Here is a 116,312-nt window from a genome sequence, read left to right on the forward strand (position 1 = left end):
AATTCTACAGGTGAGAAGGATATTGACAGCAGTTTGGAGGAGATACCAGTTACGCTTGAGGCGGCGGAGGAACCGAAGACGAGCACCGCCGCAACTGCTACGCGATCATTAAGGTCGAGGGATACTTTGAAGCCGCCAAACAAATACAAGAACTGAGGATGCAAGAGCTGCTCTTTTAGTTTTTTCCTTTTTTTGTTTTATTATTTGGAATATTATGTTTTGAGACTTTATTTTAATATTGTTGTGTCTGGCCAAACTATAAGCCCCATTCGGGTTTTCTTTGTGGTTCTTTCCCGAATGTCTAGGTTAGGTCGAACCGCCCTAGGGTCCTTAGTCATATAAATAGGGGATTTCATTGACCACAATTAATTAATGAAATATTTACCCTAATCTTGACTTGTGCAACAAGCATCTTTTCGTTCTTCATTGCTGCCTTCGGATAACGTCCGAGGAACAGCAATTTCGTGAACTCTCCCTTCAAATACGTCGAGGGTTAGTTGGCAATCATTCTCGAAAGTTAGTTAATCGGACACGTTGCGGAGAACGTCTGTAACATCTGGTGCTTTCATCTCGTACTCATGGCAACGAACACAAGCAACAATGCCGAACCTTCATCGTGGGGTCCGACTGGTACTAATACTATACCGCTGGGTCCGTTAGGGACGTCACGCAACACCGGTAAGGCGAACGCAGACCCATTCGCCCAGGGTTTCGCGAAGATTATGGAGCGTTTCGATCAGTTGGATTCAACTGAAAAGTAGGACTCCAACCAGGAGCAAAATGCAACACCAATGAATTTTGGGATAGATCTAATATCTCTAACTTGTCAAACTTGATGAGGTGGGATTCCGAGACTACACCTTGAAAACTATTTCTAGAAAAATCTAGAACACGAAGCTCAGAGAGCTGGCCAATATATAGAGGAATGGATCCTGTGAAGTTGTTTCCCCAAGGGATACTTCAGTTAATGCGGAAAATGCTCTCAGGTCTAGCATCGATACATCGAAAATATTATAAGCTAAGTCCAGAATTTGGAGTGATTCAAATATTCCTTTCCCAGATTTATTTCCAAATAAATCATCAAGGTGTCTCTTAAAGCCATTACCATAAAGAAGTAAGGCGTGCAGATGACCAGATCGGAAAGATAAAGATCTTCAACAAGAACTAATCCCTCTATGAAAGAATAAGAAATTGGGGCATCTAAAGCGTTGCCTGAAATGTCCATATGCACTAGATTTGTGCTTATGTTAGATAACCAACGGAAAGAGGAAGAAGTGAGATGATTACTATACACACTAATATAGAAGAAGAACTAACAGAAGGTTCAGCATCCTTCATGTTACAAGAGTTCAAGTACAATTTGTCAAGGGAACGAAGACTTAGGATATGTTGGAGCCAATTTGTATGGCTTAAGTCGATTTGACCCAAACCAAGATAAGATAACAGAGAGAGACTTGAAAGCCAATCGAGATTCTCAATCCGCAGAGAGTTATATGATAGAGAAAGAGATTGCAGATTGGTAAGGTTGCCTATCTGTGGAGGAATAATCCCGGAAAAGTTAGAACGAACCAGATACAAGTGTTGTAACTGTTTCATAGAACCAATGAATTTTGGGATTGGGTTGCCTCCAAAATCATTCGAACCGAGATCAAGATAGTTTAAATGATGCAACTCATGCAAGGAAGAACCAACCTCACCTTGCAATGATTGCAAGGAAGAACTCAAGCAAGGAAGAACCAACTCAAGCAAGGAAAATTATCCGCAGAGATTATCAAATGTCTTGTTCTACTTTCTTCTTCATGTCTTTGCTTGATTGTTTTCACTGCTCTACTGCTTGATTGAGTTGGATCGCAACCAAATTGTTATGCGTAAATTGTGTTTTGCAATTAAATGGTATTTTCACTGCTTTTCGATGTGATTCGTCGTGAACACGAAGATTCTCTCGTTTCCGCAGCACGACCACATCGCCGTCGACGGAAACGCAACTTCATAGCTACTCTCTCCGTTGCTTGTTAATAGAGGCGTTTCTTTTCGGCACGGAGTTTAAGAATAGTGTGTTAAGTGGATGGTGAATAAAGTAAGAGGGAATAAAGTAAGAGAGATGTAGAGAGAATATAGTAAGAGAGAGGGTTACTTTTTACCAAATATAGAAATGACTCAATTAACTTGGAACTTCCAAAAATGGTAAAATGACTCTATTAACATGGAACGGAGGGAGTATTATTCTTCCTGCCGCCGCCCTTGTTCCCAGAGACAGAGACAGCGTTGGCCAAGCCCCCGCAACGGCTTGGCCGGCGCCGGACCCATTTATATTTAAGACTTAATATTTTTGCTTTATTTTGAGATTAGAGAGAGAACAAAACTGCATCGGCGAAGAAGAAAGGGAAAAATTGTAGATGGGAGGAAGAAGTATTATTGATAGAAAATGAAAACACAAACTACATACTGACAGTCTGATTAATTTTTGTAAATGGATCAAGGGAGTACTAATTTTCCATAATTTTACCAATCAATTTTTTTGTTGGACAGATTTTTTTTTTTCAAATACAGAACACATTTTAGCTTAGTACTTTAGAGAATTTATCATAGATACTAAGCAAAACGAGATCACTAGCAATGAAAAAAGTAGAAAGAAATAGAAAACACAACTCAAACACAAGAAGTAGTTCCAAATCAAACACAAGACATCACTCCCTTTGGCTTTGAATCAAATTCCCCTGCGTGTTAGTGCAACTCTTTTGCGTCTCTTCTTTGTCTTATATGTATAACCAATCCCAAAAAAGAATTCCACTAACCATCTTGGCCTTCCACTTCTTATAATCATGTAACCAATTCCAATCCCAACTACGAACCCACTTCCATATCCCATCACAACACATCGCCAACCAAATCCATCGATGAATTCATATTCATCTTCACCCTCTTCTTCTGCAAACTGCATCAATTCCCTATCATCCTCTTTGCATTTTCTCGTCAACGGAAGTCCACACAATCCCAAGTTTCCCATATATGAATCATTCTCAAATGTGGAAAACTGATTGGATCGCGGTATTTGCCCAACAAGATTGTTTATTGAAAGGTTTAATTTCGCAAGAAATGTCAACCTTGCCAGTTCACTCGGAATTTCTCCATCCAGTTTATTTGTTGACAAGTCCAACGATTCGAGTTCACTCAAGTTTCCAAGAGATGAAGGTATATGTCCTGTGAGGCTATTGTGTGACAGGTTCAAGTATTTGAGAACCTTAAGATTTCCTATGGAAGCTGGAATATTTCCAAAGAATCTATTGGAGGACAGATCAATTGTTGTGAAGGTATTCAATAGTCTCTTAATTAACTGATCCCGACCTTTCAAGTTGAGCCTCATCTCCACGTACCTTAGAAACTCATCATAATCAATTTCTACTGGCTCAATCATTGCTATGAAATTGTTGATATATGTTTGAGGTAGAGAGCCTAGAAATTCATTATGGGATACATCAAACACTTGCAACCTTGGAAATGGAAACTTGGTTCGCGAAGGAAGCGACATGTTACCACCAAACTTGTTAGACCTCAACACTAGCACCCGAAGCTTGCGTAGGCGTTCCATCCAAAAGGGAAATTCATCCTGTATTCTATTATTTCCAACGTCGAGGCCTTCTAGACTTCGGCAATTGACTAAGGATTTAGGTAATTGTCCGTGGAATTTGTTATTACCCAAATTGATGGAAATAAGACTACAATTCTTAGAAAAGGTAGATGGAATGAGGCCACTAAGGTGATTCATGTTTAGGTGAAAGATGATCAATGATCTGCTGAAGTTTCCGAAGCATTGTGGCAGTCTTCCTTCCAAGGTATTATTCGAGAGAAGAAGATAAGCAAGGGATGACAAGCTGCAGATGGAGGATGGGAGCTCACCATTTAATTTGTTGGAAGATAGATATAAGAACCCCAGATTTGATAGATTCCCAATGATGGATGGTATTGAACCTTCAAACAATTTATTTTAAAGTTAAATAAGGATATAAATCAAAATTTTTTTCTTTTAAAAATTGTACATGCATATCATGTTGTTAACTAAACTAATACTCCATATTGTAGATAAAAGCACCATTTAATATTCTAGAAATAACATAATATTTTAGATTTATATTGAGATATTTATATAATGTCAGTTGTGGTTGCACTTGAAGGAGACAGACATAGACACAGTTCTAGGAGAGACAGATATGTAAGAAAAAGGAGAGACAGATATGTAAGGAAAAGGTATAAGTTGTTTACACACAAAGAGTCAATTTTGGGATTTGTTCCAATATTACATTTATTTTAAGACCACATAAGGTCTAATATTACAAATACTTTATCAAAATCATTTATACTTTATATTATGACCACATGAGGTATAACGTATTATTCCTATATTACATTTATATTTAGAAGCTCTAATATTAGTCGGTTTTATCTAAACCATTATAGTTCATTTTGAGAAGGCGTTAGGTGATATGCTACATGGAAACATTAACTTTATAATAACAAATATACTAAATTTTAGAATAAAACTTTTTGGTCCTACACATTGTTTGTTAGCTTTTTGGTCCCGAACATTATGTTTTTGTTCATATTTAACGATTCCGTTAAAACTTAACATCAACTCGATTTTGACTTGATTGATAAGTTAAAATATGGAACAAATATATTGTGTAAGATCAAAAGATAACACGTAAAATGTATAGGGTCAAATAGATTTTTTGTGCAAATGTACGAGACCAAAATCGGACTTTAAAATGCTATGTATTATGAGTGTTATAAAAATGGCAACAATATTATTTAATGAATGTCAAGATTATTCTGAGAGCTCACCATTTAATTTGTTGGAAGAGAGATCTAAGGTAGCCAGATTTGAAAGATTTCCGATAGTGGATGGAATTGTACCTGCAAACCATTAATTTGAAATATAAGAAGGATATAAATAAAATTTCTTTACATCTAAAATTGTACCCCACATGCATATCATGTTGTGTACTAAACTAATACTCCATATTGTAGATAAGAGCAACATTTAATTTGTTGGGACACTTTATGATAAAGCATTGTTTTCCATGTTCCCAATCAATCGGTTTATGACTTGAGGTATTTTACCTGAAAAGTTATTGGTTGAAAGGTCCAGCGTCTCCAAATTTTGTATGTTTCCTATCTCTGGTGGGATGCTGCCTGAAAACGAGTTATTAGAGAGATACAGATACTCGAGGTTTGTGAGCAATCCTATTTCTGATGGAATTCTCCCACTAAATTCATTGTCTTCAATTACTAACAAGATTAGTTTTCTCCAACTCGTGATGAAAGAGGGCAATATTTCACCAGTTAGGCTATTCTCAGATAGTACCAAATCAGATAAATTGCCCAGATTTGATAAGGATGGCGGCAATGGCCCCGAGAGTGAATTCTGGGATAAATCTAAGTAGGTCAGCTTGTTACACTGGCCGAGCTCTCGGGGAATGGAGGAATTGAATTTGTTCATTCGAAGCTCTAGACTTTGGAGATTCGTGAGTAGGCCTATAGAAGGAGGGATTTCTCCTATAAATGAATTATTGTACAACTCCAGAATTTGCAGGCCGGGAATAAGGCTTACTGAATCAAGAATGTTGCCAGACAAGAGGTTGTCGGTGAGGCGAAGATCCTTCAACTTGGAGAGGTTAGTGATATTTGGTGACACGGGGCCTCGGAAACCATTGGTCCTGAGGTTGAGATATTCAAGTTTGACCAAATTGGTGAACAATGATTCAGGAATTTGGCCTGTGAAGGTGTTTAGAGACAAATCAAGGAAAGTAAGGTTGAGACATGTGGTTATGAAGTGTGGGAATTCTGAGGTGAGTTCATTGTAATAGAGATTAAGGTGAGTGAGGAAAGGGAAAGTGGGAAATCTAGACCAGTCGGGAGATTCAAAGTAATTATAGCCCAAATCCAAGAAGCGCACTTTCCTCAGATTGCCAATCTGATATGGGATTTCTCCAACCATAAGGTTGTTGTAGAAGCTCAAGTATCGAAGCTCTGTCAAGCGGCCGATCTCTGGTGGAATGGCACCGGAAAACAGATTGTGGGAGAGGTCGAAGAGAGTGAGGCTTGTGAGGTTGCCAAGAGCAGGTGGTATGGAGCCGTTGAGATAATTCCCACTGAGGTTGAAAGTGGTGAGATTCAGCAATGCAGTGAAATGGAACAGGTCCAATGTCCCTACAAGACCTGCACCGGAGAGATCAATCCCAGAGACAGATCCCTCATCGTTGCAGCGAATGCCAATCCATCTGCAGTGGTTGCTGATGTTGTTGACGGACCAAGACTCGAGAGAAGCAGAAGATGATAGGCTGAATTTCCATCTCATCAAACCCTCTGCTTCACTTGTGGCTGCTCTTGAAGGGCACGGACATAGACACAGTGTTAGTAGAGAAAGATATATAGAAAAAAGGTATGCTATTTTCATGGCTGATGTTTTTGTCTATCTACTCTGCTTCATTTGCATATTTATGTGCAAACAAGGAGCCCTTTTACTCATAACTAAAGTAATATATTCCAACAATAAAAAAACAAATTTTATTATTTTACTTTATATTTTCCACTGATGGGAAAACATCTGATTGAATGGGAAACATAATAGTGTACAAGAATTAAATCTGAATCACTATCTTTTCCATGGAATAGTAAACTTTGTTTTCTCTTTTATTATTTTACTTTATATTTTCCACTGAAATTACTAAACTTCATTCTTTTAATATTGTGTCCATTGTCCAAAAGGAGCTCCTCATATGATACATATCTTTTCATATCGCTAGGTAGTTTGATAAACCAAGCTCATTAATTTCAAAGATATTTCATCTATTATTTTGATTGTGGGACATCCATACATTTTAAAATTCCTAAAATTTACTTTATAATTTCTCATGGCCAATTTAAATTACTTTACAAACACAAAGAAAACCTTTACCTCTGATTGTTGAAACAATTCCAGCTGTCTACCAATTCTTCAATTTAATAATAAAATGCAACAGTTGCAGATACTCTCTACTTTATGTTAGATTTGGGAAACAAAAGTCTAAACACAAATTTATATTAAATTAGCACTAAGGTTAATTTGTTGGCCGTGTCAAGAGGACTACCACTTGAAGAAACCACAAAGAATCTTTGATTGTTTGTGGTCTTAAATTAATCATATGGAAATGTGGTGTAATTAACATTCAAAAGCAGGACACTTTCTTTTTTTATAATAAATTTGGGAGACTTTAAATTCGGCTTTTTGAAAACTTGAGTAAGATATACTCCCTCCGTTTCATAGTAATGGAGACGTTTCTTTTTAGCATGAAGATTAAGAAAAATTGTGTTAAGTGAGTTGTAAATGGAGAATAAAGTGGAAATTGAAAAAGGCAGAGAGATGAAGAGAGAAAAAAGTAAGATAATAAAGTAGGTGTGGAAAAATATGTTGAATTTTTACTAAAAAGGGAAATAAAATGTACTAAAATGGCAAAATGGCAAAATGACTCTATTGCTATAGAACGAAGGGAGTACGCCATTTGGGCTGTCAAATACGCCGTTTCTGGTCTTTTTAGTGACAGAACCAGAAATTTAAAATACGTTTTGTTTAACAATTAGTACTAGCTTACATTACTGATTTTTTTAAAGGATAAACAATTATAAATTATTTTAAAGCAGTTTCTACTTAGTCTAAAATGCAACACGAAAAAGTTGAATATGCTTAAACTTAGGTTCTGCCATAGTAAGAAATTTTACTAGTAAAACCGTTGTTATGAAGTCGTAAATTTTTGTTTGCTTTCATGATTGCAGGCAAATGGCCAGTCAACTTGTTATCACTTCTAAATGATGAAGATGACCGATCTCTTGTGGAATAATGTTACGAACGTCCTCCGTAACGTGACCGGAAGGCGATTTTCGCGTGAGTTGTTGTGACCAAACCTTCGACGTGCTCGAAGGAAAGCTCACGATTTGCCGGTTCTCGGACGTTCTCCGATGAGCAGCAATAAGGAACGATAATATGCTCGTTGCACAAGTCAAATTTAGGAAAAATATTTCATTGATTGATTGATTACAATGATATAATCTCTCCTATTTATAATACTAGAATACTACTACCCTAACTTATTGACTAAGAAACAAATATCTAAATATAAATTGGAAAGATATGGTAAATCAAATATGCAACTAAATAATTGGGATATGATCGTATCAAATAACTCCTATAATGGCTTGACAAAACCAATTTTTAAGAAAATATATTTTGGGTCAAACTCGCATGAATTTGTTTTTATGGTCACTTCCAAAAGGCCTCAAACTAATTGAGGTTGGACATAAATTATATGCACTTTCTAACTTCCCTCTGACACCCGAGGTGGCATAGGTTTGTACTCATCACATATTTTGGAAATGAACTAATCACATATATTTTTTTCTATGGAATTAACTATTATCAACCTCTTTTCTTTTTACTCCCTCCATTCCATAATAGGCCATTTGAGTTTGGCACGAGTTTTAATATATTATTGGTAAAGTAAAAGAGAAGGAGAAAAATGTTAGCATAACTGGATATGACTATTTGTATGGGAGGGACGAAAAATGAAATATGACTTATTTTTATAGGACGGATGGAGTATATAATTTGACTATAGGTTGTTTATATATACACATAGTGTCAAGTTTGATATTTATTCGTATATGGTATTTATATTAAAACAACACATACATGCTATGATGAAATGTTACGTGTACTCGTTTTATTTAACTAGTGGCTCGAGGTGTTTGGTTTGAGTCTCATCAATATGTGAATTATATTTTTAATTTATTTGGAAGACCAATATATTATGGAATATTATGTGAAGAATAATACCGTAGATGCTAATAATAGAAATTCATATAGAGAAGTATGATAAATAAGTAAATGGGCTGAGAATTGCATTGGTGAAACCAATCTTGGGTTTGAATATTGGGCTGAGATTACAATGGTGATGCCCATCTTGGGGTCTTAATATTCAGCTTTTACTTTTGGGCCTCTGCCTTATGGAATTATGTTAGTGAAAGTTCTTTAATACTTTGCAAAGTTTAGATATAGTTTAGATTTTATAAATATCATGATCATGATGTAAAATCTAGTGTATAATTTTATCCTACTCCTGCTTGTTTTATAGTTGAATTTTTTGAAAAATAGAACAAACGTAAATTAGAAAAAAATAATTATATGGTGGGTGTATTTTGAAATTTGAAAATGGAATGCTTATAGATTTTAAATTTTCCAAAGTTTTTTACTCATCAATTTTCCTGCACGACAGATTTTATATTTCGAAATAAAAAATTTATAAATATCAAACACAACCACAGAAGTAGCAAATGAAAAGGTATAAAGAAATCGGAAACACATCTCAAACAGAAGAAATAGTTCCAAATCAAACACAAGAAATCACACAATTCTCTTTGTCTTTGAATCAAGTTCCCATGTGTGTTGGTGCAGCTCGGTTGCGTTTCTTCTTCTTCTTATACTTATAACCAACTCCAAAAAAGAATTCCACTACCCATCTTGGCCTTCCACTTTTTATAATCATGTAACCAATTCCAATCCCGACTACAAATCCACTTCCATATCCCATCACAACACATCGCCAACCAAATCCATCTATGAATTCATATTCATCACCTTCTTCTTCTTCTTCAGGCTGCATTGATTTCCCATCATTCTCTTTACATTTTTGTAGAAATCATGGTAATAAATATGCCCGGTCAATGGATTTTGACCTCATAATAAATGTGACGAGACATTTAATTTTGTGAAATTAAATGACATAGCGTCGATCTACATTTTACGTAGATAAATGTAGTATATTCACTTTCTCAAATCCGATTTCCGGTGAGTGAGAAATAGTGGATTAAAGTTGGGCATAATTAGCTTTTAATTAAAGCTTGGAGTTGGAGCTTAGGGAATAATTAACTAGTGTTAATTATCCCACATTGGAGGATTAACACATCTTTTAATGTGTATAAATTAAGTGACTTTATGTTACTTAATAATTATAGTGGACCAAGATGGGTGAAAGAGCCCACACGCGCGCACACGCGCGCGCCGCTGCCCGCCCGAGCCCGTGCTCGTGCTCGTGCTCGCGGGCACTGGCCCGATCCCGATCCCGATCCCGATCTCGATCTTGGACTTGGCAATTGGTCTTTGGGTGGTCTTTGGGCTTGGTGCTTGGCCCAAACTATTCTTTTTAGACCACCGCCGAGAGAGGGAGAGAGCTTATGATGCAGAATGCATGTATGTGTGTCCTAATGCAGTGATATGGCTAGCCTATTTATAGGTCAACCAGCCATTGAAGGCTCATCATGGCAATTCGTAACCGACGTCGGTTACAGGCGTGTGGCTGGAGTGTGCCACCCGTGTGTGGAGCGTGTGGATTTCTCACGTGGCAGCCGTGACTGTGCCTCGCTTGACGACGTGTCAAGCCACTTGGATTGCTGACTCGGCGGTGGTCTAAAAAGAATAGTTTGGGCCAAGCACCAAGCCCAAAGACCAATTGCCAAGATCCAAGTCCAAGTCCAAGTCCAAGTCCAAGATCAAGATCCAGATCGAGATCGGGATCGGGCCCGCAGCCCGCGGCCGCGAGCGCGAGCGCGAGCACGTGCACGTGCACGAGCACGAGCACGTGCACGTGCACGAGCACGAGCACGTGCACGGGCACGGGCTCGGGCTCGGGCTCGGGCGGGCGGCGGCGGCGGCGCGCGCGTGTGCACGCGTGTGGGCTCTTTCACCCATCTTGGTCCACTATAATTATTAAGTAACATAAAGTCACTTAATTTATACACATTAAAAGATGTGTTAATCCTCCAATGTGGGATAATTAACACTAGTTAATTATTCCCTAAGCTCCAACTCCAAGCTTTAATTAAAAGCTAATTATGCCCAACTTTAATCCACTATTTCTCACTCACCGGAAATCGGATTTGAGAAAGTGAATATACTATATTTATCTACGTAAAATGTAGATCGACGCTATGTCATTTAATTTCACAAAATTAAATGTCTCGTCACATTTATTATGTGGTCAAAATCCATTGACCGGGCATATTTATTACCATGATTTCTACAATCCCCCACATGAGTGGAAATAGCCGAATGCATATGCATGCAGACACAAGCTCAACCCTCGAGAGGTATATAAGCATAAGGATAGGTAGTTGTTGGCCTTGAACCTTCCATAGTCGACACCATCGGATACACAGGCGGCTTAGTAGCGCGATGCTTTGAACTAATCCCCCACGGCGTGCACCGAGACAATGGTGTTAACGCTTAAACACCTCAACCTCATCCGTTCTCACGTTTTGTGTCCATTGCGGTCTTGGACACCACTTTGGATTCATAAGTGTGTTTTATGAAGCGACCACACTTCCCACTTACATAGGTGATTCTTAGTCAAGTACCTTGCCATACTTGGTCTCTTTGAGAACTCCATCTCTTTGAGATTCATAAGAACCATTAGAAGTCATAGACTTGGCCTTTACCGCTTGGCAAGTTCTCCAACACTCTATTGCTCTCTAGGGAATCGATATAGTTGAGTGTTTCTCATGAACTCTCATAGCTTAGTTGTCCCTTTGAACCAAGTTCTTGGGATCTCCAGTCATCATGGTTGGGTTACCACTATGATAATTCTTTAGTTTGTGGATTTCAAACTCATTCCCTCTAGCAACTTATTCATTTGATCACGGTTTAACCCTTTGGTTAGCGGATCCGCTAGATTATCTATTGACTTCACATAGTCAATTGTAATCACGCCAGTTGTGATCAAATGTCTCACGGTGTTATGTCGTCGACGTATATGTCGAGACTTACCGTTATAGAAACCATTGTTTGCCCTTCCAATAGCCGCTTGGCTATCGCAGTGGATTAGCACTGGTGGCACTGGCTTAGACCAACATGGAATACCTTCAAGGAAGTTCTTAAGCCACTCGGCTTCCTCACCCACCTTATCTAAGGCAATGAACTCCGATTCCATTGTTGATCGGGCTATACATGTCTGTTTTGTGGATTTCCACGATACAGCACCTCCCCCAATAGTAAAGACGTATCCACTTGTTGAAAGTGAGTCTCTATTATCGGATATCCAATTGGCATCACAGTACCCTTCAAGTACTGGGGGGTATCTCGAGAAGTGTAGCCCAAGATTTTGAGTATGTTTTAAATATCTCAAAACCCTCACAAGAGCTCTCCAATGCTCTTTGCTTGGATTGCTCGTGTAACGACTCAACTTGTTCACGGCACAAGCAATGTCAGGTCGAGTGCAATTAGTCAAGTACATAATGCACCCGATGACCCGTGCATACTCTTCTTGTGCAACAGGCTCACCTTTGTTTTTGCTCAAGTGAACGTCGAGTTCAATTGGAGTCTTAACTGGCGCGCCCTCATAGGCTTTGAATTTATTCAATATCTTCTCAACATAATGTGATTGTGTTAAGATGATTCCATCATTCGTTCTTAGAATCTTCATTCCAAGAATTACATCGGCTAGACCCATGTCTTTCATGTCAAAGTTTCTCTTTAACATGGCCTTTGTATCGTTAATTACTTGAGTGTTACTACCCAAGATTAACATATCATCAACGTATAGACACACTATAACATGGCCGTTATTAGTGCTCTTGATGTAGACACATTTGTCACATTCGTTGATTTTAAACCCATTTGATAACATCACATTATCAAACTTCAAGTGCCACTGCAATGGCGCTTGTTTTAATCCATATAAGGACTTTACGAGCTTGCATACCTTTTTCTCTTGTCCAGGTACTACAAACCCTTCGGGTTGTTCCATATATATTTCATCTTCTAATTCATCATTTAGAAACGCGGTCTTTACATCCATTTGATGAATCTCAAGATTGTGCAATGCAGCAATAGCGAGAAGCACTCGGATCGATGTAATCCTTGTTACAGGTGAATAGGTATCGAAGAAGTCATGTCCTTCCTTTTGTTTAAAACTCTTTACTACTAATCGGGCTTTATACTTATCCACTGTTCCATCGGCCTTAAATTTCCTTTTAAGTACCCATTTGCAACCTAGAGGTTTCGCACCTTCAGGTAGATCTACCAACACCCAAGTGTGGTTTAGCAAAATTGAATCAATTTCGCTTTGAACAGCTTCTCTCCAATGCAGCCCGTCTGGGCCAACAAAGGCTACTTTTATCGATGTTGGTTCTTCATCCAACATGAAAGCAATGTAGTCAGGACCAAAAGTTTTTGGTGTTCTGACTCTATTACCACGTCTTAGTACTGTATCTTTTGGATCGGGCCTTGCACGCTTGCACGATTCAGGTTCCGCATCCACTGATTTAGAACTAGTCGCTTCTTCTTCCACTGGTTTAGAACTAGTGGCTTCTTCAATTATTGTCTCAGAATTGGTTGAGACTTTTTCCTTGTCTTTGCAAGGAAATGTATTTTCGAGAAATACAACATTCCTCGACTCAATTGTTGTTCCTACTGTGATAGTCGATATTTCAGACTTGTGAACAACAAATCGATATGCACTACTGTTAAGTGCATATCCAATGAAGATGCAATCAACCGTCTTAGGTCCGATTGTAAATTCTTTGGGCGGATGAACCATCACCTTTGCCAAACACCCCACACTTTGAGGTATTTGTAGGATGGCTTCCTTCCCTTCCACACAATTCTCTTTCTTGCACTTCTAATGTAAACAATTCAAATCCCAATTGTTAATCTGACTTCCATATCTCATCACAACACATGGCCAACTAAATATCTATCCATGAATCCATTCATTATACCTTCTTCTTTCGATGAATAATCTCGAGGGACAAATTCCACAGTCTACTCAACTTTCCACATTTGGTAACGAATCATATGTGGGAAATGTAGGATTGTGCGGATTTCCATTGACAAAAAAATGTGAGGGGAGTGATGGAAAACCAGTATTTCCTCAAGACGAAGAAGATGGTGATGAGTATGGCTACTTTTGTTCAAAAACTTATTAGTATACATATTGTTTATGTAATGTAATTATAGTGTGTCATTAAGCCCTTGTATGCAATCCCTGTTAGTTTCTGGGATTACAAGAGATAACAGTAGGGCGTAATACAACCCAAAAGAAAGAAAAAAAAAGAAGAAACTGAACTGAATTACAATATAAAATTCGAAACAACTAAACCAGTATGATAGCGAGGGCGTGTGGGCTCTTTCACCCATCTTGATCCACTATAATTATTAAGTAACATAAAGTCACTTAATTTAAACACATTAAAAGATGTATTAATCCTCCAATGTGGGATTATTAACACTAGTTAATTATTCCCTAAGCTCATGCTCCAAGCTTTAATTAAAAGCTAATTATGCCCAACTTTAATCCACTATTTCTTACTCACCGGAAATCGGATTAGAGAAAGTGAATATACTACATTTATCTACGTAAAATGTAGATCGACGCTATGTCATTTAATTTCACAAAATTAAATGTCTCGTCACATTTATTATTTAGTCAAAATCCATTGACTGGGCATATTTAATCCATGATTTTTACAATCCCTGACCTACATGCAGTTCTGGATCGAGCAAAAGTAAAATATTTCAATGTTCAAAATCAAACATTTCATTGTTCAATATCAAATATTTCAATGGTCAAAATCGTAAAATTCCAAACTTATGTCTTAGACTTTGGACCAAGATATATCTCTCTCTTAAACAAAAAAAATTGTTCAGCGCTTGATGATGATTTAAATGAGTTGAGTGTATCTAAAAATACTCGAACTTCTATTGAAATTTAATGTGGACTAATATGATTGATGGTACCATATAAGTGGGAAGACTTTACCGGCTCCTCCATAATCTCATGACAATGATTGTGGCACTCCAATTTTGATTATTATTTCTACTTTTCACTATCATGTTCAAACCTAAACCACATATATATCTGTGGTTGCAATATGGCCAACAACATCCCCATATCTCAATTAAGACTAAATCTCACATCTTTGATGAAAACATGAAGGGTTAGAATTGAAGGAGACAGATTAAGCATATGGATGTTGCGAAATGGTTATTTCATATATTTGATGATGATTTATTCTAAGTATATGTTTTGAAAGCAAATCTAGGCTACCTCCATAGAAAAAAGATAACACAAGATTTCTTCTTGATGTAGAGTTCTTGTTGTAATGACATGTGATTTCCTAACGTAAAGTTAATACGCAAAACTAGAATTAGGCAAAACTTTATGAATTTACGCTAATACCCCAAACATAAATAAATAAAAACCAAGACTTTTCCCCCTAATGGAGAGATCTTCCCAATATATCCTTCTTCCACTCCTCCTCCTCCTACTTCTACAAAACTCTTTACTTTCCATCTCAGCAAATACCAATATCAACACAGATCTTTCTTCTCTTCTTACCTTGAAATCCCACATAACTCCACACCCTCATAACATACTCATAAAAAATTGGACCTCTGAAGCCGGTGTATGTAGTTGGATTGGAGTTACATGTGATTCTCGCTATCACAGGTGACTCAGTTGAATATATCTTCCATGGGTCTCGTAGGAACCATCTCACCTGAAATCGGGAATCTTTCTTTTCTCGTTTCTTTAGATATGAGCGAGAATTCGTTTCATGGTCCAATCCCTCCATCTATTTTCAACATGTCAACTTTGGAAGTTTTGAATTTGAGGAATAATAGTTTGTCTAGTAGTCTACCTCTTGATATGTGCTAACACAATTTGCATAGACTGAAGAGACTTCGTATTTCTTACAACGAGTTGTAGGGGGAAATACCATCGAGTTTGGAGCAGTGTTCGCAGCATGAGCATCTTTCTCTGCAGAGCAACAAATTCAGTGGACATGTACAAATTGGAAACTTGACCTTTCTTCGAATATTATACTTGGGTGCCAACAACTTACGTGGTAAGCTCTTAATTATTTCCCTACCTTCTTTTTTAGGCTTTATTTTCCATGTTTATTAATTCTTCAATTTCTATGGTTTATATCTACAAATATATACTTATTTAAATACTAAATCCTAATTGGAATGTATGTATATCTAAATTTTCATATTACATGTATAAACTCATATAGGTAGATATTAGTTGATAAAATTATACGGGATTAATTTAAAAAAATAATTTAAGCTCTTATTAATTTACTATCTTTGGTAGGATCTTATCTCTCCCACCTTCCCTTAACATGTGTCCCACTTTGACCTGACATAAGTTTTAAGAAATGTAATAGAATGTGAGTTGAAAAAGACAGTGAAATGTGGATCATACTTTTATATATTAGTTTTATAATAAAATGTTACTTAGTGGAATGTGGGTCTACTACCAAGAGTAGTAAAAATGAAGCGGAACAATTAATATGGGATATACCAAAATGGAAAACTAAGACACATAATGAGGGACGAAGGGAGTATTTTTTTTTATTGTTATACATTTATCCATGAAAAATAGTCTCATTTGTGGATTATATAAGTTTTAAATTGATAAAATATGAGAGAAGAAGAGAGAATGTGTAAAATAGGAGAGAAAAAGAAAAAAGTGATTATTTCTAGAAATAAAAATAGAACTAATTCGGTGGAAAGACTAAAGTGAAAAATGTGTACGGGGAGAGAAATAGAAAAAGTGATAAAAAAAGTTTATATAAATAGTAAAATGGAAATAGAACTAATTTTGGTGTACAGACCAAAAAATAATGAAACTATTTTTTGTGTATGAAAACTATTATTTAGACAAAATTATAGATTCACATAGAAATGTAAACGCATACAGAAGTATAAGTTTGTGATAATGCATTGTTTAATGACAAGTATAGATCATTCGTTGTGTTAATGAATTTGAATCTATATGTCGTATAATATAAATTTTCAGGTCCAATTGTCCACCTTAGTGAATCAATCAAGACTAGTTTATTTAGGGCTTGGTCTCAACAGCTTTAGTGGAGAGATTCAACCATCCATTTGCAACATGAGATCCCTCCAAACCCTCTATTTATCATACAATTATTTTGAAGGGCCGATTCCAAAATGTATGGTGAACTTTAGCACATCTCTTTCAATCCTCCATTTGAATGCAAATAAACTTAATGACCTCATCCCGTCAACATTTCCAAAGGGTTGCAGTCTTCAGTCAATCAATATGAATGACAACAAATTGGAAGGAACACTACCCCGAACCCTACTCAACTGCCAGGGTTTGTTGGGCATCGACATTGGCATTCATTTCCCTTTTGGATGGAAACACTCCCTCAACTTCGCATCCTCGTCTTGAGGTCAAATAAATTTAATGGTACGATGTTGGTGGATTCAAACTCAAACACAGAGCTACCATTTCCAAAGTTGCAAGTCTTGGATTTATCACAGAATGAATTTGTTGGCCCTCTCCCTGTTAGATATATCAACAACTTTCGAGGTATGATCGATTGATAGGATAAACCTCCTATCGGGCTGATCGGCGTCCGTAGATCGGCGATCGATAAATGTTTGTCGCGGGCAAGTGCCCGTCGAGCACGATGGTCGATAATATTGATATTCTTGATTGATTTCTCAAATGATTACAATAACTCCTATTTATAATGCTAATAACTAACTTAATGAACAAGAAAGTAAAGATATGGAAAAGATATGCAAATCCTAATTTATCTAACTAATAATGCTCGTATCATCGATGCAAATGAAAACCAGATTGATGATGGTGCAAATTTCTTCCTAAGTTTTATTGAATTGAAAGGATTGGATCAGTTATTGTTGCGATTGTTGGATACATTTACAGCTATTGACTTATCCTCCAACAAATTCTCTGGGAGCATTCCACCTTCTGTAGGGAATCTTAACTCACTTAGATACTTGAATTTGTCTTACAATACCATCGAAGCCATCATCTCTTGGAGGCATGAGTTTGCTTGAGTCGTTGGACTTGTCTTCAAACAAACTGGATGGAGAAATTCCAAGTGGATTGGCGAGGTTAACAATTTTTGCAAAGTTAAACTTTCGATGAATAATCTCGAGGGACAGATACCACAATCTACTCAACTTTCCACATTTGGTAACGAATCATATGTGGGAAATGTAGGATTGTGCGGATTTCCATTGACAAAAAAATGTGAAGGGAGTGATGGAAAACTAGTATTTTGTTACTGACTCAATTCCCACATCTGTTGTGAGAACAACTGATGTGGGGTATATAGACTAAATGGGCTCTCTCTTCTAACAGGCTGGTCTTTTGGGATGGGTTCTCCTGTTTGGTCCGTATCAATTGGTGCTCTCATTGAGAGCCCAAACGGCTCGGAGTGGTGGCCGGGCAGCGAACTCGCCGTGACCAACGAGTACGTTTGGGGCCGCTCGGAGTGGTGACCCACGGAGTGGTGGCCGGGCAAAGAATCCGCCGTGACCAACGTGGCCGTGACCAACGAGAACTCGGAGTGGTGGCCCACGGAGTGGTGGCCTGGCAAAGAACCAGCCGTGACCAACGTGGCCGTGACCAACGAGGACGTTGGCCCTTAAAAGAGGGTCGAATGTTACGGACTCAATTCCCACATCGGTTGTGAGAACAACTGATATGGGGTATATAGACTAAATGGGCTCTCTCTCCTAACAGGCTAGTCTTTTGGGATGAGTTCTCCTGTTTGGTCTGTATTAATTGGTGCTTTCATTGAGAGCCTAAACGGCTCGGAGTGGTGACCGGGAAACGAACTCGCCGTGACCAACGAGTGCGTTTGGGACCGCTCGGAGTGGTGACCCACGGAGTGGTGGCCGGGCAAAGAATCCGCCGTGACCAACGTGGCCGTGACCAACGAGAACTCGGAGTGGTGGCCTGGCAAAGAACCAGCCGTGACCAACGAGGACGTTGGCCCTTAAAGGAGGGTCGAATGTTACGGACTCAATTCCCACATCGGTTGTGAGAACAACTGATATGGGGTATATAGACTAAATGGGCTCTCTCTCCTAACAGGCTAGTCTTTTGGGATGAGTTCTCCTGTTTGGTCTGTATTAATTAACTCAATTCCCACATCGGTTGTGAGAACAACTGATGTGGGGTATATAGACTAAATGGGCTCTCTCTCCTAACAGGCTAGTCTTTTGGGATGAGTTCTCCTGTTTGGTCCGTATCATATTTCCTCAAGACGAAGAAGATGATGATGAGTACGGATTTATAGATGGATTTGGTTGGCGAAGTGTGGTGATGGGGTATGGATGTGGATTTGTAGTTGGAATTGGAATTGGTTACATGATTATAAGAAGTGGAAGGCCAAAATGGTTAACTGAATTCTTTTTTGGGGTTGGATACAATAATAGTAAGACGAAGAGAAGAAATAGAGCAAAAGCAACCACTAGAAGGTAATTCAAGACCAACATTGTGATTTCCTTGTGCTTGATTTGTAACTCTAGCATAGTGGGTGTATATATGATGTTTTGTAATTATGTTTTGTAAAATATGCAATTAATGTTGTATATCTAAGGTTTGCTACTTTTGTTCACAAAAACATATACATATTGAATTATTGATTCTATTGTGTGACTAAGCTCTTTCATGCAATCTTGGAGCCATATTTGTACTTTGGAACGAGCAGAAGTATAATATTTCAATGTTCAAAAAATTAAATATTGAATTGTTCAAAAATATAGATTAATGACCATGGGAAGCATACCAAATGTTGCCGAGTTGCTCTCGAAATTCAACTTCTAATCCTAAAATAAATCCAATCCCTAAAATTCTAACATGACTCAAATTTTGTGGAACCATATTTTTCAGTAAATATAATATCTAACAACATTATTTTTGTGACTCAACTCACTCAACATAAAAATTACAAATAATCATAGATAGAAATTATTCCTTAGCATAGCCCACAGCTTGTGGGTTTGATTTGATCTTATTGGGCCATCCTCACGCATTGTCGGCCCATGTCGAGATCCGTCAGATCACATATGTTAATATTTGGTAAGCAAGACTAGTGGTATCTATCAAATTACAATACAATCTTTGATAAAATCTGATGAGTAAAAGTCAAATACATAATAATTGGTGGATAAATACTTTAAAATTTGAGATCACTTTCATTGACTTAATGAATAATTCTATAAGTGTAATAAATTATGAAGCCGCCGCGGCATCATCAATAATTCATGCCATTGACTTCACCTAATGCTTTCATATTTGTTACAATCTCCTTATAATAAATATCCTACCCACATACATGTATATGCATCGTAGCTCAATCACAAAATACTACAATCGAAATCAAGTTGAAAATGGTAAAATCTTCTCATTTTCTCCTCCTTAATCTACTCTTGTCAGTTCACTATTTGATGTATTACAGTTTAGCTACCGATATCAATACCGATCGTTCTTCACTTCTTGCGTTAAAATCTCAAATAACTTCAGATCCATCAAATATATTGAACAAAAATTGGAGCACTGAAGCCAATGTCTGCAGTTGGATCGGAGTTACTTGTGATTTTCTCCTTAATAGGGTGACTAAGTTGAACATATCGAACATGGGTCTTGTCGGAACCATCCCACCAGAAATCGGAAATCTTTCTTCTCTCGTTTCTTTAGACATGATCGACAACTCTTTTCATGGTCCTATTCCCCCATCTATCTTTAACATGTCAAATTTAGAAGTCTTGAGTTTGAGGAATAATAGTTTGTCTAGTAGTCTACCTCTTGATATGTGCATACACAATCTTGATAAACTCAAGATTCTTCGTATTTCTTACAACGAGATGTACGGGAATATTCCATCGAGTTTGGAGCAGTGTTCGCAGCTCGAGTATCTTTCTTTGTACAGCAACAAATTTGATGGAATCGTGCCGAGGGAACTTGGCAACTTGACCAAGCTTCAAACGTTGTACATTGGTGCAAATAAGTTGACAGGTAATTTGATCTTATCTCCATGGACTATAGTCAAATAATTCTTTTTAATGTCATCTTCTATTATTTTTTTACAGCCATATACGTAGAGGGTCAAATTAATATTAATAATTTTCTTATTATTATGATTATTTATTATCATAGTTATCCTTAATATAATTAGGTATTGTCCATATTGTACAAATTATGTTAGACTTTTTTGAAATTATCATTTAATAATAATAATAATAATTATTATTATTATTATATTAAAGAATACCTAAAAGTTAGGGAATAGGAATTCTTCAAAGTTGTACTCACTACTCCGTACTAGTTTTTCTTGATTTCGGAATTTTAATTACTTTTCTTGTAAGAAAAAAAATCCAACAAATACGTATAAAGTCAAAAGTCATAGTATTATATTTTAGGTCTTAGTCCTACTAAATAAATAGGCCATAGAGACTCGACTCATTGTATTCTCTATAGACATAACTTTCTGTAAATTTTTAAAATAATATAATGCTATATATACTAAGTAATGCACATGAAAATGGATTTGATTTCATGCAGGTGATATTCCACAAGAGATTGGTCGTCTAACTAAGTTACAAGGTTTAAGCATGAGTTCCAACAAATTAAAAGGCCCATTGCCAGAAACTATTTTCAGCATGCCATCTTTGCAATATGCTGAGTTTGACTCCAATGAACTAAGTGGACCATTATCACCACAAATTGGAAACATGACATCCCTTCTCAGCATACGCCTTGATTTCAACCATTTCAGTGGTATGTATCATCTTCATGCCCCTCAAAAAATTTTGAACATTTTTCCTTTTCAGTCACTTAGGTTGTGATTTTAGGTACTATCCCAAAGGAGATTGGTCGTCTCCCAAATTTCGAGAGATTGAGCATGTCTGGTAATGACTTTAGTGGATCGTTGCCAAGTGAAATCGGGAACTTAACAACTATGTATGGATTGTTCATTCACAACAATGAGTTAAGTGGTATGATCTTGCTCTTTTACGTACAAGGGTGCGTTAAAATGCTAACTTTTCTTAAATTGCTAACTTGCGTACAAGGGTGCGTTAAAATGCATTCAACAACTATATTACTGTCAACATAATGTATTAAAATATAAACTTAAGTTTATGTTGATATTTCATTATCGTCGTGTTGACATTTTTAATACATTGCATTGATGAGTTAGCAAATTAGCAACGGATCACACCTCTTTACTTACAATTATTATGTTTTATGATCATATCAACAAATTTTTTTATTAATTTCATAATACAACAATGTTGTCGCGTTGTTATGTGGTATTCAAATTCGATTTTCAAATTTCATATTTGTACAGGTCATATTCCAAAAGAGATTGGTCGTCTTGTTAACCTGGAGGAGTTGCAATTGGAAGTAAACCATTTCGACGGATTATTGCCAAAAGAGATTGGAAACATGACACTCATGAGCTACTTGTGGCTGAACGACAACAATTTTACTGGTACGATTTCATTTCAATTCTATATTATTGAATTACAATGTTACATTAGTTAAAAAGTTACATTAATTAAGCAATTTGATCTTTTTGTTATGTGTTGCCTTTTTTGTAATATTGCTTTATCATCTATTGTAGCATTGTGTGGGGATGATTAACTATTTTGCTTAAAAATAACTAAATATATGTGGGAATGATTTATAATCTCTAGGTGAAATTCCAAAAGAAATATTTCTTCTCAACAATTTATTGCAATTGAACATCGCAAACAACAAACTTCATGGACCATTGCCGAGAGAAATTGCTAACCCAAACATTCAAGAACTGTGGCTTCACTACAATAAATTAAGCGGTATGATTTTCTATCTAATTTTCCACTTTCATAATGCCTAAACAATGTGTAGTTATTAAAGCAAAAAATGGTTACTATTTCAGGTCCGATACCATCCACCATTGTGAATCAATCAGGGCTAATTAATTTAGCACTATATTCCAACAACTTTATAGGAGAGATTCCATCAACCATTTGCAACTTGAGATCCCTCCAAATTCTCTATATATCAGACAATAATTTGGAAGGAACTATTCCAGATTGTATAGGAAATTTGAGTACATCTCTGTCTATCCTCAATTTGAGTGGAAACAAATTCACTGGACTTATCCCTTCAACATTCCCAAAGGGTTGCAGTCTTGAGTCAATCAATCTGAATGGAAACAAACTGGAAGGAACACTACCCCGAACCCTACTCAACTGCCTAGGTTTGCAGGGTATCGACATTGGTAATAATGAAATACGAGATGCGTTTCCGTTTTGGATGGAAACACTCCCTCAACTTCGTATCCTCATATTGAGGTCAAATAAGTTTGATGGTACGATGTTGGTGGATTCAAACACCGAGCAACCGTTTCCAAAGTTGCAGGTATTGGATGTATCACATAATGAATTTGTTGGCATTCTACCTGATACATATTTCAAGAATTTTCGAGGTATGATAGATGCCAAGGAAAACCAGACTGATGATGCTAATTTGTTTCTAAGATTTATAACGTTGAAGCTCACATTGAAAGGATTGGACCAGTTATTATTGCGACTGTTGGATACCTTAACAACTATCGACTTATCCTCCAACAGATTCTCTGGGAGTATTCCACCTTCTCTAGGGAATCTTAACTCTCTTAGATTCTTGAATTTGTCTCACAATACCCTCGGAGGGCATATACCGTCATCTCTTGCAGGTATACGTTTGCTCGAGTCGCTGGACTTGTCTTCAAACAATCTGGATGGAGAAATTCCTAGTGGATTGTCAAACCTGACATTTCTTGCGAAGTTAAACCTTTCAATGAATAATCTTGTGGGAGAAATACCCCAGTCTAATCAACTTTCCACATTTGGGAATGAATCATACGTTGGAAACGCAGGATTGTGTGGATTTCCATTGACGAAGCAGTGTGAAAGAAATGATGCAAAACCAATACTTCCTCATGAAGATGATGGAGATGATGATGAGTCGGGGTTCATAGATGGATTTGGTTGGCGAAGTGTGGTGACGGGATATGGATGTGGATTTTTAGTTGGGATCGGAATTGGTTACATTATTATCAGAAGTGGAAGGCCAAAGTGGTTGGTGGAATTCTTTTTTGGCGTTGGATATAAATATAAGACGAAGAAGAGAAGAAAAAGAGAAACAACACCATCACCATGGAGAAGGTGATTGTAGACAAGTAAACATGCTTGTAATAGTATAAATGTTTTTTGCTTTAATATTCGGTATTTCGCTTAAATTATTGTGTGTTTCTTGAATTTGTGAATAAGAATTTTCTTGAATAATATATATGATAATATGTACACAAGAAGATCAACAACAAAGGCTCACCATCTAATTGATCCCTTAGATGCTTATACCTATTGATAGTCCCTCAATATAATGAAAAAATCGAATTCTAACTTGAATAAAATAACAAACTATGAAACGTGACTTTCAAATAAAAATAAACATAACCAATGCAATAAAAATTCAACTAAGATAAAAATGGAAAAATTACTTGATACTAGCCAAACGAGGCCTGCATTGCATAGCAACATATTTGCCGTCCATTCATGTCGCCGCGTAGCGTAACCAGCTCTTCATTATGCATAAATTTCATCGTGAGATCGGCATAATTTTCGGTAACCTTACCCAAACTCTCTAGCCACTGAATTCCCAAGACCACGTCCAAACTATGAATGCATAGCACAAATAAATCAACCACAACCTCGTGCCCTTGAATCAATAACTTCGCGCGCTCACACTTCTCGTTACAGCTTAACGACGCCCCATTGCTCAAATACACGCGGAAAGGTTTGGTTGGTTTAACCTCCAATCCAAGTTTCTTCACCATATTCGGATGGATAAAATTATGCGTACTTCCGCAACTGATTAGGGTTTCGACACTTAACCCCGAGACCGAACCGGTCACTTTAAAAACCCGAGCCGGTACACTGGGATTTGAGTTATGAGCATGAGTTTCTTTTGCCATGACTGAGTTCAAAGAAGATGGGAGAGCGGCGGAGATGAAGAAGAAGTCAAGAGGAGATTAGGGTTTGGGAAAAGATAATCTTTTATGATTGATGATATGAGTAGCGATGGGATTAAATATATATAGGAGGCAAGATATCATCTTGGAAATAGATTATTTCTCTTTTGTTTAGAGATATCAATGAGATTTGGGATCTTCCTAATTTATAGCGTTTATTAGTAATATCAATGAGATTTGGGATCTTCCTAATTTATAGCGTTTATTAGTAATATCAATGAGATTTGGGATCTTCCAAATATACCTAACAATTAATGTTAATTTTTAAATTAAATTTGACAATAATTAAAACAATAATAATAATCCATAACTTTTTCCAAGACGTGCTTAATAATTTTTAATTGATAATGTGAAAATAAATAATAAAATTATTATTATCATCGTTATTGCTATTGTTATAAAGTAAGATTGATAATTTTAAAAATTAACAAAATTTTCTTAATTCATAGTATTAATATGATACTATATTAGTAGCAAAGTTAATAATAATAATAATAATAATAATAATAATAATAATAATAATAATAATAATAATAATAATAATAATAATAATAATAATAATAATAATAATAATAATAATAATAATAATAATTCTAATATGAGTGTATGCCGGTTTACATTCATGGGCCTCAGCGGGCCGCGAATTTTTACACTGGTCAACAAGAATATTTACAAGGGTATCAAACATATGAGTTTGACCAGAAACAACACATTTTCTGGGTATATAATGGTATCAAATGAAGCTTTAGTATTGACTAATTGTGTAATCTCTTAAGCATTGGCCCATTTGTCTCAATTCCCAGGCCCGGCCCATCCATGTCGATTTATCCTTTTGACTCATTGGCCCATTGGTCTAAATCCCCAGACCCGTATCATGTGCTCGAACTGATTCAGTGAGAGATTCAATATATTAGAAACCCAAATGTAAGCCCACTATAAATTAAAAACATTAGGAAAATTTGAATTTAAGATACTAGAATCGAAATTGAAGATGTAGACGAATCAGGAAGAAATGAAAGGTATAAAGTATTTACTGAAAACAAAAAATATGATGGAGTTATTTTTGTAAACTGGTTTATTTATATACTTTTTAAAATTATGTACACTTTTAAGTATTTTAAAAATTGTTTAAAAATCTCACCTACTAATTTATTTTTATTATTTTTTCCTTAAATTATAAGTCTACTATGTATTTTGGATAGACTTGAGCCCTCTGCCTAACTCAAAATATATTCCACAACTACTATCCGAGAGAAATTAATTAATGCATTTTTTGCCAATAAATTCAATTGACTTGGGTTTTAAGCCTTTGTAATGCATCAGTAAACCAACTGAAAATGAAAGTTAATGGGCCAGCTTGCCATTGACTCGACTTGGAACTCTTCAACAAGAGTCAGTGATGAGTTATGTGTCACAGATATGTGGAGCTATCAATAATTAATATGATGTGAAATACAGTCATTAAATACATGACAGTGGCGTTGAATTGATCTAGAATCTTTTTACAGATTAAATGTGATTAAATTCATCTTGAAAGTATTTTTAAAATTTATAGCTTTTCAATTTGGGTTGTACGTACTATATAATTTAAAAATAACTGATTTTACTTCACTTTAGAAGTTATTTTTCATTGAGTTTTACACATGTGCATTAGGTGAAATTTTATGGGCTGAATTTAAACTCGAAACTTTTGAAATTTGAAAACAATAGTTGAGGTTTACTTACACGTTAGTATATATGTAGTGGTAGCACACTATATCTCCACACACTAATGGATAGATCTTCACAGCTTTATCTCTTTGGAACCTCACTCTTACTTCTTCAATGGCTGATTGATTATAGCTCAGCCAACTCATACATCAACCTTGATCGTTCTTCACTTGTTGCCTTCAAATCTCGAATATCTTTCGATCCCCATAATATATTGACCAAAAATTGGAGTAGTAGGAGAAATGTGTGTAGTTGGATCGGAATTACTTGTGATTCTCGCTATCACAGGGTGACTCGGTTGGATATATCGTCTATGGGTATTGTAGGAACCATTCCATCAGAAATCGGAAATCTTTCTTTTCTAGTTTCTTTAGATTTCAGTGAAAACTCTTTCCATGGTCCTATTCCCCCATCTATTTTCAACATCTCATTTTTAGAAGATTTGAATTTGAGGAATAATAGTTTTTCTAGTAGCCTACCGTTTGATATGTGCAAACACAATCTGCATAGGCTCAAGAGACTTCGTATATCTTTCAACGAGATGTATGGAGAAATACCGTCGAGTTTGGAGCACTGTTCACAGCTTGAGTATGTTTCTTTGCGCAGCAACAACTTTAGTGGACATGTGCCAACACAAATTGGGAAGTTGACAATGCTTCAAGAGTTATACTTAGGTGCCAACTATTTAAGTGGTAACATCTCAACTCCATAATATGTGTGACAATTGCGTTTTTATTTTCGTTTCATGTTACTATTCTTACATGAAATAACTTCAATTATATACCTAACCAATTTTAAATGCGGAATGCAAAACAATAGGTCATTATAAGAAATTCGGATTTTAAAATGGCCTAGGTCATCTGTAGATCGTTTGGTTCATCTTAAAATCTGAATTTCATAGGATTCACTAAAAATGAGGTAAAAATGACCTTAGAGGTTCTCTAATAGTCCTCTTTGTTTTGGTTCTGTGTTTTGCATATAGGGGTATGTTTTGCCTATAATATGGCCCAATGACTTTATATTGCATTTACAAAGGCATTTATAATTGGATGTTGATATGACGTAATTTACTCACAGGTAATATTCCAAAAGAAATTGCAAACTTGACAAACCTTCAATGGTTGGGCCTTCATAACAACAATTTAAGTGGTAAATGTTATTTCATGCTTTTACATTTCCTACATTTGTTAAGTGGTAGGATTTTATCAATTTAAGTGGTATTTGGTGCAATTTATTCATAGGTAATATTCCAAAAGAAATTGGAAACTTGAGAATGCTTCAATGGTTGGATCTTAATACAAACAAGTTAAGTGGTAAGATTTTATATCATGCTCGTTAACTCCCTGCATTTGTTTTGGGTAATTGATTGATTTGATTCAATTCAATGTACTCAGATAATATTCCAAACGAGATATTTGGTCTTACAAATCTACAAACTTTGGACGTAAGTGTCAACAACTTTAGGGGCCACGTTCCTACAGAAATCGGGAACTTGACAATGCTTCGATTGTTAGACCTTAGTACAAACAAATTAAGTGGTAAGATCTTATCTCATGCGCTTACGGTCCCTACGTTTGTTTAGGTTTGATTGATATTTGTTTCAAACTACTTACAGGTAATATTCCATTAGAGATTGGTGCCCTTACTAATTTACGATATTTAGACATGAGTTTCAACGCATTTAGCCAACATGTGCCACGAGAAATTGGGAACTTGAAAGAGCTTCAATCCTTGTACCTTAGTAACAACAAGTTATATGGTAAGATCCTATTTCATGCTCTTACATTCCTTACATTTGTTTTAGGTTGATTGATTTGATGCAATTTACTCACAGGTAACATTCCAAATGCGATCGGTGCTCTTACTAATTTACAAAATTTGGATGTGAGTGTGAACAACTTTAGTGGCCATGTGCCAAAAGAAATTGGAAATTTAAAAATGCTTCAATGGTTGAATGTTCGTACCAACAAGTTAAGTGGTATGAACTTATATTATGCTTTTACATTTTCTCATTTGTTTTGGCTTTATTGATTCGATGCAATTTACTCGTATAGGTAATATTCCAAATGACATTGCTGGTCTTACTAATTTACAAACTTTGAGCATGGATTTCAATAGCTTTAGTGGCCAAGTACCAAGACAAATTTGGAACTTGACAATGCTTCTAACGTTGTATCTTGGTAACAACATGTTAAGTGGTAAGATCTTATGTAATGCTCTTACATTCCTTACATTTGTTTGAGCTTTTATTGATTTGATTCAACTTACTTATAGGTAATATTCAAACTGAGATCGGTGGTGTCGCTACTAATTTACAATATTTGGATATGAGTTTCAACAACTTCAGTGATCATGTGCCACGAGAAATTGGGAACTTGACAAGCCTTCAGACGTTGTACCTTAATAACAACAAATTGAGTGGTAAGATCGTATCTCATGCACTTACATTCCCTACATATGTTTACGCTTGATTGATTTAATGCAATTTTTTTCAGGTAATATTCCGAAAGAGACTGGTGCCCTTACTAATTTACAAACTTTAAGCATGAGTTTCAACAACTTTAATGGCCATCTCCCAAAAGAAATTGGCAATTTGACAATGCTGCAGTGGTTGAACCTTCGTACCAACAAGTTAAGTGGTAAGATATGATGCTCTTACAGTCCCTACATTTCTCTTGGTTTAATTGATAGTATAATGCAATTTACTCACAGGTAATATTCCAAAAGAGATTGGTGCTCTTACTAATTTACAATATTTGGCAATAAATTTCAACAACATTAGTGGCCAAATGCCAAGAGAAATTTTGAACTTTACAATGCTTCAAATGTTGTACCTTGGTAGCAACAATTTAAGTGGTAAGATCTTAGTTCATGCTATTACATTCCATACATCTGTCTTGGTAACAACAATTTAAGATCTTATTTGAGCATGGATTTCAACAGCTTTAGTGGTCACGTGCCAAGAGAAATCCAAAACTTGCCAAAGCTTCAAGAACTGTTCTTGGATGCCAACAATTTAAGTGGTAAGATCTTAACTATTTCCATGCTTCTTGTTTAGGCTTTGATTGGTGTACAACTGATTATTTTAAAGCCATATTCCTTTAAATTTTTTGATTTGTATGCTTTATATCTTGGAATATATACCTTTTTAAACAATAAATCATTATTTGGAATTGATGTATATACAAACTTTCATATTACATGTACAGACCTGAATATAGTTGGAATTGATGCATATCCAAATTTTCATATTAAATGTACAAACTATAGATCATTCGTTGTTTTAATAAATTTGATCCGTATGTCGTATAATATAATCTTTCAGGTCCAATACAATCCACCTTTGTGAATCAATCAGGAATGGTTTTTTTAGGGCTTGGTCTCAACTTCTTCAATGGAGAGATTCCACCATCCATTTGCAACATGACATCCCTCCAAATCCTCTATTTATCGTACAATAATTTGGAAGGACCAATTCCAAAATGTGTGGGAAACTTGAGCACATCTCTTTTATCCTCCATTTGAATGCAAATATACTTAGTGGTATCATTCCGTTAACATTCCAAAAGGGTTGCAATCTTCAGTCAATCAATCTGAATGACAACAAATTGGAAGGAACACTACCCCAAACCCTAGTCAACTGCCAGGGTTTGTTGGGCATTGACATTGGTAATAATGGAATACAAGATGCATTTCCCTTTTGGATGGAAACACTCCCTCAACTTCGCTTGCTTGTCTTGAGGTCAAATAAGTTCAATGGTACGATGTCGGTGGATTCAAACTCAAACACGGAGCAACCATTTCCAAAGTTGCAAGTCTTGGATGTATCGCAGAATGCATTTGTTGGCCCTCTACCTGATAGATATATCAAGAACTTTCGAGGTATGATAGATGCAAAGGAAAACCAGACTGATGATAGAGCAAATTTGTTTCTAAGTTATATAGACTTGAAACTCACATTGAAAGGATTGGATCAGTTATTGCTGCAACTGTTGGATACCTTTACAACTATTGATTTATCATCTAACAGATTCTCTGGTAGCATTCCAACATCGGTAGGGAATCTTAACTCTCTTAGATACTTGAATTTGTCTCACAATACCATTGTAGGACATATACCTTCATCAGTTGCAGGTATGAGTTTACTCGAGTCGTTGGACTTGTCTTCAAACAAACTAGATGGAGAAATTCCAAGTGGATTGGCAAGGTTGACATTTCTTGCAAAGTTAAACCTTTCGATGAATAATCTTGAGGGACAAATACCACAGTCTACTCAACTTTCCACATTTGGTAACGAATCATATGTGGGAAATGTAGGATTGTGCGGATTTCCATTGACCAAAAAATGTGAGGGGAGTGATGGAAAACCAGTATTTCCTCAAGACGAAGAAGATGGTGATGAGTATGGATTTATAGATGGATTTGGTTGGCGAAGTGTGGTGATGGGTTATGGATGTGGATTTGTAGTTGGAATCGGACTTGGTTACATGATTATAAGAAGTGGAAGGCCAAACTGGTTAGTTGAATTCTTTTTTGGGGTTGGATACAATAATAGTAAGACGAAGAGAAGAAATAGAGCAAAAGCAACCACAAGAAGAAGGTAATTCAAGACCAACATTGTGATTTCCTTGTGTTTCATTTGTAACTCTAGCATAGTGGGTGTATATATGATGTTTTGTAATTATGCTTTGTAAAATATGTAATTAATGTTGTATATCTATGGTTTGCTACTTTTGTTCACAAAAACATATACATATTGATTCTATTGTGTGACTAAGCTTTTTCATGCAATCTTGGAGCCATAATTATACTACTTTGGAACGAGCAGAAGTATAATATTTCAATGTTCAAAAAATAAAAAATTTGAATTGTTCAAAAATATAGATTAATGACCATGGGAAGCATACCAAATGAAAAATTATTGATAACATTTTTATTTGAATAGGAAAGAAAATTATATTTTCAAATTAGAAGGTACTCCCTTCTTCGTCCCCATACAATAGTTTTTTTTTCTATTTTAGTCCTTTACGAAATTAGTTTACTTTCGTAAGGGGTGGGCCTCAATTCTCTCATAACAACACTCTAATCCCTTTTTATTTTAATCTCTTTCCTATTGTACTAATTTAGCTTTAAAACTCGTGTTGTTCCCAAACTGGGCTGGGAATTATATTGGTGTAGTCCATGTGGAGGTGTTAATATTGTGCCTTGGAACATTATTGAGTTATCACCTTATTTATCTTTGATATTCCTATATACTATGTTAAGGGTGTTCTCCCCTAACAAGGTTTCGACGTCGAAGAGAGATCGACGACGGAAGGATAAAGGTGGACGTCACGGGCTTTCCCCGAGATCAGCTCCAAAACTAGGGTTTGCAGAAAATTAAAGAAGACGATAAAATTGAGAAAATAAGATAATTTGATATTTCTTGAATGATTGAAATGAATAACAATGTCCCTATTTATAATACTCATACGAATAACTTAACTTGGTGAATAAGATAACAATTATATGGAAAAGATATGATAATATAATAATAAAGATATGGGAGATATTTCCGAAGATATACTCGTATCATACTAGTACTCCCTCGGTCCGCAAATAAGAGTTTCGTTTTTTCATTTTTATGGGACGGAGAGTATATATATATAAGATTATATGTACATGTCGAGTGTTTAGTAAAATATGCATTTAAGGTATCTTGTAACTATCCACAACAAACTCCCTTTTCTATGAACCCAATTTCAACTCAAGAATAGCTTTGTGTCCGTCCACAGTCCACTTGAGTATTAAAAATTAAGGACCATATTAACATACGAATTATGTTAATTCTAATTATTCGTTTAATTAAAAAAGTGGTTAGTTGAAAACTTCAAAACTTGGGATGAATTATAAAAGTGAATTTTCTTCCCATGTTTCCACTTAATTTTATGTGTAAATAATCAACATTAGTAATTATATCAACTGTTGGTCTAAATTTTCAACACTGATTATCGTTGATTTATTCAGCATAGAATGTAGAGGTCCAAATTATTGACTTCTGATGATTTGTATCCCAATGAAAAATTATCACTATTTTGTTTATGATAAAATATTTTTTTTAAAACAATTTTAAATGTTTATTTACGTTTAAAACAAGTGTCACCCCAACCATTTGCCACTGTCTTGACTTACGAAGTCTTCGTCAATAGTCACTAATGAGTCAAGCTTGTAGAAAGGTCGAAGATATGATATGTGTCACCAATTTTCTTTATTATAGGGTGGAATAATCAAAAGGTAAACTAACGTTTTTGTGCCATAATTCACGCAAAATTCAAAATGTTAGAAGAAATCACGGAAGATCACAATAAGAGGATACTGATTTATTCTATACCATACTTAGAAGATATCATATCAATGTAATTATGCTAATTAGGTTTTCCTTATGTGGATACTCCTAAGTCTATATAAACCTGGTATCTATGTAAATCAATAATAAGTGAATAACATAAAACCTTTTTTCCCTATCTCGATCTCTTTTATCATGGCATCTAGAGCAGGTTTCGAATCCGACTAGGGCTCAGCAAAAATTCGTCATCACCCGAATACCAATCACGGCCGAACGGCGTAGATTAAGCCAGAAAACCAAATTCCTATCAAAACCTACCAACAAAAATCGATAGAAATCATGCCAGATACCGAAGACACTAAACACGATCCAGAACAACTAACGAAGTTGAAGAACAGCAAGAATGTCATCGTGGCATTCAAGCTCAATGGAAAAAAAATACCCACTATGGTCAAGACTTATGAAAGTCAAGATCGGAGGCCGAGAGGCCTATTCGCATATCAGAAACGAACCCCCTGCACCGGGGAGCAAAGGATACGACGACTGGGAAGAAGACGATCTGGTGGTGTTTTCCTGGATTGTCGATAACATCGAGAATGAAATTATCGTCGATTTCACCAGACATCAAAAGCACTCTGGGATAGCCTCGCCGTGACGTTCGAAAACTAGGCGGACAAGTACCTGATTTACGACCTGGAAGAAAAGGCAATCGAGTTAAAACAAGGGAATCTGGACTTGGAAACATATTACCGAAGGATCCAAGGGCTGTGGATCAACATCGATCGCTGCCAGAAGCAGCCCATTACGTGTTGCGACAAAGGAGTTAACCAATACAGAACGCATTCAAATGAGAAGAGGCTGATCAAGTTTCAGACCGGACTCAATCGAGAGTATGATTCGATCAAACGGGATATCCTCAAGGAAGATCCCTACCCATTAGTTGAATCGGCCTACGGGCGGGTGAAGACGGAAGCGGCTCGACGTCAAATCATGCCACCGGCATCGCCTCTGCCCACCGTAGATACCACCGGCAATAACACCGGGAACTCATCACTTGGGGAAATCAGACTTGGTCTCGCCGCCCAGAGCAATCATCCGCCGCACTGCCTCAGCGCCCCACCACTACCAACCGACCGGAAAATCGCCCCGACACATCCAAACTGTGGTGTTCCCATTGCGGGAAACAAAAACACACTCGGGAAACATGCTTTCAGAGGATAGGATACCCTGAATGGTGGGAGGAAAGGTAGAAGGCGAGAGAGGCGATGGCAAAGCTCGTCGATGCTGACGGAGCAGGACAGCCACGCCAAATCGCAGCCGTGAACAGAGGGTCAACCGGCGGGGAACGCGATCCCGGTGGGGGCAGCGTGCGGGGTGCCGGAAATTTGGCTGAGAAAACGGAGATGGTGACCGGAGGAGCCGCGACGGAAGAATCCTCTCAAATGGGGATGGGCGGCGGCGGAGGTATAGGGTTTGGTTATAAACCAAACCCTAATTCATTTTTTGCATTTCAGTCCTCCAATATGCTTAAATCCCAAATGTTACCCCATTATATGAATATTCGACCCGCAGACTTCCAGAAATTAGAATTTGAACCCCAGACTCTTGAAAAACTTGAATTGACCCCTAGGCTGAGTATATTTGAGTCCAAAAACCCCTTTGCACCACTAGAACAATTTTCCGCTGCATTTTATGTTCAAAACGGGGCTGAGAGTACTAATAGGGGATGGATTTTTTACTGTGGGGCTACTGATACTATGACTCTGTTTAAAAATGATTTTAACAGCTTGGGTAGAATCACAAGATCATATATTAGAACTGCAAGTGGAGATTTGATTCCAGTGGAGGGGTCGGGCATCGTCGAGATATCCCCCACTCTAAAACTCTCGAATTGCTTATATGTCCCGACCTTGTTACAGAGATTGATGTCTATTAGCCATGTAACGAGGGAGTTAAATTGTGCACTTCTAAAGCAACCTAATTTCTGCATTTTACAGGATATTCGGACGAGGAGGATTATTGGGCGTGGTACTGAGAACCAAGGACTCTACTACATGGACGAGATAGCTCAAACTGGTACTGCAATGATGGCTCAATGATCCACGAGACAAGAGACTTGGCTATGGCACCGAAGACTAGGACACCCCTCTCCTAGTTACTTTAAGCTCCTTTTTTCCAAAACTATCTATTCTTTCTGATTTTTGTTGTGAAACTTGTGTTTTGGCCAAAAGCCACAGACAGTCCTTTAAACTTACAGACACTCGTATGAATTCCATATTTTCTTTAGTGTCTGCTGATGTGTGGGGGCCTGCACCTATTGTTGGGGGGAATGGCTTTCGTTATTTTGTGATTTTTATTGATGATTGCAAAAGAATGACATGGATATATTTTTTAAAACATAAATCTGAAGTAGTTGATAGGTTCATCCTTTTCTTTAAAATGATCCAGACACAATTCCACACCATAATCAAAACACTCAGATCCGATAATGGGAGGTGGTTTGTGAACAGTACTATGACCGATTTCTTTAAGGAAAAAGGCTTACTCCACCAAACCTCTTGTGCCTACACACTCGAATAAAATGGGGTAGCTGAACAAAAAAATAGGACAATTCTAGAAATGACCCGTGCCCTTATGATTGAATCCAATGTACCCAAGCATTTTTGGCCTGAAGCTGTTGTTACCTCTGTCTACCTCATGAATAGATTACCCACGAAAATCCTAAACAAAAAGACCCCCCTCGATACCTTATCCAAAATGGCCAAAATCCCTGACCACCTAAACCTCTCACCCAAAGTCTTTGGATGTACAGTATACGTCCACATTCCGAAACATGAAGGATCCAAACTATCCCCATGTGCAACCAAATGTGTTTTTGTAGGGTATGGGCAAAACCAAAAGGGATACCACTTATGACCACTGTTATGACCCTGTCACTAGAAAAATAATAACCACTATGAACTGCAATTTTTTGGAAACCGAATTCTTTTACCTCACCCACCTTAGTAGTCAGGGGGACAGTGATTCAGGTAGTTCTGCGGACTATCTAAGTTGGGTCGTGCCATTACCAAGTCCCTCTATTGAGGAACCAACCGAGCCAGTGATCGTCACTACCACCGAGCATGTCTCATCTCCACCTGAGTCATCTCATCCATCACCCCTCTGATCCTCCTCAGACGATATCCGAGGTAACTCTAGACTCAAACTCTGGTGAGAATTCAGTTTCCACTAAGCTTGTTGGTATAGAAGAAGACAACTCCATTGATAGTGATACAGGACAGTACAGACTTCCATATAGGAGTACACGGGGAGTGCTACCAAAACGGTACTCACGTGATAAGATTGGAAAGAAAAGCAGATACAGGGTAGCAAACTTTGTGCAAGGAAATCTGACCAAGATAGCCTGAGCCTTTGAGGCGGCACTATATGAAGATGAGGAAATCCCACAGACAACAGAGGAAGCCATGAGGCATAAGCATTGGAGAGAGGCGATGTTTACTGAAATGAAGGCCTTGTTGAAGAATAGTACATGGGCGAAAGGTAAGCTACCAGATGGTGCAAAGACTGTGGGATGTAGATGGGTCTTCACGATCAAACGGAGACCAGATGGCACTATAGATCGCAACAAAGCCAGACTTGTGGCGAAAGGGTACACCAAGACATACGGCGTAGACTATGCCGAAACTTTCTCACCAAAGGCAAAGATAAACACCATGAGAGTCCTGTTCTCCATTGCAGCCAACAAGGAGTGGCCGTTGCATCAGTTCGATGTAACTAATGCCTTCTTACACGGAGAGCTGGCGAAGCCTGTGTATATGGAACCTCCTCCTGGGTTTACGGAAGAGTTTCAGGTTGGGGAAGTTTGTCAGCTAAAAAGAACATTGTATGGGTTGAAACAATCTCCTAGAGCATGGTTTGGGAGATTCATTGAAGTGATGAAAACGTATGAATACAAGCAGAGCAACTCAGATCATACCTTGTTTCTCAAGAAGAAGAATGACAAGATCACTTGTTTGATCATCTATGTAGACGACAAGATTATCACTGGAGATGATGAAGAAGAAATAGCTGAGCTACGAAAGAATCTTTTCAGAGAATTTGAGATGAAGGATCTAGGGCAGCTCAAGTTCTTCTTGGGAATCAAAGTCTTGAGGTCTAAGAAAGGAATCTGTATCAATCGGAAGAAGTATGTACTTGATCTTTTGGCAGAAGTAGGGATGCTGGATTGTAAACCTGCGGCGATGGTACAAAATCATGGACTTCATATCTGCAAAGGAGGAAAGTTGGCGGACAGGGGGAGATATCAGAGGCTGGTAGGTAAATTGATCTATTTATCTCACACGAGACCCGACATTGCTGATAAACTCGTAGTATAGCAAGTATTTTGGATGTTTAACGTGAATACTTCAATGTTTTGTAGCATATTACTCGAGTTTGCATCCATTATCCACTACTTAAGTGTTTTGATGAGTTTGTCTAGTGTTTGGAGCTAAAACAGGTGAAAATGACTTGAAAAAGAGCTTGAAGCGAGATTACATAAAAACGCCCGACCGGGCGTTCATGCATAAGAGAAACGCCCGGCTCGGGCGTTTGTGAGGATGATTCCAGAAAGTTCGCCCGACCGGGCATTCTGCCTAGGAAGAACCGCCCGACCGGGCGATGTGGAAGAATCACGGCATCGAGAAGATCGCCCGACCGGGCGTTTAGGCGACTTAAAATCGCCCGACCGGGCGATTTGTGCGGAACATTGGAAAAGCTTATTTCCGCCCCCGGGTATAAAAGGCACCTAGGTTTTCGAGCTCCAGAGAGGAGAGACGCCCCCAGAAGCAGTTTTTACATCAGAGAGTAGGTTGAAGCGACAAAGAGTCCGATTCATCAACATAGTTGAAGACGAAGACAATTGGCTCATTCAATCCACCGTTGGGAGTATCTTAGTAGTTTTCTTATGTTTAGTACAATTTCTATGGATTTATCTGATGATTTTGCATTGAACATGAATAGCTAAATCTCTTGTAGAGTTTTGGTGATGACTACAATGAACGCTTTTGATTAATTCAAGGATTTTTGATTACCTATGCTCTTGTGATTCCTTTGTTTATTCTTGAGCTTTTTCAATTCAATTGCTTAGCTACCAATTGGGTTTGTTGACCTAGTTTTGAGTAATCGAGAGATACCTAATTAGGATTGATAAAAGAATGAACAACACCTAGATAATTTGCATTCGAGAGAAGGAATTCTAGAGTGAGGGCTTGAGCCTTTTGTTTTCAGGAGTTAATTGTGAAATATTAGAAGGAGACTTCAATATTAATGGTTAATCAACGGGTTGAGTGCACTCGAGAGAGGGCTTAGCCTAGACTAACGGCTTTCCTAGTAATCCTAGAGACTTCAATTGGGTAATCGAAGTTGTTGAATTGTTCACATTGGGTTCGTTGTAGTTGGATAGAAAACTCTACTTCATTCACTTATTTGAACCTATCTTTTGTTACGTACTTTAACTTGTTTATGTTTAATTGTTTTTCCAAGAATCAAACCAAACCTTTGAATTGTCTAGATAGTAGTTAAAATCGATCCGTGGTACTTGAGTTTATACAATTTGTCTCTGTGGGATACGATACTCTTGCTTACTTTGTGCTACACTAGCCCCATACACTTGCAGGGATTTTCTTGTGTTAAAATAAGTTGAGTCAATTGCCTATGTCGTAGGAGTAGTAAGTCAATTTATGCACCTACCCCAAGAGGAACATTGGGAAGCTGTCCTAATGATTGTTCGGTATTTAAAGGGAACGACAGAACATGGGTTACTATTTGAGAAACATGGTCATATGGAGATACATGGTTACACAGATGCTGACTGGGCAGGAAATCCGGTTGATAGGAAATCGACTGCCGGATACTTCACCTTTGTAGGAGGAAACCTTGTTACATGGAGAAGCAAGAAACAGAAAGTGACAGCACTATCTAGTGCAGAGGCTGAATTTCGGGGAATCAGAAGTGGACTGAGAGGGATACTATGGCTAAGAAGACTTATGACAGAACTAGATCTTCGCTCGTCACAATCGTGCCGACTCTTTTGTGATAATAAGGCGGCAATCAGCATCTCAGAGAACTCAGTGCAACATGATCGAACCAAGCATGTAGAGGTGGACAGACACTTCATTAAGGAAAACATTGAAGCAAAAGTGGTGGAAATACCATCTGTGAAATCCGAAGATCAACTGGCCGATATTTTGACGAAGGCTGTAAACTCGAAGTCCTTTCGAGAAGTACTGTGCAAGTTATGTATCGGTAATCCCGTTACTTAACTTGAGGGGGAGTGTTAGAAGAAATCACGGAAGATCACAATCAGAGGATATTGATTTATTCTATACCATACTTAGAAGATATCAAATCAATGTAATTATGCTAATTAGGTTTTCCTTATGTGGATACTCCTAAGTCTATATAAACCTTGTACCTATGTAAATCAATAATCAGTGAATAACATAAAATCTTTTTTCCAGATCTCGATATCTTTTATCACAAAATGTGTGTACCAAATAGCGATAGCATAAATCTTGCTCAAACAATTGTCACTCTCCAATTGCCCAAATTCCCTTCCCCCCCCCCCCCACACACACAGAGTTTGAGGTATATATGTATAGTGTTAGCTTAAATCTTGTTTACCTCCACACATTACTACTTTTAAAATCAAGCCTAATTAATGGATATATCTTCCCATTTCTACCTCCTTATAACATCTTTTTTCCTTCTTCAATGGATGATTTATTCTAGCTCAGCCAACTCAGATATCAACACTGGTCGTTCCTCACTTACTGCCTTCAAATCTCGAATCTCCTTCGATCCCAATGATATATATTGACACAAAATTGGAGCGGTGAGAGCGACGTTTGTAGTTGGATCGGAGTTACCTGTGATTCTCGCTATCTCAGTTGAATGTATCATACATGGGTCTTGTCGGAAGCATTCCACCAGAAATTAGAAATCTTTCTTTTCTCATTTCTTTAGATTTGACCAAGAACACTTTTGGTGGTCCTATTCCCACACCTATTTTCAACTTGTCATTTTTAGAAATTTTGAATTTGGGGGAGAATAATTTGGAACCATTATCACCACAAATGGGAAACATAACTTCCCTTTTCAGACTAAGCCGTGAATTCAACAATTTCAGTGGTATGATTCTTATACTCAAATATTATTATTTACCTATTATTATAGCATGTAAATGGATTTTTTTTTAAAATTTGAGTTGATTATCTATCTCTCTAATTAGGTAATATTCCAAAAGAGATTGGTCCTCTTAGTAATTTCGGGCGACTGAGCATGTCTGGAAATAAGTTCAGTGGGTCATTGCCAAGAGAGATTGGGAACTTAACAACCATGTTTGGATTGTTTCTTCACAGTAATGCTTTAAGTGGTATGAATATCTTTCTACCTTCTTACTTACAAGACATATTTTACTAATTTAATTTGTACCATTCTTTATTAATTGAAAACAAATGATTGGCATAGAATTGTTTCACAATTTTATATTTATATACAGGTAATAGGGTTGTATTATATAGCAAACTAGTTTAAAACACTAAACGCCAAACACATCATTATATAATAACGCGGAGTTCATTACAACTTTATTTGTAGTTCATTATAGGGAATTCTGAGATTTAAAAACAATGACATCATCATGCATAGTTTAGAAATCTGAAGTTCATTATATGTTTGTTATTAGTTCATTATAATGAACTCCATGTTATCATATAATGATGTTGTTCGGCGTTTAAGGTTTAAGAGTGGTTCGGTATTGATCACAGTCCTACAGGTAATATCCCAAAGGAAATTGGTCGTCTTAATATCTTGGTAGAGTTGCAATTGGAAGAAAACAATTTCAATGGATCACTTTCTGAAGAGATTGAAAACATGACACGACTTAGTTACTTGTGGCTCAACAACAATAATTTACATGGTATGATTTCATATCTCTTTCGATATTATTTTTAATTACATTAGTCAAATTAATTTCTGAATTAACTCATTTGGATCTCATGAGTTGCCATTATTTCACAGGCAATATTCCAAAACAAATAGGTCGTCTTAAGATGGAGGTACTCAATATTGCAAGTGGTTCGTTGCCGAGAGAAGTTGGAAACTTATCAGCCATGCGCCAAGCTTGGCTTGACGTCAATAATTTTAATGGTATCATACTCACACTCTATGCCTTTCTCTCCTATATTGAATAACACTATTACACAGATTTTATGTTTAGGTGAGCATGATGAGTACCATTAAAAATCATAGTTATTCCACAATGAAGGTAAATTAACCTTCCAATTAAAATTCATTGTATTAGTAATATTTTTTATTAATAGGAAACAAAATGTTAGGTGATATTATTGGATACAAATTTACATTGGATAATATGAGTTGCTATTTTCGAAATTTGTACGGCCAGGTAATAAATATCACCGACATTTGAATGGTCGGAAATAAATATCTCATATTCCTTATTTGAATGGTCGGAAATAAATCTCTTTTACTTTTACTATTTTTTTAAAATGGACCCCACGTTCTACTAACTCATTTCGTACACATTTTATTATCAAATCAACATATAACAATAGGACGCACACTACATTAACTTTTTCCACCCACTTTCCATAACAAAGTCAAACAAGTACTTTATGTCATTCTTGATCCGTGTTCAAAATCAATTTTTAGGTCCAATACCTTCCGCCATTGGGAATATGTCAGAGCTGACCTATTTAGGACTCCCTCATAACAAACTAATTGGAGAGATTCCATCATCCATTTGCGACTTGAGATTAATGTCACTCCTCCATTTAGCAGACAATCATTTGGAAGGACAGCTTCCAATGTGCTTGGGAAACATCAATAGTTCACTATTGCTTCTTAATTTGGGTCAAAACCAAATCACAGCCCTCCAATCGACATTTGTAAAAGGATGCAGTCTTCAGTACATTAATCTGAAAGACAATAAATTGGAAGGAATACCACACTCCCTAATCAACTGCCAAAGTCCTAACGTCCGAATTTCCCACACACAAGAAACACACGCCGGGGTTGTCGAGCGCCCAAGAGGTTTGGGTCAGCGATTAATTCCGGCAAAGGGGTTGCTGAGCGCGAGAGAGATTCTCGTCGGTAGTGATAAATGGAGTTTCTCGTTGCACAATCAATTGAGCCAAAATAATAATTTCATAGATTCATTACTACGAGAGACTCCACACATATTTATAATATGTGTGGATACAATATGAAAAGATATGCTAAATCTCTATAATATCTAAATAAAATAATATAATAGAAGAGGATCTAAATAAAATAATATAGTAAAAGAGGCTCGTATCAACTCCCCCACGGTTGAAATCCACCTTGTCCTCAAGGTGGAAACCACGAACCAAGGGCGAGAGTTGAAAGCAAAAGCTTTGGCGAGGCTTCTCCTCCTGGATCAAACGCATACCGAACAACTGAATGTCTTCCTTTATCACCTCCAAGAATGCTCAAATATGACGTGTCATAGTGCAGAGGGATCAACCTTGCATCGGTGTCGAGCGATGTTGATCGATGATTCATACTTGGTACATCACCGACACAAGCAATGACGGGCAAACCGGTGTAAGCACCATCTCCTTTCTTGCTCCAACAATTTCCAACAACATTTTTGGATGGCACTTGAACAACATTGAGTGAAGCGAAGACCATCTTCACTTCATTAGTGGAATCGTCCTCCTCTACATTGTTCAACAATGCCTTTTCCTCCTTGTTTGTACTCATATCGGGGTTGCGCGGTGGGCAGATTTCCACAAAAGATGAAACTTGTTGATTTTCGAGTCTGCCATCTCTACCTTCCCTAGATCCCCGATTCTTACTAGGAAAGCCACGATCCATGAGCTTCTCTGCTGCTTTCTCTAATATGGAGTTCTCTGAATCACAAAGCTCCTCCTCGCCCACACCACGATCACAAACGCAATCGAAAACTCTGGCTTCAACACATGAATATGCAATCTGCTCATCTAAAGTTGAGAAATCAGACATTCAATCTCCTTCTTGCTCCCTCATTCCAACACTAACTTTGTAATCTGGTTCACACCGACTCCCAAACAAACGAAGACCAGGAGTAGTTTTCTTTTTCATCACTGGACTTGACATTGAGAACTCAATATACCTATTATGAGAGAGAGACGACCTTCTCCCCGAACATAGATAGTCACTTTCAAATCTCTCAAAAGATATGTCATCTACCGGGTATCTCGGCTGGCTTCGCAATCCCAACGTGTCCCAACAGGTAGGCGAGCTCGGCGGCGGGTACGGGTCTGATTGGTCACATGCGCGGGTTAACCGTACAAGTCCCGCGACGGGAGGATCAAGCGCGGTGGCTGGTCGGCGGTGTGGCGTGGCTGGTGGCAGGCGGACTGGCCTCGTGGCGCTCGCACTTCCTCTTGATGATGAGGTCGGTCCCAGCACATATCCGCGTGTCGGGGCCGGTGATCAAAGGTCGGGTAGCCGCGGTCCTGCTGCTGCGTCGGTGGGTCCCAGCAAGTCGGGTAGTGCGGCTGCGTTGCGCGAATCGTGTGGCGATCGACCCCTAGTTGGATTCGTTGATCTCCGCGATCAAATAGGTGGCTTCTCTCGGCGTAGCTGCTGAGGGGTCGAGCCCGTGCATCATGCGCACGTTCGCGGTACCCGACGAGAGTTGAAAGCAAAAGCTTTGGCGAGGCTTCTCCTCCTGGATCAAACGCATACCGAACAACTGAATGTCTTCCTTTATCACCTCCAAGAATGCTCAAATATGGCGTGTCATAGTGCAGAGGGATCAACCTTGCATTGGTGTCGAGCGATGTTGATCGATGATTCATACTTGGTACATCACCGACACAAGCAATGACGGGCAAACCGGTGTAAGCACCATCTCCTTTCTTGCTCCAACAATTTCCAACAACATTTTTGGATGGCACTTGAACAACATTGAGTGAAGCGAAGACCATCTTCACTTCATTAGTGGAACCGTCCTCCTCTGCATTGTTCAACAATGTTTTTTCCTCATTCTTTGTACTCATATCGGGGTAGCGCGGTGGACAGATTTCCACAAAAGATGAAACTTGTTGGTTTTCGAGTCTGCCATCTCTACCTTCCCTAGATCCCCGATTCTTACTAGGAAAGCCACGATCCATGAGCTTCTCTGCTGCTTTCTCTAATATGGAGTTCTCTGAATCACAAAGCTCCTCCTCGCCCACACCACGATCACAAACGCAATCGAAAACTCTGGCTTCAACACATGAATATGCAATCTGCTCATCTAAAGTTGAGGAATCAGACATTCAATCTCCTTCTTGCTCCCTCATTCCAACACTAACTTTGTAATCTGGTTCACACCCGACTCTCAAACGAACGAAGACCAGGAGTAATTTTCTTCTTCATCACTGGACTTGACATTGAGAACTCAATATACCTATTATGAGAGAGAGACGACCTTCTCCCCGAACATAGATAGTCACTTTCAAATCTCTCAAAAGATATGTCATCTGCCGGGTATCCCAGCTGGCTTCGCAATCCCAACGTGTCCCAACAGGTAGGCAAGCGCGGCGGCGGGTACGGGGTCTGATTGGTCACATGCGCGGGTTAACCGTACAGGTCCTGCGGCGGGAGGATCAAGCGCGGTGGCTGGTCGGCGGTGTGGCGGGGCTGGTGGCAGGCGGACTGGCCTCGTGGCGCTCGCACTTCCTCCTGATGATGAGGTCGGTCCCAACACATATCCGCGTGTCGGGGCCGGTGATCAAAGGTCGGGTAGTCGCGGTCTTGCTGCTGCGTCGGTGGGTCCCAGCAAGTCGGGTGGTGCGGCTGCGTTGCGCGAATCGTGTGGCGATCGACCCCTAGTTGGATTCGTTGATCTTCCCGATCAAATAGGTGGCTTCTCTCGGCGTAGCTGCTGAGGGGTCAAGCCCGTGCATCCTGTGCACGTTCGCGGTACCCGATGGGCGGGTATCCCGTCCGTGGGCGACGATCAGGTGGATCCAATCGGTGTGAGATGTAGGGTGGTTTTGGCTCTGGCTGAGTGGGTGGACGGAGGTTGTCAATGCGCCGATCTATTGTGTCCATACGGAATTTTACCATGTGCAATAGGCGATCAAGTTTTGCAATAATAGGGTTTATCTGGTGAGGGGGCTGATATTGGTGGTGAATACGCATATTGGTGGTGAGGAGGTTGGTATTGGTGGCCAAGTGTGTCTTCTTTGCGAAGAAGGTTCAGTGGTATTTTATTTTTATTTTTTTCTATTGGTGAAGCTCTTTTTTTTGTTTTGATTTGTGAGATTTGGATGGATGAAAGAAGACGGGAGGATGAGCACGGATGAAAGCACCAGTTATTAAGGATAACCTTCCCTAACGTCCGAATTTCCCACAAACTAGAAACACACGCCGGGGTTGTCGAGCGCCCAAAAGGTTTGGGTCGGCGATTACTTCCGGCAAAGGGGCTGCTGAGCGCGAGAGAGATTCTCATCAGCAGTGATAAAGGGAGTTTCTCGTTGCACAATCAATTGAGCCAAAATAATAATTTCATAGATTCATTACTATGAGAGACTCCACCCATATTTATAATATGTGTGGATACAATATAGAAAGATATGCTAAATCCCTATAATATCTAAACAAAATAATATAATAGAAGAGGATCTAAATAAAATAATATAGTAAAAGAGGCTCGTATCAAAAGAGCATTGATGTTGGTGATAATGAACTACGAGGTGCATTTCCCTTCTGGATGGAAAGATTCCCTCAACTTCGTGTCCTCATCTTGAGGTCTAACAAGTTGAATGGTACTATGTTGGTGGATGCAAAGACTGAGCATCCGTTTCCGAAGTTGCAAGTCTTGGATAGCGTTTGTTGGCTCTTTACCTGATAGATATTTCAAGAATTTTGGAGGTATGATAGATGCTAAGGATAATCTAACACGCGTTCAGAAGGATGTGCCCCAAAGATATTTTGACTTAATTGTCACTTTGAAAGGTTTAGATCAGACATTGCTGAGATTGCTGGATACGAATTCTCTGGGAATATTCCGGTTTCCATAGGCAATCTTAATTCTCTGAGATACTTGAATTTGTCCCGCAATACTCTCACGGGAGAGACTCCTGTGTCTCTCGGGAATATAAGTATTCTTGAGTTATTGGATTTGTGTTACGGACGTTCTCCGTAACGGCTCCGAGATCTTCCTTCTCGATGGGTGGCGAGCAATTCCCACGACAACCTCGCGGAATTGCTCGAGAATTTGGCTGGATTTGTGGACGTCTTCCACGCAGCAGCAAAGAGAACGAAATAAATTACTTGCGGCACAAGATTTGTGTAGGGAAAATATTTCATTCATAAATTAATGTGTTGATGAAATACCCTATTTTATACTAGAAACCCTAGGGCGGTTCGACGTAACCTAATTCATCCGGGAAAGAACCGCAAAGAAAACCCGAACTGGGCTTATAAATCAGGCCCGACTCAACAGTAAGTAAATTAAAGTTTCAAAAATATTAAAACATAAAAGGAAGGAAATAATAAAAAAAAAAGAACAAAGTGAATCGGCTAGTTCGTGAACTTGTTCGGCGCCTTGAGCTTGTCTCTCGGCCTCAAGGATCTTTTCGACACAATTAGTTCTTCACTTCGGTTACTCCCGCACTGCGGCGGGCTGCTCGGCTGCGTCGTGCTGCTCGGCTTCGGGAGCGCTGCGTCGTGCTGCTCGGCTGTCGTTGCCTCCAGCTCTGCATGCTCCAGCTCGGCATGCTCCAGCTCGGCATGCTCCAGCTCGGCATGCTCCAGCTCGGCCTGCCGCTCTGCCGTTGGTGGGGGTCCCGTATCAACCCCCCCTCCGTTACGAATCGCCTTGTCCTCAAGGCGAACCTCCGGGAATTGCCTCGCAATCGCCTCGATCGGTTCCCACGTTGGCGTGGATGCATCATCCTCCCACTGTACCAGGCACTGCTTTTCCGGTCGGCCCGCACGCCAACTTACGCGCTCTTCCAACACGGCCACCGGCCGGACCACTGGCCTATCGCCAACAAACTCCGGCGGGAGTTTCACCCCGTCGACATCACCGTCTCCCGCCACAAACTCTCGTAATAAGCTAACGTGAAACACATTGTGGACTCTACTTCCCTCTGGGAGGCGCAATTTGTAGGCCACGGGCCCAATCCGCTCCAACACTTCGAAGGGGCCATAGAACCTCGGGGCCAGCTTAGCCGATAGCGGCTTCGCTATTGAATGCTGCCGATAAGGTTGCAGCTTTAGCCAGACGACATCCCCGACTTCAAACTCGACGTGGCGACGGTGTCGGTTCGCCACATCCGCCATCCGCTGTTGTGCTCGCAAAAGGTTACGCCGAAGGGTTACCAATAATTCCCCTCGCTGCCTGATAATATCTGCCACGTTGGGCGGCGTCTTCGCAGATGGCGGGGCCGCCACAAGTGAAGGAGGCTCTCTCCCGTACAAGGCACGATAAGGTGACGTGCCCAACGCGGAATGGTGAAAACAATTGAGAGCTAGCTCCGCCCACGGGAGAAAATTCGTCCATCTCGAGGGCTTATCCGATGCAAACGCGCGCAAATATTGCTCCAATCCCCGATTACGGACCTCCGTCTGTCCATCCGACTGCGGATGGTAAGCCGTAGAGAAGTGAAGTTTGGTTCCACTCAATCGCATCATTTCCTCCCAGGTTGCGTTTAGGAACACCGAATCTCTATCCGAGACCAATGTCTTAGGAAAACCATGGTGCCGAACCACCGTATTAACAAAAAGCTGCGCCACTCGAAGGGCGTCGAACTTGGTGGGGAGGGGGGCAAAGTGAGCATACTTTGAAAGCCTATCCACCACCACCATGATGACCGTGTAACCGCGTGATTGTGGGAGCCCGGTGATGAAGTCCATCGAGACATCCTCCCACACCTGCCAGGGGACCGGGAGCGGTTGCAATAACCCCGCCGGTTTCCGCGTCGAGTACTTTGTGGACTGACACACCACACATTTATTCACAAATGTCACCACGTCTTTGCGCATGTTTGGCCAATAAAAACCTGCCGCCAAAAGGCGGAACGTACGTTCGTGGCCAGGGTGACCCGCGGACGGCGAACAGTGGTGTTCCTGTAGTAATGCTTTCTTGGTACTGGACTCCGCGCTCACGAGCACCCTGCGATGATAATATATGAGGCCATCTGCCCACGTCAAATGTGCTGGGGCGTCACCAGACTGAATTTTAGACGCTAATTCAATCAAATCCGGTAGTGAAGCGGTCTCCTCCCGTAGCACCCGCATTACCTCCGGCACTGGTCGGTCCACGGATACGAGCAGCTGGTCGTCGGTCCCTGGCATGGGGTCGTCGGTCTGCACCCCTGACGCGTCGTGTTGACGGGATAAGGCGTCTGCTGCCTTATTTGTGATTCCACGTTTATATTCGATCACAAATTTGTATCCCATAAGCTTCCGGACATAAAGCTGTTGGTCCGGAGTCTGGACCACCTGTTGCAACAAGTCCTTTAGGCTCCTCTGATCCGTGCGAATAATGAACTCGCGCCCCAATAAATATTGACGCCACTTTTGCACGGCCTCCACAATAGCGTATAATTCCTTATGATACGTCGATGCTACCCTCCGACGAGGACCCAATTTCTTACTGAAGAACGCAATCGGGTGATTACGCTGCATTAGCACAGCCCCGATTCCCACATCGCAGGCGTCCGTTTCCACACAGAACTGCACGCTAAAATCTGGGAGCTGTAACACCGGGGCCGAAGTCATTGCTGACTTAAGCTCTGTAAAAGCGGCCTCGGCCTCAGTGGACCATACGAATGCCTCCTTTTTTAACAAATCGGTGAGGGGAGCCGCGATCGTGGCATAGTGCTTGACGAACCGACGATAGTAACCTGTCAGCCCCAAGAAACCCCTCAACTGCTTCACTGTATTCGGCCTCGGCCAGGCTGTCATTGCCTCCAATTTCGCGGGGTCCGCTTTGAGCTGGCCCCCGAAAATTATGTGGCCCAAGTATTCGACTGTCATACTGCAAAAGGAACACTTCGAAAGCTTGACAAAGAATCGATTCTCGCTAAGCAGCTTTAGAACCGCTGATAAGTGTTGCCCGTGCGACTCGAGTGTTGGGCTGTAGATTAGAATGTCATCGAAGAAAACGATGACACATTGTCGGAGCAACGGCTGGAAAATAGCATTCATGGCCGCTTGAAAGGTGGAAGGCGCGTTCGTGAGGCCGAATGGCATCACGAGGAACTCAAAGTGGCCATCGTGAGTTCGGAAGGCGGTTTTGAATATGTCGGCCTCACTCATACGGATTTGATGGTATCCTGAACGAAGATCCAGCTTTGTAAAATACTTGGCCTTGCCCAATTCGTCAAATAATTCATCTGCGGTCGGAATTGGAAAGTGATCCGGAACAGTAGCTTTATTGAGGGCCCGGTAATCGATACAGAAACGGAAACTTCCGTCTTTCTTTCGGATGAGAAGCACGGGAGACGAAAAAGGGCTGTGGCTGTGCCGGATGATGCCTTGCTCCATCATATCGCGTACCTGTTTCTCGATTTCTGCCTTTTGAAAATATGGGTACCTATATGGTCTCACATTGACCGGCTTCGTGTTGGGCAGAAGATGAATCCGATGGTCAAAAACGCGCGGCGGGGGCATGCCGTGTGGCTGCTCAAAAACGGAACGGTGCTCATTCAACACCCCCACGATATCCCCTGGGAGGTCCGCGGGGAACTCCTCTTGCGTGCTGGGGTCGGCAGGGCCCACGTCACTGTGGAGAGGTACAATCTCATATAACTCGTGGCCGGCCCCCTGTGCCGTCAACATAGATAAGGAGTGTAAGGAAATCTGCTTAGGACTTGGCACCATGCCACGTAGGAACACCGCCTTTCCTTCTTGGGTAAACTCTAACGTCTTCTTGACAAAATCCGCAGAAACTTTCCCCAATGATTCTAACCACTTCATTCCCAAAATAACGTCCGGCCCATGGTGGGCGAGGATATGAAGATCCACCAAAAATAAGGTACCCTGCAGAGTCAATTTTGTAGAGCGGGAAATGTGGGTACAGAGTAGTGAAGCGCCGTTGCCGACTAGGACCCGGAATGGGCGAATCGGTGTCAACTCCAATTGGAGTCTCTCCGCAATCCGCGGATGGAGGAAATCGAGAGTCGCTCCTGTGTCAATCAAAACTCGTACTGTAGTATCCCCCAACGTCCCCTGGACCATAAACGGTTTGGAGCTGCCCCGGCCATCCAAGGCGTGAAGGTGCGATAGGTCTGCTGTAATTAATTCCTCCCCGGGTACTTGGTCACCCGCATCTGCCTCTTGCGGGTCGTCCCCCTCGTCATCCATATAACAAAGCAACTTGACCTTACAAACGTGGCCTGCAACCCACCTTTCGGGGCAATGATAACAGAGACCTCGGCGTGCGCGCTCCGATTTTTCAGCATTCGACACCCGAACCGGGTATACCCGTGTCTTGTCCCCTTCTCGAACTAGCGAGTCCTGTTGGTGGGACCCGGCTGCTTGGGTCGCAACAGGGGCCGGAGCGGCCCGCTGCTCCTTGCCAGGCCACGGACGGCGCTGGTATGATTGCGGCTGTTGCTGGCGTTCCTCGTGTGTTGCGGCCAAACGCAAGGCTAAAGCCATTGCCTCTGCCAACGACTCCGGGTACTGCAATTCTACTTTTTCTTGCAGAGGTTGTTTTAGTCCTTGAATAAAAATTGGAATCAAGGCTGATTCCGATAAATCAGTAACCCGATTAAGATATCGTTCGAACGTCGCGTGATAGTCAGCAACGGTAGACGTCTGAACTAGCTTCGCGATCAACCCCGTGTAGTTCCTGAAGCTTTGGGGGTCAAATCGATGCCTGACGTCGGCCAAAAATTCTGGCCAAGTAACAACGCCATTCGTCTCCCGGTAATTAAATATCCACTCTGAAGCGGGCGGGTCGAAAAGCATTACTACATAATGCAAGCGCTCCGCCTCCGGAACTCGCTTGTGATCAAAATAGTACTGCACGCGAGAGATCCAATTTGGCGCGTCTGCCCCATTAAAGTGGGGCGCATCCATCTTTATGCCGGAAGAATAATCCGACCCCTGTCGGTTAAAACGTTCTCGACTTTGGGGCGGATCCCAGCAGGTTACCCCGCGCTCCTCGAACGTCTCATCATCCCAATCCTCGTGGCGTTGCGGTAGGTCCCAATTATCCCGACGGCGACCCGTTCTATTCCCCGCGTCGCCACGGTGCTGACCAGGGCGGCTTCCCCGGCCCGGGAGTAAGCCCTCCCCAAAATGATCCCCACGGCCACCCCGATAAGGGCGACCACGGCCCCGACCCAGATGACCGCTCCGACCATTCCCGCGGTACTCCTCCCACGCGTGGTCGGCGTCGTCCCAATCGGCCTCATGGCCCTCTGCCCGCGGCGGCGGTCGTCGCTCCACGCTATCGATCCGGCGATCCATCTTATCAAATCGTGCGTTCAACTGTGCAAACCCTAACGTGACCGGGTCGACGTGCGGTTGTCTCCCGTCGACGTCGCCAGGAATCCTCTGCCGCGCCGGGCCCAATTGCAGCCCCGACGAGGACTCTGCATGCGGAAATTCCGCCGTCATTGATTGCGTAACCAAGTAGATTTTGAGTTTTCGGGATGAAAGCACCAGATGTTACGGACGTTCTCCGTAACGGCTCCGAGATCTTCCTTCTCGATGGGTGGCGAGCAATTCCCACGACAACCTCGCGGAATTGCTCGAGAATTTGGCTGGATTTGTGGACGTCTTCCACGCAGCAGCAAAGAGAACGAAATAAATTACTTGCGGCACAAGATTTGTGTAGGGAAAATATTTCATTCATAAATTAATGTGTTGATGAAATACCCTATTTTATACTAGAAACCCTAGGGCGGTTCGACGTAACCTAATTCATCCGGGAAAGAACCGCAAAGAAAACACGAACTGGGCTTATAAATCAGGCCCGACTCAACAGTAAGTAAATTAAAGTTTCAAAAATATTAAAACATAAAAGGAAGGAAATAATAAAAAAAAAAAGAACAAAGTGAATCGGCTAGTTCGTGAACTTGTTCGGCGCCTTGAGCTTGTCTCTCGGCCTCAAGGATCTTTTCGACACAATTAGTTCTTCACTTCGGTTACTCCCGCACTGCGGCGGGCTGCTCGGCTGCGTCGTGCTGCTCGGCTTCGGGAGCGCTGCGTCGTGCTGCTCGGCTGTCGTTGCCTCCAGCTCTGCATGCTCCAGCTCGGCATGCTCCAGCTCGGCATGCTCCAGCTCGGCATGCTCCAGCTCGGCCTGCCGCTCTGCCGTTGGTGGGGGTCCCGTATCAATTTGTCATGGAACATATAAACAGGTTGACGTTTCTTTCGAAATTAAACCTATCAATGAATAATCTTGTGGGGCAGATACCACAATCTAAGTAGTTTTCTACGTTTCAGAATGATTCCTACATAGGAAACTCGGGATTGTGTGGAGTTCCGTTGGCAAAGCAGTGTGAAACAACTGATGGAAAACCAGTGTTTCCTCCAGAAGATGATGATGATGAGGAGTCAGGATTTATAGATGGATTTGGTTGGCGAAGTGTGGTTATGGGATATGCATAAGCCACAAAACTACATATCAGCTGCCATTTTCTCAATCCACTAAACACGATCTGCATAAGCCACAAAACTACAAACCCACTAACTATTCCACTAATAAACATTCCTTAAAAATAGCAACTAACTTGACTGTAGAAAGATACCGGAGAATCTATTTTTTTTTGCCAAGATTCGCTTCGATGATTTGAATCTGGCTTCAAGAAAATGGTGTTTCTCGGATAATTCTTATTCTTGACATACAACTTTCCGGTCGTGACATCATGTGGCATTTCATCAAACACTAAGAGCTCTTCTCACCACACCAGATTCTCTTGGGCAATTCAGCAAACAGTTGGAGCGCAATAGTCAAGACATATGGATATTGTCATGATACAAACTGTTATTCAAGTAATGGAAATTAACAAAAATGTAAATAAAATATAAAGACTTGAAAGCACAAATGCAACTAATAAAATGGAAAAAAAAAGATTACATCGCTTTTGCGTTTTTAAATGTTTTGTCAAATTGTGAAATGTCACTTCAGTTATCATAAAAATATTAAAGATGTCAACATTCATATTTTAGAGAAGATGATAACCAAGACTAGTGGTATCTATTTAATTCAATCTCTTACAATTCAATCTTTGACAAAATCTGATAAGATCGTTCATGAAAAAGTCAAAAACATAATAATTGGTGGATAAATACTTTAAAATTTGAGATCACTTTCACTGACTTAATAAATAATTCTGTAAGTGTAATCAATTATGAAGCCGCCGCGGCATCATCAATAATAAGAAATACACAACGTTAATTCATGCCATTGACTTCACCTAATGCTTTCATATTTGTTACAATCTCCTTATAATAAATATCCTACACAAATACATGAATATGCATCGTAGCTCAATCACAAGAAATCAAGTCCAAAATGGAAAAACCTTCTCATTTTCTGAATTATTGCTCATCCTCCGATATCAACACCGATCGTTCTTCACTTCTTGCCTTCAAATCTCAAATCACTTCCTATTTTACTCTATTTCATCATCTACTTTACTCTCTCTCTTTATTCTCCTACTTTTTTCTCTTTCCTATTTTATTATACTTTAATCTAATCTATTCAAGAAAATTTCTTAATCTCCATGCCAAAAGTTTTGTACCAACTTAGTTGGGACAGAGGGAGTATATAAAAGTAAGATCCAAATTCAACTAACTTGATTCCTTTCAGTTTTATTAATACTCCCCTCCGTTCTAGAAAGTTTGTCACATTTTTCCATTTCCGTTTGTCCAACAAAATTTGTCACATTTCATTTTTTTACCATTTTTTGTAGTGGGCCCTAAACCCTAATATTTCATTAACTCAGTCTCATTCACATATTATTATAAAGCTAATATATAAAAGTAGGACTCAAATTCCATTAACCTTTTTAACTCACTTTCCATTACATTTCTTAAAACGTGCCGGGCAATGACACGAAATGCACGCCATGGTAGAAAAATAGTCCAAAACTCTATTGAAAACATAAGCGCTGCCCGCCAAGATTTCTTTCCATGTCTTAGTAATCTTTACCGGGAAGGTCATTAGTGGATCGTCCGAAGTCATTCTGAATTCTTATTGTATTGGAAAGAGTCTTGAAAGAGTTTCGGCTCTTCTGCCTTCTCACCGACTTACTCTTATTTAATCTAATCAGTTACTTTCCGAACTCGGCAAATCTGAACTGAACCTTGTCGCTCTTCTTTCCTTGCGAGCAGGAAGCACAGTGCCCGGTAAAATTGTGACAAAATTTATAGGAAGGAGGAGAATTTCTTAAAATCCATGCGGGAAAGAAATGGTACTCCTTATGGTGGATGGAGGGAGTAGCATTTTGAGGCAGAGGGAGCGCACAAAATCAATATGTTTGTTGTCAAGATTATTCAAGATATGTCAAGTAGCAGATAGGGAATGAGAGCTCACCATTTAATTTGTTGGAAGAGAGATATAAGTACTCCAGATCTAAAAGATTTCCAATGGTGGATGGTATTGGACCTTCAAACAATTTATTTGAAAAAGAAAATAAGGCCTATTTCTATTGCAGTGAGCGAGGATAGTGAGTTATCACATCAGGTGTTCAACGGTTTGTTGAATTGAATCCTTTTGAAGCTAAATTCTATCTCTCTTCGTTTGTGTGTATTGTGATATTCTAATGATCGATACGACAAACTTCTCTTCAAAACGCACAAATCATATCAGCTGCCATTCCTTAATCCACTACACAAGATCTACATAAGCCACTAAACTACAAACCCACTAACTATGCCACTAATAAACATTCCTAAAAAATAGCAACTAACTTGACTGTAGAAAGATACCGGAGAATCTATTTTTTTTGCCAAGATTCGCTTCGATGATTTGAATCTGGCTTCAAGAAAATGGTGTTTCTCGGATAATTCTTATTCTTGAAATACAACTTTACGGTCATGACATCATGTGGCATTTCATCAAACAATAAGAGCTCTTCTCACCACGCCAGATTCTCTTCGGCAATTCAGCAAACAGTTAGAACGCAATAGTCACGACATATGGATATTGTCATGATACAAACTGTTATTCAAATAATGGAAATTAACAAAATGTAAATAAAATATAAAGATCTGAAAGCACAAATGCAACTAATAAAATGGAAAAAAAATATATTACATCGCTTTTGCGTGTTTAAATGTTTTGTCAAATTGTGAAATGCCACTTCAGTTATCATAAAAATATTAAAGATGTCGACATTCATATTTGTTATGAAAGTATGCAAAAGATCGATGATAACAACAACCATGCGGAAAAGAAAGAACACTAGAGTTTTATGTGGTTCGATCGTAAGATCTACGTCCACGGCCAAAGGCAATATGATTCAGTATATTGAGAAATATGCAGAGGTTTACAATTACTCAAGAACTCTCTCCAAGAACTCAACACCTCTAATCTAATTCTAAACCAAGAACTAATCAAGTGATAGTTTGGAGACTCTTTTCTTGAATATCGAAGTAGCTGATTAACTTTTCCAGATGCAGCCTTCGTCTGCTTTATATCAGTCCCTTCATCCTCCAACGGCTCTCTTGAGATGTTAGTTAACAAACCAGTTATAACTGTTCCAACGGCTACTTCCCGTTTCTTGGTTTGCATCAACATGCCGAAGTGCTGCATGATGCCGAGCTCAATAAAATGCCGAGCTCAATAAAATGCCGAGCTCAATAAAATGCCGAGCTCAATAAAATGCCGAGCTCTTGAACGAGCTCAACCTCTAACAAATCTGCAGCTGTTGAGAATGACATTGATTTTAGCTTGCTGCATCCAACGGTGATTGTGAGATTATACTCCAACAAACTCCACCTTAATCTCAGAATCAACAATGAATCATAATCCTCTGACAAAACCTCAAACTCATCACTCCACAAGTCCCACCAGCCCCAAGCAGTATTTAAACTTCATGGCTGGCAACGGCTTTGTCAACATATCAGCCGCATTATGCTCAGTAGATATTTTCACCATCTTGACTTCACCTCTCTGTATTTCATCCCTTATGAAGTGCATCCGCACATCTATGTGCTTACTTCTTTCGTGAAACACTTGGTGTTTGGCAAGGCATAAGGCGCTGCTGCTGTCACAGTTTATCTCCACTGTGTCTTGCTTCTCCCCAAAATCTTCTAGGATTCCCTTCAGCCATATTGCTTCTTTCACAGCCTCTGTCATTGCCATGTACTCAGCTTCCGTAGTAGATAAAGCAACCACATGTTGTAATCCAGATTTCCAGCTTATAGCAGTGCCATTTAGGGTGAACACATATCCAGTTTGAGATCTCCTATTATCTCTATTTGATGCATAATCAGAATCGCAAAACCCCACCAGTGCTCCACCTTGATCCTTACAATCTGCCTTGTACAACAGACCATAATCTGAAGCACCCTTCAAGTATCTGAGCAACCACTTCAATGCTATCCAATGCTCTCTCCCATGGTCTGACATAAATCGGCTAGTAACACTTATAGCCTGAGCCAAATCTGGTCTTGTGCATAGCATTGTGTACATTATGCTTCCTATGATGTTTGCATAAGGTATCTTGCTCAGCTCTTTCCTCTCTGAGTCATTCTTTGGTTTCTGATCCATGCTCAACTTAAAGTGAGCAGCCAATGGTGTAGAGACAGGTTTGAAGTCATCAGTCTGAAATTTCTTCAAAACTCTCTGGATGTAATTCCTCTGCAACAACCTGAGCTCTCTCTTTGGCCTATCCCTCAGTATATCCATGCCAAGGATTCTCCTTGCATTTCCAAGATCCTTCATTTCAAACTTGGATTCCAGTTCAGCCTTGATTCTCTCAATCACTCCCAGATCTGCTCCTGCCACAAGCATATCATCAACATACAAAAGTAGAAAAGCAATTGGTACACCATTCCTTTCTCTGATGTAAACACAGCTATCATACTGCGATTTTCTGAAACCAATACTCATCATATGCTCATCAAACTTGAGATACCACTGCCTACTACTTTGCTTCAATCCATACAAACTTCTCTTGAGCAAACACACTTTGTCTTCATTCCCAGCCTCCATGAACCCCTCGGGTTGATGCATATATATTGTTTCTTCAAGTTCACCATGCAAGAAGGCTGTCTTGACATCGAGTTGGTGTAACTCCCAATCATACTTTGCAACAAGAGCAAGCAATATCCTGATGGAACTGTGTTTTACAACCGGAGAGAACACATCATTATAATCAATCCCCTCTTCTTGAGTGAATCCTCTAGCAACAAGCCGTGCCTTAAATCTGACACTCTCAACTTCACCAACTTCAATCTTCATCTTGAAGATCCATTTGCAGCTAATAAGCTTTTGGGTCCCTGGATTCTTCACCAAAATCCAAGTATGGTTTTTGAGTAGTGACTGGATCTCTTCTCTCATAGCTGCAAGCCATTTCTCCTTTTCCTTACTCGACATAGCTTCAGCATAGGTGGATGGCTCTAAGCACTCCAATACCTCAGCAACACAGAGAGCAAAAAAACTCATCTCATAATCACTAAACCTGGCTGCCTTTCTGATCTCTCTTCTGTTTCTGTCCCTGGCTATAATATGTGATCTCTGATCATCATCAATCTGATCTCGTTGCTGGGGTTGCTGTGGACTTGAAGCTTTATGGGAACTTGAAGCTCCACCTCCATTCTGATCATCTGGATCACTAGGTGGTGGCTGGCCATGCTGAACTTCTTGATCAATAGATACTCTTTCACCCATCTGATCCTCAATCTTCAAGAATGGCATATGATGCTCATGGAAGACCACATCTCGGCTCACAATTATCTTCTTGTTCCCCTCTTCAGTGCACCACAACCTGTACCCTTTTACTCCATGTTGGTACCCAACCATCACACATTTCTGAGCCCTTGCATCAAGCTTTCCCTGCTTGCAGTGGGCATATGCTCTACAACCGAACACCTTGAACTGATTGTACTCTCTATCTCCACCATACCATCTGACATCTGGGATTTCATTTCCTATAGCTGATGATGGAGAACTGTTAATTAGCACCGCAGCAGTACACACTGCCTCCCCCCAGAACATCTTTGGCAAGCCTGATGATAAAAGCATGCATCTGACTCTATCGAGGAGTGTTCGGTTCATTCTTTCAGCAACTCCGTTTTGTTGCGGATTAGCCGGGACTGTCCTATGCCTTTGTATCCCATTTGATTTGCAGAAAGACTCAAAATCTTCAGATAAGAACTCCAGCCCGTTATCAGTCCTCAAGCACTTGAGAGTGGTGGATTTCTTCAGCTTCATCTCTGTGCACCATTCTCTGAATTTTTCAAATGCTTGTGACTTCTGCTTTAGGATGTATATCCAGACTTTTCTGCTATAATCATCTATTATCGACATGAAATACCTGCCTCCTCCCATAGAAGCAGGCTGAGCTGGACCCCATAAATCACAATGCGCATAGTCAAGAGGTAATTTGGAGGTGTGTTTACCAGCCTTGTATGGTAGCTTCTTGCTCTTTCCCAGAGCACAGTGTTCACATTCCTTGAACCTCTGATCACTTCCAGCCGGAATGACCCCTTTCTGGATCAGTTCTCTCATCCCACTTTCTCCAAGATGGCCGAGCCTCTTGTGCCACAGACTCATATCAGAGTCCTCTGCAAGATTCACTGAAGCAACAACAGTTTCTGCTACTAGATAGTATAAACTGTTTCTTCTCTCAGCAATCAGCAAGATTTTTCCATTAAGTGAGACATTCATATAGCCTTTCTCAGAAGAAAACCTGAAACCTCTAGATTCAAGCATGCCAAGTGAAATCAAATTCCTCTTAATCTCAGGAATGTACCTGACTTGAGTAAGCAGTTTTGTTGATCCATCATGAGCTCTCAATCTGATATCTCCAATGCCTTTGATGTAGCACATCTGATCATTCCCCAACATTACTGACCTGGTTGCCTCAGAAAAGTTTTCAAACCAAGCTTTGTTGGAACAAATATGGAAGTTGCACCCGGAGTCCATTATCCAAGAACTCTCTATCCCACCACTCACCACATTCATGATCTGGGGTGGATCTGTGTCTTCTGCAAGATCAGCCTGATTTTGGGTAGCCTTCTCTTCGTTTTGCTTCCTTATCCACGAGTAGCAATCCCTTTTGAGATGCCCAGGTTTCTTGCAGTAATGACAGCTTCGCTTCTCCTCATTTTGCTTCTGATACTTAGGCTTTTGATTCTGATTGAATTTCTTTTTCTTGCCTTTGAAAGCCTTTACATTCAAGGCTTGACTGCCACTTCCTTCATTTGTCGTCGAAGAGTTCTTTTCCAGCTCCTTTGATCGAAGAGCACATTGAACTTCTTCATATGTGATGCCAGATTCTGCATTCCGGCCAAACAGCATTGCATCTTTAAGATGCTGGAATGTTTTGGGAAGAGCATTCAAGAGCAAGATGGCCTTGTCTTCATTCTTCATGGGGCCATCTACATTCTCCAAATCATCCAGATTCTTGCTGAAATCATCAATCTGCTCTGCGAAGGGTCGGTCTTCAAGAATCTTGTATGAAAAGAGGCGCTGCTTCATGTATAGGCGATTAGCAAGCGACTTGGTCATGTACAGCGCTTCGAGCTTCGTCCATACCCCATGCGCCGTGGTTTCCTTCGCAACCTCGCGCAACACCTTGTCCGTGAGATTGAGAATAATGGCGCTATGGGCTTTCTTGGCAATCTCAGCCTTCTTCCTCACGCTCTTCTCATCGAGATCTTCTTTTTCTTTCCCCTTCGGATCAATTGGCTCGATTGCTTCATCGAGCCCTTGCTGGATCAACAGAGCCTTCATCTTGATCTGCCACAGACCAAAGTCATTCTTCCCCGAGAATTTCTCCGCTTCGAACCTCGTCGTCGCCATCGATATCAACTCCGATTGCGTTTCCCACAGACGGCGCCACTTGTTATGAAAGTATGCAAAAGATCGATGATAACAACAACCATGCGGAAAAGAAAGAACACTAGAGTTTTATGTGGTTCGATCGTAAGATCTACGTCCACGGCCAAAGGCAATATGATTCAGTATATTGAGAAATATGCAGAGGTTTACAATTACTCAAGAACTCTCTCCAAGAACTCAACACCTCTAATCTAATTCTAAACCAAGAACTAATCAAGTGATAGTTTGGAGACTCTTTTCTTGAATATCGAAGTAGCTGATTAACTTTTCCAGATGCAGCCTTCGTCTGCTTTATATCAGTCCCTTCATCCTCCAACGGCTCTCTTGAGATGTTAGTTAACAAACCAGTTATAACTGTTCCAACGGCTACTTCCCGTTTCTTGGTTTGCATCAACATGCCGAAGTGCTGCATGATGCCGAGCTCAATAAAATGCCGAGCTCAATAAAATGCCGAGCTCTTGAACGAGCTCAACCTCTAACAAATCTGCAGCTGTTGAGAATGACATTGATTTTAGCTTGCTGCATCCAACGGTGATTGTGAGATTATACTCCAACAATATTGTTTGCCTTAAATACTAGGAATCGTCATATTTTAGAGAAGGTGATAACCAAGACTAGTGGTATCTATTTAATTCGATCTCTTACAATTCAATCTTTGACAAAATCTGATGAGATCGTTCATGAAAAAGTCAAAAACATAATAATTGGTGGATAAATACTTTAAAAATAGAGATCACTTTCATTGACTTAATAAATAATTATAAATCAATTATGAAGCCGCCGCGGCATCATCAATAAACAGATACATACAACGTTATATCATGGCTTTGACTTTACCTAATGCTTTCATATTTGTTACAATCTCCTTATAATAAATATCCTACACACATACATGTATATACATCGTAACTCGATCACAAAATACTACAGTCGAAATCAAGTCGAAAATGGTAAAATCTTCTCATTTTCTCCTCCTTACTCTACTCTTATCAATTCACTGTTTGATGAATTATTGCTCATCCGCCGATATCAACACCGATCGTTCTTCACTTCTTGCCTTCAAATCTCAAATCACTTCCGATCCACAAACTATATTGACCAAAAATTGGAGCACTGAAGCCGGTGCCTGCAGTTGGATCGGAGTTACTTGTGATTTTCTCCTTAATAGGGTGACTCAGTTGAACATATCGAACATGGGACTTGTCGGAACTATCCCACCAGAAATCGGAAATCTTTCTTCTCTCGTTTCATTAGACATGAACGACAACTCTTTTCATGGCCATCTTCCCATCTCTATCTTCAACATGTCAAATTTAGAAGTCTTGAGTTTGAGGAATAATAGTTTGTCTAGTAGTCTACCTCTTGATATGTGCATACACAATCTTGATAAACTCAAGATTCTTCGTATTTCTTACAACGAGATGTACGGGAATATTCCATCGAGTTTGGAGCAGTGTTCGCAGCTCGAGTATCTTTCTTTGTACAACAACAAATTTGATGGAATAGTGCCGAGGGAACTTGGCAACTTGACCAAGCTTCAAACGTTGAACATTGGTGCAAATAAGTTGACAGGTAATTTGATCTAATCTCCATGGACTATAGTCAAATAATTCTTTTTAATGTCATTTTCTATTTATTTTCAATTTCTATTATTTTTTTACAGTCATATACGTAGAGGGTCAAATTAATATTAACAATATTATTATTATTATGGTTATTTATTATCATAGTTATCATTATTATAATTAGGTATTGTCAACTTATATTAAAATTTATTGAAGTTATTATTTAATAATAATAATAACAATAACAAAGATTAAATATAAGTTAAGGAATAAGAATTCTTGAAAGTTGCACCATTTTGAATTTTAATTACTTATCTTGTAATATAAAAAATCCAACAAATACGAATAAAAATTTCAAGGTCAAGAGTCATAGTATTATTATTTTAGGTCATAATCTTACTAAACAAATAGGCCAAGGAGATAAGTCTAATTGTATTCTTTATTTCTCTATAGACATAACTTTATACCCATTTGTCTGCAAATAGGAGTCTCATTTTTCCATTTTGGTCCATCCGCAAATAGGAGTCCTGGTTTATAATTACCATAAACGGTAAAAGGGCCCACATTCTACTCACATGTCATTTAAAACTAATATATACACATGGGACTCATATTTCACTAACTTTATTCTACCCACTTTTCTTAACATTTTTTAAAACCCGTGCCCGAAAAAAATGGGACTCCTATTCGAGGACGGAGGGAGTATAATTTAAAATATTATAATGATATATGAACATGTACTAAATAATATTCAAATGCAACTGGATTTGATTCATACAGGTGATATTCCAGAAGAGATTGGTCATCTAACAAATTTAAAAAGTTTGAGCATGAGTTCCAACAAGTTAAAAGGCTCATTGCCTGCAACTCTTTTTGGCATGCCATCCTTGCAATATGCTGACTTTGCCTCCAATGAACTAAGTGGATCATTATCACCACAAATTGGAAACATGACATCCCTTCTCAAAATAGGCCTTGAATTCAACCATTTCAGTGGTATATCTCATTCTTCATGCCTCTTTAGAATTTATTAAAGTTATTATTTTAATAATATAATAATAATAGATTAAATATAAGTTAATTAGGGAATAAGAATTCTTGAAAGTTGCACTACTTTGAATTTGAATTACGTTAATTACGTTAAATTTTAATTAGGGAATAATAATAATAATAATAATAATAATAATAATAATAATAATAATAATAATAATAATAATAATAATAATAATAATAATAATAATAATAATAATAATAATAATAATAATAATAATAATAATAATAATAATAATAATAATAATAATAATAATAATAATAATAATAATAATAATAAATAATAATAATAATAATAATAATAATAATAATAATAATAATAATAATAATAATAATAATAATAATAATAATATAATAATAATAATAATAATAATAATAATAATAATAATAATAATAATAATAATAATAATAATAATAATAATAATAATAATAATAATGATTCTACTTGTAGTGGTGTAGATAATAAATCTCCTTGTTGATGATTAAACTTAGTTAATTAAGTTTATGATTTCTATCATAACCCTATAGGTGAAATTCCAAAAGAGATCGGTTATCTTATTAATTTCGAACGATTGAGCATGTGTTGCAACAATATTAGTGGTTCAGTGCCAAGAGAACTTGGGAACTTGACAGCCATGGTTGGTATATACCTTGCCTATAATGCTTTAAGTGGTACGACCCCAACCCTTCATAACTTACTTTATTGTAACGTTTTATTGCATTTATTGCTACTAAAATTAGATTAATTCGTTCAATTTTGTGTCCACATGAATGCGTCACATTTTCCCATAATATGATACTCCCTCCATTTCCTTATTAACAGAGACACTTTTTTCAGTGCGGAGTTTAAGAATAATGTCTTAAATGGATGGTGAATAAAGTAAGACATAAAAAAGTTAAAGAGAATGTTACTTTTTTCCAAAAACAGAAACTCAATTATCTTGGAACTTCTCAAGATAGAAAAATGACTCAATTAATTTGGAACGAAGGGAGTAACTACTACCATATGTCATCCATCGGATCAATCGGGTATATTGATGTTAACTCAGTATTAATGAAAATTAAAATTTATTAGTTATAAAATTTAAGCTTGCACAATGTTTCTTATATATCCTCGCAGGTCCTGTACCAAAAGAGCTAGGTCGCCTTGTTAATTTATGGGAGCTGCAGTTGAAAGACAATATTCTAATAAATGGATCTATACCGAAGGAAATTGGGAACATGACATCTCTTTCCTACTTACGGCTTTCCAATAATACATTAAGCGGTATGATATTTTCTCTTTCATTGTTATATGCTCCAAAGAGTTATAAAGTACTCCCTCCGTCCCGCAATAGTAGTCTTATTTAGTTATGACACGAGTTTTAAGAAATGTAGAGAGAAGTAGGTTGATTAAGTTAGTAGGATATGAGTCCCACTTATATATATTAGTTTTATAATAAAATTTGAGTGGGATAAGTTGATCGAATGCCGGGCCTACTTACCATTTATGGTAAAAGTGTGTTGGCAATTGAAACTAAAAAATAACATATAACTATCCCACGTCGGTGTCAAGATAAAACTAAAAACTAGTATATAAATCCCATGGGTCAGTCCTCCTATCACCAATTGGTTTTAGGATGGTACCCATGAATTTCTATCATGGTATTAGAGCGGTTGACCCAACAGTATTTCTGGGCTAAAACTGAAAAAAATGACTGACCCAACAGTATATCTGGGCTTAAAATTTTGGCCAATGGTCCAAACAATCGAGAAAAAATTGGGCCAATCGTCCAACGATTAGAAAAAGTCCATCCCCTCCAAGGTTCACCAAGTCCATCCCCTCCAAGGTTCACCTCGAAGGGTTTAAGGAAGGGTGTTGAAAATTAAAACTAAAAAATAACATATAACTATCCAACATCAGTGTCAAGATAAAACTGAAACTAGTATATAAATCTCATGGGTCACTCTTCCTATCACCAATTAGTTTTAGGATGGAACCCATAGATTTCTATCAAAGTTAAATAAGACTCTTATTGTGGGACGAACCGAAATGATAAAATAGGACTCTTACTGTGGGAGGAAGTAATACATCGTGTACATGTTTTACATAAACATACATATGTTAGTGTCATAACTTCATATTTTAAGTAGCACGATTTCATGTCTCTTTATATATTATTGGATGCAAAGTCGTATTGTATTTATTAACTCATTCGATGTTATGATTGTCCTTTTCAAAATTTGTACGAGTAGGTACTATTCCAAAAGAAATTGGAAACCTGAAACACCTCAGGGAGTTATGGCTTCACGACAACAATTTAAATGGTATCATACTCTCTCTCTCTCTCTCATATGTCAATATGTCATACTTGATCTCTGTTCAAAATCAATTTTCAGGTCCAATACCTTCCGCCATTGGGAATATGTCAGAGCTGGATTATTTAGTACTCCCTCATAACAAACTAATTGGAGAGATTCCATCATCCATTTGTGACTTGAGATTACTAACACTCCTCCATTTAGCAGACAATCATTTGGAAGGACAGATTCCAAAGTGCTTGGGAAACTTCAATAGTTCATTGTTGGCTCTTAATTTGGGTGGAAACCAAATCACAGCCCTTCAATCAGCATTTGCAAAAGGTTGCAGTCTTCAAGCCCTTATTCTGTATGGCAATAAGTTGGAAGGAATAACACATTCCCTAATCAACTGCCAACGCCTGGAAAGCATTGATTTTGGTGATAATGAAATACGAGGTGCATTTCCCTTCTGGATGGAAACATTCCCTCAACTTCGCGTCCTCATCTTGAAGTCTAACAAGTTGAATGGTACTATGTTGGAGGCTTCAAAGACCGATCATCCGTTTCCAAAGTTGCAAGTCTTGGATATATCAAGAAATGCATTTGTTGGCTCTTTACCTGATAGATATTTCAAGAATTTTGAAGGTATGATAGATGCCAAGGATAATCTGACACGCGTTGAGAAGGATAGGCTCCAAACATATTTAGACTTAGATGTCATTTTAAAAGGTTTGGATCTGGAACTGAAAAGATTATTGGATACGTTTACAATGATTGACTTATCTTCCAATAGATTTTCCGGGAATATTCCAGTTTCCATCGGCAATCTTAATTCTCTTAGATACTTGAATTTGTCCAGTAATACTCTCACGGGAGAGATTCCTGCATCTCTTGGGAATATAAGTATTATTGAGTCATTGGATTTGTCATGGAACAGATTGAGTGGAAAAATTCCAAGTGATCTGACAGGGTTGACGTTTCTTTCGAAATTAAACCTATCAATGAATAATCTTGTGGGGCCAATACCACAATCTAAGCAGTTTTCTACGTTTCAGAATGATTCATACATAGGAAACTCGGGATTGTGTGGAGTTCCGTTGGCAAAGCAGTGTGAAACAACTGATGGAAAACCAGTATTTCCTCTAGAAGATGATGATGATGAGTCAGGATTTATAGATGGATTTGGTTGGCGAAGTGTGGTGTTAGGGTATGGATGTGGATTTGTGGTTGGAATTGGAGTTGGTTACATGATTATACGAAGCGCAAGGCCAAAATGGTTAGTGGAATTCTTTTTTGGCGTTGGATATAGTAATAGTAAGATGAAGAGAAGAAATAGAGCAAAAGCAACAAGAAGAAAAAGGTGATTCAAGACAAACATTGGGCTTTACATGTGTTTCATTTAGAACACTAGCATGTTGTGTGTATGATGCTTTGCAATAATGCATCTTAAACTATGCAATGTTGTATTTCTAAGTTAGGCTACTTTTGTTTATAAAATTGTACATATTGTCTCTAATGTGTGATTAAGCAACCCTTGCTTGCAATCTGCACAGATGCTAAAAAAAATCAAATATTTCAATGTTCAAAATTGTTAGATTCTAATCTTATGTCTACGACTTGGGACAAAAATTTAACTCTGATATTTGTTTTTCTCTTAAACAGAAGTATTTGTTCAGAACTTGATGATGGTTTAAATGTGTGGTGTGTTTCTAACAATACTAGCAACTTCTGTTAAACTTTAATGTGGACTAATATGACTGTAAGTTAGTACTCCCTCCGTCCCAAAGCGAAACACTTCTTTTGAGCACAGGATTTAAGAAATTGATATTTAAAGAGAGGAGAGAGAGTAAAGTACGAGAGAGAGAAAAGAAGGTAGAGAATAAAGTGAGAGAGATGATTTTTTGCTAAAAAGAGAAATGACTCACTTATAGTGAGATATCCCAAAAAGGAATATGACTCGTTTATGGAAGGAGTATTTAATTAAAGAATAATGCTATGCGGCCACATTATGGCCAGCCATAAATTAATTAAATAACAAAAAAAATTAATTTTTTTTCAAATTTTTGGTTTAATACTACTTGATTTTACTTTTATATCATCTTCATTATATGTTGCTCAACATGTTAGTGTTGCTCTTTCGTAGTTTTTGCTCAACTTATTACTACTGTCATTTCTTGATTGTTGCTCAACGTATACAGTAATTCGTGATATTAATGTGTTTTACGTAATGGAATTCAAAGATAAGTATCAACTCACAAGTCCATTCACACACATATAAGTTTATATCGGTAATTCTAATTTTTTTATACATGTAAATGGATTAAATTAACTCTTTATGGCCGGCCACATTATAGCCATTTAGCATCACTCTTAATTAAAATATGACAAATGCTATTATTGCATCACAAACTGGTAATGTTAGACCACGCTCACTCGGTTCGAATGAGATTCCCTGGATCTCATTCAATGCCCGTTTTCTTGCCCATATCACTTATATTCTTAGAGCATTCTAAACAAACTCATTCAACTCCCAAAAGTCATATAATTGGTCAAAAACTACAGATTTAAATGAGTAAACTCCACATGATCAATTGAACCTATCAAAACATGAGTTTATCAGGAAACATTTGCAAAGAAATTCAATCCCCATAAAATTCAACTCAAAACAAAATAACTAAAACAAAACCTAAAACTATAAAACAACCAAAACACACCTCTCTTACTTGAAGCCTTCATCGTACATCTTCTCGAATTCGCGTGCAAGCACAAACATATCTCACAAGGGTGATGGCCTTCGCAAGTGAACTTCCCACCGAATAGGATCTTTCAAGCCCGATTCACATATGGAGACGAGGTGATTCTCCGATAGCGATGGACCCTTAATCTTGACCAAAAGCCTCTCGAATTCGTTCTGATATTCCATCACCGTGTTGCGTTGTTGCAGCTTACAGAGTTTCCCAAAATGATTGTCATGATATGTTGGATCAAACCTCTCTTTCACGAAATCAGGCCATGATTTCAGCAAATTGTGTTTTTTTCGGTAAATGAACCAACCCAGCGCCGGCTGCTCGCAGAGTAGTCCGACGAAGTGTAGACGATGCTCTTCCGACATCCGGTAATAGTCGAAATATGTGTCAACCTTGAAAGTCCATCCCCATGGGTCGTCTCCGTCGAATTTCGGGGGATCGGTCCAAAGATAGGGTGGACTTTGAATTATCAACATGAGCCATGGCTGAATTTTACAGAGCTGGAAGAAGATGAAATCACAATTTTGATGAAGGAGAAGATTAGGGTTTAGAAAAATATGGAGTAATCTTTGTCATTCTCGTGGATTTATAGGGAGCCTGTTAGGAAAAGTAAAATATTATTGGAAAATACGATTATTGAGGATATGATTTTTAGTAGATTACTTACTTCATAGTATTTGAAGATATCAAGAAAAGTAAGATTCATTTTTACTCTACTGTGAAAGTAAGCTATTTAACTGTAATTTATGATTTATTGGTATAAAGTTGTTACGATTTGATTTGTTTTTTCAATAATTGTTAGGATTTGATTAGTTTTTCATATTGGTTAGGATTGGTAGTTGGAATTGGAATTGGTTACATGATTATAAGGAGTGGAAGGCCAAGGTGTATAGTGGACTTCTTTTTCTGGGTTGGAAAAAGAAGAAGAAGAAGGTGATTGAAGACCAACATTGTGCTTTTCTTGTGTTTCATATGGAACTGTAGCATGATGGTTTGCAAGTAATATGACTTTATATCGAACACTTAGACTACACCAGACTTTGTCAGACATTTCGGCAAACGGTTGGAGCGCCTCTTACGATGTCATGTGAAATATGATGAAATAATGAAATGGTGACATGTTATGATCTATTAAAGCACAAAATGTTAAAAGGGAATAACCGTACATGGGGTTGGTGACCGGCGACGGCAATTGGGTGGCGCAGAGGAGGTCATAGCTTAGGTAAATTTCACCCAAACTCTTCAGCCACGGAGCTCCTAAGACCAATTCAGGACCACAAATAAATCAACAGCAAACTCATCTACATAGGAATATCGACCCATTGCCCACAGTAACATAGAAAGAATTGGTTGGCATAACCAACATCCTAAATTTCTTGACAGTATCGGGCTGGATGAAGTTATGTGTATTCCTACCACTTACTAAATTTCTCTGTAGTTGCCAAATTCCAACCTTAAAGATTTTATCAGCATGAGTTTCTCTTGCCATGAGGGAGAGCGGCAAGGGTGAAGAAGATTAGGGTTTTGGATTATAGATAATTTTTTTAATTATTTATTAATAGATAATATACTAGTAATTATATTAATAGTAGTACTAGCAATAATAAAATTAACATTAATTATTTTGTTGTGTTAAATATTAAATAATATTATAAATAAAGAATATCTAAGTAAAACTAGGAATACGAATTCTTGCGAAACTTTTTTTATTTTTAAGATTCTTTTACATGTTTGATAAAATTAAAGAAATTCGGAATAAGATTAATTTCTAAGAGTAGTTATAAATTATAATCATGGCTCAACATAAAAAATTATAATCCACCGCCAACGGGCTCAGTTTGATCCTCTCATCCTTTTCTTGCTAGCGAATTGGGCTCGAACTGATTCCGTGGAGATATATTACAGAGGCCCAATTATTAGCCCATCATAATTCAAAAAAACCACTAAAAATTGTAAATTCAAGACACTAAAATCGAAATTGAAGAGTTATACATCCTCCGTTACAAAAAAAAAAGTATGAAATGGGAAAACAACACAACTCGACCACATTTCGAAACAAGTGGGAATATGATACGTGAATATCTCCAGGAATATCCCCAAATCTCTCTTATTTAGTTTAGCATTGATTTAGCATATCTTTCCATATATTCTTAGTATCTTTATTTCTTATTCCCTAAGTCAGAGTAGTCTTATAAATAGGAGATATTGTATTCTTCTATTTCATTCAAGAAATAAGATCATTTACGCAATTTACTTTCTTCGTCTCAAAAACCCTAATTCTTATCGTTGTTGATCGTCGGGCAAAGGTTTCCGCGACTTCACAGAGGAATTCGTGCGAGGTTAAGGAGTACGTCCTTAACAACTGGCGCTTTCATTGTCGAACTCACTTTTCATTGCCGATCTCAGATTGACGATGACGAATCGTGTGGGGAGCTGCACGGAGCCGATCGTCGGGACGTCCGCCGGCATCATCCGCGGACTGGAGCAGTTTCCGGCATCGAGTGGTGCGCTGGACTCCACTGCCTTGGCGTTCCAACACGTCCTGGCGTCGTTAGCCCGCCTCGAAGCGCGCCTGGACGCTTCGGAGAGGCGATCTGCCTCGGCGCAACCGCCGCCTAGGCCCGAGCCTAAGCCGCCCTACGAGGATTGGCAGAGGTGGAGAGGCGAGATGCGTAGGCAACGCTCAATTCTATCTCCAGCCACATTCGTGGCTTCTCAACAAATCCTAGGGTTAGTCGGCCCTTCAACCAAGATCGCGATTCAGCCGCCAAGGACAGATCCGCTGCCGTGGAATAGGTACGGCGGAGGTAGCGAGGGTCCAAGGACAGATCCGCTGCCGTGGGATAGGTTCGGCAGAGGTAGCGAGGGTTTTCGGGGGCGCCGCCATACCGCCTGGGATAACCCCGCGCATAGGCTCGACGATCCGCATCTACGGTTTGACGGGGCGATGACTCGGAACGCATATCTTCCACCACACACGGAGGAGGTGCCGTGGGATGCATGCTACACAAGCAGCGAGGACTTTCGAGGGACTCAGTGGGACCGAGATGGGGCAGTCGGCGATGGTTTTCGGGGCCGCCGACATACAGCCTGGGATAACCCCGCGCATCGGCTCGCCGATCAGCCGGGGCGACTTGCGACGGAGTGGGAGCCGCCGAGGCCCGACCCCGATCCACCATACTCCAATTGGCAACGAGGGCGAGATGAAACGACGCGGCATCTGGCTGTGTTGACGACGGCGACGGGAGTTTCTGCGCTGCCACATCTAGGGTTTGGCGGCGGGAATTCCCCGCGTGGGCCGCTTCACGCGAACCTCTCGGGGGCGTCACCATGGGATCGCGAAGTGCTCAGCGGCGTGGGGAATCGAATAAAATCAGAGTATCATTTCAATAATCAACAACTCCAAATGAAAATATCTCAACAATACACAAACTCAAAAGAAACAATATTTAGCGGAAGCATTTCGAGAGTAGAATAATGCTATGTATGAAAACACAATATATTCTAGATATTTGATAGACATTCTTCACTTTTATGCTCAACACCCACCGCGCTAGTCACCGCTCAACCTGCACATTTAAAAAAAAATACAGGGCTGAGTACTTGATGCGCTCAATGGACAAATGCCAAAACAATTTTATAAAAACAGTTATATCATGCCACCATTGAGTGACCTCGGGATTTTAACTTGAAAAGGCCCGAGACACTAAAAATATCTCCTACACAAACTTTCAACTCATCCTCAAATCCTTTTTCCTCATCATTTCAAAACACAACCATTTCTCCTTGATTTATTTAAGAAACTGCCATATTTGTTCTTTAAGGTGCCGTGTAAATGGGCCACTTTCCACGAGCACGAAAACCGGCCAACCCGTTCGATGACTCATGGTCCTCATCGTGTACACTAGTCCGAGTAGGGACGCACCCTTGCTAAGACCCGAATTCGATTAAACTCATAGTAGGGACTCACTCCCCACTAAGCAATCATCAACATCAACAACATAATGTGAAATGAGAATGTGGCCGCAAACTCGATCACTAGACCGGCCGACCCAAAAGACGGCTCACTATCCCCATTGGTGTACACTAGCCTGAGTAGGGACACTCTCCCTAGTCAGACCCGAATTTGATTTCAATAGGTATAGTAGGGACAACTCCCTTGCTAAACAATGCATTTCTCCAAAACAAAAACATGGCATGACATACCCCTTGCAAACTTTATTTTTCCTCAAAAATATATTTAAAACATAAATCATTTTTCTGTCAAGGTCGAGCATCATCATATCACATTCACAAAGTCGAGCAATTCACAATCACTCAAAAGCTATCACTTTCACAACCAATTCACAACATATGACAATCACTTTCACACCTTAAACACATATATCACATCGTCATGGAATGAAATAATAATTGGCAATCACACTTAGAAAGCAATTCATCACTTAAAAAGATGCCCAAACCGGATATAATAAATCGCAAGCTCTTGAAAATAATTAGTTCGAAAGCCCACCTCGTTCGTTTAATTTTCTGAATTTTAATTCCTTACTTATACTTCAATTTTGTACGCAGGGAAATCTTCTTTGACTCCATACTTCTCTTCTCTTTCATTTATTTTCTAGGCCGCCCGAGACATCGATCATTATCTTCACACTTTCCCACTTTAATCCACCCAAACACTTGTTTGACTTCTGAGCGCAACTCCTCTATTTCCATCGGTCCATTTAGATCTAGCCCATTTCTTCTCCTCTTTCTATTTATTTCTATTGTTGGATCAACCATCAAATAATTAACTAAGGCCCAACCACTAAAATATACTTAAAATTCCATTGGGTCCAAGTCCAAAGAAAATTCACTTGGCCCAAAACTTAAATAAAAGAAGAAATGAGTAAACAAAAAAATTTGGAAAAGTTCCCACTCCCAAATACATACGTACTCCCTTCTCCCACTTTCACACTTCTTCCCCAAATTGCAATTGCTGTACGAAACAAAATCCTTAATTCACTTCTCTCTCTCCCCTCTTCCCTCTTCTCTTCTCTTTGTCTCGCGATTTCTCTCACACAATTTGCTCCGCCGCCACCTCTCTGTCTTTTGCCGGCAGCCAGTCGCCGCTGCACTGTCGGAGCTTCTTCAGCCCGCTTCAGCGTCGACTCGAGACAAGTCGTGGATGTCTATCAAAATTCAGCCCGTCTCGGCCCCAGCCGCCGCTCAGTCGCTGCTGCTGCTGGTCGGGATTCGTCGAGCAGACGAGCAATGCCATCGCTGTCCCGATCAGAATCGCACCGCCGCTGTCACTCCTCCATCTATCTATCGTCATCCCCATATCCGTTATATCGCGCTCCGCCTCGAGCCCTCTCTCTTTTATCTGCTAGCCCCTCGCTGCGACACAGCCGCCGTCATTGCCCTCCTCAGAGTTTCATCAGCGCGTTGCTGCTGATCGGAGTAGGAGTCATCGCCGTCCAGCCCGTTGTTGGAGCTTGTGCAGCCTTCTTCTCAACATGGCACCACCGCCTCGCCGCTGCTGTCACGGTGCAGTCGACGTCGCATCGCCGCTGCTGCTCCACCCAAAATCTCGCCGCCGCGAGACTCCATCGCTGATCCGAAAAGGAACGCAGAGCAACTCCTTTCTTCCCCTCTTTTCGAAACTGAATGAAAGATATGGGGACGTGGAGTTGTGGGCAAAATATATATCGATATTGTGAGTAGAAAATGTTGTTGATATTGGCCGAGATTTGCTCCTAATTAAAAATTGATTTATTCCTTATATATCTACCGAAAAAGGGAGTGGGCAATTTGGCTATGAAATTGATGGAAAAGGTTGCTGACTTGGTCTCCTCCACAACTTGGGCTTCGAAAAGAAAATAAGGAATTGGGCTCGCATGAAAGACCATGCTGATTTGGGATTCTCAAAAATGTGGGACTCAAACCAAAATAATTGATTTGATGAAGAAAAGGTTTCTCTAATAAATCAACTCAAACAAATAATTAGAATTCTTCTTGATTGACCTCGAAAGTCCAAACTCCTTCAAGCCTCGAAAAGGTGCAAAGATTGTACGATAAAAATAAAAAAAAACTTATACTTGAAAATCGACATTCTTTCGAGCTCAAATAAAAGGTAGAAAAAGTCGGGGTGTTACATTTATGGTAAAAGTGAACCGGGACTCCTATTCACGGACGGACTAAAATGAAAAACCGAGACTCTATTCACGGACGGAGGGAGTATAACGGAGCTAGTATTTGATTTTGTCAGACGATTTTCAAAAAGTAAACTCTTAAATATTTTAGAATGAAACATTCTAAAAAATGAATTTATCTAAAAAAATGAGTCCCCTGTTTAAGTCAAATTGTATATAGTGATGCCGTGCTCCATTTGTAAACGTTGGCCATTTAATATCAAGAAAACTTTACATTCAAACATTTAATTTCCACAATATACATTTCTCATGATTAGACCTCCAACCAAAATTTTATTGTTACTTGACTTGAATTGTGATATATCTACGGATTCATCTCCCTTGCTGAAAATTCAAGTATTTCTTAAAGTTTGTATGGCGATGGATTTGAATTTTAAACATTTGGCTTCAAACATTATCTCTAATTCGTTTGCAGAAATGTGACATCGTTATTTTTTAATCATATAAAACAAGTAAATCATATTTGGCCTGATGACTACTCCTACACTATACAGTCCCAAAGGAAAATCATCACTATTTGGTATAAGATAATATAGGAATATTTAGACGACTTTTCTCTGTATCCTCATTCAAACAAGTATCACTCCTTATTTTCTCATCACTATATATATATTGGTAGCTCACATCTTGTGTGCCCAACACCAATTACTACTTTTAAAATCAAGCCTAATGCATACATCTTCCCATCTCTACCTCCTTATTACATTACTCTTATTTCTTCAATGCATGGTTGATTATAGCTCAGCCAACTCCGATATCAACACTGATCGTTCTTCACTTATTGCCTTCAAATCTCGAATATCTTTAGATCCCCAAGATATATTGACCAAAAGTTGGAACAATGAGAGCAGTATCTGTAGTTGGATCGGAGTTACTTGTGATTCTCACCATAAAAGGGTGACTCAGTTGAATTTGACATCCATGGATCTTGTAGGAAAAATTCCACCCGAAATCGGAAACCTTTCTTTTCTTGTTTCTTTAGATTTGAGTGGGAACTCTTTTTATGGTCCAATTCCTCCATCTATTTTCAACATGTCATTTTTAGAATATTTGCAATTGAGATATAATAGTTTGTCTGGTAGTCTACCTCTTGATATGTGCATCCACAACCTGCATAGACTCAAGTTTCTTCATATATCTTACAACGAGTTGTATGGAGAAATACCATCGAGTTTGGAGCACTGTTCACAACTTGAGTATTTTTCTTTATACAACAACAGTATTAGTGGATTTGTGCCTAAAGAAATCGGGAACTTGATGAAACTTCAATTATTTATCGTTGGTGTAAATAAGTTGATTGGTAAGTTGATCTTATCTCCATCATCTTAATAATTGTCCTACTACTTTTTTGGGATTTATGTGGTTCTTTGATTTCTACTATATGCTTAACAGTTGCGAATATATTTACTCTTATTTTTCAAATAATTAAATTATTATTAGAGTGGATGTTTGGTACATCCATAGCTGAAAAATCATTTGACAATTTACTCACAGGTTATATTCCAAAAGAAATTGGGAACATGACAATGATTGAATGGTTGGGCCTTAGTAACAACAATTTAAGTGGTAAGATCTCATCTTGGACTATTACATATTGAAATTATCTTTTTGATGTTATTTCATTGTTTTTTCCGCCAATAATAATTACTCTCTCCGTCCCACAATAAAAATCATATTTTTCATTTCGATCCGTCCCATAATAAGAGTCAAATTTCACTTTTACCATAAATGGTAAATATGTCTCAAATCCCACTAATTCACTTCACTCACATTCTATTATAAAATTAATATAAAAAAGTTGACCACATATTTCACTATTCTTTATATTTCTTAAAACTCGTGTCCATACCAAATAAGACTCGTGGAATGATGAAGGTATTTTATTTCTATCTTTGCATTTGAGATTTATAATTATGTATCTAGCTCTTTCACAGAAAGGTTTGGACTTTAGTTGATGTTGTAAGACTCATATAGATTTTGAAGCTCTTTACAAAATATTAAAACGTATATTTTTCAAAACAAATGTAGAAAATGCTTATTAATAAATGCAGAAAACACAACTACAAAATGCTTATTAATAAATGCAGAAAAGACAACTACACCAGTATATCAACACAATTATATTGATATATTAACATATATGAGTATTATATTGATATATTTATTTTAGATATTTTTATATTAAATTGTTTACTAAAGTACGAAATTAAGCACAAATTATCAAATTTAATCATTTGGACATATGTCATTAGGATCTTGGTGGAAAACTTACAAAATTATCTTTAATTTGATAGTATACTTTTTGTAAACAAAATAATTTAAGTTGGGAGAGATATACGAATTTAAAGTTTTGAGATGATTTTTTGGAGATTGATTTGGGTTTAACTAATACGGAGTAATTCACTTGGTATTATTTTCACTTATCTAAATTTAATAGTTAAAAATTGGTATTAATTATTATATTTAGGATCTACTTTAATAATCATATATGAATATATTTGTATACTCTCACCATCTTCTAAAAGTAGAAACTTTTTGATGAGGCCAGTTTTAATACAAAATTAGTAAAATAAAAGAGTAAAGATAGAAAGAAAAGTTTGTTATTAAAAAACAGTCCCATCTTATTAGAGATAATGAAATTTTCTTGAATTGAGAGTTTTTATTTATAGAAACTGATAAAAAAGAAAAAGTTTCTATTTTTATATGATGGATGGAGTAGTATACTATAATAATGACGATGATTGTGATTATTGTGTTTAAATGAGTATAAAAAATCTACAAACTTAAATTTAGAATCGTATGCATAAATACGATCATATATGCGTCATGTTGGAAGAGTTATATATTATCTTACTCCATAAATATAATCATATATGAAACGATTGGCGGCCGATCCAGTCAGGTTTATAAAACAATGATGTGAGGGGAGTACATTTGGTCTATTCAATCCGTCCCTAAATAATATGAATATTTCTTTTTTCGCCTCTTCTTGAAAGGTATGAACTTTTTACTTTTAGAAAAGTCAAACTAGGGGTGGGTAGGTACGGTATACCTTACCGAAACCACCATACCGTATACCTTACCGTAAATACGGTATGCGAAAAAATCATACCTTTACCTTACCAAAGTTTTCGCTATACCGAACTTCGGTATACCTTATTTTCGGTATGACGAATTTCCATACCAATACCGTACCTCATTTTCGGTATACCATACCGAAGTTCGGTATACCTGACTTTCAACATCAATTAAAATAGAAAATTAGAGTTTTTAGAATATTATTTATATTTTATAATTTTAAAAATAAATTAAATATAATTTATTCGTAATTATATTTATATTTCACAATAGACTTTATAATTTCAAAATATATAAAATATATTTTATATATAATTGTGTTTATATTTTTGTGGTATATACCTTAGTTTACGGTATATACCTTAATTTACGGTATATACCGAATTTCGGTATGCAGCGGTATACCGCGGTATTTGAAAATCCATACCGTTACCTTACCGAAAAATTTCGGTAAGGTATCATACCGCACCGAAAGTCACGGTATACCAAAAATTCGGTATTTTTGATATTTTTTCGGTACGATAAGGCCGGTATTTCGGTATTTCGGTATTTCGGTATTTTTCCCCAGCCCTAAGTCAAACAATATATTACCTCTCCACATCATTTCATTTACAACTTATACCATTATCATTAAATTATATAATTACAATAATGTGAACCCTATTCTTCACTAAAATTTTTCCCACTACCCTTTTTCTTTCTATGTCTTACTTTTCCCCTTATTTGTTAAAATCCATGCAAAACCCATTGTTCATACTCTTTGAGAACGGAAGGAGTAATATACACTTATTTTCTTTTCATATTATACCTATACTTGTAGAAATATTGTATATACATGTGATTACTTTTTTTTAATTCATGTTCCTTTATCAATTGGCAGGTAATATTCCAAAAGAAATCAGTTATCTCACAAAATTAAGAATTTTGCCTTTAAGTTTCAACCAGTTCTCAGGGCCATTACCAAATGAAATTGGGAACATTACATCTCTTACCACCTTGGAGCTAGACAATAATGAATTTAGCGGTATTGTATTTTCTCTTTCATCACTACATGCATACACCATATAGATGCTTAAAGTTACAAAACATATATTATAGCATTGTGTAACATATTTTACTGATCGAACAAATACTTGTCACATCTCAATGAGATATAATAAATTTTTAAGTGTTTTAACATTTAGTAACGCGATTAATCTTATGTACTGTATATCAACTATCAAACAGGAGATGTGAATCATTTGTTTATATCTATTCATCTTCTCAACAAATGCATGTTTACACCATTTATGTGGGGATAAGTTATACTTTCACAGGTAATATTCCAGAAGAAGTTTTTCTTCTCAATAATTTAAGGTGGTTGGACATCGGATACAACCGACTTCGTGGATCGTTGCCAAAAGAAATTGGTAATATAACCATTCACTTCATTAAATATCTCATTTTGCTCTTTTATTAATGCCTTTAAAATAAATCTACCCATTTCAAAAATATATTAATTATAATATGTACTACTATAATTGAAACAAAAAGGGTGAGTACGTAATCAAGTTTAGTAGATAACTCACGTAGATTTATTCATCTTTCATGCTAATACATTTTATATATAGTATCATTCTTAACCTTTTGATATTGCAAAAGAAAATTGCATCACATATAGGTAAAAATGTAAAAATAATAGCAATTTTTAAATTATTACACACTTACACAATAAGTTTCACGTAGTTCTGGTTTTTACAAAGTTATATAATTTCCATAAAATTGTGTTATATTGCTAACTTTCTTAAGTTTTTAACTATGTTAAATCAACGCAGTATATTAAAAGTGTCAACACAAATTTGTGTTGACATTTTAATGTCACAGTGCTGATATTTTTAATACACTGCGTTGATGAGTTAGCAGAGTTAGCAACTTAAGAGAATTAGCAACAGATCAGGCATCTTCTTGTAATAACCTAATAATACTATTACACAAAATATTTCGTGTAGGGGGATTTATTTTCATATTTATTTGGGTATCTATAGTTTTCTATTACTCTATACTCCACATCACTAGCTATATTCTCTTTGTTCCTTAAAAATATGAAGTGTTTTCATTTTAGCCAATCCCATGAATTATGATGTAACACTTTTCTCTCTCCAATGAGGTGGAATCTATTCTCAACTTAAACTCCAATCACTTTTATTTTCTATCTTCATGGACTTTACCAATTGTCCACTAACATGCTCCTTCAAAATATTTTTATTCACCACTTATTTATTTCTTTCTATCATTTTTTTCTTTCTATTTTTCTCTCTAACGAGAAAGAAGAATTTTTTAAGGACAGATCGAGTACTACAGAGTGCTACCTCTTTTATATTACAATAACGTGCACAGGTATTATCAATTTTCGCTATCTATATATTACTGTGATGCATTATTTTATGACAACGACAGATCATATATGTTGTTTCCATATAAAAAATTGTAACTTAACATGCACAAAATAAAATTTCAGGTTCGATACCATCCGCCGCCTTTGTGAATCAATCAAGTCTGCTTAGTTTAGAACTCTCTTCCAACAACATAAATGGAGAGATTCCACCATCTATTTGCAACTTGAGATCCCTCCAAGTCCTCCTACTATCATACAATAGTTTGAGAGGACCAATTCCAGATTGTCTGGGAAACTTAAGCACCTCACTGGTTATTCTCCATTTGAATGCAAATAAACTTACTGGCCCCATTCCATCTACATTCACAAAAGGTTGCACTCTTCAGTCAATCAATCTAAATGGAAACAAATTGGAAGGAATACTACCCCACACCCTAGTCAACTGCAAAGACTTTCTGGGGATTGACATTGGTGATAATGAAATACGAGATGTGTTTCCCTTTTGGATGGAAACACTCCCTCAACTTCGCGTCCTCGTCCTGAGGTCAAATAAGTTCAATGGTGCAATGTCGTTGGCGGCTTCATACTCAAACACAGAGCGGTCATTTCCAAAGTTGCAAGTATTGGATATATCACATAATGCATTTGTTGGCATTTTACCTGATAGATATATCAACAACTTTCGAGGTATGATTGATGCAAAAGAAAACCAGACTGATGATGAAGCAAAAAGATATCTATTTTATTTAGAGTTGAAGCTCACATTGAAAGGAGTGGTTCAGTTATTGGAGCGACTGCTAGATACCTTCACAACCCTCGACTTATCCTCCAACAGATTCTCTGGGAGCATTCCACCTTCTATAGGGAATCTTAACTCTCTTAGATACTTGAATTTGTCTCACAATACCCTCAGTGGACATATACCGCCATCTCTAGGAAGTATGAGTTTGCTCGAGTCTTTGGACTTGTCTTCAAACATATTGGATGGGAAAATTCCAAGGGAATTGGCGAAGTTGACATTTCTTGCAAAGTTAAACGTTTCAATAAATAGTCTTGAGGGACAAATACCACAGGTTGGCCAACTTTCCACATTTGATAACGAGTCATATGCGGGAAATGCAGGATTGCGTGGATTTCCAATGACGAAAGAATGTGAGAGGGCTGAAGGAAAACCGTCAACGCCGTATGTGGAAGCGGAATCTGATAGGGAGATAAAGTGGGATTATGTGTTTGCTGCTGCTGGATATGTTGTGAGCATAGGAATGTTTTCGTGGCTGCTTTTATTCTGCCGTAGTTTCAGGTATAAATACTTTGAGAAAGTTGATGATGTTTTTGAGAAGATATTTGAGTGTTGCCAGTGCCGGAAGAAAAGAGATAGACGAAGAAGAGTTGTGGGGAATCAGGCTAGAAGACAGTAGTGAGCATAAGGCTATTGTTTTACTTATATCCAATATTAATGTTTTGTGTATCATGATACTCCATGTCCTTTCATATTTGGGTGTCAACATTGTTTGAATTATATATTAAGATTTTTTTAATGATATTATACCATTATTCCACAAGCTATTGACATTTTTCTCCAATCTTACTTGAGCACAAGCCGAAAGAGAGGCAACGTAGTTGTTGGGGTTCAAACCGTTCCAAGTGCAAATCTGTGAGGGCTTTTGTTAAGGGTGAAGTTCCCTTAACACGATAAAAGACAGTCGCTGGAGCTTTGCCGGTCGATCAAACCAAGATTTATGATTGCAAAAAGATAAAATACGATAAAAGCTAAAAAGATAATTTCATATTTCTTGATTGAAATAGAAGAATACAATATCCCCTATTTATAAGACTAGCCTAACTTATTGAATAAGAAACAAATATCTAAATATAAATTGGAAAGATATGGTGAATCAAATAGGGAACTAAATAATACGGATATGATCGTGGATATGATCGTATCAACTTTTGACCAAAGTGGACAATATTATACTAATGTGGAGTTCGGATGTGCATCGTCGAACCCCAACCGTAGTTAAAACCATTTCGATCGATTCCATCTTCGAGAACCATCTACGACAAAACCTCATTGGGAATAAGAGGAATTAACTGAAGTCCAAGTGAAGAGGTTTCTTAATGACATTTCAAAACTAAAGTAAAATATGTCATGTAGGTGTCTATATAGTTGCCCTTAGTCCCTTACCCCACATGTAAGCCATGGCCACGGCCATTTAATTTATAGAAAACTTTATCTATATTTTATATGTATTGTCACTTGATTAAACATTTTCCACAATAAATGTTGTTTTTTGCCATTGGCTACTTGACTTACAAAAGTCTTCCTTTAAGATATGATATGTATAACAGATATATGCAGCTATCAATCATTAATGAAACCTTAAGTATAAAAAATATTTTTTCATATAGCAGACAGATATTATTATGTTTATATAGATAAAAGTATATAAATAACAGTCATTTTTCACTACTTTACGCGGGAGAAATTAACATAAATTCATGACTAAAACTAAATTGATAGAATTTCATCAGCTAATTTTCATCATCATAGTAAGTACTATTCTCTTTATGATATTATAGATTTTTTTAGAAGACTCTTTCTTTATCCTCATTAATTGATTACGCGCATAAAATTGAAATTGTACATTTCATTTTCAAACAATTGTAATTCCCCATTTGCTAAAACCCTCTCCCCTTCACATAAAAAAGAAACACACAAACTCATTTTCTTTTGGCCTATTGGACTCGAACTAATTTCCTCAAAAAATGAGTTCAATATATTAGAGGCCTGATTGTAAGCCCATTATAAACTAAAAACGCTAGAAATTTGTGAATTCAAGACACTTATATCACAGAAGAGATATAGAATTAGGAAGAAATGAAATGTATAAAGTGTTTATTGAACTAACTATAATGGAATTTTTTGAAACTGATTATGGAAACTAATAAATGTGTAAAACAAACAACAAAATACCAATGAATTAAAGTTGTCTTCTCATTTTTAAGAAGACTTAGTTGTCCCCCCTAAGTCAAAATATGTCTATATTTCTCTATTATTGAGGACTATTTAATTTTTTCCACAATTTTCTGGCAAGAGAAATTAATGAATGATAGCCACATGAGTGGGAAGACTTACCAAGTCTTCGGCATTAATGTCCTCATGACTATTAGGAGTACTATACATATGGTTGCATTGTATTGAATGTGTAATGAGTCTTCACAAAAGGAGCTGTCATTCATTAATTACATGTCAACGGTGATGGTGATGTATTGATGGAGTATCGTTTTCCAGTTAAACGGTAAGTAAATTCGTTTTAGAATAAATTTTTGTCGAATTTAGGATTCATACCTTCCAATCTTATTGCGCCAAATTTATTCTAAAATGAGGCTGCGATTGTTATTGATTTTATTAATTTTAAAAATGACACAAAATTCGAAATTAATTTAATAGTTTATTTACTTTTGCATTTATAGAAAATATGTATGCCAAGCTTAGATTTTTATTTAATTTGTAAATGCCAACAATAATTCTTGGGGAATAAAGTAAGAGAGAATTTAAATAGAGAGTTACTTTTTGCCAAAAATAAAAATGCGTCAACTATTTTGAAAACTTCCCAAAATATAAAAATGACTCAATTAATATGGAACAGAGGAGTATTCTCTTAGTCTCGAAATAGATCACATTTTTTTGGCAAAAATCATAACTAACATCTAATTAGCACACTCAATCACTTTTTTCCTCTCTTCTTTATTACTTCGTTAATAATTTTTTTCCCATTAATAAACAATTTATCAACAAATATTAAAGTGTTAGGTATTCTTGAATTCATCTAATGAGCGCAGCGGAAATAGCATACAAGAATAACAGGTCTAGATTCATAATCATATTGTAAGTTGAGCACGTAATACACAACAGAACTAAATCTTACTTGTTGTGTTGTTTTCTTCTACGATTGAATCCTGCAAGTTGAATCCACTACTATCGAGGTCCACGTGCAATCCAATCTGATGCAGGAACTATCCCGGTACAATTGCTCCATAGAAGAAAGCTAGGAATTCTCTCTACAAGCTTTACGTATTTTCTCTTTAATATTACGTTGTTTCTCATAACCCACAATGGAGAATAAATAACCATTATATAGATAAAGAGTCACTAGGGTTCCATGATTATTGGGCTTATGGACTAATATAATTGAGCCCAACTATAATTATTTAATCCATATTAATCTAATTCTAGTCCATTTCCTTTCATAAAGTCCCATCACTTTCTCATGTCATAATCCATGAATAATAGCTCCACAAGGGGGAAGACTTCACCAAGCCTTCGGCAATGTCCTCACAAGTCATGACTAGGATTGTGGTACTAAAGTTTGAATCTTATTCCCACTTTCACATTGTTGGCTTGTTTAATTTTAATAGTTGATTAAATTTTATATCCCAATTGATTTAGATATACATATGGTTGCATTGCGGTGAGACAATATCCACATACCATATTATGACTAAGTCTCAGCCCTCTCGGCCGTTTGATGAAAATACGGAGGGCTAGGATTGAAGGAGAAGGATTAAGCATGTGGACGCTATGAAAAGGCTATTTCATTTATTTTAAGATAAATAATTAACTACTATTTTTTTCTCAAAAGTAAATCAAGGCTACCTCCATAGAAAAAGAACACACATGCTAGTGTATACATATATAGGTAGCTTAAATATTTTGTACCTCCATTCATTACTACTTTAAAAATCAAGCCTAATGGATAGATCTATCCATCTCTGCCTCCTTATAGCATCATTCTTACTACTTCAATGGTTGATTGTCTATAGCTCAGCCAACTCAGATTTCAACGTTGATCTTTCATCCCTTGTTGCTTTCAAATCTCGAATCTCTTTGGATCCCTATAGCATATTGACCAAAAATTGGAGCTCTGGAAGCAATATCTGTAGTTGGATCGGAGTTACATGTGATTCTCGCTATCACAGGGTGACTCAGTTGAATATATCTTCCATGGGCCTTGTCGGAACCATCCCACCTGAAATCGGGAATCTTTCTTTTCTTGTTTCTTTAGATTTGAGCGAGAACTCTTTTGGTGGTCCTATTCCTTCATCTATTTTCAACATGTCAAGTTTAGAAGTTTTGAAATTGAGGAATAATAGTTTGTCAAGTAGCCTACCAATTGATATGTGCAAACACAATCTTCATAAGCTCAAGAGACTTCATATTTCTTACAACAAGTTGTTTGGGGAAATACCGTCAAGTTTGGAGCAGTGTTCACAACTTGAGTATGTTTCTTTGGTCAGCAACAATTTCAGTGGAATTGTGCCAACTCCAATTGGGAACTTGACATTGCTTCAAGAGTTATATTTGGGTTCCAACAATTTAAGTGGTAAGATCTTATCTCCATGATATCAAGACTTCCATATTACATATGCACAAACTCATAGTATATAATTGGATATTTATTTGGTGTAATTTACTCGCAGGTAATATTCCAAAAGAGATCGGTGTTCTTACTAATTTAGCAGGTTTGGATTTGAGCATCAACAACTTTACCGGACACGTGCCAAGGGAAATTGCCAACTTGACATTGCTTCAATTGTTGGACCTTAGTACCAACAAGTTCAGCGGTAAGATTTTGTCTCATGCTCTTATTTTACTATTGAAATTAGATAACTAAAATGTTAAGACAATATACATGATTGCGTTTTTTTGTTTTTCAAATTATATCTATAGTCGGACAATATACATGATTGCATTTTAATTTCCGGCAATTTTAGCTAGTTAAAAATTTAGCTAGTCTAATTATATTCTACATCTAATTTTTGTTTTCTTTTTCAAATTATATTTATACTCGGGCAGTTATATGTATATGATTGCGTTTTAATTTCCGGCAATTTTACAAATTGGCAGGTAATATTCCAGAAGAGATTGGTCATCTTACAAAGTTACAAGGTTTGGGCATGGGTTTGAATAAGTTTTCAGGCCCTATACCTGCAACTATTTACGGCATGACTTCCTTGGAGTATTTTGACTTTGCATCGAATGAATTGAGTGGATCATTATCAAGAGATATTGGAAACATGACATCCCTTCGCAGAATAGGCCTTGAAGATAATAATCTAATTGGTATGAGCAAATCACTTGTTGACGGTTAATTTGAGCTAAGTTTATGATTTCTATCATAACTCTACAGGTGAAATTCCAAAAGAGATTGGTGGTCTTACTAATTTCGAGCGCTTGAGCATGTGTTGCAACAATATTAGTGGTTCGGTGCCAAGAGAACTTGGGAACTTGACAAACATGGTTGGCATATACCTTGGCAACAATGCTTTAAGTGGTATGACTCCCAAGCATTCTCCTCTGCTGTAATCATCACAAAACTAATTTTAAATAAAAATAGTTCATTGTAAAGGATCATTTTCTTTTTTGGTTCTTATATTTCAAGATTTAAAATTCATGCAGGTCCAATACCAAAAGAGCTGGGTCGTCTTATTAATTTATGGGAACTCCAATTGAAAGAAAACTTTCTTATCAATGGATCCATACCAAAGGAAATTGGGAACATGACTTCCCTTTCCTACTTGAAGCTTTACAATAATGAATTGACCGGTATGAAATTTTCTTTCATTGCTACGTGCACAATATGAACTATCTTTAGCTTTATACATTTGCTTTCTCATTTTAGCTTATGTGAGCATGCATTGTGTAACATGTTTTACTGCACATATAGATAATTGTCATGTCAACGGGATTGAACAAAATTTTGTAGAGTTCTATACTCTCGATTGATGTCCCACATTTGACCGCTAATTGATGTCACATTTTCCCATAATATGATACTCCCTCCATTCCTTATTAATAGAGACACTTTTCAGCACAAGGTTTAAGAATAGTATCTTAAATGGATGGTGAATAAAGTAGGAATAAAAAAGTTAAAGAGAATGTTACATTTTTTCCAAAAATACAAACGCCAATCGTCCAACTATTAGAAAAAGTCCATCCCCTCCAAGGTTCACCTTGAAGGGTTTGAGGGAGGGTGTTGGTAATTGAAACTAAAAAAAACATATAACTATCTAACATCGGTGTTAAGATAAAACTGAAACTAGAATATAAATCACATGGGTCACTCCTCCTATCACCAATTGGTTTTAGGATGGAACCCATGGATTTCTATCAAAGTTAAATAAGACTCTTATTGTGGGACGAACCGAAATGACAAAATATGACTCTTATGGTGGGAGGAAGTAATACATAGTGTACATGTTTTACATAAACATACATATATTAGTGTCATAACTTCATATTTCATGTCTCTTTATATATTATTGGATACAAAGTCGTACTGTATTTATTAACTCATTGGATGTTATGATTGTCCTTTTCAAAATTTGTACGAGTAGGTACTATTCCAAAAGAAATTGGAAACCTGAAACACCTCACGGAGTTATGGCTTCACAACAACAATTTAAATGGTATCATACTCTCTCTCTCTCTCTCTCTCATATGTCAATATGTCATTCTTGATCTCTGTTCAAAATCAATTTTCAGGTCCAATACCTTCCGCCATTGGGAATATGTCAGAGCTGGATTATTTAGTACTCCCTCATAACAAACTAATTGGAGAGATTCCATCATCCATTTGTGACTTGAGATTACTAACACTCCTCCATTTAGCAGACAATCATTTGGAAGGACAGATTCCAAAGTGCTTGGGAAACTTCAATAGTTCATTGTTGGCTCTTAATTTGGGTGGAAACCAAATCACAGCCCTTCAATCCACATTTGCAAAAGGTTGCAGTCTTCAGGCCCTTATTCTGTATGGCAATAAGTTGGAAGGAATAACACATTCCCTACTCAACTGCCAACGCCTGGAAAGCATTGATTTTGGTGATAATGAAATACGAGGTGCATTTCCCTTCTGGATGGAAACATTCCCTCAACTTCGCGTCCTCATCTTGAGGTCTAACAAGTTGAATGGTACTATGTTGGAGGCTTCAAAGACCGAGCATCCGTTTCCAAAGTTGCAAGTCTTGGATATATCAAGAAATGCATTTGTTGGCTCTTTACCTGATAGATATTTCAAGAATTTTGAAGGTATGATAGATGCTAAGGATAATCTGACACGCGTTGAGAAGGATAGGCTCCAAACATATTTAGGCTTAGATATCACTTTGAAAGGTTTGGATCAGGAATTGCAGAGATTGCTGGATACGCTTACAACGATCGATTTTTCTTCCAACGAATTCTCTGGGAATATTCCGGTTTCCATAGGCAATCTTAATTCTCTGAGATACTTGAATTTGTCCCGCAATACTCTCACGGGAGAGATTCCTGTGTCTCTTGGGAATATAAGTATTCTTGAGTCATTGGATTTGTCATGGAACAGATTGAGTGGAAAAATTCCAAGTGATCTGACAGGGTTGACGTTTCTTTCGAAATTAAACCTATCAATGAATAATCTTGTGGGGCCAATACCACAATCTAAGCAGTTTTCTACGTTTCAGAATGATTCATACATAGGAAACTCGGGATTGTGTGGAGTTCCGTTGGCAAAGCAGTGTGAAACAACTGATGGAAAACCAGTATTTCCTCTAGAAGATGATGATGATGAGTCAGGATTTATAGATGGATTTGGTTGGCGAAGTGTGGTGTTAGGGTATGGATGTGGATTTGTGGTTGGAATTGGAGTTGGTTACATGATTATACGAAGCGCAAGGCCAAAATGGTTAGTGGAATTCTTTTTTGGCGTTGGATATAGTAATAGTAAGATGAAGAGAAGAAATAGAGCAAAAGCAACAAGAAGAAGAAGGTGATTCAAGACAAACATTGGGCTTTACAAGTGTTTCATTTGGAACACTAGCATGTTGTGTGTATGATGCTTTGCAATAATGCATCTTAAACTATGCAATGTTGTATTTCTAAATTAGGCTACTTTTGTTTATAAAATTATACATATTGTCTCTAATGTGTGATTAAGCAACCCTTGCTTGCAATCTGAACAGATGCTAAAAAAAATCAAATATTTCAATGTTCAAAATTGTTAGATTCTAATCTTATGTCTACGACTTTGGACAAAAATTTAACTCTGATATTTGTTTCTCTCTTAAACAGAAGTATTTGTTCAGAACTTGATGATGGTTTAAATGTGTGGTGTGTTTCTAACAATACTAGCAACTTCTGTTAAACTTTAATGTGGACTAATATGACTGTAAGTTAGTACTCCCTCCGTCCCAAAGCGAAACACTTCTTTTGAGCACAGGATTTAAGGAATTGATATTTAAAGAGAGTAGAGAGTAAAGTACGAGAGAGAGAAAAGAAGGTAGAGAATAAAGTGAGAGAGATTATTTTTTGCTAAAAAGAGAAATGACTCACTTATAGTGGGATATCCCAAAAAGGAATGTGACTCGTTTATGGAAGGAGTATTTAATTAAAATATGACAAATGCTATTATTGCATCACAAACTGGTAATGTTAGACCACGCTCACTCGGTTCGAATGAGATTCCCTGGATCTCATTCAATGCCCGTTTTCTTGCCCATTTCACTTATATTCTTAGAGCATTCTAAACAAACTCATTCAACTCCCAAAAGTCATATAATTGGTCAAAAACTACAGATTTAAATGAGTAAACTCCACATGATCAATTGAACCTATCAAAACATGAGTTTATCAGGAAACAATTGCAAAGAAATTCAATCCCCATAAAATTCAACTCAAAACAAAATAACTAAAACAAAACCTAAAACTATAAAACAACCAAAACACACCTCTCTTACTTGAAGCCTTCATCGTACATCTTCTTGAATTCGCGAGCAAGCACAAACATATCTCACAAGGGTGATGGACTTCGCAAGTGAACTTCCCACCGAATAGGATCTTTCAAGCCCGATTCACATATGGAGACGAGGTGATTCTCCGATAGCGATGGACCCTTAATCTTGACCAAAAGCCTCTCGAATTCGTTCTGATATTCCATCACCGTGTTGCGTTGTTGCAGCTTACAGAGTTTCCCAAAATGATTGTCATGATATGTTGGATCAAACCTCTCTTTCACGAAATCAGGCCATGATTTCAGCAAATTGTGTTTTTTTCGGTAAATGAACCAACCCAGCGCCGGCTGCTCGAAGAGTAGTCCGACGAAGTGTAGACGATGCTCTTCCGACATCCGGTAATAGTCGAAATACGTGTCAACCTTGAAAGTCCATCCCCATGGGTCGTCTCCGTCGAATTTCGGGGGATCGATCCGAAGATAGGGTCGCTGCTCCGGATGATTGGACTTTGAATTATCAACATGAGCCATGGCTGAATTTTACAGAGCTGGAAGAAGATGAAATCACAATTTTGATGGTTCGATTCTTCCTTTCTGCTACACCATTTTGTTGAGGCGAGTAGGGCGCTGTTAGATATCTTTTTATTCCTTGTTCTTCACAGAATTTGGTGAAGGCGGTTGATATGTATTCACCACCTCTATCTGACCGCAACGCCTTAATATTGTAGCCCGTTCTCTTTTCAACCATCATCTTGTACTTCTTGAAAGATTCGAGTGCTTCGGATTTCTCTTTAAGAAAGTACACCCATGTCTTCCTTGTGCAGTCGTCGATAAAAGTGATGAAATACCTCTTTCCTCCAAATGACTCGGGTGTGATTGGTCCACATATGTCTGTATGTATCATCTCGAGAATATTCTTCGCATGATATTCCGCCTTCTTAGGAAACGAGCTTCTTGCTTGTTTTCCGAGTACACATCCTTCACAGAATGATCTCGAGTAATTTATATCAGGTAGCCCATGGACCATACCATTTTTTGCAAGTTTTCTGATGCCGTCTTGGTTCAAGTGCCCAAGCCGTAAGTGCCATAGTGAGGCTTGGTTTGTCATGTCTATTTTCAAACATTTTTCTTGAACATTTCCCAAATTGAGTTTGTACATTCAATTCTTGGCCATTTCAACACGTGCAATTAAGTAGCCTCTTTTATCCTTCAATTGCATCACTTGATCTTTCATGAATACTGAGTAGCCCTTCTCCATTAATTGTCCCATGCTCAGAATATTGCTTTTCATATTCGGCACATAATACACATTTTCAATAGTACTTTCTTCACCATTATGCAAGAAATTGATTTTACCTCGGCCTTTTACTTCGATCTTTGAGGCATCACCAAATGATACATGCCCTTCTTTAATTTCTTCCATCTCCGTGAACAGATATTTGCGCCCACACATGTGATTGCTGGCACCGGTGTCAAGATACCACACCGTGTCTGCATCAATATCAGGAATGGTGTCATCATATGCCATCATAAGGACGCCATCTTCTTTTTCCTCCTCTTCAGCCACGAGATTCATGTTCTCTTCTTCTTGTCTCGGAGATCTACAATCTCTTGCATAGTGTCCATGTTTGCCGCAAATGTAACAATCAACGTTGGGACGGTATGAACGGCCGCCTCTTCCACGACCTCGGTCACCTCTTCCACCACGACCTCTTCCTCCACCATGCCAATTTTGAGCTTGATTTGGTTGCCGTCTTTCATCGTGGTTGTTCTCTTTCTCATAGCCTCTTCCATAACCAACATCGCGACCTCCAAAGTTTCCTCTTACTTGGTGATCGTGTTGCACATACATGGCTTCTTCATTGATTGTCGCCTTGGCTTGCAACGCCTCATTGAGTGATTCTTGTTTCTTCTTTTTCTTTCTTTGTTCATGTGCCTCCAGGGATCCAGCTAAATCATCAACGGTCATCTCCTCTAGATTTTTTGATTCTTCAATTGCACACACCACGTTCTCAAAATCCTCGGTTAATGATCGTAGAATCTTTTCTACGACCCGGCATCGGTTAGATTTTCACCATTGCGTTTGAGTTGATTTACCACCGTGTAATAACCGCGATCTAATTTCTCGGAAAGTACGAATTACAGACTAGAAATTTAAAGAAAATGAATGAAAGAGCATTCGTTTATATTCTTGAGTAAGCAAAACACGATATTTAGAATTTCCAATTTAAATCGAGTTTTACAAATTTTGACGATGAAAATAAAGAAAAATACACAAGAATGCTAAGGAGAGAAACGTCGGGGATCTTTTCTTTTCCCTGAGCCAAACCGCACCCACCGCACCTACAAAGGTGAAATTTTTCGACCTCGATCCCAGTACATGTATTATTCCTAGTCTCGGAATTTTTCTGCAGCTCGAAGTTAAGGCAAGCATATTGCACCTTTCCCTAACGAGCTTGCCCTAGCTGATTTTTCTGAATAGTTCATTTCAGTGCGTTGCCTTAATGAACCTATGAAATCATTGATGTGATTTTGTTATTCCATATCAAGATGCCTTTGAAGCATGATCAATGTTTCCTTCATTGCAATCGCCTACGTTTATAAATTTTCACGGTTGATCATCTTAGGCGATGACATGTTTGAACCACTGTCCTTGATGCTCAGATCCTTTCAGTTTAATTGGACAACTATATTGTCCTATTTTGCAGCTTACTATGGGAATTTACAGTTAATTCATTTCCATCCAGTTTTCATGACCTATCTCATGATTATTTCTATCTCCCACCAGGGGTGAGCCTCAGCTTCTATGAGTTTGCCTGGAACCAGTTGAGCTACGTTGTAACGCCCCGAATTTAAAAAAAAAAATAAATAAATTTTAATTAGTTCAAATGCGTCGGAAGTCGTAGATAAATTAAATTCTAGAGGTGTGTAGATAGTTTCTTATTATGTGAATTATTTGTTTGTGTGGTGTTTTTTGTTAGAAAGAGAGAAAGAATAAAAGAAAAGAAAGAAAGGAAATAAAGAAATAAGAAAAGAAAAAGAAATTGGAAAAGGGAATGAGATTTTTTTTATCTCAATTCCCCACTTACGGGAACCTTCTACACACACCTCTCTCTCTCTCTCTCTTTTCTCTTCACCAATTCCTCAAATTGAGAGATACCCAAAAATCGACCAAAAGGGGAAATCCCCAAATTGAGGAAAACCCTCAATTCCCGTCGCCATCCTCAACTCGCCGGAGTTGGCGACTGCCACTGCCACTGTTGGGTCCCCTGCACCTCGATTTCCATCTCCAGAATCAGCCACCGCCGTCGTCTCCTTTGCGGAAAAACGCCGACGCAGCGAGGGGGGGACGGGCAGACGTTGCTCAGCCGCTGTCGCTGAAATTCCGCCGTCGCCGCCGTGGTTAATCAGCCGCTGCTGTTACAGCAGCCCCGAAACACTCCCATTCAACCCGAATCAACTCCGAACAGCCCCGAAATCAACCCGAACATCCACGCACAACCCCGAAAGATAAGTTTCATTACTATTATGTTCCTTTCGCAACTTCAGATTAATCACAACGGGTGTTCAATTGTAATGTTCGGTTTGTCATTGATTGTGTTGTTTGATCGGTGATACTTGTTGATTGAATTATGTGGGAAATCTAACGAAATTATTGGGATGATTAGAGTATATAGTTGGATTATCTTAGATAGTATGTATGTATTTGAAGTATACAAGTAGAAATCTTGTTGCAGTGAAGGAAATTAAGGAAACAGCTACTGTGCCCTGTTCTGGCAGCATGTTACAAGTCCCGTTTAACCAAGTAAACGACCTCATTTTCTTACCAAATTTTAACTGAACATACTTTTATGTGTCTTCTGCCATGTGACCAAAATTCAGCTTCATCCGAGTTCAAATGAATTTATAGTGATTTTTGTAATGAGACTGCCCCTGTTCTGCCAGGTTTGAATAAAACAGACATAAACCCTAAACAAATTAGAATTTGAAGTCCAAAGTTAATCCCCATAAAATAGACAGTCATGGCTTTTATTTTCATCGGGTTACGTTGAATTTCGACTTCGTTGTTGACCAGAATGATTTTTCAAAGTCGGTGCAAATTCTGTAAAATCTTGGGACATGATAAAAGTTGAAATGCTTATGCTTTAACCTTATTTTTGGACTAGTATATGAAGATATATTTCCTAATGTGAAATCTTGAAGGAGAAATAGTTGTTTTTGACTAATCTAATATTTTGTAGTATACATGCATAAATAATAGACCAGAATTATGAAATTAAGTTAGAAAATAATGGTTAACTGTATGAATTTGATACTTTAGATGCGGAGAGCGAAATATATATTGAAGGGTAATCCTACCCCAGGAAATAACAAGGACAAGGACAAGGAGCAGGAATAAAGGGATTCGTGTGTCAAGGGCGTTTTGGATTTCGAGGTAGTATATTCTACATTAGGTCTTAATTCCTGAATTAAGTTTACGTGATTACATATAGAATATTGTGTGTTAATCGGTGATACATTATGTGATCTATATATTTTGCTTATGACGTGAAATATGTGAATATTGGATATGTAATGATATTGATAGAATTGGAATTTATCTGTTTATTTGATATGAGATGGTGTGAAAGAAGTTGTTGATCTGATATGTTAAAGATTATTGGAAATAAGTAATCTGATGAGAAAATGAATATAAATGTGGTTGGAAGGTAAATGAGATAAATGATATATTACTATGAAATGTATACTTATATGATTTACATGTGAAAATGTCTGATGATGTCTGTGATGATGTCTGATCTGTATGCGTTGATGTGAATGTCGGAAATTGTCAGATATAAAGTATATTTGTTTGTGTTTACGCCCCGTGCTTGAGTGTATTCTGTGGGTACAATTGGCATGCCATAGGACAACAGCGCTGCATTATCTGTGATATCTCGTCTTCTGGATAACCGAAGCGAGGATCGTCTGTTATCTGATGGGCCCCTATCTGATCTGTCTGATATACACCCTATGGGTGGTCTGTTCCCGGGATTACCCCTATCTATACACCCTATGGGTGGTCTGTTCCCGGGATTATCTGTTTGTACCCTAATGGGTAGTCTGTGCGGCGTCCTCTTGAGGACCATGACCGCGTCTGTATCTGATTCTGTTTTTGATCTGGTCCGCGTACCTTAGTTTGTCACTAAGCACTTAATGGGGGCTATATGTGTTCTGATATGTGAGAACAAGGGTGATTGCTATATGTGTTCTGATATGTGAGAACAAGGGTGATTGTTATATGTGTTCTGATATGTGAGAACAAGGGTGATTGTTATATGTGTTATGATATCTGATAATGTGAAACCTCTGTTATAACTCTGATGTATCTGGTATATGAGAGCAGATTTTGTTATATGTGTTTGGATATGTGAAAGCTATATTCTTATGTGAAAAACGATATTATGTGATGCTAAATGATATATTATGATGTTAATGATCCTCTGATGCAAAAAGGGTGAATCTGACATTGTTTGATATGATTTGACGTTGTGTGAAGTTATGATGTTGCTCGACACTAGCAATTGATAATTGATCATGTTTATTGATATATTATGAGATTATATGATTATGCCTTCAGTAAGTCCCAAGAAATCAAAGGAGGAAAGATCAGACTTTTAGTGTTGGTTATTTTGATATGTATATGTTTATGAGAATGTTGGTTCTGGATAATATTCAAGGGTTAATATTGTAAACACATAGGTTGTATAATGTTAACTCCGGAAATTAGGCTCTAATGTTGAGTATACTACTGGACTTGTTGAAGCTCACCCCTTTCTTTTCCCCCTGCAGATTAGCACTTTCGATTTACGGCTGCTCAAGTCGGGTCACTAGCCAACCTTTTTGTGTTCAGAAAACTCTTTCGGATATGTTAGATGTGGCATGTATAGCAAGTGTAATATAGTTAAGACGTTTCATTTACTTCGTTTTCCAGGTTGTATAAATATATATATAGGCTTTTAGAAACAGGTTTATGGTCTAATTTCAGATGTCATATAGCAGTTTTTCCGTTTACCAAGGAAAGGAAAATGATATATCTTTGTATAAAAAAAAGAATCAAGGATTTTCTGTTAAGTCCGGATTTGTACCAAAAGGTGACATCACTTATTCGATTATTAAATTAATCGGGTAAGGGGTGTTTCATGTTTTGGTATCAGAGCCTAGGTTTAGGCGGTCCTAGGCTTGAGACGTGTTTAGATGTGTCAAGAAACATGCCACATAGGATTTTGATTTGAGTCATTGCTAGTGACCTGATGTGTATATGTTTTCCTGATGTGTCCATGTTTGCCTGGCTTCAAGACTTGACAACTTTTAGTTTCTGAGTGATGCAGAAAACCCTTCTGTATAAGGTTCGAAATAGTGAACCGAGGTTGAATAGACCGATGATCCTGTAGTCATCTGGCCGGCTATTGAAAGAAAAAGCTTGCAAATGCTGTCCTTTAAATTGGCTATTCATCTTATATTATATACGATGCCAATCGTCGTCTTGTTCTTGCTTTCTGTCTTCTTCAAGTTTGGCTTGCCCTCGCTTTTTGAGTAGAACTTTCTCAACACCACGAAAAAGTCCACTTTGGTTTCCCACTGATCTGATCATCCATCAAAACTGGGCTTTAAAGCTCCTTTAGCTGATACGGTGTAGTGATATGAATATGCCAAATGAGAGTTATCGTTCGTGATTTCTTCCTCTGAGAATTGTTTTTGGTCCTCTTGTTGACATTGTGTTGGCTAAATAACCTTTCACCCTCATCTGAAAATTTTTTGACAGTCTGTATATTCTCTGGGTTAATTTTCCGCTTGTCATCTTATTATATTGTCAGATTTTGACCATTCCACAATTCATAAAAACTCTTTGATCCAAAATTTTTCTATGACGAACATTTGTTCCATATGGTTTGACTTGCAGGATTCATGGACTACCATATTGTTAACCAGATCGATGAGATGTCCATGATTCTAAATTTCCTTTCTCACTTCGTTAACTCATTGAGAGTGTGGTGATAACACCTTTTTTGTTTTGAATATGCGATCATTGAGTTAATACATTCTTGAATTATTACTATTATTTCACATTTGTTGTTTCGGACCCTCCAACGTGCTTGCCTATTGCTGAGCCTATAAGATAATTGGAGAAAGAGATTTTTCCCTGTTAGTACTGTTACCTTGGAGAAATTATCTTCTTTGATTAATTCCTCATAATCGTATCATTTTGGGTCACCTAAACATTGATTGTTTACTTATCTACCACCACTGTGTCATTATTTTCTATACCGAGTTTGGAGCTACTTGTAGTTTATGTGAAACCTGATTCTGACCCTTGAAACTTGGAATACTTTTGGTTGAACCTTCTGTCCTTCGTGATTTATTGTCTTTAATGACAATAATCCTTTACTTGTGTGCTTTTGCCACTAAATTTTGTTGTTGAAGTTGTTCGAGCTTATGTCTGTTATATTGACAAAGCCTCTTTGATAGTTGTTTTTAAGAGATGACACAGTAACCATAATATCTTTGGTGACCCCTTCGATATAAATTATTGGCGTTCTTTCCTGCCGAAATTACACTGATTCCTTTGCCTAACCCTATTGTTTAAATTGTCTTCTATCTCGAGACCTTTCTGCAACTTGAGATTTGAGTTGATGTTTTACCTTTGTCTCCAATAACTCTGCTTCAATCATCATCTTTATGAGTTGTTTTTCTTCAAACTATCTTCGAAACATATGGACCCAGCCAATGATATGATTTGTATGTTCCTATTGTTTCTTAACCATGATATTTGTTAACTTAAGACCAGATGTGACTAAGAGAATATGCTAACCAGTCATTGTTCTATTAAAATTTTACCACCTCAATCGTGATTTTCTGACCTTTAGATTATTGACAATTCGCTTATGTCCTACTGATGCTTAAATTGTTCTGAAAGGTAATAAATATCTAATTATGGAGCAAAGTTTCCATGTGACTGAGAAAGTAGTTAAGTGGAACAGGCCACTCCATGTAACTCGAATCTCAGTAGCGTCCTTCTTTGATAAACCGATGGGTTTTAACTTTGAAGTCATTTCATTGGACTTATTGTCATTTCATTCTTACCATCGGTTACCTTTTCCAAGCTTGTTCGTTAATTATTTGATGAAATCTTTTGATCAGTCACTCTACTACAATGTATTAAAGGGATCATCTATTTTCTCATCATTGTTGTTTCCTGTTGATTTTCCATTCCATGGAATTTGTGAATCAACTCTTCCAATTGGTATCTTCATGTCTTTATCCGAAATATCTTTTTGTGATATCATATTCGTTGAACATCTGAGATGATCAATCTCTGAATTTTCTTTTGAAGATTAAGTTTAACCACTTATTATTCACTTGAGGCATCCAATGAGTTAATGATCCATTTTTTTTTACTCAATAATTTCCTCAATCATGTGAACCGGATTAACCAGAGTCTCTGTGTCTTGTCATCTAATATTTCTCGTACATCTGCACTAGAAAGTCATGCCTTGATGGATTTCTTTGTATCTGCGTTTGGATCACCCTATCCAGGATCTTCTGTTTTGGATTACTAGGAGGCAATATGTGTCTTCATACCTATTTCTTCTGTAATGTGTAACCTTCTATTATTTTATATTGTTCTGTACCCTTGCCTATTGGAGTTAGTGATATTTTTGACCATCTGATGTTAGTTTCTGCTACCAGAACTTCTATCAAAGATAAATTGCTTGTCTTGTCGGTAAGTTTCTTATGATCATTTCTGAATAATCCACTCGAGATATCGAGGTATTTTCTAAACTCTCTCTCTGGTGAATAGTGTCTCTATGTTTGCATTTGAACTAGATGTCTTGTGGCTCTTATATTACAAACATCGCTTTTGGTGAAGTACGGTTTGCATTTCTCTGTCCTTGAACAATCCAATCTCTTTGACAATCTTTGCGATTCCTCTCCCCAAATGTATATCACGTGCTATCTTTGAATCAATCATTTACTTTATATAAAGTTCTCATTTCTTTTTTGAGAGCGAGTTGTTCGATCGGAAATGGAACAGACTTAAAAAAAAGAAAAAAAAAAAGAAAAAAAAATTCTACATTTGTTATGTTATGAAAGTTCTTGAGGTTCATTCGAATCTGAATTGTGATAAACCTATAATTTGTGCTTACTGAGGCCAATCCTTAAGCCTACGATGATCAGATCTGAAATTATCTTGCAAAACTAATTGTTGATGAGAGATTGTGACTTGTGACAAACTGGAGATTTAAAACTCTTGAGTTCATGTTGGTTTGGTTACTATGATTTAATATCTTTGAACTACTATGATAGTGATTGGCTTACAGAAACATCACTACATGCTTATGTGATCATTTGTGATTCTGCTATCTGAAGTTAATAGGATTTGAGGGAAAATATATATATATATATATATATATAAATAAATTCTCATATCAATGCCAATTGTTCTGTTGTCTTTAATGTGGTGGGCTTGACTAAGACTAACTTTTGCATGAATTGGATATATAATTACCTTGAGAGAATATGATATGAAAGCAATATTCTGTCTCTTCGATTCGGGTATCAATTTCGAGGACGAAATTTCCTAAGGGGGGAGAGTTGTAACGCCCCGAATTTTAAAAAAAAAATAAATAAATTTTAATTAGTTCAAATGCGTCGGAAGTCGTAGATAAATTAAATTCTAGAGGTGTGTAGATAGTTTCTTATTATGTGAATTATTTGTTTGTGTGGTGTTTTTTGTTAGAAAGAGAGAAAGAATAAAAGAAAAGAAAGAAAGGAAATAAAGAAATAAGAAAAGAAAAAGAAATTGGAAAAGGGAATGAGATTTTTTTTATCTCAATTCCCCACTTACGGGAACCTTCTACACACACCTCTCTCTCTCTCTCTCTTTTCTCTTCACCAATTCCTCAAATTGAGAGATACCCAAAAATCGACCAAAAGGGGAAATCCCCAAATTGAGGAAAACCCTCAATTCCCGTCGCCATCCTCAACTCGCCGGAGTTGGCGACTGCCACTGCCACTGTTGGGTCCCCTGCACCTCGATTTCCATCTCCAGAATCAGCCACCGCCGTCGTCTCCTTTGCGGAAAAACGCCGACGCAGCGAGGGGGGGACGGGCAGACGTTGCTCAGCCGCTGTCGCTGAAATTCCGCCGTCGCCGCCGTGGTTAATCAGCCGCTGCTGTTACAGCAGCCCCGAAACACTCCCATTCAACCCGAATCAACTCCGAACAGCCCCGAAATCAACCCGAACATCCACGCACAACCCCGAAAGATAAGTTTCATTACTATTATGTTCCTTTCGCAACTTCAGATTAATCACAACGGGTGTTCAATTGTAATGTTCGGTTTGTCATTGATTGTGTTGTTTGATCGGTGATACTTGTTGATTGAATTATGTGGGAAATCTAACGAAATTATTGGGATGATTAGAGTATATAGTTGGATTATCTTAGATAGTATGTATGTATTTGAAGTATACAAGTAGAAATCTTGTTGCAGTGAAGGAAATTAAGGAAACAGCTACTGTGCCCTGTTCTGGCAGCATGTTACAAGTCCCGTTTAACCAAGTAAACGACCTCATTTTCTTACCAAATTTTAACTGAACATACTTTTATGTGTCTTCTGCCATGTGACCAAAATTCAGCTTCATCCGAGTTCAAATGAATTTATAGTGATTTTTGTAATGAGACTGCCCCTGTTCTGCCAGGTTTGAATAAAACAGACATAAACCCTAAACAAATTAGAATTTGAAGTCCAAAGTTAATCCCCATAAAATAGACAGTCATGGCTTTTATTTTCATCGGGTTACGTTGAATTTCGACTTCGTTGTTGACCAGAATGATTTTTCAAAGTCGGTGCAAATTCTGTAAAATCTTGGGACATGATAAAAGTTGAAATGCTTATGCTTTAACCTTATTTTTGGACTAGTATATGAAGATATATTTCCTAATGTGAAATCTTGAAGGAGAAATAGTTGTTTTTGACTAATCTAATATTTTGTAGTATACATGCATAAATAATAGACCAGAATTATGAAATTAAGTTAGAAAATAATGGTTAACTGTATGAATTTGATACTTTAGATGCGAGAGCGAAATATATATTGAAGGGTAATCCTACCCCAGGAAATAACAAGGACAAGGACAAGGAGCAGGAATAAAGGGATTCGTGTGTCAAGGGCGTTTTGGATTTCGAGGTAGTATATTCTACATTAGGTCTTAATTCCTGAATTAAGTTTACGTGATTACATATAGAATATTGTGTGTTAATCGGTGATACATTATGTGATCTATATATTTTGCTTATGACGTGAAATATGTGAATATTGGATATGTAATGATATTGATAGAATTGGAATTTATCTGTTTATTTGATATGAGATGGTGTGAAAGAAGTTGTTGATCTGATATGTTAAAGATTATTGGAAATAAGTAATCTGATGAGAAAATGAATATAAATGTGGTTGGAAGGTAAATGAGATAAATGATATATTACTATGAAATGTATACTTATATGATTTACATGTGAAAATGTCTGATGATGTCTGTGATGATGTCTGATCTGTATGCGTTGATGTGAATGTCGGAAATTGTCAGATATAAAGTATATTTGTTTGTGTTTACGCCCCGTGCTTGAGTGTATTCTGTGGGTACAATTGGCATGCCATAGGACAACAGCGCTGCATTATCTGTGATATCTCGTCTTCTGGATAACCGAAGCGAGGATCGTCTGTTATCTGATGGGCCCCTATCTGATCTGTCTGATATACACCCTATGGGTGGTCTGTTCCCGGGATTACCCCTATCTATACACCCTATGGGTGGTCTGTTCCCGGGATTATCTGTTTGTACCCTAATGGGTAGTCTGTGCGGCGTCCTCTTGAGGACCATGACCGCGTCTGTATCTGATTCTGTTTTTGATCTGGTCCGCGTACCTTAGTTTGTCACTAAGCACTTAATGGGGGCTATATGTGTTCTGATATGTGAGAACAAGGGTGATTGCTATATGTGTTCTGATATGTGAGAACAAGGGTGATTGTTATATGTGTTCTGATATGTGAGAACAAGGGTGATTGTTATATGTGTTATGATATCTGATAATGTGAAACCTCTGTTATAACTCTGATGTATCTGGTATATGAGAGCAGATTTTGTTATATGTGTTTGGATATGTGAAAGCTATATTCTTATGTGAAAAACGATATTATGTGATGCTAAATGATATATTATGATGTTAATGATCCTCTGATGCAAAAAGGGTGAATCTGACATTGTTTGATATGATTTGACGTTGTGTGAAGTTATGATGTTGCTCGACACTAGCAATTGATAATTGATCATGTTTATTGATATATTATGAGATTATATGATTATGCCTTCAGTAAGTCCCAAGAAATCAAAGGAGGAAAGATCAGACTTTTAGTGTTGGTTATTTTGATATGTATATGTTTATGAGAATGTTGGTTCTGGATAATATTCAAGGGTTAATATTGTAAACACATAGGTTGTATAATGTTAACTCCGGAAATTAGGCTCTAATGTTGAGTATACTACTGGACTTGTTGAAGCTCACCCCTTTCTTTTCCCCCTGCAGATTAGCACTTTCGATTTACGGCTGCTCAAGTCGGGTCACTAGCCAACCTTTTTGTGTTCAGAAAACTCTTTCGGATATGTTAGATGTGGCATGTATAGCAAGTGTAATATAGTTAAGACGTTTCATTTACTTCGTTTTCCAGGTTGTATAAATATATATATAGGCTTTTAGAAACAGGTTTATGGTCTAATTTCAGATGTCATATAGCAGTTTTTCCGTTTACCAAGGAAAGGAAAATGATATATCTTTGTATAAAAAAAAGAATCAAGGATTTTCTGTTAAGTCCGGATTTGTACCAAAAGGTGACATCACTTATTCGATTATTAAATTAATCGGGTAAGGGGTGTTACATACGTAGTTCTTTGAATGAACTCAATACTTACCTTCAAGGTCGATTATCGACGAAAATTCATATAAGTTGAACAAGAGCTGTTATTCTAGTCCAGTTGGGTATTCAGTAGCCCTTCAAATTTTCAGTCATACTCTCCTGTGTGAATAATAATCCAAGTTAAGACTATTAGATTAATCATCGAGTTATTGATACGAGGCTAGCAGAAAAAGGCATGGTCTCAGTTTCTTTCAGATACGCATAATAAATACGTCCCCATGGAGACACGTGCAGGAAATGATGCACCAACCAGAAGCGTCGCATAACCGACAGCAAAGCGTTAAATACTTCGAATCTACGTACCGCTTGTGACCAGCAGGTGGAAGATCGAATATTTTGTTGTATAGAGAAGCAACTAGCCTTGAGTAGAGAAATATCAAGGAATATTTGTGGATTAAATGATGTCCGAAGACGTAAAAGACCTATATGGTAGTTCGAACGATCAAAATGCTTACTCCGAGTAAGATAAGTAAGCCACAAGAACAAAGACTCAATCATGGGCATGTAATGAAAGCCATGGAGAAAGTACGAGTGTATTCGTAGTTTATGTTTGACGGAACAAATCCCATCAGCAAAAGGGATTCGTCTAAGAGGTGGCCAGGAAAAAGGCTAAAGCTGGAGAGACATTCGGGAAGAGGAACGCGTGATAGTACCGCTACCCTCACCGTCCCTACTATGAAGGGAGAAATCGAATTTTCCCTTTTAAAAGATGTTATCACAAGAGAACAGGATTTAGAGCCCTATAATATAGAGCAAGGGCAAACGTTGGCAATAACATGCGACGAATTATTCTACGATATGCCACGTCTCAATTAAACGGCTCAGAAAGGAGCTGTCGATAGAGTTTTGGTGTTAATCTAGACACGAGATCTAGATCACTTTGGAAAGTCATGCTAGATTATTTCACCATGAATCGCTCAGTCGGACCAAAAAGGGCATGGAGACAGTAGCGTTGGGAGAAATAAGCCAATACCTCCACATGCACAGATCCAGTATTCAAGGTTTAACGCGAGTAGAATAACGTCTATGCTAAATCATGACAAAGAATCGCGGTAAACACAAAAGCATCTTGAAAACGATAAAAGTAGACTACCTCAACTAAGCGAGAGGTTACGAGGTCGTTAGGCCAGCTCAATGACTACCTTTACGATCGATGCAAGCGTTAGAGAACTCAATACCTGGCGATGAAATCTAAGATTAGAAATAGCTTCATCACCCAGACGAAATGAATTACTAAAGGAATGACTTGAATCAGTCATATTATCTCAATCACCATATAGAATGGCGCTCAAGAAATAAGAAGAACTTAAGATCCAGTTACAAGAATAAGTAGACCTGGGTTTCATAAGACCCAGTGTATCGTTTTTGGGCGCATCAGTACTCTTCATGAAGAAGAAGGATGGGACTTTGCGAATGTGTATCGACTATCGAGAGCTAAATAAGTTAACCCTCAAGAACAAGTACCTCTACCGAGAATCAACGACCTCTCCGACCAGCTGCGAGGAGCCAGCGTATTCTCGAAGATGGGCTTGAGATCGGGTTATCACTAGCTGGGAGTTCGACAAGACGGTATACCTAAGACGGCACTTCGCACCAGATATGACCATTACGAGTTTACTGTAATGCCTTTTTGGGCTTACAAACGCCCCAGCCGTGTTCATGAACCTAATGAACCGTATGTTCCGCCCATATTTGGACAAGGTCGTCCTAGCTTTTAAAGACGACGTGCTCATGTACTCAAAGAACAAGAAGAAACACGAGGAGCGCTTGAGAACTACGTTAGAGACGTTAAGAGCCGAGAAGTTCTATGCTAAGTTTAGCAAGTGTGAGTTCTGGCTTAACAAAGTGAACTTTCTTGGACACTTAGTGACAGCAGAAGGGATCCGAGTAGACCCTGCTAAAGTTGAAGCCGTGCAACGTTGGCAGTCACCAGCGACGCCTAATGAAATTCGGAGTTTCCTAGGACTGGCATGATGCTACCGAAGGTTCGTTGAGGGGTTTTCTAAAATAGCGAGGCCGATGACTCAACAGCTCAAGAAAGGAGTTAAAGTCAATTGGACCCCAGAATGTGAAGCAAACTTCCAGTTGCTAAAGGAGAAGTTGACCACAGCGCCAGTTCTAGCTGTGCCAGAAGCGGGAGTCAACTATGTGGTGTATACAGATGCATCGAAGGTCGGACTCGGGTGCGTGCTGATGCAGAGGGGTAAGGTGATAGCATATGCGTCACGCCAATTGAGGCCGCACGAGTTGAACTATCCGACGCACGATCTGGAATTAGCAGCAGTGGTCCATACGCTGAAGATTTGGAGACATCACCTCTACGGAGTTCGGTGTGAGATCTTCACAGATCATAAGAGTCTCAAATACTTTTTCGAACAGAAGGATCTGAATATGAGACAGCGCAGATGGCTGGAACTAGTCAAAGACTACGACTGTGGTATAAACTACCACCCAGGCAAAGCCAATGTAGTAGCAGATGCTTTGAGCAGAAAGACAGCGCCTCAAGCAGCTGTTTTCCTCACACAAGAGGAAGAGCTTATCCGGGAATTCGCCAAGATGCGGCTGGAAATAGTAAGAGCCCCGGAGACAGTGGACAGCAGAATATCCACCTTGGTCATAGAACCAGATTTAAGAGCCAGAATTGTGGAAGCCCAGAGAGACGATGACGCTCTAGAAAAGATCCGTCTCAGAGTAAGGACGGGAAAAGGGGAATACTACCACGAAGAGGCAGATAATGCTCTCACTTTCAAAGGGGGATTATGCGTACCCAATAAGGAGACACTCAGAAATGAGATCATGAGTGAAGCTCATGAGACACCCTATACTGCCCATCCTGGAAGTACGAAGATGTATCAGGACTTGAAGAAGCAATTTTGGTGGGATGGCATGAAGAGAAGCATAGCGTCATTTGTGGAAAAATGCCTGGCTTGTCAGCAAGTGAAAGCTTTGCATCAACGACCCTATGGAAAGTTGCAGCCTCTCGAGATTCCAGAATGGAAATGGGAGCATATAGCAATGGATTTTGTGACAGGATTGCCAAAATCACAACGGGGAAACACGGCCATCTGGGTTGTAATCGATCGCCTCACCAAAAGTGCTCATTTCATACCAATTCGTATCACATACGGTTCAGACAAGTTGGCACAGATTTACGTGCGAGAGATCGTACGTTTACATGGTGTCCCAGTAACGATCACCTCAGATCGAGATTCAAAATTTACTTCTAGATTTTGGATAAGCCTACAGCGAGAGTTAGGCACTCAGCTGAATTTCAGCACAGCGTTCCATCCACAGACGGACGGACAGTCCGAAAGGACGATCCAGACATTGGAAGATATGTTAAGAGCTGTAGTGCTCGACCGTGGAGTGAGCTGGGAGTCAGTACTTCCACTTATAGAGTTCGCCTACAATAACAGTTACCAGGCAACTATTGACATGGCTCCATACGAGGCATTATATGGGAAAAAGTGCAGATCACCACTTTACTGGGATGAAGTTGGTGAGAGAAGGATTCTCGGACCGGACTCGGTAGAGGAAATGATAGAAATTGTCCGACAAATCCGAGGGAGAATCAAGGAAGCTCAAGATAGACAGAAATCCTATGCAGATGCTCGCAGAACGGATTTACAGTTTAAAGCAGGAGACAAGGTCTTTCTGAAAGTATCCCCATCAAAAGGGATAACCAGATTTGGCGTCAAGGGCAAGCTGAAACCGCGTTTTATCGGACCTTACGAGATCCTAGAAACAGTCGGCCCTGTGGCGTACAGATTAGCGCTTCCGCCAAGTTTCGGGAATGTTCATAATGTGTTCCATGTATCACAGTTGAGGAAGTACGTGTTTGACCCCAAACACATAGTGCACCAAGAAGAGATGGTGCTAGAACCAGATTAGAGCTATGAAGAAAAGCCAGAAGCAATTCTGGACAGAAAAGTTAAAGAACTGCGAAATAAAAATATTGTGACAGTGAAAGTCCTTTGGAAGCATCACGACCGCGAGGAAGCGACGCGGGAGCTCAAGGACCAGATGAAAGAGAAGTACCCAGAGCTTTTTGCCTAACCGAGACAAAATTTCGGGACGAAATTTTTGTTAAGGGAGGTAGAATGTAATAACCGCGATCTAATTTCTCGGAAAGTACGAATTACAGACTAGAAATTTAAAGAAAATGAATGAAAGAGCATTCGTTTATATTCTTGAGTAAGCAAAACACGATATTTAGAATTTCCAATTTAAATCGAGTTTTACAAATTTTGACGATGAAAATAAAGAAAAATACACAAGAATGCTAAGGAGAGAAACGTCGGGGATCTTTTCTTTTCCCTGAGCCAAACCGCACCCACCGCGGCCCGTGCACCCGTCGATTCCGGGCAGCGAGCACGATGGCTGAGGCAATGAACCCGTCGCGGAGACAGCAGCTGGGCAGCCATGTTCTCCTCCAATCACCTCAGCTCCCCCATGTACACCCTGCAGAAATCAAACAAGAAACATGATTTCAATAGTCCTTGTGTCCCAAGCTAAACGCCAAGCAACATTAATTATAAGGTACTTCAAGATCATGAAAAAGAAGATATGTTGCATATGGAGACAAAAGGGAAATCAGCTCTTTTAAGAATGCAAGAGTACATACTCCACAAACCACCAAATATAGCTAACAAGGAGACAAGGAAAATCAGATTCGATCTCTGTCAAAATCCCAACAGACATTTCCATTTATCAACTAAGTACCAGGTACCTACATGGAGCCAAAGAGCAGTTAGAGATGCTGCAGGGTTCTAGTACACACTCTTTCCTATAAGATCCCCTTCATACCATCTATGAACACTCTCCTACACACCATAAGAAATTTCCAGCGACATAGCAGGATTAGAGGAGAAAGCTTGATTATCATGGGATGTTACAGCAAAGGCAGCCTCTCCCCCCATCACAGGTAACCCCACACAATCCCTTTGTCATTCCTTATCATCCATGAAGAACAACACTGCATTATCGTGCTAAAGCACAACTCCTCCACTTAGCAATTTTTACACCACAACAGTAACAACTAAGTTAGGGGATCCCTTCCGCCTTTCTTTTTCCGGGATAAGGTTTGGAACAAGAAACAATAGGCTACCGCCTTTACACTCAAATCAGTAACACACCCACAAGAGTATCGGCAAAAAGTTTAAAACAACTAATCAATCCCAGAATGCTCACCCTCAAATGCATTAATTTACAATAGAGAGTTAGGGAAAGAACTCATCTTGATCCGACAAAGGAGTGAGTTGTATCCCGCCATGCCGCAAGGGCTGCTCGGCACTCGCGGATGGGAATAAACGGTGGGAATCCCTCGCCGTCGTGGAAGACCAGCAGCGGCAGCTGACCGCGCCGTCCCAGCCTGACCGCCCGCGAACCAGCGGCGGTGGTGCTAACTGATGGTGAATGCAAAACGGAACAGAGGTGGCGGCGACGAGCCGCGGCGCCCCAGCCGAACAGCCAGCGAGCGGCGGCTAACCACGGAGCGGTGGTGGTGACGCCAAAAGGAGCGTCGGCGCTGGGCGGAAGGAATTCGCGTTCCTCGAGGTAGCGGCTGACCTCGGAGACGCCGGTAAGATTCCGTCGAGCGAGGAGAAAGAGAAGGGAGGGGGCTAGGGTTTTTGATGAAGAGAAATTGGGGGAAATGAGGGAGAGAAACGGCTGAGGGGGGGGAGTATACCTAGAAGATGTGGGCTTTTCCCATTTTCCTTCCATTGGGCTTTTAATTTAAACTGGGCCAGAGGAAATAAAATAATTTGGGCCGAAAATGTTTAAGAAATAAATGTTCTGGGCCAGAATATTCAATCCCTAGCTGAGCCCGAGAAGTTATTTAATAGTACCATCTACTTGGTTGAAGCCATGCTCCTAAATCAATTCCAAGAAGTTAATGGAATAAAATTTCCTAAGCCGCGGAAGAAGAGAATTTATAAGCCGTGATGAAATAATTCGCGAGAGATTTTAAAGCGGACTTTAATAGTCGCAGAAAGTATTTCTTAAAATACTTAAGATAATCCGAGAATTCTAATACCGAACGGGTCAGCCGGTTACAGAACAAATTAAATTACCGTTTTAATTAAAGATTTAAGACTTCTAATTTTAGAAGGGCAGAAATTAAAATAATAAGCACACGCTTAGGCATGCATTCATGCAAGATTGAATGATTACTCAAAGCCTAATTTAAGTACATTATTTTTGAAAAGGGACGTCGTCGCTCGACGAGTAAATCTCAAGTCAGACAGTACCCGTTTGAAAGGGTTAAGCAAACGAGGTGGGCTTTTCTATCCTACATTATGTGTGGGCTTCTTTCCTTTTTATTTACAGAACTCTATGAGAATAAGTGTGAACTTTTGAATGAGTTGTCATGCCATGTTTTATTTTGTGATTGCCATTCATGGTTAAAACGAATTCGGGTCCCAGTAGGTCAGTAAATCCTACTCGGACTAGTGTACACTTACGGACCGTGAGCTAGCGCAAGGTTGGCCGGTCTAGGGGTCGTGAGCTAGCGCCAGGTTGGCCGACCCAGTGATCGTGGAATGTGGCCACATTCCCGATTCACACAGCTTGACATGGTATATCATCAGAAAGTTAAAAGACTGCAGTCTATTTCAGAAAGAAATAACAGATTTTAGTGACCGAGACTTGTTTTCAGAAAAAACCCCTCGTTCACTCAGCTTGGCAGACAATTAAAAGAAAAACAGTTTTCGGCATAAGCCACTGAGTATATCAAGTACTCAGCCCTGCATATTGTTTTCCTTAATGTGCAGGTTGATCGATCGAGGCAGAGGAGGTGTTGGGACTGAAGATAAAATAAAAGAAGGGTAGCTAGTGTAGTATGTCTCCATACATGTTATACTTGTCTTGGAACTCTTCCGCTGCATAGACCTAGCTTTGTCTCAGTAAAGACAATGTCCCACATTTCACTCTGATGTAATAACTTGCTATCTTGATGACTTTTAGACAGTATTTCCTTAATTTCAGTAATTATGATGATGTGTTGAGACAGTTTAGTATTGTTAGTCGCGAAATAGCTGCGCTTTCTTTGACTAGGAAGTTGTGGTCGTGACAGAGTGGTATCAGAGCACTTTTCTTTCGCTCTGACCCAAGAACCTTCTTTCTAAGCCTCAGTCCAGAACAGTAGCACTAGGCTAGAAAAGTGAACAGAATGATCAGTACAAGATCCCAACACCTCAGCTCGACACGATCAACTGCAGCAGGAACAGGGGTCGACGCCCGCTCGTCCAGAAAGGAAAAATTTTAAAGAAAGAAAATATTTTTCCATTTTGAGAAGGAAAATGAAATTTTCTAAGTTTGCAGAAAAAAAAAAAAAAAAAAAAAAAAAAAAAAATTATAGCCCTAAATGGGAACGAAAATGTTTATTTGAAAAGTTTGCAAGACGCAACGTGCTAGCTGATACTTTGCATGAGATATGCTTAATGTATCTGTGATTTATGTTTAAAGAGCTTGACATGAATGTATAGATGTCATGGGGACTATGTATGTGAACCTAGAGTGCTTTGGAAAAGTACCTTAGGTGAGACATGCAGAATCAAGTACTAGCAGAACGAGAATTTGTTACCGCCTTCCAGGGCGACGAGACCAACTAAAACCCATCAGTTTGGGCGAGCTTCAAATTCCAAGGAATTATGAGAAAGAAAAGACGAGCCAAAAAGTACTATTGTACTACTTATAGACAGCAATTAAAGGAAGTTCATTCTTTTAAGCACACAGATAGTATACATATATATATGTATACTAGACGATGAACCAAGAAGTTCCCAATGTCTTTACAAAGACCAAGTTATAACGAAAATAGTTTACTTTCCAGCTTGTTCGGGAGATGCATCCCTACACGGAAAGAGATCGTACCCGCGATCTAGTAAAGTGATCTAATGTGGCGTAACAAGCCCAAGTGGCTACGTGATCCAGAAGCGATACTTATAGCGTGCTACGAAGCACGATGGAGAATGTGATGTTTTACCAGAATCGGCGTTCTAAGTTATCAAGAACGATACGAAAGTATGACCTCCAGCTGCGGTTATCAGTTTAACAGCACGAGGAACCCCATCTTGGAATGTATGGTTTCCCAGAACGCGTTTATCATGTGCGAGCTCCACAAGAAAAACAAGGGAGTGTCACATAACTAGAACCGATGATTATAATCAATAGTACTTACTTGGATTCCCAATGAAATCCCTTCTAAGAGTCCTTCCAAGGACGATACCCTCGTCTATTCAGACTCTAGTTTTGACTCGCAAGTACCATGCCAGTGTTCCTTTTTCTGTGCGAGGTTTGACTCATTTCCAGCTTATGGACTGCAGTCCTTTTGACTCATCGTACATAAAGAGTAAAGTTTTGACTGTTAAGCTCCAGTCGTAAACCCTAAATTCTACAGTTGTTCATATCCATGATCTTCGGAATGAGCGTATTCCTCAGACATTCTTTGAACCTCCGGGACAACGATGTCCTGTCGGCTATTAAGACCTTTGATTGACTCACGTTCTGCAAGTAGTACGCCACTTTCATTCTCTTCAGGAAAGCGGCGACTCAGTTTCAGTTCCCAAATTTTGGATACCTTTATGTTTCAAGCATCGTTATTTGTTGTTGTCTCCTTTGAGCCACAATATTGGAGATTTATATCTCGATTTCTTAGACCTATGCAATGAAATTTCATTCTTACGATGCTTACGTTGTGATCCCCAGAGTGATCAAGACAGTTAAACATTTTCCTCAGGGAATTTCATGTGGTGCTGGAACTTTTGTTTACCTCCCTATTTTGAAATCCTACAAAGGTGAAATTTTTCGACCTCGATCCCAGTACATGTATTATTCCTAGTCTCGGAATTTTTCTGCAGCTCGAAGTTAAGGCAAGCATATTGCACCTTTCCCTAACGAGCTTGCCCTAGCTGATTTTTCTGAATAGTTCATTTCAGTGCGTTGCCTTAATGAACCTATGAAATCATTGATGTGATTTTGTTATTCCATATCAAGATGCCTTTGAAGCATGATCAATGTTTCCTTCATTGCAATCGCCTACGTTTATAAATTTTCACGGTTGATCATCTTAGGCGATGACATGTTTGAACCACTGTCCTTGATGCTCAGATCCTTTCAGTTTAATTGGACAACTATATTGTCCTATTTTGCAGCTTACTATGGGAATTTACAGTTAATTCATTTCCATCCAGTTTTCATGACCTATCTCATGATTATTTCTATCTCCCACCAGGGGTGAGCCTCAGCTTCTATGAGTTTGCCTGGAACCAGTTGAGCTACGTAGTTCTTTGAATGAACTCAATACTTACCTTCAAGGTCGATTATCGACGAAAATTCATATAAGTTGAACAAGAGCTGTTATTCTAGTCCAGTTGGGTATTCAGTAGCCCTTCAAATTTTCAGTCATACTCTCCTGTGTGAATAATAATCCAAGTTAAGACTATTAGATTAATCATCGAGTTATTGATACGAGGCTAGCAGAAAAAGGCATGGTCTCAGTTTCTTTCAGATACGCATAATAAATACGTCCCCATGGAGACACGTGCAGGAAATGATGCACCAACCAGAAGCGTCGCATAACCGACAGCAAAGCGTTAAATACTTCGAATCTACGTACCGCTTGTGACCAGCAGGTGGAAGATCGAATATTTTGTTGTATAGAGAAGCAACTAGCCTTGAGTAGAGAAATATCAAGGAATATTTGTGGATTAAATGATGTCCGAAGACGTAAAAGACCTATATGGTAGTTCGAACGATCAAAATGCTTACTCCGAGTAAGATAAGTAAGCCACAAGAACAAAGACTCAATCATGGGCATGTAATGAAAGCCATGGAGAAAGTACGAGTGTATTCGTAGTTTATGTTTGACGGAACAAATCCCATCAGCAAAAGGGATTCGTCTAAGAGGTGGCCAGGAAAAAGGCTAAAGCTGGAGAGACATTCGGGAAGAGGAACGCGTGATAGTACCGCTACCCTCACCGTCCCTACTATGAAGGGAGAAATCGAATTTTCCCTTTTAAAAGATGTTATCACAAGAGAACAGGATTTAGAGCCCTATAATATAGAGCAAGGGCAAACGTGGGCAATAAAATGCGACGAATTATTCTACGATATGCCACGTCTCAATTAAGCAGCTCAGAAAGGAGCTGTCGATAGAGTTTTGGTGTTAATCTAGACACGAGATCTAGATCACTTTGGAAAGTCATGCTAGATTATTTCACCATGAATCGCTCAGTCGGACCAAAAAGGGCATGGAGACAGTAGCGTTGGGAGAAATAAGCCAATACCCTCCACATGCACAGATCCAGTATTCAAGGTTTAACGCGAGTAGAATAACGTCTATGCTAAATCATGACAAAGAATCGCGGTAAACACAAAAGCATCTTGAAAACGATAAAAGTAGACTACCTCAACTAAGCGAGAGGTTACGAGGTCGTTAGGCCAGCTCAATGACTACCTTTACGATCGATGCAAGCGTTAGAGAACTCAATACCTGGCGATGAAATCTAAGATTAGAAATAGCTTCATCACCCAGACGAAATGAATTACTAAAGGAATGACTTGAATCAGTCATATTATCTCAATCACCATATAGAATGGCGCTCAAGAAATAAGAAGAACTTAAGATCCAGTTACAAGAATAAGTAGACCTGGGTTTCATCAGACCCAGTGTATCGTTTTTGGGCGCATCAGTACTCTTCATGAAGAAGAAGGATGGGACTTTGCGAATGTGTATCGACTATCGAGAGCTAAATAAGTTAACCCTCAAGAACAAGTACCTCTACCGAGAATCAACGACCTCTCCGACCAGCTGCGAGGAGCCAGCGTATTCTCGAAGATGGGCTTGAGATCGGGTTATCACTAGCTGGGAGTTCGACAAGACGGTATACCTAAGACGGCACTTCGCACCAGATATGACCATTACGAGTTTACTGTAATGCCTTTTTGGGCTTACAAACGCCCCAGCCGTGTTCATGAACCTAATGAACCGTATGTTCCGCCCATATTTGGACAAGGTCGTCCTAGCTTTTAAAGACGACGTGCTCATGTACTCAAAGAACAAGAAGAAACACGAGGAGCGCTTGAGAACTACGTTAGAGACGTTAAGAGCCGAGAAGTTCTATGCTAAGTTTAGCAAGTGTGAGTTCTGGCTTAACAAAGTGAACTTTCTTGGACACTTAGTGACAGCAGAAGGGATCCGAGTAGACCCTGCTAAAGTTGAAGCCGTGCAACGTTGGCAGTCACCAGCGACGCCTAATGAAATTCGGAGTTTCCTAGGACTGGCATGATGCTACCGAAGGTTCGTTGAGGGGTTTTCTAAAATAGCGAGGCCGATGACTCAACAGCTCAAGAAAGGAGTTAAAGTCAATTGGACCCCAGAATGTGAAGCAAACTTCCAGTTGCTAAAGGAGAAGTTGACCACAGCGCCAGTTCTAGCTGTGCCAGAAGCGGGAGTCAACTATGTGGTGTATACAGATGCATCGAAGGTCGGACTCGGGTGCGTGCTGATGCAGAGGGGTAAGGTGATAGCATATGCGTCACGCCAATTGAGGCCGCACGAGTTGAACTATCCGACGCACGATCTGGAATTAGCAGCAGTGGTCCATACGCTGAAGATTTGGAGACATCACCTCTACGGAGTTCGGTGTGAGATCTTCACAGATCATAAGAGTCTCAAATACTTTTTCGAACAGAAGGATCTGAATATGAGACAGCGCAGATGGCTGGAACTAGTCAAAGACTACGACTGTGGTATAAACTACCACCCAGGCAAAGCCAATGTAGTAGCAGATGCTTTGAGCAGAAAGACAGCGCCTCAAGCAGCTGTTTTCCTCACACAAGAGGAAGAGCTTATCCGGGAATTCGCCAAGATGCGGCTGGAAATAGTAAGAGCCCCGGAGACAGTGGACAGCAGAATATCCACCTTGGTCATAGAACCAGATTTAAGAGCCAGAATTGTGGAAGCCCAGAGAGACGATGACGCTCTAGAAAAGATCCGTCTCAGAGTAAGGACGGGAAAAGGGGAATACTACCACGAAGAGGCAGATAATGCTCTCACTTCCAAGGGGGATTATGCGTACCCAATAAGGAGACACTCAGAAATGAGATCATGAGTGAAGCTCATGAGACACCCTATACTGCCCATCCTGGAAGTACGAAGATGTATCAGGACTTGAAGAAGCAATTTTGGTGGGATGGCATGAAGAGAAGCATAGCGTCATTTGTGGAAAAATGCCTGGCTTGTCAGCAAGTGAAAGCTTTGCATCAACGACCCTATGGAAAGTTGCAGCCTCTCGAGATTCCAGAATGGAAATGGGAGCATATAGCAATGGATTTTGTGACAGGATTGCCAAAATCACAACGGGGAAACACGGCCATCTGGGTTGTAATCGATCGCCTCACCAAAAGTGCTCATTTCATACCAATTCGTATCACATACGGTTCAGACAAGTTGGCACAGATTTACGTGCGAGAGATCGTACGTTTACATGGTGTCCCAGTAACGATCACCTCAGATCGAGATTCAAAATTTACTTCTAGATTTTGGATAAGCCTACAGCGAGAGTTAGGCACTCAGCTGAATTTCAGCACAGCGTTCCATCCACAGACGGACGGACAGTCCGAAAGGACGATCCAGACATTGGAAGATATGTTAAGAGCTGTAGTGCTCGACCGTGGAGTGAGCTGGGAGTCAGTACTTCCACTTATAGAGTTCGCCTACAATAACAGTTACCAGGCAACTATTGACATGGCTCCATACGAGGCATTATATGGAAAAAGTGCAGATCACCACTTTACTGGGAATGAAGTTGGTGAGAGAAGGATTCTCGGACCGGACTCGGTAGAGGAAATGATAGAAATTGTCCGACAAATCCGAGGGAGAATCAAGGAAGCTCAAGATAGACAGAAATCCTATGCAGATGCTCGCAGAACGGATTTACAGTTTAAAGCAGGAGACAAGGTCTTTCTGAAAGTATCCCCATCAAAAGGGATAACCAGATTTGGCGTCAAGGGCAAGCTGAAACCAGCGTTTTATCGGACCTTACGAGATCCTAGAAACAGTCGGCCCTGTGGCGTACAGATTAGCGCTTCCGCCAAGTTTCGGGAATGTTCATAATGTGTTCCATGTATCACAGTTGAGGAAGTACGTGTTTGACCCCAAACACATAGTGCACCAAGAAGAGATGGTGCTAGAACCAGATTAGAGCTATGAAGAAAAGCCAGAAGCAATTCTGGACAGAAAAGTTAAAGAACTGCGAAATAAAAATATTGTGACAGTGAAAGTCCTTTGGAAGCATCAAGACCGCGAGGAAGCGACGCGGGAGCTCAAGGACCAGATGAAGAGAAGTACCCAGAGCTTTTTGCCTAACCGAGACAAAATTTCGGGACGAAATTTTTGTTAAGGGAGGTAGAATGTAATAACCGCGATCTAATTTCTCGGAAAGTACGAATTACAGACTAGAAATTTAAAGAAATGAATGAAAGAGCATTCGTTTATATTCTTGAGTAAGCAAAACACGATATTTAGAATTTCCAATTTAAATCGAGTTTTACAAATTTTGACGATGAAAATAAAGAAAAATACACAAGAATGCTAAGGAGAGAAACGTCGGGGATCTTTTCTTTTCCCTGAGCCAAACCGCACCCACCGCGGCCCGTGCACCCGTCGATTCCGGGCAGCGAGCACGATGGCTGATGCAATGAATCCCGTCGTCGGAGACAGCAGCTGGGCAGCCATGTTCTCCTCCAATCACCCTCAGCTCCCCCATGTACACCCTGCAGAAATCAAACAAGAACATGATTTCAATAGTCCTTGTGTCCCAAGCTAAACGCCAAGCAACATTAATTATAAGGTACTTCAAGATCATGAAAAAGAAGATATGTTGCATATGGAGACAAAAGGGAAATCAGCTCTTTTAAGAATGCAAGAGTACATACTCCACAAACCACCAAATATAGCTAACAAGGAGACAAGGAAATCAGATTCGATCTCTGTCAAAAATCCCAACAGACATTTCCATTTATCAACTAAGTACCAGGTACCTACATGGAGCCAAGAGCAGTTAGAGATGCTGCAGGGTTCTAGTACACACTCTTTCCTATAAGATCCCCTTCATACCATCTATGAACACTCCTCCTACACACCATAAGAAATTTCCAGCGACATAGCAGGATTAGAGGAAAAAGCTTGATTATCATGGGATGTTACAGCAAAGGCAGC

General features: G+C 38.7%; 7 protein-coding genes and 3 long non-coding RNA genes across 18 annotated transcripts; 9 read left to right on the forward strand and 1 right to left on the reverse strand.

The window, feature by feature from the left end:
- Nucleotides 1-2,556: 2,556 nt before the first annotated feature.
- On the reverse strand, nucleotides 2,557-6,549 carry LOC121761753 (receptor-like protein 52). Its single transcript, XM_042157412.1, has 3 exons — nucleotides 5,119-6,549; nucleotides 4,840-4,911; nucleotides 2,557-3,969 (listed from the first exon to the last, which is right to left on the reverse strand). The coding sequence occupies exons 1-3, from the start codon at nucleotides 6,452-6,454 to the stop codon at nucleotides 2,708-2,710; spliced, it is 2,670 nt and encodes an 889-aa protein (XP_042013346.1). The 5' UTR covers nucleotides 6,455-6,549; the 3' UTR covers nucleotides 2,557-2,707.
- An 8,774-nt stretch (nucleotides 6,550-15,323) lies between these two features.
- Nucleotides 15,324-17,564, forward strand: LOC121761767. The gene is made up of 2 exons (XR_006042090.1): nucleotides 15,324-15,930; nucleotides 16,890-17,564. It is a non-coding gene; the product is annotated as an uncharacterized LOC121761767 (long non-coding RNA).
- Nucleotides 17,565-20,025: 2,461 nt separating this feature from the next.
- LOC121761756 (receptor-like protein 52) lies at nucleotides 20,026-24,147 on the forward strand. Its single transcript, XM_042157414.1, has 6 exons — nucleotides 20,026-20,894; nucleotides 21,441-21,656; nucleotides 21,731-21,874; nucleotides 22,228-22,371; nucleotides 22,577-22,717; nucleotides 22,801-24,147. The coding sequence occupies exons 1-6, from the start codon at nucleotides 20,270-20,272 to the stop codon at nucleotides 24,075-24,077; spliced, it is 2,547 nt and encodes an 848-aa protein (XP_042013348.1). The 5' UTR covers nucleotides 20,026-20,269; the 3' UTR covers nucleotides 24,078-24,147.
- Nucleotides 24,148-26,557: 2,410 nt separating this feature from the next.
- Nucleotides 26,558-31,440, forward strand: LOC121761762 (probable leucine-rich repeat receptor-like protein kinase At5g63930). Of its 3 annotated transcripts, none has more exons than XM_042157430.1 (12): nucleotides 26,564-27,341; nucleotides 27,727-27,798; nucleotides 27,891-27,962; nucleotides 28,044-28,187; nucleotides 28,265-28,408; nucleotides 28,484-28,627; nucleotides 28,704-28,847; nucleotides 28,924-29,070; nucleotides 29,145-29,288; nucleotides 29,377-29,505; nucleotides 29,593-29,672; nucleotides 29,975-31,440. In XM_042157430.1, exons 1-11 carry the CDS (start codon nucleotides 26,711-26,713, stop codon nucleotides 29,667-29,669), a joined length of 1,848 nt encoding a protein of 615 aa, XP_042013364.1. In that variant the 5' UTR covers nucleotides 26,564-26,710; the 3' UTR covers nucleotides 29,670-29,672; nucleotides 29,975-31,440. The 3 variants fall into 3 exon arrangements, with proteins under 3 accessions (XP_042013365.1, XP_042013364.1, XP_042013363.1); XM_042157429.1 differs by having other exon boundaries at nucleotides 26,567-27,341; nucleotides 29,362-29,505; XM_042157431.1 differs by lacking the exons at nucleotides 28,704-28,847; nucleotides 28,924-29,070 and having other exon boundaries at nucleotides 26,558-27,341; nucleotides 29,362-29,505.
- LOC121760924 (receptor-like protein 9DC3) lies at nucleotides 30,132-31,253 on the forward strand. Its single transcript, XM_042156515.1, has one exon. It carries the CDS (start codon nucleotides 30,132-30,134, stop codon nucleotides 31,251-31,253), a length of 1,122 nt encoding a protein of 373 aa, XP_042012449.1.
- A 21,987-nt stretch (nucleotides 31,441-53,427) lies between the features above and the next one.
- Nucleotides 53,428-54,727, forward strand: LOC121761768. Its single transcript, XR_006042091.1, has 2 exons — nucleotides 53,428-53,774; nucleotides 54,335-54,727. It is a non-coding gene; the product is annotated as an uncharacterized LOC121761768 (long non-coding RNA).
- Nucleotides 54,728-60,899: 6,172 nt separating this feature from the next.
- LOC121761757 (receptor-like protein Cf-9 homolog) lies at nucleotides 60,900-66,425 on the forward strand. 4 transcript variants are annotated; one of them, XM_042157415.1, is made up of 6 exons: nucleotides 60,900-61,586; nucleotides 62,360-62,575; nucleotides 63,158-63,301; nucleotides 63,750-63,896; nucleotides 64,865-64,936; nucleotides 65,009-66,425. In XM_042157415.1, the coding sequence occupies exons 1-6, from the start codon at nucleotides 60,962-60,964 to the stop codon at nucleotides 66,271-66,273; spliced, it is 2,469 nt and encodes an 822-aa protein (XP_042013349.1). In that variant the 5' UTR covers nucleotides 60,900-60,961; the 3' UTR covers nucleotides 66,274-66,425. The 4 variants fall into 4 exon arrangements, with proteins under 4 accessions (XP_042013349.1, XP_042013350.1, XP_042013351.1 ...); XM_042157416.1 differs by lacking the exon at nucleotides 63,158-63,301; XM_042157417.1 differs by lacking the exon at nucleotides 62,360-62,575.
- An 8,033-nt stretch (nucleotides 66,426-74,458) lies between these two features.
- LOC121761761 (receptor-like protein 36) lies at nucleotides 74,459-80,837 on the forward strand. 4 transcript variants are annotated; one of them, XM_042157425.1, is made up of 6 exons: nucleotides 74,459-75,150; nucleotides 75,345-75,416; nucleotides 77,809-77,952; nucleotides 78,245-78,337; nucleotides 79,236-79,304; nucleotides 79,426-80,837. In XM_042157425.1, exons 1-6 carry the CDS (start codon nucleotides 74,520-74,522, stop codon nucleotides 80,718-80,720), a joined length of 2,304 nt encoding a protein of 767 aa, XP_042013359.1. In that variant the 5' UTR covers nucleotides 74,459-74,519; the 3' UTR covers nucleotides 80,721-80,837. The 4 variants fall into 4 exon arrangements, with proteins under 4 accessions (XP_042013359.1, XP_042013360.1, XP_042013362.1 ...); XM_042157426.1 differs by having other exon boundaries at nucleotides 79,239-79,304; XM_042157428.1 differs by lacking the exon at nucleotides 79,236-79,304 and having other exon boundaries at nucleotides 78,257-78,337.
- Nucleotides 80,838-83,973: 3,136 nt separating this feature from the next.
- Nucleotides 83,974-88,265, forward strand: LOC121761755 (LRR receptor-like serine/threonine-protein kinase GSO1). Its single transcript, XM_042157413.1, has 7 exons — nucleotides 83,974-84,686; nucleotides 84,784-84,927; nucleotides 85,211-85,426; nucleotides 85,494-85,637; nucleotides 85,763-85,909; nucleotides 86,701-86,772; nucleotides 86,849-88,265. The coding sequence occupies exons 1-7, from the start codon at nucleotides 84,056-84,058 to the stop codon at nucleotides 88,111-88,113; spliced, it is 2,619 nt and encodes an 872-aa protein (XP_042013347.1). The 5' UTR covers nucleotides 83,974-84,055; the 3' UTR covers nucleotides 88,114-88,265.
- Nucleotides 88,266-93,394: 5,129 nt separating this feature from the next.
- LOC121761766 lies at nucleotides 93,395-101,982 on the forward strand. The gene is made up of 3 exons (XR_006042089.1): nucleotides 93,395-93,504; nucleotides 94,902-100,303; nucleotides 101,701-101,982. It is a non-coding gene; the product is annotated as an uncharacterized LOC121761766 (long non-coding RNA).
- The last annotated feature ends 14,330 nt before the right edge of the window (nucleotides 101,983-116,312 follow it).

This window comes from Salvia splendens, chromosome 13 (assembly GCF_004379255.2).
Source record: "Salvia splendens isolate huo1 chromosome 13, SspV2, whole genome shotgun sequence".
In the NCBI taxonomy this organism is placed as follows: Eukaryota; Viridiplantae; Streptophyta; class Magnoliopsida; order Lamiales; family Lamiaceae; genus Salvia; species Salvia splendens.

Excerpts from the sequence above, each read along its gene's own strand:
- LOC121760924 (XM_042156515.1), top strand. The coding sequence starts at position 30,132 with ATGTGTGGGAAACTTGAGCACATCTCTTTTATCCTCCATTTGAATGCA.
- LOC121761753 (XM_042157412.1), bottom strand. The coding sequence starts at position 6,454 with ATGAAAATAGCATACCTTTTTTCTATATATCTTTCTCTACTAACACTG. Across the intron at positions 4,912-5,118 it reads TTCAACCAATAACTTTTCAG|GTACAATTCCATCCACTATC; the intron begins GTAAAATACCTC and ends AATGGTTTGCAG. Across the intron at positions 3,970-4,839 it reads CTCTTCCAACAAATTAAATG|GTTCAATACCATCCATCATT; the intron begins GTGAGCTCTCAG and ends AATTGTTTGAAG.
- LOC121761756 (XM_042157414.1), top strand. The coding sequence starts at position 20,270 with ATGGTAAAATCTTCTCATTTTCTCCTCCTTAATCTACTCTTGTCAGTT. Across the intron at positions 21,657-21,730 it reads TGATTTCAACCATTTCAGTG|GTACTATCCCAAAGGAGATT; the intron begins GTATGTATCATC and ends TTGTGATTTTAG. Across the intron at positions 21,875-22,227 it reads TCACAACAATGAGTTAAGTG|GTCATATTCCAAAAGAGATT; the intron begins GTATGATCTTGC and ends ATATTTGTACAG.
- LOC121761757 (XM_042157415.1), top strand. The coding sequence starts at position 60,962 with ATGGTAAAATCTTCTCATTTTCTCCTCCTTACTCTACTCTTATCAATT. Across the intron at positions 62,576-63,157 it reads TGAATTCAACCATTTCAGTG|GTGAAATTCCAAAAGAGATC; the intron begins GTATATCTCATT and ends ATAACCCTATAG. Across the intron at positions 63,302-63,749 it reads TGCCTATAATGCTTTAAGTG|GTCCTGTACCAAAAGAGCTA; the intron begins GTACGACCCCAA and ends ATATCCTCGCAG.
- LOC121761762 (XM_042157429.1), top strand. The coding sequence starts at position 26,711 with ATGGATAGATCTTCACAGCTTTATCTCTTTGGAACCTCACTCTTACTT. Across the intron at positions 28,409-28,483 it reads TAGTAACAACAAGTTATATG|GTAACATTCCAAATGCGATC; the intron begins GTAAGATCCTAT and ends ATTTACTCACAG. Across the intron at positions 29,506-29,592 it reads TGGTAGCAACAATTTAAGTG|CTTTAGTGGTCACGTGCCAA; the intron begins GTAAGATCTTAG and ends GGATTTCAACAG.
- LOC121761755 (XM_042157413.1), top strand. The coding sequence starts at position 84,056 with ATGGATAGATCTATCCATCTCTGCCTCCTTATAGCATCATTCTTACTA. Across the intron at positions 85,427-85,493 it reads TGAAGATAATAATCTAATTG|GTGAAATTCCAAAAGAGATT; the intron begins GTATGAGCAAAT and ends ATAACTCTACAG. Across the intron at positions 85,910-86,700 it reads TTACAATAATGAATTGACCG|GTACTATTCCAAAAGAAATT; the intron begins GTATGAAATTTT and ends TTGTACGAGTAG.
- LOC121761761 (XM_042157425.1), top strand. The coding sequence starts at position 74,520 with ATGCATACATCTTCCCATCTCTACCTCCTTATTACATTACTCTTATTT. Across the intron at positions 75,151-75,344 it reads TGGTGTAAATAAGTTGATTG|GTTATATTCCAAAAGAAATT; the intron begins GTAAGTTGATCT and ends ATTTACTCACAG. Across the intron at positions 77,953-78,244 it reads AGACAATAATGAATTTAGCG|GTAATATTCCAGAAGAAGTT; the intron begins GTATTGTATTTT and ends ATACTTTCACAG.